This window comes from Zootoca vivipara, chromosome 11 (genome assembly GCF_965207765.1).
Source record: "Zootoca vivipara chromosome 11, rZooViv2.hap1.1, whole genome shotgun sequence".
Taxonomy (NCBI): domain Eukaryota; kingdom Metazoa; phylum Chordata; class Lepidosauria; order Squamata; family Lacertidae; genus Zootoca; species Zootoca vivipara.
This window is the reverse complement of record NC_142594.1, coordinates 55,828,233-55,956,421: the sequence shown is the minus strand read 5'-3', so window position 1 is coordinate 55,956,421 and position 128,189 is coordinate 55,828,233. Positions and strand designations below refer to the sequence as shown.

Genomic DNA, 128,189 nt, shown 5'->3' with positions numbered 1-128,189 from the left:
TTAAGTTAAGTCTGCTGCAACTGGATTTCTTACGGACAGGGCCAATCCTGAGTGTATTGGATTTGTGACCATTATACTCATCTGCCTTCAGTTGCAGTAAAGTTCTGCTGGATGAAATAGTATTGCCTCTGGTCTATTTTTTTTGGGAATCCTGTGGTTGTTGTTTAGTCGTGTCCGACTCTTCGTGACCCTCTGGACCAGAGCACACCAGGCACTCCTGTCTTCCACTGCCTCCCGCAGTTTGGTCAAACTCATGTTCGTAGCTTCGAGAACACTGTCCAACCATCTCGTCCTCTGTCGTCCCCTTCTCCTAGTGCCCTCCATCTTTCCCAACATCAGGGTCTTTTCCAGGGAGTCTTCTCTTCTCATGAGGTGGCTAAAGTATTAGAGCCTCAGCTTCAGGATCTGTCCGTCCAGTGAGCACTCAGGGCTGATTTCCTTCAGAATGGAGAGGTTTGATCTTCTTGCAGTCCATGGGACTCTCAAGAGTCTCCTCCAGCACCATAATTCAAAAGCATCCATTCTTCGGCGATCAGCCTTCTTTATGGTCCAGCTCTCACTTCCATACATCACTACTGGGAAAACCATAGCTTTAACTATACGGACCTTTGTCGGCAAGGTGATGTCTCTGCTTTTTAAGATGCTGTCTAGGTTTGTCATTGCTTTTCTCCCAAGAAGCAGGCGTCTTTTAATTTCGTGACTGCTGTCACCATCTGCAGTGATCATGGAGCCCAAGAAAGTAAAATCTCTCACTGCAACGTGTTTTAAGTTTTTACTCTGCTAACTATACGTTGAGTTCTGCTCTGATGAATATTGAGTAGAATTCCATGACAGTTCCATGTTCCCGGTGCCTTCTCATTCTATATTCTCTGGAAGAATGCAAACTACCCATGCCACTTCCCTAGTTGAGAGCACTTGGATGAAAACAATGATAAACCCCTAGTGGACTTTAATTTTAGGCATGTGGACATTCTGTTTGTCCACTAGATGGCAATAGGGGGTTGTTTTCTGTAAGCCTTCCTCTAGCTACCGGTAGGTATGAGGAATATACCGTACTGTAATAAGAAACAAGGCTGGATTTACGTAAAAGCTAAACAAGCTATAGCTTAGGGCCCCACTCTCCTGGGAGCCCCCCCCCCAAAAAAAAATTAAAGGAAATAAAAACCTGGATGTACATTTCCAAAATATAAGATAAACAAACAAATAAAATAAAACCTACATACAGCAACAGTGTTTTGATATGTGCAAATGGCTTTAGGTCCCTAAATTACAGCATATATTCAACACAAAAAAACAGCGACAATTTGTTGTTGACAAAAGACAGCTGGACATATAAAGGGCCCCATTACCTTCAGTAGCTTAGGGCCTCATCAAACCTAAATCCGGCCCTGCTAAGAAATATATTTGTTTTTTTCTTATGGTGATTAAACAGTGTAGCAATTTGATGAATAAGTGAAGCAGCATTTAGTGTGCACTATCTATGGCTCTATCACCTTTCTGTTTCCAGCAAAACCAGGACTTTGAGAAGTGTTGAATGCAGCACTGGGGTGTGGGAAACACTGGCCTGTGAGCGCTCCAGTTGGAGAACAGCCTTTACCTAAGAGGAAGGCACGCTTGGCAAACCCTCACCATGATCAACTCCTGCCCGGAAACCTATGTCCCCACTGTGGAAGGAAGTGTGGATCCAGAATTGGCCTCCACAGTCACTTACGGACCCATTGTTAAAACCGTGTTTTTGGAAGACAATCTTATTCGGAGTGATCGCAGAAGAAGAAGAAGAAGAAGAAGAAGAAGAAGAAGAAGAAGAAGAAGAAGAAGAAGAAGAAGAAGAAGAAGAAGAAGAAGAAGAAGATACATTTAAAGGCTGTTCTCATTTGTTAAATGTGCATAAATTTGCACATAAAAAGATAGGGCCAAAGAAGAAAAATATAGGGTGGTAGTGAGCTAAGATTTACTAAAGAGTAGACCCACTGAAATCAATGAGCATGGCTAAGTTGGGGCCACTAAACTCAATGGGTCTACTCTAGAGCAATGTTTCCCAACCTTGGGTCTCCAGCTATTTATGGACTACAACTCCCATCATCCCTAGCTAGCAAGATAAGTGGTCAGGGATGATGGGAATTGTAGTCCAAAAACAGCTGGAGACCCAAGGTTGGGAAACACTGCTCTAGAGTAACAGCTGAATACCACCCATGCATCCTTTCGACTTGGATCCAAAGATGCTTTTGTGCAAATGGAAAATACATTGACTACTGCAAACTGCCCCCCCCCCACATTTACACTGACCACTCTTCCCTGCTGCAGGCTTCACACAGATTAATAGAATTGTAGAGTTGGAAGGGACCCCCAGGGGGCATCTAGTCCACCCCCTGCAATGCAGGAATCTCAATTAAAGCATCCTTGGCAAATGGCCATCCAACCTCTGCTTACATACCTCCAAGGAAGGAGAGTCCACAACCTTTCAAGGGGGTCCATTCCACTGTTGAAGAGTTCTTACTTTCAGAAAGTTCTTCCTGATGTTTAGGTCAGAATCTCCTTTCTTGTAACTTGAAGGCATCGGTTCGAGTCTTGCCCTCCAGAGCAGGAGAAAACAAGCTTGTTCCCTCTTCCACAGAACAGCCCTTGAGATATTTGAAATTTCCAAGCTAAATACACACAGCTCCTTCAACCATAAGGCTCTTGGTTGCCCCCCTCGGCACACATTCCGGCTTGCCGACCTCTGTATTAAAGTACATCTCTGCCAACTCATTTATTTACATGTTAAACGTGTATAGCGCCCCATACCTGTAGATCTCGGGGCGGTTCGCAACATCAAATTAACAATATTAAAAAAACTCTGAATACACAATAAATTTACTGCATGGGAATGGTTTGTTTCCATCACAGAATCTGAGGATTGCTTTGGGGCAAAGCTTAAAACTGTATTGTTTGAGTCTCTCGCCTTGGCTATCATTTGAGGCTGGATTTCTAAAAAGTACCATTTCTCTACCATTTCAGTTCAAAAGTATATGATGAGTACATTGTGCACTGGCAGAAGGTGTGTGTGTGTGTGTGTGTGTGTGTGTGTGTGTGTGTGTGTGCGCCAGCACTATGGCAGAAAAAAACAATCAGAACAGCTCTTGATTCCCACACAAATCGCTCTCTCCGCAATTACTGCTAATGAGAGTCTTTCCCAGGCCCTCTGGCAAAGATGCTCAGCCCAGAGCGCTTGCCAAACAGCAGGTGATGCAAGAGGTGGCAGGAGATTCTCTGCACAAGCACATAGCTAATAATGTGTCACTGGCTTAGGTCAAGGAAACAGTGGGAAGGAAGGAGCAGGTGCCATATAGTGAGTTATGAACGTTAAGAAGAGCCTGCTGGATCAGGCCAATGGCCCATCTGGTCCAGCATCCTTTTCTACTGGCCATGGTGGGGGGCAAAGCAACAGCAACAACAGCAGGCATCCCCAAACTGCGGCCCTCCAGATGTTTTGGCCTACAACTCCCATGATCCCTAGCTAACAGGACCAGTGGTCAGGGATGATGGGAATTGTAGTCCAAAACATCTGGAGGGCCGAAGTTTGGGGATGCCTGAACAACAGCAACAGCAACAACAATTTATTACTTATACCCCGCCCATCTGGCCGGGCCTCCCCAGCCACTCTGGGCGGCTACCAACAGGATATTAAAAACACAGTAAGACATCAAACATTAAAAAATTCCCTAAACATGGCTGCCTTCAGATGTCTTCTAAAAGTCATTGTTGTTGTTTAGTCGTTTCCGACTCTTCATGACCCCATGGACCAGAGCACGCCAGGCACTCCTGTCTTGCACTGCCTCCCGCAGTTTGGTCAGACTCATGTTCGTAGCTTCGAGAAGACTGTCCAACCATCTCGTCCTCTGTCGTCCCCTTCTCCTTGTGCCCTCCATCTTTCCCAATATCAGGGTCTTTTCCAGGGAGTATTCTCTTCTTCTCATGAGGTGGCCAAAGTATTGGAGCCTCAGCTTCAGGATCTGTCCTTCCAGTGAGCACTCAGGGCTGATTTCCTTAAGAATGGATAGGTTTGATCTTCTTGCAGTCCATGGGACTCTCAAGAGTCTCCTCCAGCACCATTCTTCGGCAATCAGCCTTCTTTAGGGTCCAGCTCTCACTTCCATACATAACTACTGGGAAAACCATAGCTTTAACTATACGGACCTTAGTTGGCAAGGTGATGTCTCTGCTTTTTAAGATGCTGTCTAGGTTTGTCATTGCTTTTCTCCCAAGAAGCAGGCGTCTTTTAATTTCGTGACAGCTGTCCCCACCTACAGTGATCAAGGAGCCCAAGAAAGTAAAATCTCTCACTAAAAGTCATAAAGTAAAATATCTCACTAAAAGTCATATAGTTGCGTCAGGCACCACTACCAAGAAGGCCCTCTGTCTGGTTCGCTGCAACCTCACTTCTCGCAGGGAGGGAACCGCCAGAAGGCCCTCGGCATTGGATCTCTGTGTCCAGGCTGGACGATTGGGAAGAAGCTCCTTCAGGTATGCTGGGCTGAGGCCGTTTAGGGCTTTCAAGGTGTTTGAACACTTTGAATTGTGCTCGGAAATGTACTGGGAGCCAATGTAGGACCGGTGTTATATGGTCTCGGCGGCCGCTCCCAGTCACCAGTCCAGCTGCCGCGTTCTGGATTAATTGGGGCTCATTGACCTGGGAGGGTAGCCCACCTAGGTTAAGGAGTAAACCCTACACAATTCCAGAATGGAGTCCCTAAGACGGTTGGATGGTGCCTTGTATGCCTCCTTCCAGCAACTCCTGCAGACCAGCTGGTACCCAGCGCCTTTCTCTTCTTTCCTTTGGACCCCATCAGCGAGGCCGGAGGGGGGGGTCTTGTCATCTGGGCAGCCCAGGACCTCCATGCACACTGCCCAGGCCTGTGTCCTGGGGAGGTCATTTCGGGGATGCTACGACAGAGATTTTACTTCACCTCTGCAGGTGCACTCCATTGTCTCTCGAGACAAGACAGATACCAACAAATCGTGCAAGCCTCGTGCCACAGAACATTGCAGCCCCAGAGGGATATTGCAGTGTATTTTATTTACAGTGGTACCTTGGTTTACAGACTTAATCCATTCCGGAGGTCAGTTCTTAAACCAAGGTGTGCTTTCCCATAGCAGCAGGGGGACTCAATTTACAAATGGAACACACTCAACAGGAAGCGGAACACGTTCTGCTTCCTAGGCAAAGTTCACAAACCAAAACACCAACTTTCAGGTATGCAGTGTTCTTAATCCAAGTTGTTCATAAACTAAGCTGTTCTTAAACCAAGGTAGCACTGTATATATTGATTTATCTAATAATTATACTACTAATAATTCCAGCAACAATATAGAATTTTATTTATAGACCACTGGCTATCTGAAAAGTTTGACGTGGGTTTACAATGGATAAAAATTCAATGGATAAAAGATTCAATAAAAAGAAAGTTGGTTGACGATAGAACGACAGATATATCCACAAATTCACATGTACAGTGAGTAAAATAAATGTCAAATATCTATACACACGAACGTATTATATTCAGATACACATCATCCTTAAATACAATATCTAAAAGGTAAAGGTAAAGGGACCCCTGACCATTAGGTCCAGACGTGACCGACTCTGGGGTTGCGCGCTCATCTCGCATTATTGGCCGAGGGAGCCGGCGTATAGCTTCCAGGTCATGTGGCCAGCATGACAAAGCCGCTTCTGGCAAACCAGAGCAGCACACGGAAACGCCGTTTACCTTCCCGCTATAACGGTTCCTATTTATCTACTTGCATTTTGACGTGCTTTCGAACTGCTAGGTTGGCAGGAGCTGGGACCAAGCAAGGGGAGCTCACCCCGTCAAGCCCTAGGCTCAGTGGTTAACCACAGCACCACCTGGGTCCCCAATACAATATCTACCGGTATATAAATAGAGGCGGTATATAAAGAGAGGCCAGTATCTACAGCTGCGCCCCTGACATTGTGGATGAGCATATACCCCCATTAGGGATACCACGTGGTATCTTTGAATGTTGTTTTGCTCTGAGATCATCTGTTCAGATCCACTCTTCAACTGGGGGGGGGCAAAGAAAGCAGCTTCTTTCGCTGACAGGTACGCAAAGAGGCACCTCCCGTTTCTGATCTTCACGAACAGGCAAGAACATGTTAAGCTTCCACAGGGTTTCTTGTGAAATCCAATATGCTGAGATCAGTCTGTCCTTCGCAATCTGGATCTGGTTACTTCAGACAATCCCTCCTTCCCGATTTCTCATTATTAGTCAGCTCAGACAACAGCCAGCCAGCCTCCTCTTGCTACACCTGGGCTGCCGGCCAGCGTTATAAATATGAAGGAGACAGGTGGGAAGAAAAGGTATGAGAGTTTTGCAGTTGAGAGAGTTGTGGTTATCAACAGGGGCCAAGCAGATGTTGGCAGTGGGGCACCTGAGCACAAGAGCCCTCTGCCCTCCTGCAGTTCCCCAAAACTGGGATTCAGGATACTGTCTCTGCCCTTGGGAGGCAGGGCAGAGCCTTCCTGGCTAGCACCCATCAGTTGCCCTCTCCATGAATTTGTCTAACCCTCTCCTAAAGCCATCCAAGTGGATTTCCATCGCTGCCTCCTGGGGGGGGGGAGCGAGTTCCATAGTTTCATTCAAAGGATGAGTCACCTGGTGTCAGGTGATTGATAGGTGGACAGCTCTGCCCTGTCAAATTTGGGGAGATGAAGATCTGGTCTGGCGTACAGAAAGAAATGCCTCAACCTTATTTGCAGCCTTAGACATCAACATCATAATCGTCACCATCACAATTTATTACTTATATCCCGCCCATCTGGCCGGGCCTCCCCAGGCACTCTGGGCGGCTTCCAACAGGATATTAAAAATACAGTAAGACATCAAACATTAAAAACTTCCTTAAAAAGGGCCGCCTTCAGATGTCTTCTAAAAGTCAGATAGTTGTTTATTTCCTTGACATCCGATGGGAGGGCGCCACTACTGAGAAGGCCCTCTGCCTGGTTCCCTGTAGCTTCACTTCTCGTAGTGAGTGAACAGCTAAAAGGCCTTCGGAGCTGGACCTTGGTGTCTGGGCTAAACGATGGGGGTGGAGACGCTCCTTCAAGTATACTGGGCCGAGGCCGTTTAGGGCTTTTAAGGTCAGCATCAACACTTTGAATTGTTCTTGGAAACGAACTAGGAGCCAAAGTAGGTCTTTCAGGATCGGTGTTATGTGGTTTCGGCGGCCACTCCCAGTCACCAGTCTCAAGATATGCATAGAATAATAAAATCGTAGTGTCAGAAGGGACCCCAAGGGTCATTCAGTCCAACCCCCCTGCAATGCAGGAATCTCAGCTAAAACATCCAGGACAGATGGCTATCCAACCTCTGATTTCAAACTTTCAAGGAATGAGAGTCCACAACCACTTGAGGGGGTCCCTTCCACTGTCAAACAGCTGTTTTTCCTGATGTTTATTTGGAATTGCCTTTCCCGTAACATGAAGCATTGGTTTGAGTCCTCCCCTCCAGAAAAGGAGAAATAGCAAGAGCCTAGTAAGTATCGGGTTTCCCAATGGCAACCTTTCCATTGTTTGTCATGTTTAGCCACAAACTTCAATATTTCAGAGGATCTTAATTAGTCTTAGAGACTTGGATGTCGAGGGCAAGAAGGTAGGGTTGTTCTGTTCCTTCGAAGGCCATTTATGCTTTTATATGCAGATTCAGACGTGGGGAAGTGGTGGTTATCTTAAAAGTATATAGCAGCATGTCATTTCCCACCACAAATTTAATCCTAGCGAGTTATTAATGGGAATTATCCACCGGCACCACACCCAGTTTTCTTGGAACATCCTAAAAGCACCAGGCAATCAAAGGCAAGCGTGAACTTGCCAAAGGTGCAGAGTTATGACACAGAGGAGCCCTGGGGCGTAACTTCCCAATGCAATAAAGAAAGTGTCCAGTAGCACCTTAGAGACCAACTAAGTCCACCTCCTGGCAAACAGAAGGGGAAGAAATGGAAGCAGTGAGAGATTTTACTTTCTTGGGTTCCATGATCACTGCAGATGGTGACAACAGTCAGGAAATCAAAAGACGCCTGCTTCTTGGGAGAAAAGCAATGACAAACCTAGACAGCATCTTAAAAAGCAGAGACATCACCTTGCCGACAAAGGTCCGTATAGTTAAAGCTATGGTTTTCCCAGTAGTGATGTATGGAAGTGAGAGCTGAACCATAAAGAAGGCTGATCGCCTGAGAGTCCCATGGACTGCAAGATCAAACCTATCCATTCAGAAGGAAATCAGCCCTGAGTGCTCACTGGAAGGACAGATCCTGAAGCTGAGGCTCCAGTACTTTGGCCACCTCATGAGAAGAGAAGACTCCCTGGAAAAGACCCTGATGTTGGGAAAGATGGAGGGCACAAGGAGAAGGGGACGACAGAGGATGAGATGGTTGGACAGTGTTCTCGAAGCTACCAACATGAGTCTGACCAAACTGTGGGAGGCAATGGAAGACAGGAGTGCCTGGCGTGCTCTGGTCCATGGGGTCACGAAGATTCGGACACGACTAAACAACTAAACAACAACAAAGTTTGTTCTGAGTATAAGCTTTTGTGTGTATGCACACTTCACCGAGGGCCTTCTCGGTAGCAGCACCCACCCTGTGGAATGCCATTCCATCAGATGTCAAGGAAATAAGCAGTTATCCTAATTTTAAAAGACATCTGAAGGCAGCACTGTTTAGGGAAGCTTTTAATATTTAATGCTGTATTGTTTTAATATTCAACCTGGAGCCACCCAGAGTGACTGGGGAGACTCAGCCAGATGGGCGGGGTATAAATAATAAATTATTATTATTATTATTATTATTATTATTATTATTATTATTATTATTATTATTATTATCAGATTCCCAATGCAAGTTAACATCATGTTAGATCCCTGACCATCAGGCCAGCAGAGGTGCCACTATTGACACTTCACAACATTACACTGCAATTTAAAATACATTGGGGGCGGCTTCCACGAGATGCGGATCCTCCCAGTGTCCCTATTTTCCTGGGACAGTCCCAGACTTACAGAAGCTGTCCCGGTTTCTGATTTGATCCCAGAATATCCCACTTTTCATTTGGATGTCCCTCACTGAAGAAATTTGCAAAAATCAAGTTTTCCCACCAGGTAGGGTGTGAAACTGGGTCATCTCATTCTTTCCCTGTGGCAAAACCACTAATTAATCTGACCTTACAGTTACTTATGAGTGAAGAGAACACAATTAAGGAAAACCACACAGCTAATTAGTGTTGTTTATTAAAATACCAAGTGAAACAGGTAAAATATAAGAAAATGCATTTAATACTGATATAAATCATTTCACTGTATGTACACAGAGCTCACAGCAGGGTGAGTTCTAGGCAGTATTATAAATGACAATATTACAGATCAACTGAGCCATCTATAATAGGAAATATTTCAAGGTTTTAAAATGTCTTTATCATCAAAACATAAAACTACCGGTACCCTCAAATCTAATATTTCCTCTTCAAAATCTTTATACAATTAGGATGATCCCATGAATCCATCGCAACAGATTCTTATGCAGAAAATCCTGACTTCATTAAGGTAACAGTGTTTTACAGGTAGAATGTTATTAAGTCATACAAACATTTTCCGTACCTTCAAAGCTATTGAATTAGCTTTCATTAACCAATTTGCTTAAATTTCCTCATCAATGAATTGGACAGTACCAAGTTTTACAATGCATTTATCTTTTCCACCTTTCAAGGTGTGGCTTCACATTAAATACAGCAGAGACTAAAAGAGGAAAGGCTTTAACTGAGAGTTCCATTTTCCCCAAGGAAAGGCTATTGGATGTAGGGTTAATATTCTAGAACAGGCATAGGCAACCTTGGCTCTCCCATGACGATCTCCACAGGAGTGATCCGGCCCATGGCCGGTAAGCCTTGCCAACCCCTGTTCTAGAATGTCTATAGTGACTACTGCCAGCCAGAAAAGAGAATTCTAAGCTTTAGTAGGTCAACTAAACACATGGTACACATAGTTTGCCAAAGATATCTATCTAACAGAAGAAAAATGAATAGACTAAATCCAACTCGTTATTGATCTGCAAGATAATTTATTGCAGAATATGAAAAATTCCAAGACAGGAGAAACAGATTCTTCCTTCAAGGCAGAGGTGGCGTAATTCTGGTTGATTAATGAATTGCCTTTCACATAGGTCTCAGGATTTACAGACGTGCAACAGAAACAATTACGATTGGTTTAAAAACAGTAAAAATAAGCACCCAAGGGCAAGACCGAGGCTGTGTTCACACCATACATTGAAAGCACACACATCCACCACAAAAAAAAAAAATTCTGGGAGCTATAGTTTGTTAAGGGTCCCTAGTTCCCTAGGGAGTAAACTCCTGGGATTATTTGAGGGCAGGGGCGTGTTTTAAATGCATTGTGTGTATACATCCCTCAAAAACTACAGCTCCCAGAACTCTTTGGGTAACAGTGCCTGGAGACAGTCAGGTTGTGTGACCAGAGGAGTAATGACTGCTGGGAGGAGAGCAGAGAAGAAACGCCCTGGTGGATCTGCAGCAGCACAACCGGACGCCTCCATCTTCCCCAGCTGCAACAAAACATGTCTCTCCTGTATCGGTCTCTACAGGCACTGCAACTCTCCAATGGCTTGACTTCACTCCCGAAGGCGCACTCCTCCGTTGTCTCCTGAGACAGAAGCTAACCAATTCTAGAGGAGGGGTCAGCCCCAAATTCTTAAGGCAACAAGTAGCAGGGTGGGTTGGATTGGTACCAAAGCAATTTAAAAATCAAGAAATCTTCTACTGTCTTGACAGATGCCAAGAGCAGCTTTAAATATATAGTGCAGGGGGGGGGGCAGCCAGACTAATGCCTAATGTGGTCAGCACTGATAGCACTAGTCAGCAGTTGGGCGGGTAAGGGAAGATGACCTCTGCATAGTGGCTGGTTGTTGGCTCAAAATTAAGAGAACCAACCATTTTCTTGGTAAAACACTTCTGGATAATAGAAGCATTCTCCCCCTGTGCAACATATTTGTGTTTCCTAGGATCATGTACAAAATGCCTGCGTGTGAAAGAGCGTTGCAGGGGGTTGGACTAGATGACTCTTGGGGTCCCGCTGCCAACTCTACAATTCTGTGAGTCTAAGAATCTACGGTTTCCATGTAAGGATTGCCAATGGTGACTTGGTGAAACTCGTTAACTCTAAACAGTATATTATTAAAAGCTACAGTAGAAAAGAGGGCAAAATACAAAAGAGTCAAGTATATAAATTTTATAAAAATAGAATTACCTGGCTTTTAAAAATATACTTTATTGAGTCTCAGTGAATTTGTACATAATAAAGAAAAATAGCAAAAGATCCTGCCACAACTGTTTTTCATCCAAATCTCTTCCTTGCTGCTTACATAGCAGTTATTTCTGAGTTCACTATGATTTATATTTTAATTTTCAATTAATGGATGTTCTCTTTTTTTAACTAAAGCAAGAAACAAAGAGAAGCGGACACATATTTTGATTTAAAAAATCTTGATTCTTTCCTTCTTATAAGCAAATGGTGATGGATGGAGACTTTCATGTAACTGCCACCCTACTTTTAAAAAGATCTATCATGATAGAAATCTGTGTGCTGCGCTGCATCAGGCTACACACCAGTCCAAATCTGAAAGTTCAGGAAAATTCCAGAGTTACGATTTATGTGAAGCTTCATGCTCCCCCTCCTCAACAAGACGATCCTGTACATAAGTTGGCATATTCAAATCAAAGAAAACTCTAATATGCCTAGTTAATATTTTAAGAAAACACGCATTTGCTAGTTAACACTGTATTACCTTATTTAAAGGGAGTGGTGTTGGAATTGCATGTTTTAATATTTTGTACATCTCCTCTGCATTGCAACTACTGTATTCCATTCTCAAGCAATCCTCCCACATTCAATCTTTATCAATAAAAAAATAACTTTGGTGTCTATGATAAAAAAAAAAATTCAGCTTCTGGCTTCAGAACATACAATTTGTGCATCTTACAGTTTTACTGCCATAGTCGATACACTCTGGTCCAATACATTCGCAGCAGGCATTGTGAAACCATCGGTATTTTGATGCTCCCATAGATTCGCAGGAGCTCTTGCACTGATGCACCGACATACAGTCATCGAAGTAAACCACCGTGCACGTGGCTTCTAAACGAAGAGAGCGAGAAAGGCACTTTAGTTTGCTGAGAAAAGCTCAAGCTGCCAATCATTCAGACAATGGAACCAGTAACTTAATTTCCAACTTAATTCAGGGTGAATGGAACAGTTTTTTTTCTTGACCCAAACAAACCTGTCAGTTTTGAGATAACATTTAAAATAAATTATGTCCCGTGTGGAATTATTGCAGTAGCAAAATCGGTATAACCTTTGTCGCCTTCTGCTCTGCACACTCTTATCTGGGCATCCCCAAACTCGGCCCTCCAGATGTTTTGGGACTACCATTCCCATCATCCCTGACCACTGGTCCTGTTAGCTAGGGATGATGGGAGTTGTAGTCTCAAAACATCTGGAGGGCCGAGTTTGGGGATGCCTGCTCTTATCTATTTATCTCTCCCCCCCCCCTTCTCTGGAGAACTTGGGCTGTGATACAGCAGAGAAAGTAAACACAACTCAATATTAAAAATCAGTTCAAAAAACCCATTGGTTGTAGACACAACATACATTTAAAGCTTTCCCCCAAAGAATCCTGGGAGCAACAGTTTTCCCTCTGACAGAACTACATTCCCAGCACCCTGACTAAACTACAGTTCCCAGGACTCTCTGGGGGGAAGCCATGGGATTCAAATGTAGGCAGCGATTCACCATATTCTGTGGACCAGGCATAGCCCCACACTTTGGAACCATGACAACGCTTGCCTGTACTTTACAACGGCAGCTAATGCATCGTTCTTCCTTCCTCTCTTTTCCAAACGAACCAACTCAACCCCAATTCTAAGAGCTCAGTCTCTGAGCAGCAGCCCGCTTACCTTTGTCGCTGGAGAACGGCGTGTGGACATTGTTGCTTGAAACGGAGACGTTCTGGTGCTGGGGGTGGTTCACTGACTCTAAAATGGAGACCAAGTTCTCGTGGTGGGACAGTTCTTCCGCAACGGGGAACGAAACAATATTCCAGTGCAGCTGGGTGTCCCCTTCTGTAAGCGCTCGGAAAAGAGAGGGGATTGGCCCGTGCAATTCCTCAACAGTACTCTTGGACGTGGGAGGTGTGTCGCTATAATTGCGAGGGTTGCACATACCTGGAGGTGAGCAAAATAAAAATAAAATGCACCTACCGGTATAAGCAGCAGCATTTTTTGAAAGGCAAAATGTTCAACTTCAAATGATGAGCAGGGAGCACTGATAAGATCTGAAACTTATTTATTTCATAGAGTTTATACACCACTTTACTGTTTAGAAAAGCCCTCAAGACAGTTTCCAAAAAAGTTTGTCTTGCCCCTTTCACCTCCCAGGTACTTATTTTGGGTGGTGCTTGAGTCTGTAGCTTGAAGCATGGCTAATCCCTTTAAAGGAGCAGGCACATAGCTTGGGGATATTCCAGGATAAAGCTTTGCCATTAGACAAGGTGCCTTTTACCAGCTTCCATCCAACAGCACATCTGGATCAGGATAACTTCAACACTCTATGGCCATGTTTCCTAGTATACCCATTGTCATAAGATTGAAGTCTATAGGTAGCTTCACTTTAAAAACTTCATTAATAACCTTAAGGATTTTATTCCAAAATCCCCCTACATCTGGGCATTCCCAATACATATGGGAGAACCATCCCTTGGCTTGTTCACAGTGCCAGCAGTTAGGGTTCAATCCTGGTATCATATTGGCTAGCTGGGCCGGAGTTCTATACCATTTTAGAAAGAATTTTAGTTCGAGCTCCCTAAATTTGCTTACTTTAATCTCATCTATTCCTTTCATTATCCTTTCGACCTTTGATTCGCTGATTTGTTCTTCTTTACTCCATATCTTTTGAATAAGTTGGGTTGTCAGTTCTTTATTTGTAATCATCTTCTTATAGATTTAGATTTAGGCTGAGGACAACTGTTTGAACCCTTCCAATGGATTATGGGTGGGGGAGGGGGTGGGAAGGGAAAGGAAAAATGGTACGGGAAATTAAAAATTGGAAGGAGAGAATATAATGTATGTAAAAATTCTCGTACTTCAATAAAAATCTTTAAAAAAGAAGAAAAAAAGAAGAAGAAAAAAAGGATAACTTCAACACTGTAGTAGTACATGCACTAGTAACCTGGATTACCGCAATGTGCTTTAAGTAGCAAGAAACACCAAGACATCACCTTCCTTTTAAGCCTGGTGGAAAAGGGTAGGCAGGTTTTTTTTTTTGCGGGGGGACAAACTATGAACCTCAAGCTTCTTATTTTGTCTCACAGACACTGAAGCCTTTTGTCTCCTTGTGACACAGGATGAAATTACAAATCACCTTTTCTTGGAAAAGTATCAAATTTGTGCAAAGCTTATTTGATCACAATTCAAGAATGCAATTTTGTTTACCAAGGAGTTTAATCTCTTGCCAGAGTTAGAGAAGCAACTTCACTTGCCAAAGGCGTGAAATAAGCACAGTCAATGGCACATGAGACACTGCTTCCATTTCACGGCATAGCTAAATATACTCCATGCTTTAATGTATACTTTAATGTATTTTGGTATTTGTTGGAAGCTGCCCGGAGTGGCGGGAGAAACCCAGCCAGATGAGCGGGGTATAAATAAATAAATAATATGCATGAAAGCTCTATTGAAAGCACAGTGGTACCTCGACATCCGAACAACTCGACTTCCGAAGGTTTCGACTTCCGAAGTCGACAAACCTGGAAGTCTTTTCGCCGTGCGCGCATTCTGCGCCTGAGCAGAAGCAGTGCGCGCCGTTGGCACATGCGCAGAAGCGCGCTTCGCACAGGCACAAAATGGGCGCTTCGACAACTGAAGACTTCGACTTACGAAGAACGCTGTAGAACGGATCGCCTTCGTAGGTCGAGGTACCACTGTATCACTTTCCTTATTTAATGCACATTGATAAACACATCTGTACAAACTCACCAGCACCTTACTTTAGGGTAATAATAGCATACGGATTACTTTCCCAAATGCAACATATATGTGTATGTGTACCGTATGTGTGTGTGTGCGCGCACACACATACACACAGTTTAAAAGTGATAGGATGTAGAAACTAAATTCTGAAGAATTGTTTTGTTGTATTTGGTTAAACTACAAAAATAGCATTACAATCCACTTATTCTGCAGGCCACTCACTATTTTACACCAGTCGTTTTCAATCAGTGCGCCGTTGCACCCTGAGGTGCATTGAATCAGTCCAAGGTGGAGGAGACACAGGGAATCATTAACTTCTGCACATGAAGATGTGCCCCCCCCCAAAAAAAAAACTTTACATGCATCCCGGGAGACAGCATGAAAAACAGACTATTTACATAGCTGCCAAGTTATCCCTTTTTTAAAGGGATTTTCCCTTATGCTGAATAGGCTTCCTCGCGAGAAAAGGGAAAACTTGGCAGCTATGTATTTAGCCAAAATAACCCTCAGCTGTGTAAATTCGGGATTTGGGTCACTGGTTAGGAGAACAGACTGTCAGATACAAATATGGTAAAAATCAACATCATCTCCGTTTGGCCTACAGCAGCCTGAAATACTGCCTAAATAAGCCACAAGGCTCTGAAACATCTGCCATACGGAAACTTAATCAGTGGGACAGGGCAGGCTCTGGTAGGGGGCTCAACTCATGAATTACCAACACAGTGTGGTTCAGTGAAATTAATCCCACACCTCTCCCCTGTATGCCTGTGAAGTGGAACACAGGATGGATGAACAACGAAGTTAGTTGTCACACCACTGCTGCCCCCTCCCTTCTACGGAACAAGTCACCCTTGATGTGGGGAAGAGCGACGTCATGCCCCTCAGTTCTGTGGTTCCTGTTTGGGGAAGTTACTGGAATAGAGCATGATTCAGCTCATGGGGAAGCAGCAACCATATTGCTCTTCCAACATACAAACTGAACCATAGACACAGACATGCACAGCTGTTTCTCCTTCCCTAATAAATCTAGCTCATGGGTATACCCTACTTTTTTCTCAGTGAGTGCCATGGCTAGCCCTGACATGGTGCCAGATATGATGAACCAGACACCCCAAAGGGCGAGGACCCTGAGTAACAGGCAACATTCCCTGAATCCAATGCTGAGGATCCCCTTGAGGGGGCCCCTCCAGACGGAGGCTTGATGGAGAACCCCCAGACCTGCCAGAGGAGGGGTTGGAGCCACTCCTCAGTCCTCTAGAGGGTCCCGTGGACCACCAGTTGGTAACCCACTGCCCTAAAGCCCTGGATTCCGTGTATGCTCTGCTCCATTGAATTGACATGGCTCTTAAAAGCCACAGATCCAAAGCAGTGGACATGAGTATCTGAAGCAGACAAGGCCATATTAGGTGATAAAGAACGAATGAACTTACCAACACAGTCACAGCACTCGTCCCACAGTGTGCCCAGACACAACATGCACTCTTTGCAACAGGAACAGTTCCCTTCAACAGGCCGGCATTGACACAGCTCCTGGAAACACAACACACCAGTTAGATATTACTGTGTATAAAATATCACGAGAGACAAATGCCTCCCCCACCCCCACTACCAGTTAGGATCATACATAGAAAACAAATATTCTGCTTTGTTTTCCCCCACCACACTTCTGTTGCACTATAGACTCTCCAAATAGCAATAACGTGGTAACATTGGTGGTGGTGGGGAATCATAGAACAGAATGAATCCACCACCAAGGCATTACTGTGTCAAAAATATGTTGCAAAACACACCTGCAATAAAGCACCAGCCTGGAGAGGCCCTTATCCATATACAATTGCAAAAACAGCCACACAAACCATGATGAGGCTGCTTATTTAAGAGGGGTTGTTTTTAATTGCACATTTGCTATGTGCCGTGCAGATTAACAGAAATAATCTTTTTGACTCCACTACCATTTGGAAGCACAGCAAGTTCTGCTATGCAAAATTAAAGGTAAAGGTAAAGGTAAAGGGAACCCTGACCATTAAGTCCAGTCATGACCAACTTTGGGGTTGTGGCGCTTCTGGCGAACCAGAGCAGCACACGGAAACGCCGTTTACCTTCCCGCTGTAGCGGTACCTATTTATCTACTTGCACTTTGACGTGCTTTCGAACTGCTAGGTTGGCAGGAGCTGGGATTGAGCAATGGGAGCTCACCCCGTCGCGGGGATTCGAACCGCCGTCTTCCTGATCGGCAAGCCCTAGGCTCTGTGGTTTAACCCACAGTGCCACCCACGTCCCTATATGCAAAATTACCAAGTATCTATATACAGTGGAACCTCGGTTTATGAACACCTTGGTTTATGAATTTTCGGTTTATGAACGCCGCGGACCCATCTGGAACGGATTAATTCACTTTCCATTACTTTTAATGGGAAAGTTCGCTTCAGTTTATGAACGCTTCAGTTTATGAACAGACTTCCGGAACCAATTACACCCATGTTTCAGTTTATGAACGCTTCAGTTTAAGTACTCCGCAGACCCGTCTGGAACGGATTAATCCACTTTCCATTACTTTCAATGGGAAAGTTCACTTCAGTTTATGAACGGTTACTCCGCGGACCGTCTGGAACGGATTAATCCACTTTCCATTACTTTCAATGGGAAAGTTCGCTTCAGTTTATGAACGCTTCAGTTTATGAACAGACTTCCGGAACCAATTGTGTTCATAAACCGAGGTACCACTGTATATATAAATGTAAAAATGGTGAAAGTGTGGGCTCCACTTTTCTCTGTAACCACTTGACCAATCGTCCTGAAATTTAGACACAACGATCCATGCCACTCCCTGAGTGTTTGCAGGGGGAAAAAATCCCTCAAATCTCACACCTGCGCAGGTAGAAACCTGCTTTTCCACCAAGTAAAACAGCGCCCTCAAGTGGAATTCCTCCCACAGTACACCCCTCCCTTCCTGTTAAATCTACACCACATCCACAAACCAAATAATGACATCATCAACCAAGCAACTTAAACCACCAAGGCGGCCATTACCAGACCACTAGGCCCGGGGGGGGGGGGAGAGGGCAAGCGCATGGATCACAGGCCGCAGCACGGCCTTTGTTTTATGTAGGCCCCTGCCAGGCCCCCACTGGGCCTGGGGGGGGGATAACCCACAGCAACGCACTTGGGGGCACGGCAAGGGGTTTTTACCTTAAAATTTAGCACCACTACTCCCCCAAAATCCCCCACCAAATAACCACAAGACAAAAATAAATACCATCCTTCAAAACGTCATGAGATACGCCGGTCACGGGGGGGGGGGGACAGAATAGATCATGGATCGGGACACGTGGGGGCAGTCACAGGGATTAGCCACAACTAGGCACCACACCCACAAACCCCGCCTCCGCCACGAGATCCTGTAAAACAGGGGGACTCTGAGGCTCAGGGGGATCTGAAGGGGGCCTATTACCCTCCATTTGACAGACTAACGCACAGCCTGCAGGGCCAGCTAGTTATTTAATAAAACTCTCACCAGTGGAAGTATATATATAAATAAGTGTTTAAAATAAAATAGGATGTACTCGAGCTATATTGCTCTAGGTTTTTTTTCTTGTTAGCTCACTGTAATACACATAAACCAGGTCCCATCATCCACCCTGACCACTGGTCCTGCTAGCTAGGGATCATGGGAGTTGTAGGCCAAAAACATCTGGAGGGCCAAGGTTGACATAAACTAATGGGTTAACATGCAGACTGCCAAGAATTTTATTAAAGCCAAAGCTCTCAGGGAAGAAGAAATGACTAACAGGATATTTAAAAGACTCATCCAGCGCCACAATACAAATGAAACATGTCTCAAGACAAGAAATTGTTGATCTCATTCACATCTGTTACAGAGCTGATGAAATAAATATTTATGCATTTATTTCCCCCATTCTGGAAAAGGCAGTATATAATGAATGCCGCCTCGTCTACTTCACTGAGTGAAAAAATTCAGAGCAATGCATCTTGCTTAATCTTCTTCCCGCATCTTGAGTTCAGGGACCTGCTTTCATTATACAGTCATACCTCGGGTGCGGGAGGTGCGTTTGCAACCCACAGTGCCGCGCCTGCCGCGATTCGGCACCTCTGCACATGATGCCATTTTGTGTTTCTGCGCATGTGTGAGCACCGAAACCTGGAAGTAACCCGTTACGGTACTTCTGGGTTCAGCACGGAGCGCAACCCGAAAATGCATAACCCACAGCGTTTGCAACCAGAGCTGTGACTGTACATGGAATCTTCCACCTAGGTACAAAAAGTTGGTCATATCTGTTCTTCTTAAATCAGATATGAATGTCCCATGAGTTTCAAAGGGACCCAGGTATAACCTATCAAACATAGCTAGCAATACTGAAGGATGCTTCCCCCCCCCCCCACGCAGCAATGTTGAAGTGTGTCAAGTTTCAAAATTAAAAGTGCATTACCGGTACTATGGTACCCCATTGCCTCTCGAGACAGATGGATGCCAACAAAAATTACCATGGCTATTTTACACATTGTGTTTTACATAAGAGGAGTGGCATTTCCCACCGGCAGAAATATACAAAGAATCAGAGCCAGAAACATGGATTCAGCGTAACTATTGGCTTAACTAAGGTTTTTGCACTTCAAGCACTGAATATGACCTCGCCTTCACTTTACACAATGTCTCGGTTATCTTCTGAATTAGCTGATTATCATCTCAAAAACCTTAGCACATGCCTCATCTTAGAGCCAGTGTGGTGTAGTGGTTAAGAGCGGTAGACTTGTAATCTGGGGAACCTCCTCCACATGCTCCTCCACATGCAGCTGCTGGGTGACCTTGGGCTAGTCACACTTCTTTGAAGTCTCTCAGCCCCACCCACCGCACAGGGTGTCTGTTGTGGGGGAGGAGGGGAAAGGAGATTGTTAGCCGCTTTGAGACTCCTTCGGGTAGTGATAAAGCGGGATATCAAATCCAAACTCTTCTTCTATATATATATGACAACCTAGCATATAAGCATTTCCTGCATTGCAAGGAGTTGGGACTGCATTGCAAGGAGTTGGGACTAGATTACCCCTGGGTCCCTTTCAATTCTAAGTAATCAGAGTTTTTTGCATGGTATGCTTAATATTGCTCAAGTTAAATACACATTTTTAAAAATAGGGTGGTGGGCGTAGCCAACTCTTTAATTAGCAAGTCTTGGGCTTGTCCTTCTTGTGAGTCACTCTCCTCTAAGCTTGCACATACAAACAAGATTCAGAGCAGACTGCCCTCAAGGTAACTCACACGGTAATTTGGAAGCATTATTCTGAGATTACCCTTTGCTAAAGAAACAGGATTCCATCGCGTTTTAAGCAAACAGTCCTGTTTAACTATATTGGGTCATCATTGATTTCTAGGAACTATGATTCCCACACATCAGCAGTTGCTGAATTTTATTTTTATAAGGAAATGTTTAGCCTGCCCTTCATAAGAATAAAAACGACACTGCAATGAAACAAATTCAGTTCAATGAGTAAAACTGGGGGGGGGGGGGGAGATCAGCCTACTCTTAAAAATGCTCAGGAAGCCACAACCTCGGTTCTCCCACTTGCAGCAGTGAATAAATTCCTATTAATTTCCCAAAGGCTGGGGAAGTTTAATTTTTACTTGGCGCCCAAATAACAAAAGCATCTGTGTCGGCCACGCCTCTAGGGAGAAGGCACCCATAGCCGCCGCCACGGAAAAGGCCCCGTCCTGTTTTCACTGCATTAACGCACTTCTCCTGGCTGTGTGATGATGAAAAGGGCATTCCCTCCAGGTCAGAAAGGTTGATGCAGGGCGAGGCACTAATTCAGGTATTTGGGCCCCAAGTCATTTAGGGATTTGCAGGTCAACACCAACACTTTGCATTCTGTCCAGAGGGAGCCATTGTCAACATTTCAGAAGGGGTGTTACTTGATTCTGGCTGCACGGGGTTAACATTTCCGCCACTGTGGTCTCAAGTAATTGTATATTCCAAACAGTCCTCAAGGGCAGCTCCACAAACAGTGCATTACAATAGTCCAGCCGGGAAGCTGGCAGAGCACCAGTCACTGTGGCTAGCCTATCCTATAATTTTTCACTGGGCTGTATTCAACTTAGCAGACCCACTGAAAATAATGAACCTAAATTAGTAATCTCCATTAACTCCTATGGGTCTACTCTGACTAGGATTAGCACTGAATAGCACCCAGCATATTCAATTAGAGCATTACTGTTCTGAAATTGTAACTTCTGACAACCTGTCTTATGGTAAACAGTAATTTCATTACTGCAGTTTCAATTCATCATAACTTAATTATTGTCACTGCAGCACATTCTGTCTCCTACAGATATTAAACTTTTATCTCAGAAAGCTAAATCTACCAAAGCCTACATTGTATATTGTTTAAGGGCTATATCTAATGCTTGTCCTACAATGGACATGGTTAACTTAGGTTCACCGATTTCAATATGTCTACTCTGAGTAGGTTGGGGATTGATAAGGTAAGGTTTTGCATTGATTCCCCAGATAAGCTCATACTAAGGCGGGGGGGGGGGAGAAAATAGATTAAAGGCACGAAATGCATGTTAAGAGTGCCAATTCACCTGATTAAACAGTTTGACTCCACAATATTATCCACTGTAAGGCTGATTTTTTATTTTCTGTAAGAAAAAAATGAACATTTGAAAGAAAGGTAGAGACAAAAACTCCCATTTGTGCCGACACAAACTTCATTTTTATTTTACTTCTTATTTCAGGATTACTTATTCATCACATAAACCCATGCTGTTAGCAGCCAACCTGTACTTTCCTATCCATTTGCGACAAAAACTGTATTCTCTCCTACCTGTATTAAGCACTTGCTGACATCGCTTGCACAGAGCGCCTTGTTGCAGCACATTGAGGATGGGATCCAGAAGAACAGCAGACTAGTAAGTGCCACCGCTGCGCAGCACCACAACCTCATCTTTCTTGAAAGTGGGAGATTTCTGGAACGTTCAGACAGCACTGAAATATTTAAAAAGCAGCAACTGAAGCATCTACATTTACTGAAGCAGAAATTAGGTCTTTTTCATCCTTACCACATGCTCCTAAAACAGTTTTTGTTTGGTTTTTTTCTGTGGGTTTTCCACACTCTTGAATAATCCTAGACTACTTTTCTACAGAGTTTTTTTTAAAAAAGAAAGCTTTACACTTTGATTTCTAATCAATGTTTAGTGAGAAAGGGCAGGACCTGAATTAAATTAATTGTGGCTAGAAAGCAGAAGAAAGTTCTATTGTAGCTGGGAAGCTGATGCAAAGATTACTGCCTTCAATTTAAAAATGATGAGAACGTGTTTTAACACAACCCCAAACTGTTTCTCAACACTGGGTGTCTAGATGTATACATTTACAAAACAAGGCTTTGGAACAAGGAACAAGATGAGTGCCACATGTTTATGAATGCCAAGCAGCATTGTATTTGGTACAAAAAGTTACGGGAGTTCAGCAGGAAGTCAGAGGATAGGCATTGACTGTAAATGAAGTGACCACCGCAAAACGTTTGCATGCACGAATAGTATTGAAAGTGGGATATTGTAAGTGGCCACTCATAAAGATTTGTTAACAGAAGCAGAAGACCAACTAAAATGGAAAACATTTGAAGAAATAAGAGTTATTAACAGATTGGTTACAGTATCATCAATTAAATTATGTCTTTAAAGTAGATAAGAAAAAAAGGTTTTGAAACAGAGAGGTCGAGGTTTGAAATACATCTGTTGGGAAATAATGTGAAAGCACTTTAAAAAACGTACAAATTACTTTTAGAATGGTATACAAAAGATGAAGCTAAGGCAGTGATTCATCATGGGAAAAGTTATGGAAAGAGGATCTAAAATTTACTGCATGCTGTTTGTTGAGGGAAAACTACAGTACCTGTATATGAAAATGATGTACTGTTGGTATCTAATACAGAGTAAAATTTCAAAAATGTACAGAACTAGTTCAAATCTGTGTTGGAAATGTAAAGGGAAAGAGGGTACCTTCGACCATATGTGGTGGTCTTGCGGAGTGCTAAAAACTTGCTGGGAAATGATATATAATGAGTTAAAGAAAATGTTTAAGAAATTTTTTGTTAAAAAACCAGAAGCTTTTGTGTCAGGTATAATTGGTGAAGAGATACCAAGAGAAGACAAAAGACTTTTCATGTATGCAAGGACGGCAGAGAGAATGCTTCTGGCCAGAGATGGAAGGAGGGAGAAGTGCCGACCAGCGAAGAATGGCAGACCAAGTTGATGGAGTACGCAGAGATGGTGGGAAAGATCAGAAACCAGGAAGATCAAGACTGGAATAAAATTTTAATATACTTAAAAGACCACTGTAAACAGTTAAAATCATTGGCAAGAATACAATGACACTTGTAATGTGAAACGAACTTGGGTAATTATGGATATACAACAGATAGATAACGGTAAAAGATGCAGAAAAAGAAAAAATATAATTTCTTTTAATATGGAACCCATGGAGGAAGGGAAGGAGGTCTGACGGTTTGAAAGAACCTTTTATTTTAATGTTTAGAAATGGTTAAAGTGAAAATGTATAAAATTTTGAAAAACCAATAAAAATTTTTAGGGGGGGGGAGTGGGATATTGTATGACTGCCCCAATAGCATCATGAGCGCGAATCATCATGCATGTGCAATAAAAAAGGACATCTGGAGGGGTCCTTACATCATTTCCAGTAACTGGCTCCCTACCTAGGGAGCTTCTTCCTTGAACAGACTTCTTACTTACCGTAACACATGCCCCAAGCTGGCAAAGGTTGATTAGTCAAAACCATGATGGGTTTGGAACAGGCCAAGAAAACTTGGAATGTCCTTTATGTGACCCTCTTGGTTATAAGCACCTAAGAGCAGCTTTCTAGACCTCAGCAATGGCTACGGGATGCTTACTGGAGCAATATCACAGGTTTCTAACAGTGTACTTCCATCCTCCATCACACATTTTCTGTTTCCAGCATTCTAGATTTTAGAAAAAAAGCACCTGAGAACGGCGTGATAATCTTAAGCTAACAGCAACCTGGCAAGACTGCTGAATTTTGAGAAACCTGTTTATAGTGTTGGCTTTAGGCACGCTGTTGCAGATGGCCTGGACCTTGCTCTCCTGAAAGGCACTCTGGCTCTTAAAACTTCTAGGCATAAAAACCAGTAACAAATTGCTATTTGGGGAGGGACGGGGATGCTGAAAAGTAATCCATAACACCGGTTTGAACCTATGTTTCTTAGTTCCATAAAACAGAGAAGTATGCTACTTAAAAGTAGGTGCTTTTTTCTTTACCCACCCAGACACATTTCAGGGGGCACTGGAAGCTGCTCAGAAATTACCTTCACACTCATTCACCCATAATAAAAGGATCCTTTTTGCCACTCACATGCTAACAACTCCGAGCCAGCTAAAGTTGTTAAAAGGCGCTTACAATGTTCTCAAAAGTTCCACATTTCTGCAGAGCGCGGAAAGTAAAATAGTGCAATGCATCAGCATACTTTATTCAAAAGATAACTTACTCTGCTTACCTATTTTATTCTTGAAAACCCAATAAAAATTATTTTTAAGAAGCCAAGCCAAATTTCAACCCACAAACCCCTTTTAAGCCCCTTGAGATGACGACTGGCAAAAGGAAACTTTTCGAGGATGCTAAAACTTTCCCCTTAAAAACAAAAAACAAAACACTGGATTTCCAAGGGAAGAAGATCTAAGGGGGGGGAAAGCAAATGTGTTGGGCCAAGAGACACAAACCCGTGCCAAAGAAAGACGAAAACAGCTCCTCACCTCTGGCGTGGTTTGCTGGAGCGGGTTTGGGAGGAGGAAATAAAAATAAAACCAGTACCGGTGTGAGCAGGGGGGGAAAGAGAGAGAGAGGTTTGTTGAAGGAGCCAAGGAGGCTGAGCAAAGCAGCTGGTGCTTTCGCAGCAGGGACAGACCAGGAGCGAGGAGGAGAAAAGGAAAAAGAAAGAGACCCATACACAGAAAAGAAACTGTGTTGGGACAACGTTATTTTGCAAAACGCAACCAATATAAATATTGCATTTTACAAAATTACGTCATCTTGACTTGCACCTGCACGCTCACATCAAGAAAAACGGGAGTCAAGGTTGCATTTTGCAAATACTGTAACCCTATCGCGCTTTCAACATCACCATCCTCATCATTTTTAATTTGCATACCGTCTTTCTGTCTTACAATACTCAAGGCGGTTTACAAGCTGAAGAAACAAAAAAATGTACGTCTTATAGCAATCTAATGCAGTACAAAATGACTTCAGCTCGCTGCATTCTGCAAAATAACTTCAGCTCGCTGCGTTTCGCAAAACACCAGCGTTTTTTAAGAGAGCCGTTCGGCGAAATGCAACGAGAGAACGCTGTAATGATAAAGCAACAAGTCCCTTTGTCAAATGAAAAATATACATGCACTGTTGCATTTTTGCAAAGTGACTTTCTTTTCACAAAATAACTTCGGCTTGTCATGCATTCCGCATCCTCCCGACGCCCTTATTATTATTATTATTTCTTCCTGTGAGTGGAGAGAGAGGGACCCCCAAACACCCCCCTTCCCCCAACCCCAAAAGCCCCCCAATTCCCCAGAGCTTCTTACAACAACGCCGCCCCCCTTCCCCCCCCAATCCCCGGAACTTTTCCATCCTCTGGGGAGGAGGGTCTATTATTGGGGTCGCCCCCCCATGGCCGCCCCCTTCCCTCCCCTCCCTCCCTTACCCACCTCGCCGTCCTCGTCTTCCTCGCCTCCGCTCGGTCGCGCAGGACCAGGCGGCGGCGGCGGCGGGCAGCGTGAGGCGCCTAAAAGGGCCCCTGCCTGCCTGCCTGCCTTTGCTGCCTGCCTGGCACTCCAGACCCGGCTGTGAGAGGGAGGAGAAGGAGGCGGGAAAAGGAACGGCCGCCTCCGCCTCTTCCTCCTCCTCCTCCCCGCCGTTCACATACACACGCCCCGCCGCGCAAGGCGCCTGAGGAGAATTCTCCTCAGAATTCTCCTCAGGATCGGGCCCGGAGGGAGAGGCCTCGCCCTTTCTCACGGGCGGCACCGCCGGGGCGAAGGAACCCCCTGGGCGTCGCCGGGGCGGCGAGCGCCTGGTTGGCGGCGGCAGCTCCAGCCTGAGGGAGCAGAAGGGCCGGAGCGGTTCTTCCCGCCCATTTAATTACTATTATTATTACCTTTGGTTATTAAGATTCGTCTACCGCCTTTGAGCCGAAAGGTCTCAGGGCGGCGTGCGACGTTGAGAATATGAATTACTAGGCAACATAATGGGGGGACACTGTTGTTGTTTAGTCGTTTAGTCGTGTCCGACTCTTCGTGACCCCATGGACCATAGCATGCCAGGCACTCCTGTCTTGCACTGCCTCCCGCAGTTTGGTCAGACTCATGTTCGTAGCTTCGAGAACACTGTCCAACCACCTCGTCCTCTGTCGTCCCCTTCTCCTAGTGCCCTCCATCTTTCCCAACATCAGGGTCTTTTCCAAGGATTCTTCTCTTCTCATGAGGTGCCCAAAGTATTGGAGCCTCAGCTTCACGATCTGTCCTTCCAGTGAGCACTCAGGGCTGATTTCCTTCAGGATAGATAGGTTTGATCTTCTTGCAGTCCATGGGACTCTCAAGAGTCTCCTCCAACACCATAATTCAAAAGCATCAATTCTTCTGCGATCAGCCTTCTTTATGGTCCAGCTCTCACTTCCATACATCACTACTGGGAAAACCATAGCTTTAACTATACGGACCTTTGTCGGCAAGGTGATGTCTCTGCTTTTTAAGATGCTGTCTAGGTTTGTCATTGCTTTCTCCCAAGAAGCAGGCGTCTTTTAATTTCGTGACTGCTGTCACCATCTGCAGTAATCAAGGAGCCCAAGAAAGTAAAATCTCTCGCTGCCTCAATTTCTTCCCCTTCTATTTGCCAGGAGGTGATGGGACCAGTGGCCATGATCTTGGTTTTTTTGATGTTGAGCTTCAGACCATATTTTGCGCTCTCCTCTTTCACCCTCATTAAAAGGTTCTTTAGTTCCTCCTCACTTTCTGCCATCAAGGTTGTGTCATCTGCATATCTGAGGTTGTTGATATTTCTTCCGGCAGTCTTAATTCCGGCTTGGGATTCATCTAGTCCAGCCTTTCACATGATGAATTCTGCATATAAGTTAAATAAGCCTAATGACAAGTAATTACAACAAATAAGGGCTTGACATATCTTGCTTTGCATGTCATGCATCTATCTATCTCATATATTGGTTTCACCTTTTAAGTTGCATTACTGAAATAAATGCACTTTTTGACGATATTCTAATTTTCCGAGTTTCACCTGTATAGCTTAGGGCCCCACTCTCTTGGGGGTCCCTCAAGAAATTTAAAGGGGGGGACTGGATGTACATTTCCAAAAGATAAATAAAAATAAAAAATAAAACCTACATGCAGCAACAGTGTTTGTGTGTTGTGTAAGTCATGGGCCCCGCCTGCTAGCCTGCTCCCTAAAATTTAACAGGCCATAGACAATGATAATTTTAGTTTATATACCGCCCTTTATCCAAAGATAAAAGGGCAACATTTAGGAACAAATCTTAACCCGGCCTTTGGCTGAATAATATCCTGCAGCTTTTTTACATGTTATCTCTGGGGAAAGAGTGTGTTGTGTTATTGTTTGTTTGTTTACTTGTGCTTTATCTTGTCATTTATCCTGTGTACTGCCCTGAGGTATTTTGTTGAAGGTTGGCATTTACTTTTTTTCCCTCTCCATCTTCCCGTATCGTTTTTTATGAAGCTTCCCAACAGTATTTCAAAGCGGTTATCATCATGTTTTATTAACTTGCAAAGTTTCTTTTGGACTTCCCACCCACTCCTTTCCTAATGTTTTATTAGCTGTTTGGAACTCATTTTTATGATCTAAACCCCATTATTGATAAATCCACTGCTTATATTTCAAAAAAGAGTGGTATATAAATTAAATAAATGTATGAATGAATGAATGAATAAAGTACTCAGCATAATAATAAAAACATAATGTGCAGCATAATAATAAAATAATCATTATAACAGCAAACACATACAGAGACATATTGAACAAGCCATAGATTATTTAATGCAGGGGTGCCCAAACTTTTTCCAGAGGGCCAGATTTGATGAAGTGAACGTGTGTGAGGGCCGCACGTTGCTGAGCTTTTTTTAGGATTGAAGTTGTTGAGCTTTTTTTAAAAAAGATTTTACCCCAGGACATATACTGCCACGGGGGCCGGATTAAATTGACCGGCGGGCCGGATTAGGCCCTGAAACGGACTTTGGACATGCCTGATTTAATGGCTAAAGGTCTGAGTAGAGACAATGGCAGCTGAAGGTGATGGCGCCAGGCGAGCCTCTCTGGGGAAAGCATTGCACAGAAGGGGAGCCACCACAGAAAAGGTCCTGTTCTCGTGTTCTCCCCCATATATCACCACCATGAAATAGTAGTGTTGAAAGGGATTCCCCGGGTCTTCTATCCCAACCCCACTCAGTCATAAAGCTCATGGGGCGACTTTGAGCCAGCCTCAGCCTAACTTATCTCACAAGGTTGTTGTTAGGATGAAATCGGGGGGGGGGGGAAGAACCACGTGCCCACTTTGAGCTCTGTGGAATAAAAAGGTGTCATACAAAGGCTACACACACACACCTCGTATATATCCCCACAAGGGGTTTTCCTCTGATCCCTGGAATCAGGGTCAGATTTAGGTTTGATGAGGCCCTAAGCTACTGAAGGTATTGGGGCCCTTTATATGTCCAGCTGTCCTTTGTCAACAACATATTGTTGCTGTTTCTTTGTGTTTAATATATGCTATATGTTGATTTATGGACCTCATAGGTATCTAAAGCCATTTGCTCATGTTGCCCTGCAACCAGTCCATGCGGAATGTAGGCGCCCTGGAATGTACTGTTCCTCACTCTGAGAAATACACCCTTGTGAGTACCTGGCAAAAGCCCTCTTAACTGCCTTTTGAAAGTTTGGAACAGCTTTCTCCCTTTGCTTTGCTGGTTTGATCACACCTGTGTGGATCACAACGCCACCTATTGCCCACGCGAGTACTTTCTAAGGGCTTAATCCAGGAACGGCAAGACGGTGGACTTCCAGATATTGTTGGACTGCAATTGGCATCAGCCGGCACCATCACTCATCAGGGATGTGGGTAAATAGAGGAACAACCTCTAGAAGCCTCTGCTTCCCCATCCCTTGCTTGGTCCAAGTGATGGCACATACCGTAGCAATGCTTTACTCTGGAGGAGATGTGCTTGCTTTGGAGAGGTATTATTTTGCAGGTGTGCTATTGGTGATTGTGAAAACTGGGATTCACGGTTCTATGCTAAAAATTGGGCTTGGTTTGGTGTGCCAGTATCTGCAGGAAAGCTTCCTGTGCATGAACATAAGAGTCATAAGAAGAGTTTGGCCACTGGGTCTGGCTACTCCCATGAACAAAATATTGCTGCCTATCCTATTATTGCATGCATCCCAGTCTCTGAGCATGGAGACTGTGGCATCTTTCGGATACGTGGTTTTATTTGCACATACAGTGGTACCTTGGTTCTCAAACGCCTTAATACTCAAGCAACTTGGAACCCAAACACTGTTAACCCGGAAGTAAGTGTTCCAGTTTCCCGACTTTTTTTCAGAAGGTGAATGTGCTCCGTTTTGAGTGCTACGCTTCCGATTTGAGTGTTACGCTGAGGTATGCTTGTTTTTGCTATGTATTTTGCATTTTTGTTTTTGCAGCTCCTTTTTTTTTGTTTTTGTGACTGTGTGGATGGAACCCAGCTCAGCTATTGATGGATTGATTGTGTAGCTGCAGTACATTGTTTATTGCTTTCATTTTATGGATCAATGATCTCATTAGATAGTAAAATTCATGTTAAATTGCTGTTTTAGGGGTTGTTTTTAAAAGTCTGGAACTGATTGATCCATTTTGCATGACTTTCTATGGGAAAGCACGCCTTGGTTTTGGAACGCTTTGGTTTTGGAAAAGACTTCCGGAATGGATTAAGTTTGAGAACCAAGGTACCACTGTGTTTAGAACGTAATGCAGAAGGGCTCCCAGTGTTGACACTCCAAACAGGCATGCTTTGTCATTAGGCTTTCATGGGAGCGGTGGTCCCCGAAGCCATGGCTTTGGAATCAGCACACAGAGCAAGATTCTGCATGTCTTTTTAAGCTTCCCGATTCAACCCAGATCAAAAGCAAGACTAGCCCCAAGCCAAGCCTATTCTATCAACAGGTGAGGGGGTAGGGAATTCCTAGCCTTGCTGAAAGAGCATCCCCCCCCCCAGTTGTCTTAATGCCATGTCAATGAAGGGTGCTTTAAACCAGCTAAGGCCATTAACTTAACATACAGACTGGTCTGACGAGTTCAGAGATATGTAACTACAAAGCTCTCATCTCACAGATACCAAATCCCAAGTTTGGTTGGGACCCCATGACCGATATCCAAACCGACCACTCAATCCAGTAACAATTGGATCATGCAGAAGGACTCAAGTCTAAATTGTGAGACAATGGCCTATCACAGGAAATACAGTTCTGAACTTGGTTTGGTACTTTATTAAAAAAAATTAACGTACTTAAAAAAAAGTCTAAGCGGATTACATAAAGTGGTATAAAGCACTCATTAAACACAGTAACAAAACAGACTTTAACAACAGTATACAAAATAAAATTACCAAAATATAGATAGGACAAACTGGTCGTTGTTTTTTTTAAAATGTACAAAATAAAATTATAAGTTGTTCTGACCTAATTTAACATAGACAGGCGTCTCCTCCCAGGGTTGTACTTTCCTGACATAACTACTACTTACCATTATATTGTATTTTTACTTGGCAGAATGCTCTCCAAAGGGTGCTCATCAATGGCTCCCATTCATCCTGGAGAGAAGTGACTAGTGGGGTGCCACAGGGTTCTGTCTCTTGGGCCCAGTCTTATTCAACATCTTTATCAATGACTTGGATGAGGGGCTTGAGGGCATCCTGAGCAAGTTTGCAGATGACACCAAATTGGGAGGGGTGGCTAATATACCCCAGAGGTCAGGATCACACTTCAAAATGACCTTAACAGATTAGACAACCAGGCCAAAGCAAACAAGATGAATTTTAACAGGGAAAAATGTAAAGTACTACACTTGGGCAAAAAAATAATAATGAAAGGCACAAATACAGGATGGGCGACACCTGGCTTGAAAGCAGTAAATGTGAAAAGGATCTAGGAGTCTTGGCAGACCACAAACTTGACATGAGTCAGCAGTGTGATGCAGCAGATAAAAAAGCCAATGCAATTCTGGGCTGCATCAATAGGAGTATAGCATCTAGATCTAGGGAAGTAATAGTACCACTGTATTCTGCTCTGGTCAGACCTCACCTGGAGTACTGTGTCCAGTTCTGGGCACCACAGTTCAAGAAGGATACTGACAAGCTGGAACGTGTCCAGAAGAGGGCAACCAAAATGGTCAAAGGCCTTATGAGGAACGGCTTAGGGAGCTGGGTATGTTTAGCCTGGAGAAGAGAAGGTTAAGGGGTGATATGATAGCCATGTTCAAATATATAAAAGGATGTCATATAGAGGAGGGAGAAAGATTGTTTTCTGCTGCTCCAGAGCAGCGGACACGGAGCGATGGATTCAAGCTACAAGAAAGAAGATTCCACCTAAACATTAGAAAGAACTTCCTGACAGTAAGAGCTGTTCGACAGTGGAATTTGCTATGGCGCTCGTGCACCTGCTTGACCGCTGTAGGAAAGAATGCCTAACTAGACAGGACTTCAGTCTGATCCAAGGGGAGGCTCTTGTTACATTGCAAGACTGGCATCATGCAACGAGCAGACACTGAGGCTGGCTAGCTCTGGTTAGTGCATGGCGTGGCTTCCTGGCGCATCTTGCTCATTCTTCGGCAGAAGCAGTGTGAACACTGGAAGAGCCTGCTGGATCAGGCCAGTGGCCCATCTAGTCCAGCATCCTGAACTCACCAGTGGCCAGCCAGATGCCCTTGGAAAACCTGCAAGCATATTTCAAGCACAAGAGCCCCCCCCCCTCCTGTGGATTCCAGCAACTGGGATTTAGTTGTGGAGGAAGAGCGCAGCCAGTGGCCACTGATAGCCTTTACCTCCATAAATCTTCTTTTAAAGCTGTCGAGGTTGGTGGCCATTGCTGCCTCCTGTGGCAGGGAGTTCCAAAGTTTAACTCTGTGTTGCATGAAGACGTACGTTCTTTTATCTGTCCTGAATCTTCCAACGTCCAACTTCACTGAATGTCTACGAGTTTTAGTGCTATGAGAGAGGGAGAAAAACTTTTTATCTACAGTATCTGCTTTCTCCATGCCATTCTTACACAGGGGAGTCACTCCATCTTTGTTCATTTTGATTTTGTTGCGTATCTTTAAGCACCAGGCAAAAACATTCCTCTTCTCCCAGGCCTTTGGCTGATTACTGTATACAATTATGACCTTTTAAACTGTGGGGTGTTGGTGGTGGGGAGTTTTATTGCTTTGCTTGTCCTTGCCTTATGCATTTTTGAGTTTTTATATTGCAAACCGCTCTGTGATCCTCAGATGAAGGGCGCTATAGAAATTTAATTAACAATCATAAATAAAGTACGTATATCAGAAGCAAAATCCACATGCCTTTTTCCACACCATGCACCAGCAAGCTGGGGGTTCGCTTATTCATTTTATACTACCCCTTTCCCGACTAGCCTGCAAGCTGATAAATGAGTGAGGAAAGCAAGCTCAGCAGAATGTACTTCGAAATAAATAAATGAGGAAAAATCTGCCTTGCCTGTCTCTTGTTTCGAGATAGCATTAAAACACCCCAGCAAGCAACTTCCAAGCCTATTTGTGTTCTTTGTCCCTGCATCCCAAACGCTCCGCTGCAAAGGCGCGCAGATCGCCTCCCGTTTGCAAAGGTAAAGGGGTCGTGCAATTCTCCCCCTTCCTTTCCTCCCCTGCATGGAAAATCTCCCTTTTCCCGCCGCGACGTTTCCTAAGCGGGCGGCGTCTCCGCCAACGGGCTACAATAACCACCGATCCCCTTTCCCTCCCCCCCCCCCCGCCACGGCAGGGGCGCCCAAAAGCGAGCGGCCCCAAAAGGCATGTGCTCCAGGTGAGGCTCGAACTCACAACCTCGGCATCGCTCTGCTCTAGTACTGCTGTATAAGTACCGCGCGCTAACCGATTGCGCCACTGGAGCCCTGACACCAACTCCTCCCGAAACGCTTTATCAAGGGCTCAGCTTCGGCTACGCGCCATCTGGGGAGCCGCCGCTTTTATTTCCCTTATTTTTTAAATACAATTCCGACTCTTCCCTTTTCCCTCCTTCGCGCCCGAACGAAGGAGGAGGGAAAGGGGAATATCGCTCCGTCCCGCTTTGTCGTTTCCCCCTTCCTTCTTCAGCCTCTCGCCGGCTGCTCTGAGGGGCGCCATTCGTGGGCCCGTTTCCCCTCAGGCTCCCGCCGAGGAGGAGAAGCGGGGGTGGGAAACGCGGTCGAGGGAGAAAGAACGCGGCGGCGGCGAGGCCGGAGGGAGCGGCGCCTTCTGAGGCGACGCGTCGCCGGGAGTCTGAGGGGGGCCCTCGGGGGCCGCCGAACGGCCGCTTCCCGGAGGAAGGCCCGTCCGAAGCGGCGGAGGAAGAAGGCCGGCCGGCGGAAAGGCTCGAGGGGCGTGGAGAAAGGGGGTTGTGTGTGTCGTCCCCCCCCCACGTCGCACAATATGCACAAAAACACACAATAAACACAAATTGCGGGCGGGTGGTGGTGGGGATGCGAGCCCCTCACGGTCGCCTCGGTGTGAGGGGACGAAGGAGGCCTCGGCGCCGCACGGTCGCTTGGCCGTTTACCGGCTCCCTCGCTCGGAGCGGTTTCCCGCCACCAGGGCCGGATTGACGTACAGGTGAAACTCGGAAAAAATTAGTCGAAACAAAATAATAATAAAAAATTCCTTCCAGCAGCACCTTAGAGACCAACTAAGTTTGTCATAGGTATGAGCTTTCGTGTGCATGCACGAAAATTAGAATATCGTCGAAAAGTGCGTTTATTTCAGTAATGCAACTTATTATTCTTTATTTTTCTTTTAATTTTTACAAATGCTTTCTTTTGGAAATCCCACAGTAATAAAACAAATAGTTACAATAATACAAAAATAAACATCGCTATTACATTTCATTAATTGCATTCCATTTATAATTGACCCGCCTAACGACAAATAATTACAATTGCAACAAATGAAGGCTTGACATATCTTGCTTTGCATGTCATGCATCTATCTCGTATATTGGTTTCACCTTTTAAGTTGCGTTACTGAAATAAATGCACTTTTCTTTTTCTTTTTAAAATTTAAAAAACTTTATTAAGCTTAAAATGCAAAAATACAGATAAAGAAAAGAAAACAACAACACAAAAATACAAAAAATATGTAAAAGGAAAAATTACAAGAATGCACAAATGAAAATACAAAACGAAAAGTATGATACAAAGAAGTGATAATAATAATAATGTAAGAAAATCATAATAATCAAATCATAAGTCAAACATAAACCAAAAACTCAAAATTTTAATTCTCGACATGAATTGAAGTTTGTCTAAACCCACGTTATCATCTCCCAAATCTCTTCTTAATTACCTGTATTCCGTACACAACAAATTTCTATAAACACCTTCTTTATTTCCAGATCGACTTCCTCTTGTCCTTTTCCCGGGTTAATTTTTTTACACTGCTTCATTCTTATTTAAATTTAGTCTATGCAAGATGTTATAAGTAAGTCCAAGTTTTTATCATGGGGCACTGCTTTTTGAGATACTCTCCAAATTTTACCCAATTTTGAGCGAATTTTTTATTATTACACCCTCTGATTGCATTTGTTATTTTATCTAATTCCACATAGCTTAATATTTTTTCTTGCCATTCTTTAATATTCGGAATTTCTTCTTTTTTCCAATATTTTGCTAATAGAATTCTTGCTGCAGCTATCGCATACAGACTGATTTTTTCATCCTGTTTTTTTATATCCTCCCCTCCAATTCACAATAGGAAGAATTCCGGGTTCTTTTTGATGTTGTATTTGCATATCTTTTTCAGCTCTTCCAATATCCCATTCCAAAAAACTTTAACTTTTTCGCAGTGCCACCATATGTGCACAAATGTCCCCACTTCCTTTTTACACCTCCAGCAGAGATTATTTCCATTTTATACATTTATACATATTTCACCTTTTAAGTTGCGTTACTGAAATAAATGCACTTTTCGACGATATTCTAATTTTCCGAGTTTCACCTGTATAGCTTAGGGCCCCACTCTCTTGGGAGCCCCCCCAAAAAAAATTAAAGGGGAAAAAACTGGACATACATTTCCAAAAGATAAAATAAAGAACAAATAAAATAAAACCTACATGCAGCAACAGTGTTTGTGTGTTGTGTAGGCTCCTATGATGGAAGTCATGGGCCCTGCCTGCTATCCTGCTCCCTAAAATATCCCTGGTTTGCTCCTTTCTATATATAGGGTGCCTACATTCTGCATGGACTGGTTGCAGGGCAACATGTGCAAATGGCTTGAGATACCTATGAGGTCCATAAATGACCATATAGCATATATTCAACACAAAAAAATGACAATTTGTTGTTGACAAAGGACAGCTGGACATATAAAGGGCCCCATTACCTTCAGTAGCTGAGGGCCGCATCAAACCTAAATCTGGCCCAGCCCCCCACCCTTACGGTTCCCAGAATTAGTAGTAGTAGTTGTAGTAGTGATAATAACCAGTGCTTTTTTCCTTTAAAAAATGTTTAGGGGTACAGTGGAACCTCGGTTTACGAACACAATTGGTTCCAGAAGTCTGTTCATAAACCGAAGTGTTCATAAACCGAAGTGAACTTTCCCATTGAAAGTAATGGGAAGTTGATTAATCCGTTCTAGACGAGGAAAAACACCCCCTAGAACGGATTAACCGCTTTGCTCCGATGCCTTCGCGGAGGCCGGGGAGCGTTTCCGCGACTGGGCTGCAGCTGCGAAAGCGGTCCCCGGCCTCCGCAAAGGCATCGGAGCGAAGCCCCAGCCTCCGCAAAGGCATCGGAGCGAAGTCCTGGCTCCGATGCCTTCCGGAGGCCGGGGAGCGTTTCCGTGACTGGGCTGTGCAGCCGCGAAAGCAGTCCCCGGCAACCGGAAGCCGGGGACCGCTTTTGCGGCTGCACAGCCCAGTCGCGGAAATGCTCCCCGGCCTCCGGAAGGCATCGGAGCGAAGTCCCAGCTCCGATGCCTTCCGGAGGCTGGGGCTTCGCTCCGATGCCTTTGCGGAGGCCGGGGAGCATCGCGAAAGTGCTCCCCAGCCTCCGGAAGGCATTGGAGCGGCTTCCGGTTGCCGGGGACTGCTTTCACGGCTGCACAGCCCAGTCGCGGAAACGCTCCCCGGCCTCCGGAAGGCATCGGAGCCGGGACTTCGCTCCGATGCCTTTGCGGAGGCCGGGGAGCCGCGAAAGCGGTCCCCGGCCTCCGCAAAGGCATCGGAGCGAAGTCCCGGCTCCGATGCCTTCCGGAGGCTGGGGCTTCGCTCCGATGCCTTTGCGGAGGCCGGGGAGCACTTTCGTGACTGCAGCCCAGTCACGGAAACGCTCCCCGGCCTCCGCAAAGGCAGCGGAGCGAAGCCCCAGCCTCCCCAAAGGTATCCGACGCTCCGATGCCTTCGGGGAGGTTTGGCCTTTGCTCCGATGCCTTCGGGGAGGCCGGGCCTTCGCTGCAGGCCTCCAGGAGGCATCGGAGTGAAGGCCCGGCCTCCCCGAAGGCATCGGACGTTCAGTAGACCTCCGGCACCTCGGTTTACTAACTTCCGGGTTAGGATAGTTCGTAAACTGAAAGTTCGTAAACCGAGGTGTTCGTAAACCGAGGTACCACTGTACTCTAATTTTCCTACTCATTGAAATACTGTCCCTCAATGAGGCCAAACTTAGATTCACAAAATGTTTAGGGGTATGCATTCCCCTGCATTCGTCCCCCCTAGAAAAAAACACTGATAATGATGATGATTATTAAAAAAACACTGATAATGAAGAACACAAGGCGGTTTACAGTATAAAGGTAAAGGGGTGAAGGGGCCCCTGACCATCAGGTCCAGTCGTGTCCGACTCTGGGGTTGCGGCGCTCATCTCGCTCTATAGGCCGAGGGAGCCGGCGTTTGTCCGCAGACAGCTTCCGGGTCATGTGGCCAGCATGACAAAGCTGCTTCTGGCGAACCAGAGCAGCGCACGGAAACGCTGTTTACCTTCCCGCCGGAGCGGTCCCTATTTATCTACTTGCACTTTGATGTGCTTTCGAACTGCTAGGTGGGCAGGAGCTGGGACCGAGCAACGGGAGCTCACCCCATTGCAGGGATTCGAACCACCGACCTTCTGATCAGCAAGCCCTAGACTCTGTGGTTTAACCCACAGTGCCACCTGGGTCCCTCGGTTTACAGTATAAAAACTACCAAAAAATATGTAGTGTAATAACAACAAACACAAATAAAAAATTGGGCAGGGGCTTCGGGTTTTTTTTGGGGGGGGGCTCTTCAGGCTCCCCAAAGCGTTTTACAGATGTATCGTTATAACTAGCGGGACCCGGCCACGCGTTGCTGTGGCCCAGTCAGGGCCCCCGTACCACAGTGGAGGATTGTAGGATACCCCTCCCCCTGTTGTCCCCAGGGAGTGTTGGCCCTTCCCCCTGTATATCCATACCTTGGCCCCCACCCTTGGAAAAGGAGCTGCCTGAGTCATGTATTATAGTCATTGGCCAGTAGATGGCGCTGTGTTTAGTTCCTTAAAATTGGCTTTTACCTGCCTCAGGTGTGACATCTGTCTAAGCAAACTGTATAAGAACCTTCACATATTTCGCATGTGATCTGCAAAGGTGAGCTGAGCTGCTTTGGAGAGGGAAGGTTTTATAGCTGCAGTACCAGTGTCGTTGCCGCTAGAGGGCGATGTTTTGCAACCTTTTCTGTTGTTGTTTTCTGGTTTTTCCGAAAACTTTGATTTAACCTGCATAAGGTATGACATACTTTATGTATAATGTATGTACATGCAAACACTCCGACATCCGCACGGAACGTTGTGCCAAAATTTCAACACAATCAGTCAAGCGGTTTCAGAGAAAAGTGGAAAGCCCCAAACATGGACCCCTTTCATTCATTCATTCATTCATTCATTCATTCATTCATTCATATAGCAGCGCTGCTGCTCTTCAGTTTACAATCTAAATGACGTTAACCTAAAAAGGGAAATGGGATGGGAGAGAATGAGGAGAAAAATAAATGCATGCCCCTTCTTTCAGTTTATCCTACAAGGTGCTGGGCCTTCACTTTTTGGGGGGGTTCACAGATCCCATTGAAAACTATGGGATCCCCTCTGCAAAATATGCATAAAATTTATTGTGCACTCTATTTTATTTTGCGCTCCGGAGCCCCGCAAGTTAAGGACCCCTCTGGGTTGGAATTGGAGCAGAAGAGCCAAAAGGAGATGGACTCTGCAGGCTGGGGCTGGTGGAATGCTATTATTTTATCATCATCATCATCTGCCTACATAAGGAAAAGAAGCAATGAGGAACAAGAGAGCAACCCTAAAAGTAAAGGCACTGGCAGCTGTGCTAGTCTGGTCCATTAAGGGGGGGGGGAATAAATCCACAAGTGGGCAGTGTTAGCCTAATAAAAATATTACAAGCACTAGCATCCCCTTAAATTCTGCAATAGGCATGGCATTAAATAGAATTGTGGAGGGCCTCAGAGAGAAATAAATCTAGGGCCTTGCTGAAGCTGCTTTTCAAGATTATTATTATTTATAATAATCTTGAGCCAGTAGAGAGGACCAGTTTTGCAGACCTAATTGGATTAGCCTCTCCGGGTGCAAGACAGTCATAAGATGCAACTCATTGGGGGGGGGGGGGACCGAGTGCTTCTGTATCAATTTCTCAAAATACCACGGTCGTGTACAGCAATATAAAATCCCATTAAAAGCAGTACAGAGCGATCATTAAAATGATGGGCTACTGAATAAAACTTTGTTTCCCAAGGCTTTTGTTTCTACCACCAGCTTGACCTTATCAACCTCCTTCCCCTCACTTTTCTTACTTTCTGTCATCTGCAGAGGTCTTCTCCCCTTGTGATAAAAGATGGAACACACAGGTCCACTTTTACGTGGGAAGGGAGGCGGGGCTTCCTTTTACCTGTCCTTTGCCTACTTCCTATGGACACAAATACCTGAACTATCCAAAGGTGTGTCTCCAGCATGTGGCAAAAGCCGGACACATTTCCCTGGGGAGTTCCACAATTTAGGGGCTGCCCCTAGAGAAAGCCCTCTGCAACCCAAGCTACCGTTCCTCATTCTTCTGGGGGCAGAAAAACTACAAAGGGAGCCCCACCACCCTTTGGCCAATCTCAGCAAAGTCTCAAGATATTTCCATGGAATCATGGAACTTGGTGATCACGGAAAATATAACCTGCAATATAAAGCTTTCCAAAGGTTTAGGAGAACCAGAACATTTATACTGTACGGTTGGACTTTTTCAGTCCAGCTAACCTCCAGAACTCTTTGGCATGGTCAATATGGGAAACGTGGACCTCTTATTGTAAGGAATCTTCTTGCCTCTTCCAATTTGGTTGACAAATTAAGAGAATAGATATGTGTCCCCCGTCAATTCTGATATTTTGAATTATAGTTTTCTGTTTGTTGTCCTTGTTTGTATTCATACATTATGTGCGATGGAATAAAACAAAACCAATTTATTGTTTTATAAATTTTAATCAAAATTTGGTGGCAATGGTGAATCATGGAATCCATCTTGATTAAGCAAAATACACTTGCAAACATTTTATACTGTTCCTGCTCATCATAAGAAAGGGGAAATAGCATTAACCAATTGAAACCCTGTCTTCAGCCTTCTTTTCTAGCTTTTTGAGACTGCATCAATATTGCCAACACACACCTACACCACTTTTTCCAGCTCTGATAGCTTGGCAACTTATGTATTTTTAAGCGTTTTAATTTTTCAGGCTTCTAAATTCTTTGTCTGCTGTCCTGGTGTTTCTCAAATTGTATGACTCAAAGTACGTTTCTGAAAGTACGACTAATACCACCATACTTGCCCACTGCTTCCCCTTGCTATGCTGCATCTTCTTAACCAATAATTTTTTTATTCATTTCAGTTAAACACAAACACAGTAAAGCATTTATGCAACATGCATTCAATACATTGCGACTTCCCTCCTCCCACCAGATGGTAAACTATTTAAATCCTCTCTCGTATTGTTTAACTTTCTTATATTCTCAACGATGTAGGAGTTATGCTATTACTGCTAATGATTTCATTCCCTTGTAATTGTCCTTAGCATAATCAATAAATTTACTCCATTCTAACCGAAATTTCTCGTCGTCCTGGTCCCGAACTCTGTGGGTTAATTTGGCCATTTCCATATATTCTAAAACCTTTGTTTGCCACTCCGTAATTGACGGAAATTCCTTTAATTTCCATTTCTGGACAATTAGTATTCTAGCAGCCACAGTGGCATACAAAAAGAATCTTTGATCCACTTTTAGAATTTCTTTGTCTACTAATCCTAGCAGGAAAGCCGCAGGCTTTTTTGGGAAAGTATATCTCAATATCTTTTTTAATTCATTATACACCGATTCCCATTTTTTTTAATCCTCTCACACTCCCACCACGTGGTAAAATTCCCCAACAGATGTTTTGCATTTCCAACACTGTACAAGCCGCGTACTTTAAATTCCCCCTCCACAATTTTGACCACGCATCAGTTGTTATATTATGCCCAAAATCTATAGCCCATTTAATCATGATTCTTTTACAGCTTTATCCATCTTGTACCAATCTAATAATAAACTATACATTTTTGACAGCAATTTTTGATTATTTCCCACCAATTCAATTTGGAATTTTCTTTTCTTTTCTTCAAAGCCAATCTTTTTTTTTTATTATCTTTGTTGAATAGATCATTTATTTGATGGTAATGTAACCATCCAGCCAGTCGGTCTTGAATTTGTTCATATGGTTTCAGCTTGTAATCATCATTTGTTTTAACCACTATATCTTCGTAGGTAACTCCTTTTCTTCCATGTATAGATAATACATTCGCTGGGGAAACCCACCAAGGGGTTTTCTTCTCTAGTAGAGCTCTGTTACGTTCCCAGACCTCAAAGATAGCTATGCTGCATCTTCTGGTTCAACTGGTGCCAGCACCAACAAATCCCCATATGCTAAATAAAGGTGGTTGGAAGAAAAGAGAAAGTCCGCGAAGGAGGAAAGAGAGGTCTCCTTCCTCTACAGGGAAAGGGTCAGGGCAGGTGTTGGAGAAAATTTCAGAGAGATAAAAGGTTAATTTAACAACAAGTAATAATTAGAAAGGAAGAACGTAAGAAAAGTAGTATAGGAGGAAGAAGTTAATATAAAAGCAGTTGATGAGGAATTATAGAAATAGCTTGTGGAGGAGAACGGTGCAAGTTAAAGCGTGAAAGGAGAAGGGGGGAAGAAATGATAGATGAGTAAAAATACTGACAGGGGCATCTATGTGCGTGCAGAACATATAAGATCAAATTTAGAACCTCTCATCTTAGATTCTCTCCATCAATTTGGCCTAAAATGGGGCGGCCGAGAAGCAATATCTGTACTTAGGGTTTCATAGATCAGCTTTCTTCAAGCTGTATCCTTGCCACAAGGAAATCATCGCTGTATCTATTTCTAGTGTGGGTTTAGATATCCAATGATGAAAACGATGTCACTAATTGCCACCTGATTAGGATGGGCTCTGTCTCCACCTACCACCGTTTTGTTACCAGCTTTGTCCCTGCACTGCCATTTCACGACTGGTGTGCCTCCGTAATTTCCATACCTCTCCAGTGGGCTCTGGGGTGTGTGTGTGTCGATGGTTTGAGAAGCCCTCCTCTCTACTCCACTTTTCAGTGCAGTCCCAGAACTGTAGATAGCAATTAGCCCTGCCCAGAACACTCCCCTTTCTCTCCAGCCAGATGCAGTCCTCAGTCACACCCCAGCATAGCTGCCAAGTCTCCCGTATTCCCCGGGAAATCCCCGTTTTCCCAGCTGTTCCTAGCTGAAAAAACGGATTTTTTTGTTTTTTCCCGGTTTATTCTGGCGCGGCGGCCATTTTGGAACTGGGCAGAGCATGCTCAGAAGCGACTTTTGATGCTGCTCTGCCCAGTTCCAAAATGGCTGCAGTGCGACTTCTGGCGCGGCGGCCATTTTGGAACTGGGCACGGCCATTTTGGAACTGGGCAAAGCAGCATCAAAAGTCACTTCTGAGCATGCTCCGCCCAGTTCCAAAATGGCGGCAGCGCTACTTCCGGTCTGTTACTTCCGCCCGGTCCCTTATTTCTCCGACAGCAACTTGGCAGGTATGCACCCCAGATGCTTAGCCTCTTTTGATTTAAATAGCAAGAGGCTCCTGTCCCAACTCGTGTTTCCAAAGAAAGACACCAGTTCCATGGCACAGTCGGTGGTCAAGATCTCGGTTATCCTCTCAACCACATTCCCGTTGATGGCGAGGGACCGGAAGTGGTCAAAGTCGTGCCTGCCCAGTTTCCGCAGGCGCCGGGCAGCCGACCGGTAGCATTTCCATGGCTGGGGCTCGAGGAGCAAGTATGCGCATTTAGACGCAAGGTAAGACAAGAATGTCACAAGGCCACAGTCCCCATGATTGAGGTGGATCCACATGGTCACGGACATACAGAAGGCAATGTCAAACGTGGAGCGGCCAAACCTGCCCAGGTAGGAGCTCAGCAACGCCTCCCTTGCGTCGGGGTCCATGATGTCAACGGTGGCGTAGGAAATAGAGGCAGGGAAGGGGCTCTGTTGGCTGGCTCTCTCGATCAGCCCAGCGTCAATGTCGCAGCAGAGAAGGCGAAGTTCATTCAGGTGCTCCTGGCAGGCTTGGCTTTCCTGAAGCCCAAGGAGGTGCCTGTACAGGGCGATGCTGAGCTCCCCTGAATTGCACCCCACATCCAGCCCCAAAAGGGGCTTTGCACGTGGGTTAGGGAACAGCTTGCTCAGCAATGCGCTGGGCAAGAGCTGGATTCGTCCCTCTGGTGGGTGGAAACGAGAGTAATCGGGGAAGTTCCCATATGGTGCTGCCCCGCCTGGGAGCTGGGCATCCCCAAACACTTTATGGTATTCACTTGCAGGCACTGCCATCTTGGGAAGGATGAGGCCTAACATCCAATCCCGTGCATGTTTCACAAAGAGCAAAGACTGGTTGCACAGACCTGGAACAAAAGGTGTGAAAATTATATGAAAGGACTGGAACTCTTTCAGTTTATTCATGTTGTATTTAGGAAATTTCATGTCTACTCAATTTACCTAGCTCAGTATATGTCTGGCATCATACCTTACAACATTTTTATGATGAAAATAGGGACGTCCTATTCAATAATAATAATAAACCTTTAAAGCCCTAAACAGCCTCAGCCCAGTATACCTGAAGCAGCATCTCCACCCCATCATTCAGTCCAGACACTGAGGTCCAGCTCTGAGGGCCTTCTGGCGGTTCCCTCTCTGCGAGAAGCGACATTACAGGGAACCAGGCAGAGGGCCTTCTCGGTGGTGGCACCCGCCTTGTGGAAAGCCCTTCCATCGGATGTCAAGGAAATAAACAACTATCTGACTTTTAGAAGATACCTGAAGGCTGACTGTTTAGGGAAGTTTTCAATGTTTGATGTTCTATTGCAGGGATACGCAAACTCTGGCCCCCCAGATGTTCTGAGACTACAATTCCCATCATCCCTGACCACTGGTCCTGTTAGCTAGGAATGATGGGAATCGTAGTTCCAAAACATCTGGTGGGCCAAAGTTTGCCTATGCCTGTTCTATTGTTGGGAGCCACCCAGAGTGGCTGGGGAAACCCCGCCAGGTGGGCGGGGTATAAATAATAAATTGTTGTTGTTGTTGCTGTTGTTGCTGTTATCTGATTGGGTTGCTCCAGCCATTCTGGGTGGTTTCCAACATATATAAAATCTTAATAAAACCTTCAACATTTTTTAAAAAACTTCCCTATACAGGGCTGCCTTCGGATGTCTTCTAAAGGTTGTGTAGTTACAGGTAGGTAGCCATGTTGGTCTGCCATAGTCGAAACAAAATAAAAAATTCCTTCCAGTAGCACCTTAGAGACCAACTAAGTTTGTCATAGGTATGCGCTTTCGTGTGTATGCACACTTCTTCAGATACACTGAAACAGAAGTCACCAGACCCTTATATATAGTGAGAGGGTGGGGAGGGGTATTACTCAAAAGGGTGGTGGGCATGAGTGATTGGCTGATAGGAGTGGTAAACCTGTTGAGCTGAATTGCAACTTATTACCAAACTTAAAACCATGGGGAGACCTGGTTTGAATAGAGAAATTGGATTGGATTCTTATCTCATTATACATGGTAAAGTTATCTTTAGCCATCTCACCCCTTGCTTTTTCCTGTAAGACCAATTGCAGTCGTTAACAGTCGTCAACAGCTATCAGTCAGTAAATCACCCTTTCCCATCACCCTTCTGAGTAACACCCCTCCCCACCCTCTCACTATATTTGTATCTGAAGAAGTGTGCATGCATACGAAAGCTCATACCAAAATATAAACTTAGTTGGTCTTTAAGGTGCTACTGAAGGAATTTTTTTATTTTGCTTCGACTCAGACCAACACGGCTACCCACCTGTAACTATATTTGTTGTTGTTTTTTATTCGTGTCCGACTCTTCGTGACCCCATGGACCATAGCACGCCAGGCACTCCTGTCTTGCACTGCCTCCCGCAGTTTGGTGGTCAAACTTCATGGATCAATGCCTTGTCGTGGCGAAGGGGCTTGAATAACTCAGAGAAGCTATGAGCTATGCCATGCAGGGCCACCCAAGATGGACAGGTCATAGTGGAGAGTTTTGACTAAACGTGATCCACCTGGAGAAGGAACTGGCAAGCCACTCCAGTATCCCTGCCAAGAAAACTCCATGGCCAAAGACAACAAAGACTCTCACTATATACTGTACTGTATAAGGGTCTGGTGACTTCTGTTTCAGTGTATCTGAAGAAGTGTGCATGCGCACGAAAGCTCATACCAATGGCAAACTTAGTTGGTCTCTAAGGTGCTACTGGAAGGATTTTTATTTTTTATTTTGTAAAGGTTGTGTAGTTACTGATCTCATTTCATTCTAACTCCACTTTCTTAGTTCTGCGTTTGTATTCATTTCAAACTGCTTTTTCAGTATTGCGTTTGACTCTTGTGACCCACCCAGTGGAACCCTTAGCGTGCACTGAGTAACTTTGCACGAAACAACAACAACAACAACAACAAACAAACAACAAGGACTGAATCTCAGCACTGTTCCCTTTGCTCTTACCTGCCTGGGATGGGCGAAGCGAGGCAAGCGCTGCTGATCCACAACTGCACGCTTCCTCCCTTTTCCCCCGCTACCAAAACCTTCCCTGCGCCCCCAACAACGTCCGAAACGAACCAGGCTGCGTGTACTCCTCAAAAGCCAGAGTCTACCCGAAGTTAAGTATCCCTTTCGCGTCCCCCCCCCCCTGCCCTGTTTTGCCTTTCGTAAGTCTACAGTTTGCCGGAGGGTCACGTGCTCCGTGTCCCGGAAGCGCGTCCTTGGTTCCCTTTCCCCCTCCCCTTCACCATCAGGAAGTGAGGGGGAAAATCACGTGACGCCATCTCGCCCTACCGGAAGCGGGCCTCTCTTAGCAGAGGGCTATTTCCGGCGCCGCTGCAGCTGCTCTTCCTCTCCTTCTTCTTCTTCTGGGAGCGAGCGAGCGAGGGAGGGAGGGAGGCGAGTCTCCTCAGGCGGCTGGCGCACGGGCCTCTTCCCCCTCCTCCACGGGATGTAGCTACAACGGTCGTCCGGTAAGCGAGTGTCCGGGCGGGGAGCCGGGGGGAGGCCTCGGAGAAGCTGCCGGCTTCTGGGAGGGAGGGAGGGAGGGAGAGAGAGAGAGAGAGAGAGATCCATATACTCTCCATATCCCAGGATACGTAGCAGTATATGCAGCTATGTACGAAGGGAACAGCTCGCTTGCGTGCGGGGTCCTGTCAGCAACAGGTAGGGCTATTGGAGACAGGCTTCCCAAGGGCAATGTTTTGCGGAGAAGGCTTATTCCAGTTTTATTATATGTGATATTATATATTATATTTTATATATGTATATACATACATACACTCACACACACATATACAGACACACACACACATATAAAAATTCCTTCAGTTCTACTGGAATGATTTTTTTGTTGTTTCGACTACGGCAGCCCAACACGGCTACCTACCTGTAACTAGACACACACACACACATATGTACACACACACATATGTACAGTATACACACACACACAGTGCTTTTTCCTGGGGGGGGACGCAGGGGTACACATACCCCTAAGCATTTTGTGAATCTTTGTGCTTTTGTGTATTTATTTTTCCCAATTTGAACCATAAAATGGTGATTCTCTTGAGACAAAATGAGAGTACCCCTAAACATTTTTTAAGAAAAAAAGCACTGTCTTCTTCTTCTTTGGCGATCACTCGAAGCCGATTAAGATTGTCTTCCATAAACACGATTTTAACGATTGGTCCGTAAGTGACTGTGGAGGCCAATTCTGGATCCACACGTCCTTCCACAGTGGGGACATTGGTTTCCAGGCAAGAGTTGATCACGGTGTGGATTTGCCAAGCGTGCCTTCCTCTTAGCACGTTTCTCCGCTGTGTCCTGAGATCGAGTTTCTTCAAAGCCCATGACACCTTTGGTAAAGGCTGTTCTCCAACTGGAGCGCTCGCAGACCAGTGTTTCCCAGTTGTCAGTGTTTATACTATATTTTTAAAGATTTGCCTTGGGACAGTCTTTAAACCTCTTTTGTTGACCACCAGCATTATGCTTTCCATTTTTAAGTTCAGAATAGAGTAGTTGCTTTGGAAGACGATCATCAGGCATCTGCACAACATGACCAGTCCAATGAAGTTGATGTTGAAGAATCATTGCTTGTGTGTGTGTGTGTTTTAAGTACTCTATTTTAAGAGCATGCTTGTTTTCTGCTGCTCCGAAGGATAGGACACGAAGCAACGGCTTCAAATCGCAAAACAGGAGATTCTGACTAAACATTCAGGAAAACCTTTCTGATAATTAGAGCTGTTCGGCAGTGAAACAGACTCCCGCGAGAGGTGGTGGACTCTCCTTCCTTGGAGGTTTTTAAACAGAGGTTAGATGGCCATCTGTCATGGATGCTTTAGCTGAGATTCCTGCATTGCAAGGGGTTGGACTAAATGACCATTGGGTCCCTTCCAACTCTAATATTTTATGATTCTATCAGTCAAGTTGTTTTATGTTGATAAAGTACCCTGTGATCTTCAGATGTAGAGTGGTATATAAATTTAAAATCATTATTTATTATTTATGCCCCATAGACAGCAGCCTCCCTTCTCTCACCTACGAAGAATGTTGCTCTTTGGCTAAGGGGTGTCACTCTCACAATCCACGGGTGGCCCATATTTCCTTGCCTTTTGCTTTCTGTCTAGGTTTAATCCTAGGGATAAAGAGCTTATACAGTAGTGGCAGAATCTGCTCCAGGCAGGAGTGGCTTGGCATGTTTCTGACCTGCTTAGGGTAGTGGTGGTTGTGATCCCAACAGCTTTTTGTATTCTTGTAAACTCCTATTAATTACCAAAGGGAATGACTTGATTCCAAGTTTAAATGCCCTCAAGTAACTCCACCCCCCTCACACGTCTTACCTACAGTCTACAGGCCAAGCTCTTCTTACCTTCTTAAGTTCTTATGCAGTGCTAGAGGAAAAGAGGACTTGACAGTTCTACCTTTTGCTGCTGGTTACTCTGCCTTCCAGGGGCTCGCAAGACTACACTTCATAATCCAGCAAGCTGCGTTGCCACTTGTTTTCTTTCGCAATAGAGGCTGTTTTCTTTAAAGCTCTTGAGTGGAAAAGGAACCAGCTATTAGCTGTGCTCTAATAGCGTTTCCTGGATCTTATCACTGGAGAAGTGAGTGTTTTTCTTTAAAAGAGGCATGCAGGGTAATTTGGGGTCAGGATTTGGCAATCTCACTTGCCCCTCTCACGGCAGGAGCTCAAATTCTTTCGGGGACATGGGTTTGTGAAGGAGGAGGGATAGCCCCGACCCCAAGCAGAAGTGGAAGCCTGCTATTTGTTTTGAGTTTGCTGGGCGCAGGCAGTGAGCCAAAACTAACTCCTGGCTCCAGACTGGAGGGAAATGGAGCAAACGGCGGTACTTGTCTTTGGTGATAAAGGCCATCGTTTGGAGGCAAAGCATCTGCTTTGCATGCAGAACGTTGCAGGTTCAATCCCCAGCAGCCCTGGAGAGCTGTGGCCAGTCAGTGTAAGCCAGAGGTAGGCAACGTGGCGCCCTCCAAGTGTTGCTGGACTACAACTCCCATCATCCTGACCGTTGGCCATGAGGGGTGGCGCTGATGGGAGTTGTAGTCCAAAAACAATTGGAGGGGGCACCATTTTGGATACCCTTGATGTAGGTTGGTCGAATGACTGGCAGAGAATGAGGCAGTTTTCTATGTTGGATCTCAAAATTTCCTGCAGAGTGAGCCCCACACACCTTGCAAGTTTCTGTTCATCTTCAGGGTTGCAACCTTTTGGGACTGCATGCTCGGTAAACTAAGATTTTTTTCGTGTGGCCTCGTCAAATAGCAAGATGATCCATGCCTGCTCTATGGTTAGATTTTTAGTGAAGAACAAACACACTTGAAGATTACCTTACATCCCATTATTGATTTTCCCTTGCATTGCACAGACACAGGGGACCTGCTTGTGTGTCTTCTACGATTGTTCACACATTGAGACCCATCGGGCCTGGCCGGTGTGTGTCCTACAATAGACCCCCAAATCCTCTATCCCAGTGGTTCCCAACAGGTGGTCCAGAGGGGTCCACAAGATGCTATTAGAATAAAAAAATATATTAAATATATTTCGTATGATAACAGATTTTTTGTTTTGGCCGCTTCCTGCATGAGCAGAGTCTAGCGCAAAACTAGAATTAGATAGAGGCAGTAGTTCTGCTATATGCCGTTAGGTGGCGCTTTACAAACACTACTGTTTTGCAAAGAGGCAGCGCGCGCATTCTACTAACGCTCACCTCCCCAAGATGCTTTGCGTGCGTCGGCTTCATTTGTGCGCTACTGCGCATCCTGTCTTCTCCATTCCCCTCCCTCCTCCCTGGCGGCGCTGCCTCTTTGCAAAACAGTAGTGTTTGTAAACAAAGCATTGTTTTTCGCGGAAGCTACAGTTCACGTAGTTAAAAATGGACCGTTGGTTAAAAATATAAAATATAAAAAGACTCTTAATTTGGCTCTCATTTTTAATTTTAGGATTAGGAATTAATGGGGGTCCTTGTCACAATAGCGGCTCGATGAGGGGTCCTCGAGAAAATTTTGTTGGGAACCCCTGCTCTATCAACATGCCAGGAATATTTTGGCTGGCAACTGATGTGGAAGGGTGCTCCTAAACAACGAAAGTTTAAAAGCTGCTGTTGAGGATTCTGGGGGTGCTTCCACATGGCAGCTGTGGAAGTGATGTTGCAAGGTCGCCGGCTTTTTGTGGAGAGTCCACACAACATCCCATCTCAAAACTGCCGCCCTCCTGCCCCAATTTAATCAGAGTCTACTCCAGGCATCCCCAAACTGCGGTCCTCCAGATGTTTTGGCCTACAACTCCCATGATCCCAAGCTAACAGGACCAGTGGTTGGGGAAGTTGGGAACTGTAGTCTAAAACATCTGGAGGGCCAAAGTTTGGGATGCCTGGATAGGGCTGGGCTTTTTTTGGCTTTTTAAAAACTATTTAGTCAGTTTTTTATGTGGAAACAGTGAATCCAGGCTTGGTGGGCTCTGTGTGAGCTGAGCGTTGCCCCTAGAATGCATTTTGCCACCCCCACAGCAGTTGCACCTCAGGAAGCGGAAGTTTGGTAATGATTGTGAGTGAGATGCCTTTTGCAAGCATCCAACTTCTTGTGGGACGTGGTTTCAAATGGCAATATTCCTTCCTCGAGTCTAAGGAGGCCCCTCTTGCTCCTGCCCCCGTTGCCAAGCTCAGCTGGGGAACCTGTGGGAACTTCCAGACTGCCACTTTTTGGGGGTAAACTCTGGCTGCACAATTAAAATCGGTTGAGAGGTCTTGTGCAACAAAGCTGTCTCCCCACCCCCACAAGATAAGACTTCCTGCAATAAGGAGAGTGCTGAGAAAATGCCCTGGCAAGTGTGAGACAATGTTAGGTTGAGAAGCAGTGACTGGCCCAAGGACATCCAGTGAGCTTCGTGCCTGAGTGGGGATTTGAACCCTGGTCTCCCAGGTCCCAGTCCAACATGCGAACCACTACACTAAACATACTCTTCAAATGAAACATACTCTTACATGTACTGCTTGAGAGCAGTACATGTGAAAAGGATCTAGGAGTCCTGGTAGACCACAAACTTGACATGAGTCAACAGTGTGATGCAGCAGCTAAAAAAGCCAATGCATCAATAGGAGTATAGCATCTAGGATGCATCAATAGGAGCATCTGGGATGCATCAATAGGAGTATAGCATCTACATCAGGGGTTCCCAACAAAATTTTCTCGAGGACCCCTCATCGAGCCGTTATTGTGACGAGGACCCCTGTTAATTCCTAACCCTAAAATTAAAAAGTGAGAGCCAAATTAAAAGTCTTTTTATATTTTATATTTATACATTTTTTGCAGTTACAACAGAGTACTCCATCAGTATACAGTTTTAATTTTCAGTTCTTAATGAGATGAACCACTTTTTAACCAACGGTCCATTTTTAACTACGCGAACTGTAGCTTCCGCGAAAAATAACGCTTTGTTTACAAACACTACTGTTTTGCAAAGAGGCAGCGCGCGCCAGGGAGGAGGGAGGGGAATGGAGAAGACAGGGTACCTGCGCAGTAGCGCACAAATGAAGCTGACGCGCGCAAAGCATCTTGGGGAGGTGAGCGTTAGTAGAATGCGCGCGCTGCCTCTTTGCAAAACAGTAGTGTTTGTAAAGCGCCACCTAATGGCATATAGCAGAACTACTGCCTCTATCTAATTCTAGTTTTGCGCTAGACTCTGCTCATGCAGGAAGCGGCCGAAACAAAAAATCTGTTATCATACGAAATATATTTAATATATTTTTTATTCTAATAGCATCTTGCGGACCCCTCTAGCATAGCTCGCAGACCCCTGGGGGTCCCCGGACCACCTGTTGGGAACCACTGATCTAGATCAAGGGAAGTAATAGTACCACTGTATTCTGCTCTGGTCAGACCTCACCTGGAGTACTGTGTCCAGTTCTGGGCACCACAGTTCAAGAAGGATACTGACAAGCTGGAACGTGTCCAGAGGAGGGCAACCAAAATGGTCAAAGGCCTGAAAACGATGCCTTATGAGGAACGGCTTAGGGAGCTGGGCATGTTTAGCCTGGAGAAGAGAAGGTTAAGGGGTGATATGATAGCCATGTTCAAATATATTAAAGGATGCCATATAGAGGAGGGAGAAAGGTTGTTTTCTGCTGCTCCAGAGAAGCGGACACGGAGCAATGGATTCAAACTACAAGAAAGAAGATTCCACCTCAACATTAGGAAGAACTTCCTGACAGTAAGAGCTGTTCGACAGTGGAATTTGCTGCCAAGAAGTGTGGTGGAGTCTCCTTCTTTGGAGGTCTTTAAGCAGAGGCTTGACAGGCATATGTCAAGAATGCTTTGATGGTGTTTCCTGCTTGGCAGTGGGTTGGACTGGATGGCCCTTGTGGTCTCTTCCCACTCTATGATTCTATGAATGATAATTTCTGGTGTTACGCATCCATATATGTTGTAAATGTCATTGTGATCTGTGTTTTAAACTCCATCCCCCCATTTTGCATATAGGTACACTGCTTATATAAATCACTATATATAAAATGATTATGAATAATGATAATTCATGGACATGTATTGCATATACATGTTTGTGATGCATAAATTTTGCCCTCGGCGCATTGGGTGTTGGCACAATGTTGTTTAAAACAGCCAACCCCTCTCAGAGTAAAAAGTGAGATCTGGATCAAAACATTCTCTGTAAGCTTCCTAAAGTTTACCCAAAGGCTAATTATTTGGACTGCCGGGATAATGAAACTGCAAGGTGAGAAATAGTAAGGAAGCGATAGAAATGGGAAGGAAGGGAGTTTTGCAAATGAGCAGAAGCTGTGCAACACCTAAGCACAGTTGGGCAAGTGCCAAACAAGCTTTTCCTGCATCAGAGAGCAAAAGTGTGCCCATCTAATCCCTTGAAAATCCTGCTTCTAGGCTTTGCAGAGCTGGAATGTCAAGTTGGGTGGAGCTGTGAGCCAGTTTCCTGCAACAAGTGCAACAACTCAAAAGGTAATAAATCCTTTCCTCAGCCTCCCTTAAGTTTCTCTTTAACGCTTCCTGCCTGCATTTAAACTAGGTTCTCCTCAACAGCATGAATGCAATGTTGTTTTCTTTTAAGGGAGTGAGGCTAAACGTCCTCTTTGAAGCTGCACACTTTAGCAAATAATTGACAGGGCTTGGATTATGACTCTGACGGGTCCTCTGAGGGCCTCAAAAGCCGTAGGGTTATTGCCTTTCTTCCATCCCTGAAGGTCAAATCCATATTTATCCGCTGTTGGTTTGTCGGCACATTTGAATCGCTATTGATGCGGACTACTGCAATTTAAACATTTGAAATGCCCCATCTTGCCTTAACTGTGATTTTGCCCAGGGCTCCATCAGTTCGCTAACTTCAGGTTAAGAAGTTCATTTTAGTATAGGCATTTTAGTAGTTGGCACAGACTCAGAAGCGGTGTTGACATCAAAGCAAGCCTTGGGAAGAGGACATTTGACTTGCCTTCCTCTCCTTCCTCCCAAGAGCCTTCACCAGTCACCTCTTCTGCCAGGAAGAATCAGGAGCTGCCCAGGTGAGAAGATGCTTTCCTTGCTCTCTAGAGACCACAACACCTGATGCAGGGGTCAGCAACCTAAGGCCCATGTGCCACAAGCGGCCCACGGGGGCCATTCAACCGGCCCATGAGCAGCCCCTGAACCGAGCCGCTCACTCGGCGAGTCCCCGCGCACTGTGCTAAAGAGGCACAGCACGATGCGGGGACTCGCTTCCGCGACACCGGAAATCGCGTCTGCGCATGCACAGACACTGGAAATCGCAGCCGCGATCTGGGCCATGGAGGGATCTCCGCTGGAGTGAACCAGCCCAGGCGAGGTAAACCTTGGGATACTTCCTGGTTGCTTGGTAGTACTGATCACTGCAGATGGCGACAGCAGTCACAAAATTAAAAGACGCCTGCTTCTTGGGAGAAAAGCAATGACAAACCTAGACAGCATCTTAAAAAGCAGAGACATCACCTTGCCTACAAAGGTCTGTATAGTTAAAGCTGTGGTTTTCCCAGTAGTGATGTATGGAGGTGAGAGCTGAACCATAAAGAAGGCTGATCGCCGAAGAATTGATGCTTTTGAATTATGGTGCTGGAGGAGACTCTTGAGAGTCCCATGGACTGCAAGAAGATCAAACCTATCCATTCTGAAGGAAATCAGCCCTGAGTGCTCACTGGAAGGACAGATCCTGAAGCTGAGGCTCCAATACTTTGGCCACCTCCTGAGAAGAGAAGACTCCCTGGAAAAGACCCTGATGTTGGGAAAAATGGAGGGCACTAGGAGAAGGGGACGACAGAGGACGAGATGGTTGGACAGTGTTCTCGAAGCTACCAACATGAGTTTGACCAAACTGCGGGAGGCAGTGGAAGACAGGAGTGCCTGGCGTGCTATGATTCATGGGGTCACGAAGAGTCGGACACGACTAAACGACTAAACAACAACACCACCATTGTGGGGACTGGGGAGGAACTTCTAAGTCCAGGAGATGCGTGGGGTATTGTAACACCATCCTCCTCCCAGAGCCTTGCATCAATCCAATCACAACCATCTTAAAAAAACCCCAACAATTCTTGCAAATGTATTTCCACTTACGGTCGGTACAGCTTCCTATGTCCCTGTATGGCGAGGGTGTGGAAGTTGTAGCCCTCCAGTTTTGGGACTACAACTCCCATCAGCCGCAGTCAGCACGGCCTGTGGTCGGGGATGATGGATGTTGGAGTCCATCGGCATCTGGAATGTCATAGCTTCCCCAGCCCTGCCATAAGCGGTTGTAGTTGGTGAGAACTGACGTGTCCCCTCCACGTTTGTGAACATAACTACTTATGCTCATGCAATCAGGGATTTTGACCCATCTCTTCATTTCTACGGCTTTCTTTTTGATCAACTGGCATCGGCTGGCTCTCTTCCCCCACACCCCACCCAGATATGGAACAAATTGCTTTCCTTGTCCACCCTCAGATGAATCATGTTGACTAGCCTAAAATTGAGGGCAAAACACAGCTTTATTGTATAGAGTTTTGCAAGGTCTTTTGTGGTTTCTCCTCTCTCTCTCTGAATGGCTTTGAACCCCAGCTCTTTGAAATCTCATTTTGGAATACACCTGTATATTTGCAGGCACCAGCGAGGTTGCCAAGTTCTTGTTGTTTGGAGGACATTGCTCCTCAGTAGTGGACTTCTGAGTGGCGCTTTTAGAACATAATATGGGCCTCCATCCTTTTGGAGCAGCCCCCACAGCCCCTGGTAGGAGTTTTGCCCCCCTACAAAGTGTGTGTGTATTATTTTAATTCATAAAAATTACACACTTGATGGGGGGCATGAAAACACCTCAAAGCAGTTGGCGAAGGCTAATTTCTAAGCAGTTTGGAAAACAGCTTAATAGATAGGAAAATCCCCAAAGCAGAGAAGTAGACTAGCAAATTCAGTAATAAAACCCCATTATTTACTTTAACCAATTCATCAATTTAAATTTTGTTTTGATCCATTCTTTATTTTTTAAGACATGTGCTGGGTTCTAAAGCAGAGTGAGTGTTTTAACTACTTGAAATGACTCTTTAAGTGCAGTAACCTAGATGGAATATCCTTCCTATCTCACACAGTGAATGCATCTTTCAATCTGCTGTGACACAGCCACACTTCCCAGGGAGTTTGAGCCGAGTGACAACAGGGGTTTGCTCAGCAGCCATTTCTGAAAACTCATTTCTGAATTTTTCTGAGCTTGCATTTATCTGCATTACTTGCTTATTGAATGTTTTGCTTTTGCTTTACTTGCATGGCATTGTGATTTTGGAGACCGATCTATTGATGGAAGTGTTGTTTCGTCGTTATGGTGAGCTGCTTTGAGCTCAGTGTTGTTGCCGGAAAAGCAGCGTGCAAATATTAAATTTTTAAAAAATTAATCATCCGGAATCGCTGAAATAATTTCCCTGCCCCCCCCTTTCAGCACTTTTTAAAAAACTGTGATACAGATTTGGTTTACCGAAACTTGTGCAATTAATCGACTAAGATGCCTTTAAGTGGGTGACAGCTCTATTCAGTTAACGAAGAAAGAGGAGAATCTGGAAGCGTTCCAAGCTTCTCTGAGGAGGAACATCCAATAAGTGTCTGGAGGGGGGGGGAACACATCTTTTCAGAAGCAGGCCGGTTTACAAATTAACTTGTTCTTCTTCCTAGTGAGAAGTCTTCGTCAGGGTGCTGGGCAGGCCTGCTGTTCATCTGATTTCGGAAAGGGGAAGAGGCCTGGTGTCTGCGTTGACCAAATGTCGTCCCGCAAAGGCTCAGTTGCCAGCCAAGGAAATGGGCCTTCAGCTAACGGCAGGGAGAGGGAACTTGTGGAGCTGGCTGAGCTCGGACCCCTCTTAGAGGAGAAAGGAGACCAAGCGGCGATCAGTTCGGCCATTGTAAGTAAGCTTCCTGCCAGAGAGCTGCTTAACCCCTTGAATGCAAAGCTATTTTCGGATTAATACCTTACAGGGTGGTGGCGTGGATAAAATGGAGAAGGGGGGCACCGTGCATGCACCACACTGAGCTCCTTGGAGAAAAGGCAGGTTATGCATGTCATGATAAATGCATGCATGTCATGATAAATGTAAAGAGATACCTTTAAAGGTTTATTTTCTAGCTGCATGTCAGCACACGTAATTTGGGATGCCCCAAATTAGGCAAGCGCTCTTGCTATATTGCTATAGATGCTTGCCACCCACAAGCCTAGAAGGTTAAGGGGTGATATGATAGCCATGTTCAAATATATAAAAGGATGTCATCTCTATATGGGAGAAAGGTTGTTTTCTGCTGCTCCAGAGAAGCGGACACGGAGCAATGGATTCAAACTACAAGAAAGAAGATTCCACCTAAACATTAGGAAGAATTTCCTGACAGTAAGAGCTGTTCGGCAGTGGAATTTGCTGCCAAGGAGTGTGGTGGAGTCTCCTCCTTTGGAGGTCTTTAAGCAGAGGCTTGGCAGCCATATGTCAAGAATGCTTTGATGGTGTTTCCTGCTTGGCAGGGGGTTGGACTGGATGGCCCTTGTGGTCTCTTCCCACTCTATGATTCTATGAATGATAATTTCTGGTGTTACGCATCCATATATGTTGTAAATGTCATTGTGATCTGTGTTTTAAACTCCATCCCCCCATTTTGCATATAGGTACACTGCTTATATAAATCACTATACTGTATATAAAATGATTATGAATAATCTTTGATGGTGTTTCCTGTTTGGCAGGGGGTTGGACTGGACGGCCCTTGTGGTCTCTTCCAACTCTATGATTCTATGATAATAATAATTAATTTTCATTTCCTGTATTGGTTTTGCTGGTTTTATTGCTTTGTAATGATGGATGGTTTAGGCATTTTTTAAAAAAATGTTCTGTGGATTTATAGCTTTGCTTTATCTTCTGCTTTATTTGCACACTATTTCAGTGGTTTATGAATCCTTCTAAATCAGTAAACATAAACCATACAAGCATGGCAGGATTTAAGCATTGTACCACCAGGGAACTTTGCGTTCTCCACCAGGAATAAATAAGGCTGGAGGGGGGGGGAGCAGGGTCTTAGCAAGCCCCACTCCTTGGTACAAGGAGATGTGTCTGAATTTGTGATGGGAACACATCCAGTATTTTATTTCATGTATTTATATACTGTTTGTCACCAGAAAAGTCTGTAAGTGGTTTACAAAAAGATAACAAATATAACAGAGGTGCTTGTTTGTGTCTCTGTGTCAGATACACCAACACACCACAATGTCTGTACACCCCTCCCCAGATATCTTGGGAACTGTAGTTAACGGTGCTGGGAATTGTAGCTCTGAGGAGTAAACAACCATTCCCAGGATTCATTCTGTGTATACGTTAAATATATGGTGTGCACCCTGCCTGAAAGACACCAGTGCCGTATGAAACAATAAAATCCCAGCAAGGCAAAAGCATAGCGGCTCAATTGAGGGTCATGGAAAACACAGAGCAACAGGGGACGCTCCAGTTGTCATTTGAAGCTCATCTTGCAAGGGGGAAGCGAGAGGAAGATCCAGCAGGTTGTCCCTACCCCAGAGAAGGCCCTGCTTCCAAGATGCCATAAAACGATAGTTTGCCAGGGATTGTATAGCTAGCAGGGCCCAAAAGAGTCTCTCCGTCTTCATTCTAGGCATTAAGGCTCTTGCCACGTCTTTGTCAAACAACCATAAATATATCGGCAAATCCTATTAGCGGCTTTGTAGCCGTAATCTTGTCAGCTTGTGTGATCCCTTGTTTTGACCTTCACCTAGCACATTGGTGCTGTGATTCTGCACAGTGCTGGATCCACATTTCTTGGCCTATAACTTTTAAAAATATTGTTTAGAATGGGTGAAAGCGACCCGGCCCAGAGGCATCCAGTGACCTTTATGACTGAGAAGGTCATCCCATTCCAATTTCAACCCTTGAACACACCAGTAGAATTACTAGCATTAAATGCAAGAGCTCGACGGCATTTCATCAAGATAGGCCCTCCTTCCGCAATCCGATGCCCTTCAGATGTTTTGGGCTCAGCCAGCACATCTGGGGCTGATGGGAGACTCAGTCCCAAACATCTGGAGGGCGCCAGGTCTGGGAGGGCCATGTGCAGGGCAAAAGCGACCCTTGTGGCATTTTCTTGCAGCTGGAATGTATAGATTTCGTAATATGTCTTTTGAAGTGGTGGTCTGAGAGCCTTCAGACTTTGCAAGGCCTCCAGCTTCCTCCCTTTGCCAATTTGCAGAACTGTCCATGCAACTTGCCTTGTTTTTCCTCATTGTGCTGAGAATGTAAGAGGCAGAGCTTTGAGCTGGCGAACAGGCCTTCTACACCGAAGCCAGCGTTGTAGGAGACGGGCGGCTCAAACGGAGAGGCTGCCCTCCTCTGTTCTGCTTTGGCGGGCTGCGAGTTTGTTTCCTGGGCCCCAGCCAAGGAGAGAAATGGAGTTTCCCAATTTGAGTTGCCCTCTTAGCGGTAGACGAGGAAATGCGGTTAATCCTTTCTGCAAAGGAAATCTGGGATTATGGCTGCAGCAGAGTTTGACCGTTCTTGCTACATGTGCAGACAGTCACAGGGGGGGTTCCCTTTGGGCGTTCTCTCTAACGGCTGCGTCTTCTCCTTCTGCTTTCCAGGCGTTCCTTGCTTGCTGTCTGTCTGTGGCCCTCCTATACTGCTCTGTACAAAACAGGAGATATTTTCTGATGTCAAATGGGATTTAATCACCTTCAAGCAATTTCAAGCTGTGCTGTTACAGTTTAATTTATTTATCTCCGTTATTCACAACCAATAAGTGCAGTAACAGGGTATTGCACCCCCCCCCCCAAAGCAAACAAACAATCACCAATAAGTGAAAGAAATGGTGTATAAATCACGACATCCATATTTCCTAAGCTGGTGAAATAAAGAGCCTCTAAGTCCGAAGCATAGGAAATAAAATCTCACCTTGTGCTGTGGAGGTCTTGTGCAAGAAACCCACTTCCCCACCCCCCAAAATAAGTATTTTTTTTTAAATAAGGAAAGTGCTGGGAAAGTTGTACTGTAACATGTGGGATAGTCGAAACAAAATTAAAAAAAATTCCTTCCAGTAGCACCTTAGAGACCAACTAAGTTTGTTATTGGTATGAGCTTTTGTGTGCATGCAAATTTCTTCAGATACACTGAAACAGAAGTCATCAGTGTATGTGAAGAAATGTGCATGCACACGAAAGCTCATGCCAATAACAAACTTAGTTGGTCTCTAAGGTGCTACTGGAAAGGAATTTTTTATATTTTGTTTCCACTACGGCAGACCTGTAACTAGGAGTGTGGGATAATGTGTGCTTTGACAGCATCATCCAAGCTCCCTGCAAACCAGTCAGGACAAATGCTCTCTAAACAGGTGGTCTGGAAGCAACACATGAGTTTGGAATATCTCTTTAATTTTCAAGAGCATTTTTCCCTGACCCCTTGCCCTTTGTTCAGGCTGTGTGATCTGTTCCTCCTAGGTTCAAGACCAGCCATGCCCAGCAACTCAGGAGGAAGAGGAGGAGGAGGTGCGGGTGCTGACCCTCCCTCTGCAGGCACATCATGCGATGGAGAAAATGGAAGAGTTTGTATACAAGGTAGTTTTGGGTTGGCGCGCAAAGCTGCTATTGGGGTTCTAGGCTTCCATTGTTTCAGCTGCAGAGCTGGGTATGCTATGTTCTCTAACCTCCTTCCTTGCTTTGCAAGCAAAACAGGAGCATGGCGAATTGAGTGTGATGCTAGATCTCAAGGAGGGAGGGCTGGGGAATGTGAGAACCTTGGGGTGTTTGCTAGACCCTTGAAGTCATGGACTGGCTGGATGCAGAGGAACAGTGGGAGGCACCAGCTGGGGAACCCCCAAGGGAAGAAGGCTCAGAGCCTGGGGAGTGCTGGGGGGGGGGCACGATGAGCAGTCAGAGGAAGCTGAAGAGGCAGGCTGGGAGGTGGAGGTGTCGGAAGCTGAAGAGGCAACAGGGTTTAGTGAGCAGGAAGTCTGTGGCAGAGAGCAGTCCAGAATCAGAGGCAGAAGCAGAGGCTGGAGGGGGGGGGGACTAAAATGCAGTGAAGAGCCAGGGAATCTCCCTCTCCTAACACTTGACCGTTGTCATCTGCTGGAATCTTGTGGAAGTTAGAGAACATCTAGAGGCCCCTGTCCTCCTGCGCTAGAGACTCCTACAAGTTTTGGCCAGTCAAGCAGTTGCCTGGAAATAAAACAACGGCTTCTAGTAAGAGGCAGCGGAAGGAGCTCACAGCTCAGTCCAGTTGCGAAGCCTCCCAAATTTGGTAGAAGTATTCTGCGGTTCTTCCTCCAGAGCAACCCCATCTCTGTACGACCAAGCTTGTTTTGGAGGCATCAAATCCACTTCTTCCTGCTTCCTGGAATTAAATTTTTAGACCGGGCGGGATGGGGAACCTTTTCCAGCTTGAGGGCCACATTCCTTTCTGGGCAGCCTTCCAGAGGCCACATGCCGGTGTGGACCGAGAGGCAAAAATGGGCATGACCAGAAGCAATGGTGGGCAGAGATTTGGGTCACATTTATCCTCCCACAGGCCTGAGGTTCCCCCACCCCTCTTTTAGTTGGAAATTGCTACACCAACTGGTGCTTTGGGACACTTGTGGGATTGCTGCGGGTGTCATGGCTTGCAAGGAACCAGGTGTGCAAAGGATTTGTTTTCAGGTGAGTTAGCCAGTGTGCAGGTCCTCTGCCTCGGCTGAGAGTTCTGATGTGGAGGCAACCAGCGATTTTTGCTGCAAATGCCCTGATTGAAGCTGTGCAAGAGTCGCCTGCAGGAGGGGTTGTGTGTGGCTGCGTTGCATGGCCTAATGACGGTTCTCACGAGCTCGTCCAGGAAGCCCTGGGCTGGCAGCTCCCTCCCCTTGTGCCAATGCTCTCCCAGGTACTGACTGCCCTGCATGGTTTGGTGTGTTGCAGGTCTGGGAAGGCCGCTGGAGGGTCATCCCCTACGACGTGCTGCCCGACTGGCTGAAAGATAACGATTACCTCCTGCACGGGCACCGGCCCCCCATGCCCTCTTTCAGAGCCTGCTTCAAGAGCATCTTCCGCATCCACACGGAGACGGGCAACATTTGGACCCACTTGCTAGGTGACCCCGACTCTCTGGTTCCTACTTTAATACTCTGGATCTCTGGTACCTCTGTTAATCTTGAGAGGGACCGTCTTTTCCCCCACTGCGACTTTCTCTTCCCTTGGGGCACTGGAATTGTCCACAACGGTGGTGGATCTAGAATTTGCAGGATGCTAAAGGTCCTTCTCCTCCTCCTCCTGCCCATTTTCTCTACCTGATTCTGGGCTTCAATTGTGATCTGCATTGCGGGGATCTTGTGTATTGTGCAAATCGTTCCTATGAACAACATAAGGGCCTTGGGAAGGAAATGTATACAGTGGTACCTTGGTTTACGAACTGGAAGTCTATTCTTAAACCAAAGTGTTCTTAAACGAAGGCGTGCTTTTCCATACCAGCGAGGGACTCAATTTACAAATGAACCACACTCGACAGGAAGCGAAAATGTTCTGCTGCCAAGGCAAGGTTCACAAACCAAAACACCTACTTCCGGGTTTGCAGCCTTCTTAATCCAAGTTGTTCATAAACTAAGCTGTTCTTAAACCAAGATACCACTGTCTTGTGCTAAACCCAGGGCTCTCACTGTTTAAGCAAGGCCGTTTGGTACGCGTGTTTGTTCCCAAACCACCTCAAGTCTGTTAATGTGTGGACCCTCATTTAGATGGCCTGGGAAAATACGATAGTTTCTTAGGTGCCTAGGATTTTATTCCTTCCTCCCGGCTTATTTCTGGGATGGGAAAGCCTTCTGACTAACTCAGGGACTTTTCACAGTGGCTTAGCATCGTCACCATCAATTTGTAGACTTGGAAGGGAACCCGAGGATCATCTAGTCCAGGCATACGCAACCTTGGCTCTCCAGATGTTTTGGAACTACAACTCCCACGATCCCTAGCTAACAGGGCCCAGTGGTCAGGGATCATGGGAGTTGTAGTTCCAAAACATCTGGAGAGCCAAGGTGGCCTATGCCTGATCTGATCTGGTCCAACCGCCCTTGCAAAGCAGGAATCTCAACTAAAGCATCCATGACAGATGGAGAGCCACAGACCAGCCTCTCCACCTCTTCATAGAAGGAGCTGTAATTATTTGCATCCTCCTCAGTCTGGATTCATGTTTTGGGACTGAGATGGCCTCTGCCCCCTTAGTATAGGGGTTGACAATGAAGTGTTCTGTAGCTGTTTTCGAGGCCACTTCTGATCGGCCCCAGCCAGAGATAATAGGCACCATTCCAGAAACTGGAGCTAGTGGAACATTTTGGTACAGTGCTGAAGAGGGGAGTCTCCTTCCCCAGATACATTTACGTTCACCCCTTTCTTAAAATCTTCAGATGTGCCCTTAATAAGGTTTTGCGCTCCAGGATTTTTTGATTGCATTGATTATATAATAAGGTAATATAATCAAATTGTCCAGTAGCACCTTAGAGACCAGCTGAGTTTGTTCTGGGTAAAAGATTTCGTGTGCATGCACACTTCTTCAGATACACGAGAGCTTATGCCCAGAACAAATTTAGTTGGTCTCTGAGGTAAAGGTGAAGGGACCCCTGACCATTAGGTCCAGTCGTGACCGACTCTGGGGTTGCAGCGCTCATCGCGCTTTACTGGCCGAGGGAGCCGGCGTACAGCTTCCGGGTCATGTGGCCAGCATGACAAAGCCGCTTCTGGCGAACCAGAGCAGCACACGGAAACACCGTTTACCTTCCCGCCGAAGCAGTACCTAATTATCTACTTTATTTTTTTATTTATTTCAACTGTCTCAGACCAACACGGCTACCTACCTGAATCTGGTTATATAATGTTGTACTTTTAATTTTAAGCTGCCTGGTGGGGCCGTCAGACCAGTTCCAACTTGGAACTACAACCAAATAAAAACTGTTAGATCCCCCCCCCGCCCGCCCCCGCTACACCAGCAAATTGGAACTGCCAGCCTTACGACCTTAATTTTAAGAACATAACATAACTTTAAGAACGCAATTCTTACTACGGTTCTAATTCAGTGTTCTTTCCGGAAAGTTTTCTGAGTATCTGGAGGTTAGTTACAATTCCAGAAGGAGTTCTGCAAATGACAGATTTCGCACACAGTAGCTTCTGTATCAGCCCACGTTTTGTGTTTTTCCCTTTTGAACATGCTATGCCACCTATCCCCAGCCTGATGGTGAGGGAGCACAACTCCCAAATTGCCCTCCTGGCCGCGGCTGGTGGGAGTTGTAGTCCAAAACAGCCATAATCATGAATAAATAAATAAAATAAAATAAAATAATAATTATACCCCTCCTATTATTATTATACCTGGAGTACTATGTCCAGTTCTGGGCACCACAGTTCAAGAAGGATACTGACAAGCTGGAACGTGTCCAGAGGAGGGCAACCAAAATGGTCAAAGGCCTGGAAATGATGCCTTATGAGGAACGGCTTAGGGAGCTGGGTATGTTTAGCCTGGAGAAGAGAAGGTTAAGGGGTGATATGATAGCCATGTTCAAATATATAAAAGGATGTCATAGAGAGGAGGGAGAAAGGTTGTTTTCTGCTACTCCAGAGAAGCGGACACGGAGCAATGGATTCAAACTACAAGAAAGAAGATTCCACCTAAACATTAGGAAGAACTTCCTGACAGTAAGAGCTGTTCGACAGTGGAATTTGCTGCCCAAAAGTGTGGTGGAGTCTCCTTCTTTGGAGGTCTTTAAGCAGAGGCTTGACAGGCATATGTCAAGAATGCTTTGATGGTGCTTCCTGCTTGGCAGGGGGTTGGACTGGATGGCCCTTGTGGTCTCTTCCAACTCTATGATTCTATCTGACTGGGTTTCCCCAGCCACTCTGGGCGGCTTCCAACAGATTATTAAATAATCATATTAAACATTAAAAACTTCCTAATTCAGGACTGCCTTCAGGTGTCTTCTAAAAGTCGGACAGTTGTTTATTTCCTTGACATATGATGGGAGGGCATTCCACAGGATGGGCACCACCACCGAGAAGGTCCTTTGCTGGTTCCCTGTAACCTCACTTCTCGTAGGGAGGGAACCACCAGAAGGCTCTCAGAGCTGGACCTCAGTGTCCGGGCTGAACGATGGGGGTGGAGACGCTCCTTCAGGTACACTGGGTGCCAAAAGCTGTGACGGAGACCCTTTGGCCTTTTGATAAATCAGCTAACAGGACTCTCTCTCTCTCTCTCCCTCTCTCTCTCTCCCTCTCTCTCTCTCCTGCATTTCTTTTCCAGGTTTTGTGCTGTTCCTTTGCCTGGGAATCCTGACCATGCTCCGGCCGAACATGTACTTCATGGCCCCTCTGCAGGAAAAGGTGGTCTTTGGGATGTTTTTCCTCGGGGCCGTGCTGTGTCTCAGCTTCTCCTGGCTTTTCCATACAGTCTATTGCCATTCAGAGAAGGTGTCCCGGACGTTTTCCAAGTAAGTCGACCTGGAATCAAAACCCGGGTCGATTAAGACACTTAAGTATTATAGGGGTTTTGGGGGCTGCCATGTGAAATATGAAATTTGTTAAACCACTGAGCTTAGGGCTTGCTGATCAGAAGGTCGGCGGTTTGAATCCCTGCAACGAGGTGAGCTCCCATTGCTCGGTCCCAGCTCCTGCCAGCCTAGCAGTTCGAAAGCACACCAAAGTGCAAGTAGATAAATAGGTACCGCTCCGGCGGGAAGGTAAACGGCGTTTCCGTGTGCTGCTCTGGTTCCCCAGAAGCGGCTTTGTCATGCTGGCCACATGACCCAGAAGCTGTATGCCGGCAAATCTCTATAGAGCGAGATGAGCGCCGCAACCCCAGAGTCGGACACGACTGGACCTGATGGTCAGGGGCCCCTTTACCTATGTGAAATATAGATACTGTACTGTCAATTTGGGGCAGCTGTGATGTATGTTTGTATATTTTTAATGCATGCCTACTTAGTAGGTAGAAAGACTGGAAATGGGAGTAGGAGCAGAACCAGCCCCTGCCAGTGGTTCTGCACATGAACCCAAAGACAAGTTTCAACTTTGAATCAACATCTAATGCAGAATGCGGCAGCGAGACTGGTGACTGGGAGCAGCTGCCGAGACCATACCACACTGGTTCTGAAAGACCTACCTTGGCTCCCAGTACATTTCCGAGCACAATTCAAAGGGTTGGTGCTGACCTTTCAAGCCCTAAACGGCCTCGGCCCAATAGACCTGAAGGAGCGTCTCCACCCCCATCGTTCAGCCCAGACACTGAGGTCCAGCTCCGAAGGCCTTCTGGCAGTTCCCTCCCTGCGAGAAGTGAGGTTACAGGGAACCAGGCAGAAGGCCTTCTCGGTGGTGGCGCCCACCCTGTGGAACGCCCTCCCATCAGATGTCAAGGAAACAAACAACTAGCTGACTTTTAGAAGACATCTGAAGGCAGCCCTGTTTAGGGAAGTTTTTAATGTTTGATGTTTCATCGTGTTTTTAATGTTCTGTTGGGAGCCGCCCAGAGTGGCTGGGGAAACCCAGCCAGATGGGCGGGGTATAAATAATAAATTATTATTATATCTGAACATTATAGTGGGTTTACCTCATTCCTAGAATCATAAAATTATAGTTTGAAGGGTACCCCACAGGTCATCTAGTCCAACCCCCCTGAAGTTCAGGAATCGCACCTAATTCCTCTTTCCTGGCATTGTCTTGTCTTCACACCGACTGAAATGCAGGTGTTTGCACAGGAGTCAAAATCCATAGCCCCTATGGATGGTAGAAGAAAGATAGTCCCTCCTTTCCCCAAGCCAACTTGACTTGCCATTTCCGGAATATGCAATATGCCTCTCATATATTTTCATTAAACATTTATCATTCATTCATATCTTATACAGTATTTTTGGACTTCCATCAACCATGTCTCAAGATTCCCAAACTTTTCCCTTCTTCCTGTATTTCTTCTCTCACTATTATTACTTTGAACGATCGCTAATCAATTTCCATCTCCTTAAATTTATCTCTGTGATATTTCTCCTCTTTCTCCTTACGAAACTTCCTGCAAACCTAAAAGCGTAATTTGTCGTTGACAATTGTCCTTCAAATATTTCTCAAATTCAGCCCAACCTTTCAGGAATCTCTGGTCCCGCAATATGCCTCTCACTTCTGCCTGGTTTCTGTTTGTTTCCTTCCTAGGTTGGATTATTCTGGGATAGCTCTGCTGATCATGGGCAGCTTTGTCCCCTGGCTGTACTACTCTTTCTACTGCTCCCCGCAGCCCCGGCTTATCTACCTCTCCATTGTATGTGTGCTGGGTATCTCAGCGATCATCGTCGCACAGTGGGACCGGTTTGCAACGCCTAAGCACAGGCAGACGAGGGCAGGTATGGGGGCTCTCTGTAAAGGACACCAGTACTGCGGGAGAAGTTTCCCTTGTGGGTCCGAGCACTGGGGCTCACCCCAGATTCCCAGCTAGTCAGGTTGTATTAAGTACTGTGGTACCTTGGTTGTCAAACTCAATCCATTCCGGAAGTCTGTTCCAAAACCAAGGTGTGCTTTCCCATAGAAAGCAGTGCAAACTGGATTAATCCGTTCCAGACTTTTAAAAACAACCCCTAAAACAGCAATTTAGCATGAATTTTACTATCTAACGAGACCACTGATCCGTAAAATGAAAACAATAATCAATGTACTGTACTATAAAACGAATAAGACAGTATTGTAGATGATGAAAATTTGATTTATTATTTTTTCTTACCTGCACTGATGATAGTCCTTGTTTGGAATGGGGGGGGGGCTTTCATCCATTTCCACAGTTACACAATCAATCAATCAATCAATCAATCATTCAAACAGTGTTTGAACTGGGTTCCACACAGTCACAAAAACAAATTAACTGAAGAAGCCTCAGAAACAAAAACGCAAAATAAATAGTAAAAACAAAAGTGCCAAGCTTAATCCGTTCCAGAAGTCCATTTGACTTCCGAAGTGTTCAAAAGCCAAGGCGCAGCTTCTGATTGGTGCAAGGGCTCCGGAAACAATAGCCGACAGCCACATTGGACATTTGGCTTCTGAAAAACGTTTGAAAACTGGAACACTTACTTCCGGGTTTTCAGCATTTGAGAACCAAAGCTTTTGAGTACCAAGGCATTTGAGAACCAAGGTACAGTGGTGCCTCGACTTATGAATTTAATCCGTCTTACGAAGGCAGCTTCATAAGTCGAAAAATTCGTAAGTCGAAAAACGCCATTGGAAACGCGATTTCCCATAGGAATGCATTGGAAACGGAAAAATTTGTAAGTTGAAGCAGCCCTATCTAAAAATTTGTAAGTCCAAAATTCCCTATCTAAAACTGCCGCGGGTTTTTTCCGGATGTCGAGACATTCGTAAGCGTGCAGCCATTACCCCCATTCGTAAGTCGAAAAATTCGGTTGTCGAGTCGTTCGTAAGTCGAGGTACCACTGTACCACTGTAACGCATTACTGGACAGAGTAAAGCTTTTCTATTAGGACACTCTGTACTGTATAGGAAAAATAATTTGTACTCGCTGTTCCGCTGTCTCGCCAACCACCTTCTGCCGGCTCATTATCCAGCGAGTCCTTGGAAACACTTGCTCAACCCAATGTTTTACTATATGTGCAGAGCCCTCCTTGCACCTTAATGGGAGTCGTTTTTAACTTTAGCATCCAGCTAAAGGCTCCTTCTTTACTGGTTCTTCCCAGCCTTGTGGTCAAGTCACATTCTTGTGTTCGCAACACTTGTCCTCACTGAAAATGATTTTAACCGAAAATCCACGCGAGGACCTTAATGCCTTGGGGGTTAATAACTTAAACCCACTGGGTCCCCAGAGCTGCCGCTGCGCTCCCAATTCAGACTTTCACTTTTCAAGCTTAAAAGCCTGCCCCCCTGCCCCCGGCGCAAGTGGTTGAGAGATAACTCATGCTTTTGGAAGTCCAGCTTAAACTCCGCAAAACTGGCCACTCGGCTTTTGTTTTTGCCGCTGAGTTTTCCCCGCACCTGCCTTCACAAGATGTAAGGGTCATAACCTGGCTCTAGAAATGTTAGCTGGATGCTGGAAGATCCAGGAGAGATGGAAGAGAGAACTACTTTCAAACCGTGGCACATACCGACAGCCACCAGCTTGGACGACGTAGAATCATAGAGTTGGAAGAGACCACAAGGGCCATCCAGTCCAACCCCCTGCCAAGCAGGAAACACCATCAAAGCATTCTTGACATGTGCCTGTCAAGCCCTTCTGCCTAAAGACCTCCAAAGAAGGAGACTCCACCACACTCCTTGGTAGCAAATTCCACTGCCGAACAGCTCTTACTGTCAGGAAGTTCTTCCTAATGTTTAGGTGGAATCTTCTTTCTTGTAGAAATGCAGGATAAAAGCACAAAATTAAACAATAAAGCGACACATTTTAAAGACCATAGAATATTAATTTGCCCAAGTCTTAGTTGAAGAAGTTGGTGTCCAGCACTTAAACCACTATACGGCACTACCAGTATTATTTCCCCCCCCCCATCCCCGTCAAGCAAACAGTACCTGCTGCCCAATTGAAGGTGGGGAAGGCTGGCTTATTTCTGCTGCTTTCCCTTCTGAATACTTACTTGAGATCTCCCCTCTCTCCTCCTCTCAGGGGTGTTCCTTGGGCTCGGTCTGAGCGGGGTGGTACCCACCATGCATTTCACCATCGCCGAAGGGTTTGTGAAAGCCACCACCGTGGGACAAATGGGCTGGTTCTTCCTGATGGCTGTCATGTACATCGCAGGAGCCGGTCTCTACGCCGCCCGCATCCCTGAGCGCTTCTTCCCTGGCAAGTTCGATATCTGGGTAAGTGAGGCCAGCGAATGGTGTGGTATTTGGTTTTTTTCTTTTCCCCCCCGCAAAATTTATGCACTATTTGATTGTGGTCTTTTTTAAAAAAACAACAACCTCAAAACGGTTCTCAAAAGAAAATAAGACAATGTCAGCAAAAGCAACTCTTCGAAACGTTCGAAAGATAAAATCGGCAACAAACTAAGAACAGATGGAGACCTACATCAGCAATGCATGGCCAAAGTTTGCCTATACCTATGCCCGGCATACACGGGTCTCTCCCATCTCATTTAATCCCAGCAACAACCCTGCGAGGTAAGTTAGGCTGAGAGACAATGACTGGCCCCCAGTGAGCTTCATAGTTGAGCAGGGGTTTTGAACCCATAGCCCTCTAACCACTGCATCACACTGCCTCCCTTGCCTGAACAGTTGTCCCTGGCTCTGTTTTTTTTTTAAATGCCCTCCTTGCATTTTCCGCAGTTCCAGTCTCATCAGATCTTCCACGTGCTGGTGGTGGCTGCAGCCTTTGTCCACTTCTACGGAGTCTCCAACTTGCAGGAATTCCGCTACGGGCTCGAAGGAGGATGTACTGACGACTCGCTTCTCTGAGGAACCGCAGGAGACTTTAGTACACACTTCCTAAGTGCTTTTAAAGTAACCTTCTTTGCTAACATCAAAAAAAAGAAGAAGACTCTGAACAGTTTCTTTTCTTTTCTTTTTTCTTTTTAAAGAAACTTAGGAAAAGTTGGCAGTGGTTATTCCTGGCTTTTCTCCTCTCGGGAGGACTGGATGGGGGGACAGGATGGGTTGCCAACTGTCCACTGGGTGGAAGTGCCTCTAGCCACAAACCCTGTTTTTGACTTCGCAGGAGTAACATTGGAATTTTCCGGACACAAGAGAAATTCTGGCAAAAAAAAGAGAAAAGGAACCGGGGGGCCCTCTTAACATGCTCTTTGATGCTGCAAACATACCCCATGCTTGAAGAGACTCTCTGAGCGCCCCATTTCCCCCCTCCGTATCCGAAGGAGGCTTTGTATTGAGTTGGCAGGCCGACGGCATCTCCCACCTGCTGGGGTGCTCGAGAGACAGGTGCTTAGGGCTGTTTCCCCTTTAATTTTGTCTTTCTTGACAAAAGTAATGTATGCCTAAAATCAAGAGTATTTAATATTTAATATTGAGCTTTAAAGAAAACGAAGAGAGAGGAAAAAAGGCGCTATCTTATCCCTCCAGCATATTCTTACTGGAGAGCCATTTCGTAGTATTACAGGGGGGGTGTTCGTACTTAGGGGGCTGTAGAGCTGCTGTAGCTTTTTATGTCGAGGTGACTGATAATAATAAAAACAGATGTCTGATGCTGTGGAAGGCTGGGGAGTTCCGGGGTTTGGTGCAAGGATTTGGTGTCTACAATGACCCGCAGAGTGGTTATTTTTCTTTTCTATGCACTGCTCAGGGGACACAAGAAGTGAGTTGTTCCTGCGAGTTGCCCACATTGTCTTCTTTGCAGCTGGGATCTGGGCCCAGTGAAACCTCCCCCCCCCAAAAGCAGAACCTTTTGCATTGCACTGCAATTTGCTTTTTCAGGCTCCTGGGTGTGCAAAAGAACGGAAAACCCAGTTTGTGCTGTGAGATATAATGGCTGCTGGAAGGTGAATGTTGCTTGGTTCTGAACACGGCGACCCCATCAGGAAGTGTTGAGAGCAGGGGACCTTCCAGTGGCAGAATCTCGGTGGCTTCTTAACCTTGTGCTTTCTGCCTCCTGGGCTGCTTTTCCTTGCCAACCCTCCATATCCATCATTTACTGCAGGGATGAGGAACCTTTCTCCCTCCATGTGTTGCCGGAATTAAAACTCCTGCCGGCTCTGACCATTGGCCATGCTGGCTGCTAGGAGTTGGGGAGTCCAACGTCACTGGTGGGGAGGGGGGGCAGGTTCCTCCCCACTGGCTTAACCGGCCCTCGATTTGCTTGCGGACATTTTTGTGGAGGTTCTTTTCTCAGTGTGTTCAGAAAACGCCCTCCTTAAATTCCTCCAGGTTGGCCCTTCCTACTGAGGAGCTGACATCCTGTTGCTGCACTTTAGGAAATAGGAGCTTCCCCGGCCTGATCTTTCTGTATTTGCAGTCTGGCTGGGCGTTGAGCAAGTGCCGCAAGCCAGAACGTCGTTCAGTCATCCTTGCGTCAACAGGATCGTGCTAGCTGTAGTCAGCTGGATCTGTGACCATTAAACAGGCTTACCTGCGGCGGACGGCTCTGGGAAGGTCTCCGAGCTCTGCGGATGTGTGTATCTTGACGAGACGGAAGGGCTGCTTGCTCACAAGTCAGTAGTTGGCGTGATGGGAATTGGGGTCCTGGAGTGCAGACTGTTTTGAGTTGATTCTCAGTGCTGGTGTCTGTTTGAGAAACCCCCCTTCTTCGTTTCACTGGGTCTGCAGCGAGGGACCCATGGCACTCTCTGTTTGCTGCTGGGCTTAGCACCCATCCTCCCAGACTATCTATCAGCCATGCTATCTGGAGCTGATTGATTCTGGGGGTCCAACAGCATCCCTGGCCTGGGGGGAGGGGTTCTCCCCACCCCTTTTCCTCCTTTCTGTAGGCTGCAGCCCAAGACTAAATACTGCTAGCTCAAGCATCCTGCTGCTTCTTCCAGTTGTGCCTGGAGATCTTCAAACATCTGCAGTGCAGAGGCCTCAATGACATAGGAAAACTGTTCCTGCAAGCTGCTGCTGCTGCTGCTATTACTATTCCTTTCAGCTTCTCCCAACTCCTTTGTATCTTGTTGTGCAAACAGCTCGGAACTTCCTACTTTTTCATCCCAGCCGATCCTTTAATGCACAGCTTTCCAAACTGTGTGTTGTGACTCGTGACACTTTTACTGTGTCGGCTGCAGTGTATAGCTGTGTCTCGTGAACGCTCCCCACTCTCCTCCCCGGGGCTGGAATGAGGTTAGTTTAACCTCTGGTTTGCTAGTAAAACTGAACGACTGTGTTGTGAAATAATGCATGTCTAAAATGTGTGTCGCCAACATGAGAAGTTTGGAAAGCTCTGCTTTAGTGGCCGGAGTGCTCCATTCTCAAAGCCAAGTGGGCAGCTTGCGTAATGCTATTCCCCGCCGATTTTATATTCTGCCCTGAACCTGCTGTTCTACCCTGAGCTAAACACCCAATTCCAGTCGTTTTGGTCTTTGCCTGGCGACTGTGCATAGGGGGGAAAGATACAACGCTGTGTTGAGCACTATGTAAAGCCTTAGTCAGAGTTGATCCAAGCCAGAATTGGCTCTGCGACATCAAGCGCTGGTGCTGGTGCAGCTCAGACGAATGCCTCTTAAAAGAAGAATATCCCCTTCTCTCTATAGGGTGGGAACCAGTATTTCGCTTTGAGCCCCAGCTGGTATTCAGAGGACCCTCAGTTAAGGGGGAGCATAGCTATGGTGACTGATGGCCATTGCAGCTCTTCTCCAGAGCCTAGGCCAGGCATAGGCAAACTCTGCCCCCCAGATGTTTTGGGGCTACAACTCTCATCATCCCTAGCTAACAGGACCCAGTGGTCAGGGATGATGGGAATTGTAGTCTCAAAACACCTGGAGGGCCGATGCCTGGTCTAGGCAAACCGATGGGACCCTTACCCTTTATGGGTGAAGGCAGTAATCTCAAATATTTATTTTATTCCGGGTTCCATCTAATTCGTGAAGGAAAACGCCAGGTTTTTAGAGCACTTAGACTAAGGGGTATACATTATGAGAGACTCCTTGTTGCTTATATCCACTCAGCAGTGCTCTCGGGAAAGTTCCTATTGTCCTTCTCATAATTTTGCTCTGAAAAAGGGCAAATGTGATCCACCACCGCTCCAGATAGCCTTAGAGCCTTCCGTTCTCAGTAGCTTGGCCCCAAGCTGACCACGAAAGCAGAATTTGCTGGTGCAATCTACCTTGAGTTTGCCCAAAACATATCAACTTGCAGATCCTTCACTCGGAGTTTTAAAAAGAGGAGATTCCCCATTAACAGGGATGGAGACCCTGTGTGACCTTCCAGATTTTGCCGGACTATAATTCCCCCCCATCCCAGGCCTTTAGCCATGCTGGTTTCTGGGGCTACCGAGAGTTGGAGTCCTAGAGAATCTGGAGGGGCGCAGTTGTCCCCACCCCAACCCCAACCCCGAGCTGTTAAAACCTTACCCATTTCTAATAGATCAGGCTTTTGGACTTTCACGAGTGTTAAAAATATTAGACCTGGCTCTTTTGCTCCATCCATCCGCAGTGTTAAATTAGATTTGCCCTATACTGTGCTGTGATTAATTTAAAAGTGCAGGAAAAGCTCCCCTTCTCCCTCCAGTGGTGTTGATGCTGTGAATCTCAACTTGCAGGCAAGATGGCCCGAGTTTGTCTCACAGCTGTGCTGCTTATTGTAGCAGATTTCAGTGTTTTTGCCTCTGGGACTCGCCTTTAAGAAATGGGTCCCCGAGTACATTATTTTTAACCATATATCTGCATGGTAGTCTTGCAGCTATCGCAACCTGTTTTCTATCAGGCCATGACTCTGTTAGAGCGTGCTGCAAGATGGCAGGTTCGATCCCAGTATGAGACAGCTTGCATATTCCTGTATTGCAGGGGGTTGTACTACTAGATCAGGGTTTCCCAAAATTGGGTCTCCAGGTGTTTTGGGACTACAACTCCCATCATCCCTAGCTAGTCAGGGACGATGGGGGTTGTAGTCCCAAAAACTGTTGGAGCCCCAAGTTTGGGAAAGCTTGGCTAGATAATCCACAGGGTCCATTCTAACAAGACATTTATTGGATTCTGTGACCCAGCGGTGTGCCCAGTAATCCAGTGACCTTTTCTGGATGAGCAAAGAATGGCCATAGATTGAAGATTGCCTTCGTAATGCTGGGATTAAATGTGCTACATGGCTGCATCCACTCCCCCCGAAAACAGGGGTGGGAAACCTTTGGCCTTCCAGATGTTGTTGGGCCACAACTCCCCACCCCACCCCTGATCACTGGTCATGCTGGGGCTGCTGGGAGTTGGAGTCCAACAGCATTTGAACCCACCCCTTCAGCAAAAGCAGCTGCTCCAAATCAACTTGAAATTCACCTGCCTTGAAGATTGTGACTCTCCACTCGTCCACCAAGCAGGTAAAGAATGCAGACTTCCACGTTGATGACTTTTTCCTTTTTTTAAAATTAAAATATTGGGACCGGCTTAAAAACAGCACAACCCCTATCCAGGTTTACTCGGAAGTAAGTCCTGCCGAATTCCGTGGGACTTACTCCTGGGTAAGAGGGTTTAAAATTGCAGCCTCGATCTCGACACCTTTGTTCCAGAGTTTCACGGGGCAGGATGAAGCAGAACCTGTGAGATGCTACTAATTGGCAGTATGCTCGGGTGCAGAGCATCTGCTTTGCGTGCAGCAGGTCCCGAGTTCAAATTCCGAGCAGCATCTCCAGGTAGGGCTGGGAGAGAGCCTGGTCTCAAATCCTGGAGAGGCCCTTCCGGTCAAGGTAGACAACACTGGTATAAGCTCCCTAGAGGTCCCTGTATTTTAAACCATGGGAAAAGGTAGGTTTTGTGGACATCAATGCAACCAAGCCTTAAGGTTAAAAGTGTTACGAGCACAACGATTCAAGGCCGGCGTGTTTTAAGTTTGATTTCCTCTGTGCAGTTTCGAGAATCCTGGCCCGTTTTAAGGGAAACAGTTCTACTTGAAAGCAAGCCCTGTGGGATTCGGTGGGGCTAGGATTGCAGCCTTAAAACTTCACTGCTTTGCTCCAGTGCATCGCACGTTGGCGAGCAAATATCCTCAGGTTTTAATTGAGCAGGGAGGAACCATTTGGCAAGCACTCTAACCCAAGCAATCTTGAGCACATGGAGGGGAGATAGAAACTTCAGGAACCAGGTAATAATGCCAGAGACCAGTCCAAAACTGGGGGGGGGGGATCCTTCCAGTAGCACCTTAGAGACCAACTAAGTTTGTCATAGGTATGAGCTTTCGTGTGCATGACAAACTTAGTTGGTCTCTTTTTTTTTTTTTTCATTTCTTTATTGAAATACATTATTTGTACAAACAAGGAGAATAGAAATGAGGAAAACAAACATTGATAAATAACAAAAAACTTAGTTGGTCTCTAAGGTGCTACTGGAAGGATTTTAAAAATATTTTTTGTTTCGACTACGTCAGACCAACACGGCTACCTACCTGTAACTAGTATTTAAAACTGAAGTAAGAGTGTTGCAGCTGTTGCAGTATTAGCCCGCCCTGGAAAGAAAAAAACAAAACAAACCCCTGATGTGTAACTAGATTTTATTGTGCAGAAAGGCGCATACCCACTGTAAGGGAGATAAGTGAACATTTTGCCGGCCACAAGCGATGGGAGTGACATGGAACTTGGCAGTTTGCTTGGAGGATAAATGAAAGCATTTTGCAAATGTTAATATGACGATGCAAAATCTCTAACCTTTAAGAAAAACCGGGGGGGGGGGGGTTGAGTTTTAAAATTAGAGTCAGAAAACTTAACTGTATTTAATAATCGAAACGATACTGGTAGAGAGCTTATGAGAGAGAGAAAAAGCAACTAAATAAATCTGAAAAACTGAAAGTTGGATGAAAAATATTAATATAGATCTATTATTGGAAATATTATAGTTGGGATAGTGGCATAGATCTATTATCTAGAGATGTAAATGTTTTGAATAAGAGAGTAGATGTACTGAATATATTTGTTTCACGGAGCAGAGAATAATGTGCTCATAACAATGAACTTCCATGTTCCGTTTGTAAACTAGGGAAGATTTTAAGATGTTTATCAGCAATAAACATTTTTAGTAGACCCTAATGGCTTTGCAACTTTTAAAAAGTTTGTCTGATACTTTGACGGGCATGCTGATCTCGAGGGGAACATGTTATACACCCGCATTTCAAAGATAAGGCGGCTAACCGTAACGTCTGCTACACTTGACCAAATTCAGTGGCAGGCAGTTCCAGAGGCAAAAGCAGGCCGAGCAAAACACCCGGAGGGCCCCAGATTGGCAAAGGCCAATCTCTTTCTACCGCTGATGTCACAGTCAAACAGGTGACCCAGTTTCTGCTGCACTCCTTTCACTATCCTTCTGTTAATGTAGAAGTAGCTTCTCCTAAGAGATCTCTTGTACCGGTAGGTGCCACTGTTACCAAATCCAGTTTTGCTACGACTAGGGCAAGGTGACCAAAATTCCTGTGCTTTGCTGAGGTTGGGAAGTGGGCTGGGCTGTAGCTCTTCAGGCTTCAACTAGAAGTTTCCGTGGTCGACTTCCCCATGAAGAAAATCAGTATTGGAGAAAAGAATCACTCTGCATTTACAACCTGCTGTGCACAAATTCCAGTTGTCCTGCCAGGAAGCAAAAAAGCACCGGTCCTGTTACTGGATTAGCCTGCTCTGGTGTGACAAGGCTCCTGTGTGGTCAACAATCTGCTACGGGGCGCACCAACCGTTTTCAGGCGGAGGGCCACATTCCCATTCCGGACACCTTTCCAGGGGCCACATTCCAGTGGCAGGCTGTTCCAGAGGCAAAAGCGGGCCGAGCAATGACACGAGCATTTTACCTTGGTACAGGAAGGTTGTTGCTTCAGACCGTCCCTCTCCATCGTCGATCTAGGCAAGCATGGGGGCACTCTCAGAGCTCAAGGGGAAATTCCAGCCAGGCCAAAACAAGGAGGTAGAAAGGTAGGGCTGGTGAGGGGTGAAGAAGAGGAAGCATGTCCGGGGGGGGGGGGGGAGAGAGAGAGAGAGTCCTGAGACTCAGAAAGAGAGATCTGGAGGGCTGCATTTGAAACCCCCCCATTCCCCTCCCAGAGCTACAACTTTTCCCGAGTGGTTTAATCACCCATCCTCCTTGCCAGGGAACTCTTGAGAGTTGTAGCTCTGGGAGGGGAACATGGGGGTCTCCTAACAACTCTCCATCTCTTGGCGGCTGTAAGGAGGGAAGTTGCCCATCGGCAGCTAGTGGTGGCGCCTAGGTGAAGCCAGGTTCACATCTGGATAAAACCACCCTCGGGTGGATGCCATTTGAACTCGGCAATTTGTCAACTGATGGCTACATATTACCTCCAGGTCCAAAGACGGCATATTTCTGTGTATCAGTTCCTGAGAATCACGAGTGCTGTTGTGCTCAGATTCTGCTTGCAGGGGGCTGAACTTGGGCCACTGGCCTGATCCAGCAGGCTTTCTTACATTACAGAGGAAGACTTCCAAGAGAAAATCTTTTAACACGGCACTTAAGTAAGTGCAGCAAGTTTCATAAAGTCAGATAATGCACTCCCAAATCAGAAATTTTGAAACCATTCCAGCACCGTGCCATTTTACATTTTCTCCGCGTCTCTTATCTGAACTATGTACCGGCAGTTTCGTCGAGTATCTTTTTTCCAATTTATTTTTATTTGGTAACCATTTCTCCCTTTCCGAGGAAGGAACAAAAACATTCAAAGTTTTCAAGTGTCCCTGACTTAAGACTCCCACTCCTCAGCTCTGCCTACCAAACGCTCGCTGCCTGATGTTGCCTTTCCACGGTAGTGAGGTCAGAAGAGGACCATTTCATTCTTGCATTGGCAAAAGCTTAAGCAGTCATGAACTTGCTATTCAGACACAAGGATTTTGTTTTAGTCATTTATTTTTATTTTTAATTACTTGGTACCACAGCTCTCTCAAAAATGGCAAAGGCTACAATCTCACCTACTTGGGAGGAAGCCCCACTGAATTCAGTAGGACTTACTTCCAAGTAGACATGGGTGCAGCGCTGCTACTTAAACTTTCTCCTTCCTTCTCTCCCCTTCCTTCTCCTGGAATATGAAAGATGGATACATACCCCAATCAATTGTCTTAAGTCTATGCTGAAGATCAGCAAAAATAACGGAATTCTGCTATTTTCAACGCAAGCTACACTTGAAATACGGCTTCCCTGCTCTCTAGTAAATGCATTTCAGAAAAAAGAACATGAGAGTGTTTATGTTTAACTGAGGATTTCACATCAGTCAAGGCCAATAGCCTTTTATTTTTAGGCAGTGGCGTAGGGCTACAAGCCACAAATATTTATGATAAATTATTTCAACTCTGCCCTCCCATCGAGTTCACACAGCTGCCCATGTCAGGAAATTCTTGTGCCGCAAAAAGAAGAAAGTGTTAAGATTTCAAGCTTTAGGTTTTATTAGGGTCCCAACAAGCTCTGTCGCAAAACATGATTTAAGTGCATTGTGCAATCAGTTTTAACATTTCCTGGATGATTTAAGCGTATGAGTTGTGCGGATGGCTTCTGGAAGACCTAAACGACTTCACCTTGTGCAGCTTGTAGAGGGAGAATGTTTGCACTTCAGAAATCTGGGCGATCCTTTTTCAGCTTGTCGTAGTCGATGTTCACCGCATAGAACTGGAAGAGGGAAGTACAGCTGTTAGGGTGAAAATCCTATCCGTACAAAGGGTTTTCTCCCGCTTGGACTGCTGCCATGTGCTCTACGTGGGGCTACCTTTGAAGGCAACTTGGAAACTACAACTAATCCAGAATGTGGCAGCTAGACTAGTAACTGAAGTGGCCACCGAGACCATATACTGTAACACCGGTCCTGAAACACTGGCTCCCAGGAAATTTCCAAGCACAATTCAAAGTGTTGGTGCTGACCTTTAAAGCCCTAAATGGCCTCGGTCCAGTGTACCTGAAGGAGCGTCTCCACCCCCATCATTCAGCCCAGACACTGAGGTCCAGCACCAAGGGCCTTCTGGCGGTTCCCTCCCTGCGAGAAGTGAGGTTACAGGGAAGCAGGCGGAGGGCCTTCTCGGTAGTGGCGCCCGCCCTGTGGAATGCCCTCCCATCAGATGTCAAAGAGATAAAAAACTACACAACTTTTAGAAGACAACTGAAGGCAGCCCTATATCGGGAAGTTCTTAATGTTTGACATTTTTTATATTTACTGGAAGCCGCCCATAGCGGCTGGGGAAATCCAGCCAGATGGGCGAGGCATAAGTAATAAAAATATTATTATTGATTTAACTAAGGGAAAAGTTATGAACTAAGCACACGAACAAGATGTCGTGTGTGCACCATTTCATGTTTTGCTGGAAAACCTTGGGTCACTGTTAACTGGAAGGCCGGGCCTTGGGGGAACAGTCCCTCTTGGGTCATTGGCTATAAATAGGAGATCTGACTTACGACTTAAGAGTGACAGCGTCATCATAATTTCACCCTTGCAACCAGCTGTTTCATTTCCACTTACAGTCGAACCTTGGATCCCAAAAGCCTTGCGAGTTGAACGTTTTGGCTCCTGAATGCCGCAAACCCGGAAGTGAGTGTTCCAGTTTGCGAACATTCTTTGGAACCCAAATGTCTGGCGCAATGTCGGTGGCTTCCAATTGGCTGCAGCAGCTTCCAATTGGAGCCAATCGGTTTCTGAACATTTTGGAAGTCAAACGGACTTCCGGAGCGGATTCTGTTTGACTTCCGAGGTACCACTGTATTTGAAAGACAGGTCACTGAGTATATAAACACTGAAGCCCAAACGAAGCTTCTGTTTTTTTAGGTCTCAGTCGTTTGAGAGCTGTATATCACAAAATGGTGGAAAGAACATTTTGTGAAAGCCTAGAATGTAGCGCTCCGTTTTAGGCTATTTTATTTCAGTGGGCTCAAGCAAGGCTTAATTCAGGCACCCTCAAACTGCAGCCCTCCAGATTTTTGGCCTACAACTCCCATGATCCCTAGCTAACAGGACCAGTGGTCGGGGAAGATGGGAACTGTAGTCCAAAACATCTGGAGGGCCAAAGTTTGGGGATGCCTGGCTTAATTCTTCTCTGGATTGCATCAAAAGCTTAAACCTTTTTAACAGCTCAAGTTGTACCCAAATGGTGACATTATGCAAGACCAGACATCTCATTTTCATTGTCTCTCCTTACTCACTGCACCTGGCTCCCCCCTGAAAACCAGCTGCTGCCCAGAATGTAAGCCTTAAATTTCATAGTTTTGCAGAATACTAATCTCCTCTGACAGTAGCATTAGAAATGTACAAGGTCTTAGTTGCCCTGTTCTCCAGGTTGCAGACAATCTGCACATGTGCCAAGACTTTTGGATCACTATATTATAAGCTGAAGGTGAGATGTACCACCTGCAGGTAATAAAACCTTTTATAGTTAATTGGTTTTTAAATTAAATGAGGAGCACCTGCTTAAATATTTATCAGCTAAATGTTATAAATCCTTATTCAGAATGCATGAACACATCATCACAGTGAGATTTATTTTCCAGGCTGCTGGTTGCCTTTCCCGGATCTTTTGAGTAAAGTTTACATTGCAAGAGTTTGTACGTTTTGTTTAGGACGCAACACTAAACATCTCAAGTTATTTAAAGCACCAGTTCTCAAAGTGTTCTCATTTTCACATGCCTCTGGTCTCTTTTAGCAACACAGCCGGACAACGGCTTTTATACAGAGCCAAATATGGGAGAAACAGAGCTTTCTGCTCTCTTTGGCAGGCAAGAGCTGGGATGCCTTAAATATCACACAGTTGCGCAAGGGCAGGCAGAATGTACTACAACGGGCAAGCAGATGCCACACTACCCAGAAATAATTGCCTTAGGCAAGAAGGAGCAAGACACGAGGAAGTATTCTCAGAGCTGGTCTGCAAGAAACTGGGTAAATGCCTAGGAGCCCTAAAGAGGCAGTTAATATTACAATTCTTCTGTCTCGCACACACTGAAATTATACAACATTGATTCAGCAGGAGAAAAATATCTCTAATAATCATTCAACTTCCTCTAGTCCAACCCCCGAAATGCTGTGATCACACCCCAGGCCTTCCAAAGCTGAAGCTTATTATTCATAGAATCATAGAGTTGGAAGAGACCACAAGGGCCATCCAGTCCAACCCCCTGCCAAGTAGGAAACACCATCAAAGCATTCCTGACAGATGCCTGTCAAGCCTCCGCTTAAAGACCTCCAAAGAAGGAGACTCCACCACACTCCTTGGTAGCAAATTCCACTGCCGAACAGCTCTTACTGTCAGGAAGTTCTTCCTAATGTTTAGGTGGAATCTTCTTTCTTGTAGTTTGAATCCATTGCTCTGTGTCCGCTTCTCTGGAGCAGCAGAAAACAACCTTTCTCCCTCCTCTATGACATCCTTTTATATATTTGAATATGGCTATCATATCACCCCTTAACCTTCTCTTCTCCAGGCTAAACATACCCAGCTCCATTACTCCCATCAAATGGCCATTATTATTATTATTATTAACTGCCCTTCATCCATCGATCTCAGGGAGGTTCACTGGTGTACAGTGGGACCTCGACTTACAAGCTCCTCGACATGCGAACGGAAAACCCGTTCACGGCTAGATGCGGTTTCCTCGACGTACGAGTTTTTCTGTTTCCAATGCATTCCTATGGGAAACCGCTTTTCCTATGGGAAACTCGACTTATGAAGTTTTCAACCTACAAGTGTGCATTCGGAACGGATTAAATTCGCAAGTCGAGGTCTCACTGTATATTAAATGTCACCAAGAAAAAATGGCGCCTCGACATTCTGTTGTGGTGACCATAACCTAGGTTTAAGATGCCATTTGGTGATTAGCTTAAATATCCGAGTTTCTAACACTGTACCAGAGGCTGCTGGATTTGTACTCCCATCATTCCTAACCAATGGATGGGGCTGATGGGAGTTGGAGTCCAGCAACCTCTGCTGGACACCAGACTCCCCATCCCTGGCCTATAGGATAACCAGCACCATAACTCTGGGTTAAGTATTTTGTACCATACCTTATACTGGTCATTGGGTCCCAGCTTGTTCCAAGGCTCCGGGTTGTTCTTTCTGTCCCAGCTAGCCAGAGAAACATGACAAGAGGCAGACAGCAATCAGTATATCTTTGTAAGAAGGAGAAAAACCTACAGCATAAAGCAGGGTTCCGAAACTAAGGCCCGGGGGCCGGATGCGGCCCAATCGCCTTCTAAATCCGGCCCGCAAACGGTCCAGGAATCAGCATGTTTTTACATGCATAGAATGTGTCCTTTTATTTAAAATGCATTTCTGGGTTATTTGTGGGGCATAGGAATTAGTTCATATTTTTTTCCAAAATATAGTCCGGTCCCCCACAAGGTCTGAGGGACAGTGGACTGCTGAAAAAGTTTGCTGACCCCTGGCATAAAGCATAACCGCTCTACCCAACTGTTGGCACAAGGTTCTCACCAATTTAAGGATCATGGCCTCAATGCCACCAGAAGCGCACACATTTTTTATAATGTGGGATGTAAAAAAAAAGTCCACCGTATCACAAGTAATAGTAAAACTCCTTTAAAGCCAGTTAATGCATTACAGTGGAACCTCGGTTTACGAACACCTCGGTTTACGAATTTTCGGTTTACGAACGCCGCGGACCCATCTGGAACGGATTAATTCACTTTCCATTACTTTCAATGGGAAAGTTCGCTTCAGTTTATGAACAGACTTCCGGAACTAATTACACCCATGCTTCGGGTTAAGTACGCTTCAGGTTGAGTACTCCGCGGACCCGTCTGGAACGGATTAATCCACTTTCCATTACTTTCAATGGGAAAGTTCGCTTCAGTTTATGAACAGACTTCCGGAACCAATTGTGTACTTAGACCGAGGTACCACTGTAATTCAAGAATTACAAGAAAATTTCCTTTTCCCCAGTTCATACGTGTGTGTGTGTGTGTGTGTGTGTGTGTGTGTGTCTGCTGTAACTGTTAGCTTTCTTATTGCACCTGTTAAATGAGTATCTTAATGGATTCTTCCATGTTCACACACAAGGAGCAACAGTAGGAATGAACGACTTAAGGCCCACTCTTTGAAGAGAGAAACCTCCAGTCTTTGTGGATTTTAAGCGTTCTAAACAGGCAGGGAGTCCAGAAGGCTCAAAGTTTCAGAGGTTTGCCCTCCAACAAATGCAGGGGCACAGCTAGCCCATTCATCCCCACCCATGCATTCTTCAGTGCTAACAATGCCTGAAGAGGATTAATATATTTTCCCAATGTGGGGCTTAAAGCAGCAAGGCCGTGCTTAAGGCAGGGGGTTGGACTGGATGGCCCTTGTGGTCTCTTCCAACCAATTGTGTTCATAAACCGAGGTACCACTGTATTAGAAATGCAACGGCAGCTTTTCACTGTCATGAACAGGGGCAAGTTTGTGAGGCAGTGATGGACGGAACTCGGTGCTGGCAACCCAACCCTACACTTTTTCTGGGATGCGGGTGGCGCTGTGAAACTACTGAGCCTCTCTTGGGCTTGCCAATCAGAAGGTCGGCGGTTCGCATCCACGTGACGGTGGTGAGCTCCCGTTGCTCGGTCCCAGCTCCTGCCAACCTAGCAGTTCAAAAGCACACCAGCGCAAGTAGATAAATAGGTACCACTGTGGTGGGGAGGTAAACGGCGTTTCCATGTGCTCTGGCTTCCGTCATTGTGTCCCGTTGCGCCAGAAGCGGTTTAGTCATGCTGGCCACATGACCCGGAAAGCTGTCTGTGGACAAACACGGGCTCCCTTGGCCTGAGAGTGAGAGGAGTGCCAGCCTTTGACTGGGCTTAACCGTCCAGGGGTGCTTAACCTTTTACCTACATTTTCTCCATGGCAGGCTCCTGCTAGACTTTGTGCTTTCTGCACACACAGTTAATTGGACTTACTCTCTTCCAAAATACCCTTTTAGCTATGCTGTACAGCTCATTGCAGTGCCTCGGATACAACTCAGCTGAGGAATGGCAATGCTTATATGCAATGCTTTTCTTGCTCTAAACCTAAGAAGATGATGCTAGTGTTTTGCTGTGGTTTTATAATTTGTTGGAAGCCACCCAGAATGGCTGGGGCAACCCAGTGAGAGGGGAAGACATATAAATTTATTCTTATTCTTCTTTTATTATACTACCTCTGCAGCACAGCAGGCCATATTTTATTCAGGTTCTGCTTTAAGATGGCAACGCTTAAAGAAGTGGCAAAAGGTCTGCCTCCAAGCAGCTTGGAAGGGGTACTCATCAGCCTAACCAAGTCATGCCACCAACCCCTGCCACTGGGTTCCCAGTGTTGCTTCGGAAAAGAAGCCAAGCTCACTCCCATCCACTTAGGCCATGGATGCCTGTGGTTAATTTTGAGTAACGTCAAGCGGTGTGCAGCTGCCACGGACAGGAGTCATGCTTAGGTCCCATTCAAAAGCGCTGCCTCGTATCCATCCGTGAAGGACACGCAGTGGTGAGCACGTGACGTGGTTTTGTGGGGGTGGCAAATGTCAGCACCATGCCAAGGGCTCCCCAAAGCAACTACCGTACTCTATTCCGAACTTTAAAAATGGAAAGCGTAATGCTGGTGGTCAATAAAAGAGGTTTAAAGACTGTCTCAAGGCAAATCTTTAAAAATGTAGTATAATCTCCGACAGTTGGGAAACGCTGGCCTGCAAGCGCTCCAGATGGAGAACAGCCTTTACCAAAGGTGTCATGGGCTTTGAAGACACTCAAACTCAGAACGCAAGGGAGAAACGTGCTAAGAGGAAGGCACGCTTGGCAAATCCACACCATGATCAACTCCCACCCGGAAACCTATGTGGAAGGACGTGTGGATCCAGAATTGGCCTCCACAGTCACTTACGGACTCATTGTTAAAACCTTGTTTAGGGAAGACAATCTTACTCGGCTACGAGGGATCGCCAAAGAAAGACCGACTTACCAGACATCAGGATTGCGAAGAGCAAGGCGCATGATGTAGAGGCCCGCGCCGGTCCCTCCAATTCCAATAAAGAAGAACAGAGGAATCAACTGTGATAAAGAGAATGTTTCGAGATCAAAAGCGGAAGTTGAATACCAGGATAAGTCGCCACTGCACGTTTGAACCGAATGGGAATGTGTCAGACCCCAAAGTAGGTAACCCGATGTCCTTAAAGGGATGAGGATATGGAAGGGAAAGAACAGGGGGGAGGTTTGTGCAAAGGGAAAGTTGTCACTGGTAGGGGCACAATCTTCAAAACCACCTGCATCCATGTTTTCTGCCTAAGATACTGTGGCCCCACCAGGATGACCTCCTATGACACAGTGTGGGTGGGAGAGGTCAACTATAAATCACAGCTACACACACACAAGCAACCCTTTGGGCAGACAATGTGCCTCTTCAGTCTGCTCCCAGGTTCTTAACTAATGCTTTTTAAGTCCCCCATTGCAATTTTTTTTTAATGAGAGAATTTCTAACCTGCCTTTCTTCCCAAGATTCCTGGGGAGGTTACATTATAACAAAACGCAAGAGAATAAAAGGGATTCAACATTGCTTGTACAAAACAGATAAAAGCATAGCACACCCCCATCAACCACCTGGGCTCTCATCTTCGACAAGAAACAAAATTCCTGTTACTTGCCTGCCCACCCAAAAATCCCAGGCAAACAGGTTCGTTTCCACAGGATATCAATGTAGATGTTGTTGAAAGCCAACTTCCATCAGCATCAGCATAGCCAGCGGTCAGAGATGATGAGAGTTGGACCAACAACATCTGGAAGGCACCAGACAGTAAGAGCTGTTCAGCAGTGGAATTTGCTGCCAAGGAGTGTGGTGGAGTCTCCTTCTTTGGAGGTCTTTAAGCGGAGGCTTGACAGGCATATGTCAGGAATGCTTTGATGGTGTTTCCTGCTTGGCAGGGGGTTGGACTGGATGGCCCTTGTGGTCTCTTCCAACTCTATGATTCTATGATTCTATAATTCTATGATTCTAAGTTGGGGACAGCTGCCACAAGTCTCTTTGCTGGGTCTCTTTTGGCATCAAGGGTTAGCAAAATTAAGGAGGTGCTGGTAGAAGCACAGTGCTGCTGACAAACCTGCTTGAGAAAGTGGTCTGCATAGGCATTTTAAGAGCTCAAAGGAGTAAACATCACAGAGGCCAAGAGAAGGAGAAGCAGCAGCTCCCAGGCTCTGCAAGGTCCAGAAAGCTAAATTATCCTTTCCTTACCTAGAGGAATCCAGTGTTTTCTAAACCACTGGGGGGGGGCGCATTGCCCTAAAAAAAGCTGCATCCTAACCCCTTAGACTTGTTGTTGTTTAGTCGTGCCCGACTCTTCGTGACCCCATGGACCATAGCACGCCAGGCACTCCTGTCTTCCACTGCCTCCCGCGGTTTGGTCAAACTCATGTTCGCAGCTTTGAGAACACTGTCCAACCCCTTAGACTAAAACAATACAATACAAGCCTGTTCACTCATTTATCTGTGCCTATTATTTATTGACAAGTTTTATATTTTATTGTATGCTATGTTTACCTCTCCACCCGCTGCAGAGAGGAAGGGCGGTTTAGGAGTGGTGGTGTTGCTTAAAAATAAAACAAAATTCATTGCAACCTGCTCTGGTCTTTCTAGCATAACTAAAAATAAAACAGAATTCTGTTACCATCTGGGATCTCCCCCCCATTGCATACCTAAAAATATATAGGATTTGTTGCAATCTGTTTTCTTTCCTGGGGTAATTAAAAAGCAAAGGAGAATTTGTTGCAATCTGGGTTTCCCTCCCTCCTCCCTTTGCATACCTAAAAACAAAACAAAAGAGAAATCGTTGCAATCTGGGGGGGTGTGTGTGTTCCTTTGCATACCTAAAAAAAGGGGGGGGATTTGTTGCAATGTTTCCTTTCCTCAAGTACTGTAATTAAAAGTAAAGGAAAATTCGTTGCAATCTGGGGTTTGTGTTTTTGTTCCTTTGCATAAAAAAAAAAAATATGTTGCCATCTGTTTTCTGTCCTCGCGCAATTAAAAGGCATGGGGGAATTTGTTACAATGTGGGGCTTTTGTTTTTTGTTTTCCTTTGCATACCTAAAAATAAAATAAAAGAGGGTTTGTCGCAATCTTGTGTTGCTGTCTTCCTGGCGCGGCTTAACAAAATTCAAAAACGAAACAGAGGAATGCAATAAAAGGGACAGAAGGGAAAAGGAGGCGGTGGGGGGGAGGGGAGCAGAATACGACTGGGCTCCACCCCTCCACCCGCCTATAGCGCTCCCTCCGGGACTTACGGCCGGGTGCTTCTTCGCGTGGGTGAGCATGAGGCGGAACATGATGGCGGCGGCGGCGGCGGCGAACCGGTCGGCGGCTAAGGAGGAGCTGCAGCAACAACCACCACCACGAACGGTCCCTTTTTTACCTTCTGTCTCTGCGGCCGCCTAACGAGCGCCCAATGTCACTCGAGGACCCCGCTCGAGGACCCCGCTGGGGCTGCCCTTTGAACCGCCTGCCGGGAAAAGAAGAGTTTGCCGCCCCTAGCGACGTCCTCCGAAGGAAACCATGCATTCAAAAGTGCTGTCGGGAGGTTCGAGGCGGGCGCCCGTTTCGAATAAGTCATTTCCTCACCCCCGACCGCATCGAATGAAATGCAGGCAGTTGCGTAGACAAGAGCAAAAAAGGAGGAGAGGAGAGGAGGCAGGCAGTGACCGGCCACTAGGGGTCGCCGGACTGTCGGCGACGATGGCTGGGGCTGCTGGGAGTTGGAGTCCTATCTGCTGGGCTGGTTTGCTCCCTGTGGTTGGAGGGAGCCAAACGCAGGAGGCGTGGCGCTGCACCCGCCCCCTACAGGAGTGGCTGGCGTTGTGCGCTTGGCAGGTGCTGGAGACTGTCTTGGGGGAAAGGAGGATTCCTGAGGGATCTGCAGGACTTTTGCACAGCCTCGCCCCCCAGAATTACAGACCATCAGATAGATAGATTAGATCAGGGGTCAGCAAACTTTTTCAGCAGGGGGCCTTCAGACCTTGTGGGGGGCCAGAGTATTATTTTGGGGGGGATTGAACGAATTCCTATGCACTACAAATAACCCAGAGATGCATTTTAAATAAAAGCACACATTCTAAAGTTGTTGTTGTTGTTTAGTCGTTTAGTCGTGTCCGACTCTTCGTGACCCCATGGACCATAGCACGCCAGGCACTCCTGTCTTGCACTGCCTCCTGCAGTTTGGTCAAACTCATGTTCGTAGCTTCGAGAACACTGTCCAACCATCTTGTCCTCTGACGTCCCCTTCTCCTAGTGCCCTCAATCTTTCCCAACATCAGGGTCTTTTCCAAGGATTCTTCTCTTCTCATGAGGTGGCCAAAGTATTGGAGCCTCAGCTTCACGATCTGTCCTTCCAGGGAGCACTCAGGGCTGATTTCCTTAAGAATGGATAGGTTTGATCTTCTTGCAGTCCATGGGACTCTCAAGAGTCTCCTCCAGCACCATAATTCAAAAGCATCAATTCTTCGGCGATGAGCCTTCTTTATGGTCCAGCTCTCACTTCCATACATCACTACTGGGAAAACCATAGCTTTAACTATACGGACCTTTGTCGGCAAGGTGATGTCTCTGCTTTTTAAGATGCTGTCTAGGTTTGTCATTGCTTTTCTCCCAAGAAGCAGGCGTCTTTTAATTTCGTGACTGCTGTCACCATCTGCAGTGATCAAGGAGCCCAAGAAGGTAAAATCTCTCACTGCCTCCATTTCTTCCCCTTCTATTTGCCAGGAGGTGATGGGACCAGTGGCCATGATCTTGGTTTTTTTGATGTTGAGCTTCAGACCATATTTTGCGCTCTCCTCTTTCACCCTCATTAAAAGGTTCTTTAATTCCTCCTCGCTTTCTGCCATCAAGGTTGTGTCATCTGCATATCTGAGGTTGTTGATATTTCTTCCGGCAATCTTAATTCCGGTCATGTAAAAAAGGAGTCAATGCAAGAAACAAGCAAATATATAACGGTGTTTTTGTGTTTATTTTAATTACATTTAAATACAATTAAATGCCATTAAAATGCAATTAAATGCCATTAAAATGCAATTAAATGCCATTAAAATGCAATTAAAATAATTGCATTTAATTGCGTTTAGTTACATTTCCGCTTCCTGGTACTGTATGTCAATACAAGGAAATAAATACTGTAACGGGAAAGGCAGGCGCGGGACGGGGAGCGGACGCGCCTCCGACTATGACGGAGGCGGCGCCTCCCTCCCAAGTCCCGCCCACCCTTCCCCGCTCGGTCGCTTTCAAGCTGGGGCTTCTGCTGTTGCTGCTGCTGCTGCAGCCGCTGCTGCTCCTGCCGCCGAAATGGCCCTGAGGCTGCCGCTCCAGCTGGGCCGCTCCTCCCTTGCCTCCAGTAAGCCGGACATAGCTACGCAACCCCGGCGCCTTGGCCCAGCTGGGCCCTCCGCCGCCTCGCCTAGGGGACGATGCGTGAGCCGCCAAGGGGTGGGGGACTCCAACTCCCATCAGGCCCCGCGGGAGGAGCCTATGGTGAGGGGATTGTGGGAATTGGAGTCCGGGGGGGAGGTGGGAAACATGGCACCCTCCGAATGCTTTCGCTGTGCGCCGGATCCCGTCAGCCCCCGCGGCCAACGAGCGATTCCCGGGGGATGATGGGAGTTGTAGTGCAACATCTGGGAGGCCCAGCAGGTTCTCTAGCCTCTGTTTATCCCTCCGGGTTGCTTTTTGGGGCGGTGGAAAGGGAACTGGTTTAACTGGGCTGCAAAAATGGTGATAGGCCTACATCTTTTTGCCAAGTTGTGGTTTAATATTGTACCAGCCCGTCTTTGTCAGTTTTCTGTGCTGATGTTACCATTCTTACTACTACTATTATTAATAATAGCAGTAATAGTAATAATGATAATTTATTTTGGGTTTGGGCTGTTTCAACATGCCCCCAAGCTTAAAACTGTGGTGTTTCCCACCCACTTCTTGTTATAAGTTGCCTCCTTTATTATAGCTGTTAGGTTGCCGCTTTGCTAGGACATCCCCTTGAATAGTGCGATAAAACACAAATACCCCTGAGATCCTGCTTGTTCAACAGCAGCGTCCCTTGCATTCTGTGTGGGAACCAGTGGAAATCGATGCTTTCCTCGGGTGCTCGTGAAACGAAGGGGAAATCTGCACCCATTTTTTAAAAATGTGACACGGGTGCAGTTTGTTAAAAGCACAAGACAACAGACAGGAGCCAAATGGTGACAGCTCAGCTCGGGAGATCTGTGACGTGTCAGAGTCATGTAAATTTTAAACCCAGACCTGCAGCAGCGTTTTGACCAACAGCATCCAAATTCACAGGAATTCTGAGGAAATTCAGAATAGCTGCCCCTCTTTAGCAAGCTGTGCTTATAGTGGCAACGCCTCTGTTCTCAAGAAAGTACTTGGCTATTTTTGTTTTGCATTGCGTAAGTTTGGCTGTGCGAGTGGCTCTTTTTGTAATTTCCTGTAATTGCATATCTATGGTCACCGACTGTAGATATGCTCTCCTTTATACGCTCTTGTTGCTAAACCCAGCTGGGTCATAAAATGTGAAACAGTGGTGTTTCCCCATTCTTTCTGTGCACTCTTAGGACTGGAGTGCTGATGGTCTACTCAGGTTGGTGACTGTGCAGTAGCTGCTTTATTCATCATCATCATTATTATTATTAATTTCCACGTTCATTCATTCATGATAAAAGGACTCATGGGGTAAAGCTGGGCCTCGACTCAATCTCAGACATCTCTTTTTTAAGTGCTCTAAGTAGGTAAGATTGATAAAGACACTCCCTGAGACCTTGGATATCTGCTCCCAGTTGGAATAGATGAGTTGTGCTGGCTGGGGCTGATGGGCAGGGCAGCATCTCCTGGAGGGCACCAGGTTGGCAAAGGCTGGAACAGATCATCCTGGGAAAGGTGGACCCAATGTTCAGCTCCCTATGCTCTCAGTATTCAGGCGGGGGGGGGAATCTGATTTTTGCTTTGACACAATGTCTGTTAATAATAATAATAATAATAATAATAATAATAATAATAATAATAATAATTTATTATTTATACCCCGCCCATCTGGCCGGGTTCCCCCAGCCAACAAAACATTAAAATACAGAAATCCATCAAACATTAAAAGCTTCCCTAAATGGTTTTCATAAGCCGTATTATGTTTAAACAACTGAATAGGGCCCACATTTGGAAATTAGAGGAAGTGGTGTGGGCACCACCACAAAATAGCTTGCTCCTCAACATGAATACAAGGCAAAGGATTTCTGCCTTCTGCCCCCTGAAAAGCGCAACAGAATGCCCATACGTGTTTCCTTTGCAAAGACGAGCACATACAATTTGTTTGCCTGTGTTTGTCGGGGAACTTAACTTATTCAGGGTTTTGTTCCTGAATGCTTTATCCACACACTGTAGACCAAGCATCCCCAAACTGCGGCCCTCCAGATGTTTTGGCCTGCAACTCCCATGATCCCTAGCTAACAGGACCAGTGGTCGGGGAAGATGGGAATTGTAGTCCAAAACATCTGGAGGGCCGAAGTTTGGGGGTGCCTGCTGTAGACTGACTTGCTCATAGCTGTCTAGGCCAGCCTTTCTCCAACCTGGTGTTCTCCAGATGTTTTGGATGACAACTGGCTGGGGCTGATGGGAGTTGTAGTCTGAAACATATTTCGGACATCCTGTTAGAGACAGCTGGTCTAGGTTAACACACTGGCAAGCTTTCATATGGGTGTTATTATTGTTTAATGTCATTTTAGGCTTCAGTGCTCTCTCCCTGTCCTTTCTAGGTTTGTTCAGGGGTTTCTTAGTACATCACTCAGTTGACTGGCATCTGTCTGTCTCGGGAGACAATGGATGAGTGTGCCTTTGGGGCCGAAGTCAAACTGTTGGGCGGTCACTTGTTTATCCAGGCTGATTTAAGCAAATGGAAAGTGCAGGTATGCTAAGAACGCCCTTCTGAACCATCACTTCCTATTTGTATATCATAGGGTTTGCGTTGCTGCACAGAGCTTTGGGGGGTGCCCACTTCAGCACAGAAGGAAATCCTGAGATCCCTCCCAAGCAACCCCTCAAGAAAGCAAAGTTGCCTGTGGGTCGTTTCGATGAGGCAGAAGAGTCCAGTGCAGAGAGGGAGCCACTAGAAAGTAGGTATTTTATGTGTGGGTATAAAATATAAATGCAAACATTTGGGAAATGGTAGACCCAGTTCTGACATGCCATGCCTCTCAAATTGGGTAGTATTGGCAGCTTCCCAGGGCATGAAGATCTTTAGCAGAATTTATTTGGACCTCCTTCCAGCCATTTTTAATGGTTATTCGTATTTCCTTACCATCCAGGATTTGCAAACATTTAAATACAATGGTACCTCTACTTACAAATAACTCTACTTACGAATTTTTCTACTTACAAATGGAGCTCCATCCGCCATCTTGGATGCGGTTTAGATAGGATTTTTTCTACTTACAAATTTTTAGATAGGGTTGCTTCGACTTATGAATTTTTTCTCCCAATGCATTCCTATGGGATTCGACTTACAATTTTTTTCGACTTACAAATGTGCGTTCAGAACGCATTAAATTCGTAAGTAAAGGTACCACTGTATAGGATTCTTTGCTTCCTGTGTCTGTATCAGGGTTCAGAGGTGAGTGCAGACACTAAATTCCTGACTGGTATCCTTTGTGTAATAGTAATAATAATAATAATAATAATAATAATAATAATTTATTATTTATACCCCACCCATCTGGCTGGGTTTCCCCAGCCACTCTGGGCGGCTTCCAACAGAAAAATGAAATAAAACAATTAAACATTAAAAGCCTCCCTAAACAGGGCTGCCTTCAGATGTCTTCTAAAAATCTGGTAGCTGTTTTTCTCTTTGACATCTGATGGGAGAGCGTTCCACAGGGCAGGCGCCACCACCGAGAAGGCCCTCTGCCTGGTTCCCTGCAACTTGGCTTCTCGCAACGAGGGAACCGTCAGAAGGCCCTCGGCACTGGACCTCAGTGTCCGGGCAGAACGCTCCTTCAGTTGAGTTTCAGATTGCTAGTGTTCAACAATTGCATTGTTTTTGCTGCTGAGATGAGCTTGTTTAGAAGCGAGATTCTCCATTTAGCTTTTTCACCCCGTTGTATGAAATGATTTATGTTTCTCTGCCGTGTTTCCTTCACTGCATTCTCTGTGTGTGCTATTAAGCCTATATTTTAGATAAGTAAACTGGTGTGTTCTGATTCTAATCTCTCGCCACTTTAATGTCTTGATCCCTCAGCCTAGTTTCTGCAAAATGTACATTCGGCTCCTTAGGCAAGCTGGGTGGGTAGAATATGGAAGTGGGCAGTTCCCCAGTTAAGCAGTTCCTACTGCTCTTTAACCCTGTAAGTCTGGAGGGTAAGGAACCTGTGACCCTCCAAATGTTTTTGGACTCCAACTCCCATAACTCTTAGTCCAGGGGTGGCCAACTTCCAAGAGACTGTGATCTACTCACAGAGTTAAAAACTGGCAGTGATCTACCCCCTTTTGGGGGGTTCAGGTCAAATATGTTGAGCTTTTTTTATGAAGGAAAGCCCTGTTTTTTTGGGTTCATGTAAAAGTTGTTGAGCTTTTTTAGTTTAGGAAGGAAGCGATACTGAGCTTTTTCTTTAGGAAGAAAAGCCCTGTTTTTGGTGGTTCAGGTCATTTTAGGGGTGCAGGGCAAAATTGAGCTTTTTTTAAGGGGAGCCAACGTTTTTTAGCTTCTTTGGGGGAGGGAGCCACTGATCTACCGGTGATCTACCACAGACATCCAGTGATCTACCGGTAGATCACGATCTACCTGTTGGACATGCCTGCATAGTCAACACGGTGAATTATCAAGGGTGTTTGGAGATGTTGTCCAACTGTATCTGGAGAACCACAAGTTCCCCATATAGCTGTTTTCACTGGCACACTTAACAGGGGATTTAGTCCCACTGGTACAGTAGTTGGAGCAACTGTCTCAAGAGACAATGGAGCGCACCGCCGGGGGTGAAGTGAAACCGCTGCAATAGCTGCACCAAAGTGATCTCCCTGCAACACATGCCTGGGTGGTGTGTTTGGAGGTCCTGGCCTGCCCAGGCAACCAGACCCCCCTCTTGGCCTCCCTGATGTGGTCCAAAGGAAAGCAGAGCAAGACGTTTGGCACCAGCTTGGCTGCAGGAGTTGCCGGAAGGAGACCCCTTCCAACTGCCTTAGGGACTCCATGCTGGATTTGTGTAGTGTTTAGTCCTGAGCAGCTAGACTGGTGACTGGGAGCGGCCGCCGAGACCACATAACACCGGTCCTGAAAGACCTACATTGGCTCCCAGTACGTTTCCGAGCACAATTCAAAGTGTTGGTGCTGACTTTGAAAGCCCTAAATGGCCTCGGTCCAGTAGACCTGAAGGAGCGTCTCCACCCCCATCGTTCTGCTGAGGTCCAGCGCCGAGGGCCTTCTGACGGTTCCCTCGTTGCGAGAAGCCAAGTTACAGGGAACTAGGCAGAGGGCCTTCTCGGTAGTGGCACCCACCCTGTGGAATGCCCTCCCACCAGAGGTCAAAGAGAACAACAATTACCAGACCTTTAGAAGGCATCTAAAGGCAACCCTGTTTAGCATAGCTGCCAAGTTTTCCCTTTTCTCGCGAGGAAGCCTATTCAGCATAAGGGAAAATCCCTTAAAATAAGGGATAACTTGGCAGCTATGTGTTTAGGGAAGCTTTTAATGTTTGATGGATTTCTGAATTTTAATATTTTGTTGGAAGCCACCCAGAGTGGCTGGGGGAACCCGGCCAGATGGGCGGGGTATAAATAAATAAATATATTATTATTATTATTATTATTATTATTATTATTATTATTATTATTACTGAGGCTTTTCTTCTCCCGAAGATATCCCGCAAGGCAGTGGAGGTTTAGGATTGGAGTTTTCCTTCTCCTAGATGGGCTACTTCCCCAAGTGGACGATCCCCACCTGCCCCTCACTTCCCTCTAAGATAACACATGCAGAAACTGCCTTCTTAACTGTTGGCCCTACTGCTGGTCTCATTCGCTCAATCCCTGTCTTTGTAGGTTCCCTGACTTTCCAAGGGATTAAGACCCATTGGCAACCCTCACCTGGTTTAGCCGGCCAGCCGAAGCTGTTTCCCAGGGTGAGGCCGCTGTCACATACTTACAGCTTCTAGGAGCCACAGTGCATGGTGGGGAGTTGGAGAAACTAACTCTATTACGTCTTGGCTTTTCTTGTAGCCCCTGCATAAGGTAAAAACTCTTTAAAGGACTCCATCCAGGAATGTGACACAGAGTAACCCTCTGGTGGTTTGAGCCGAACTTCCTATTTATTTGCATTTTGCTGTGCTTTCTTCTTCAGAATTTCCAGATGGCATCAATCCTGTTACAAAGGAGAGAGGTGGACCCAAAGGCCCTGAACCAACTCGCTATGGAGACTGGGAACGCAAAGGACGCTGTATAGATTTTTAAAGGGCTCCCAATACTGTTAAAATGACATATTTGGGTGAAGGAGAAACTGGTGGGGGGACATTTATGTGCTGCAGAGTGTTGTATTTCTAAGCACTTATTTAATGGCAATTGAGAGGCATACTTTCTGTGAATAAATATATCTTATACACAAGGTTGCCTTTCCCCCCCTAGGTCTTTGGTGGCGATGTAAATATGAAGAAAGACAATAAGCAGACTTAATGGCCCTCATTCACTTTTCTTTCTGGAAACTCACAGTAAGGGGAAGATAGGAGATATAATTCTGGGCTGTATTAACAGAAGCATAGTGTCCAGATGATGAATGTTTTGGTCAGATCTGGAATACAGTGCCTAGTTCTGGGCAGTGCAGTTTAAGAAGGATATCAATTAAGTGGAATGCGTTTTGAGCAGCCTTTGGCAACTGGGTATACTTCAGGTGTTTTGGACTACAAATCCCATCAGCGCCAGCCAGATAGCAGGCTGTCCATGAGTTCTGCTCCAAGGGGCACCAGCACAACATGAAGCACCCAACTGGATCAAGTTACAAGAAATAAGAAATAAGACAATATTGCTGTGGAAAGGGGAGGGTTCTCCTTTGTCAGAGTTTTTTCCAGCAGAGGCTGGATTCCCACTGGTCAGGAATGCTGACACACTTCTTGCTTTGGCAGGAATTAGGACTTTATGATCTGTGAGGTCCCTTCGGAGGAAATCTAGCAATTATTAGTTTGTTTAAACCCATTTCACATCTATGTAAAGTGGTGGCTGAAAATTCCATCGTTTCCTTATATGTGAAGAAGTGTTTCTTTCTATCTGTCCTGGATGGCTATTAGGGGCTGCTATGGCTTTTGTATTTTTCTTTCTACTATTTTTGTAAAGAACCTTTTAATGAGGGTGAAAGAGGAGAGCGCAAAATATGGTCTGAAGCTCAACATCAGAAAAACCAAGATCATGGCCACTGGTCCCATCACCTCCTGGCAAATAGAAGGGGAAGAAATGGAGGCAGTGAGAGATTTTACTTTCTTGGGCTCCTTGATCACTGCAGATGGTGACAGCAGTCACGAAATTAAAAGACGCCTGCTTCTTGGGAGAAAAGCAATGACAAACCTAGACAGCATCTTAAAAAGCAGAGACATCACCTTGCCGACAAAGGTCCGTATAGTTAAAGCTATGGTTTTCCCAGTAGTGATGTATGGAAGTGAGAGCTGGACCATAAAGAAGGCTGATCGCCGAAGAATGGATGCTTTTGAATTATGGTGCTGGAGGAGACTCTTGAGAGTCCTATGGACTGCAAGAAGATCAAACCTATCCATTCTTAAGGAAATCAGCCCTGAGTGCTCACTGGGAGGACAGATCGTGAAGCTGAGGCTCCAATACTTTGGCCACCTCATGAGAAGAGAAGACTCCCTGGAAAAGACCCTGATGTTGGGAAAGATGGAGGGCACAAGGAGAAGGGGACGACAGAGGACGAGATGGTTGGACAGTGTTCTCGAAGCTACCAACATGAGTTTGACCAAACTGCGGCAGGCAGTGCAAGACAGGAGTGCCTGGCGTGCTCTGGTCCATGGAGTCACGAAGAGTCGGACACGACTAAACGACTAAACAACAACAACAACAATTTTTGTACCACATTTTTTCCCTAGACGCCTCAGGTCCTCGGCAGCTGTGAACAATCGCAGCTTCTATTGAGGTTGACGTGACCGCGACAGGCGTATATTTTCAAGTTTGGGACGCCTCAAAATATCCTCAGTATTCCCAATTGTGCCCTCCAAATGGTAGAGCTGCCTGCTGTTGGGTGCCATGTCCAAAACAGTGCTTCCCTCTTAGGATCTCTGCCTTCACAGTGGACTCCAGGAATGGGGACCCTCTGGCCCTCCAGATGTTTGCTGGACCCTGACCCTCACCAGCCCCAAAACATTTGGAGCCCTGGGGACAGGGCCGGATTTAGGTTTGATGAGGCCCTCAGCTACTGAAGGTCATGGGGCCCTTTCTATGTCCAGCTGTCCTTTGTCAACAACAAATTGTGACTGTTTTTTGTGTTGAATATATGCTATATGGTAATTTATTAACCTCATAGGTATCTAAAGCCACTTGCATATAACAAATAGGAGCCTACACAACACAAATCACTGTCGCTGTATGTAGGTTTTATTTTATTTGTTTTTTTATCTTATATTTTCGAAATGTACATCCAGCCTCCAGGGGTTTGGGACTCCAACTCCCATCAGCCCCTGCCAGCTCCGTGGGCGGGGCCAGACATTGCCATAGAGAGAAAGCGAGGCGGGCACCGCCTCTCAGGCCGGACTTCCGGCCAGCTGCCCGCGGCCATGTTTGTCTCTGGCGCCGCCCTCCCGCCTCAGGGCGTCGCCAGTAGTTGGCCCCGCTTCCGCTTCCGGCCCGACTTCCTGAAAGGTTGGCATTTAAAGCCCCGCTGCCCGTGCAGGGAGGCTGCTCTGCTGTGATTCAGCTGCGCGTCGTCCCCTGTGGCTGAAGGAGTCGCATTTGTGGAGGCAGCCTTCGCCCTTCCCTTGCCAAGCCTCGCCTGCTTCGTCAAAGTGAAGCTCCTTGATAAGAAATTGCCTTAGGAAATCGAATGCAAAGAGAGTTTTCCTCTCTTGGCGCGCTGCAACAGCCATTTTTATTTTTTGCAAGCAGTTATTTATTTTTGCAAGAGCAAAAAACGTATATTTTTTGCATTACATTTTACTTCATTTCATTTTTTATATTTTTGCATTAGCCCTTTAAAAGCTTTAGGGGGGGGTTGCATTTTTTTTTTTTGCAATAGCCCACCCTGCAGCCGGTAGCAGGACAGCGTGGACACTTCTTTTCCTGCAAGGGATCTGGAGAGCTTGCCATCCCCTCCTGCTGCCTTCTCCCCACCCAGGGCCCGATTTTTTATTTTGCAAGCGAGCGGCTCCGTTTCCCCGGCGGCTCCGTCTGCAGCTCCTCGTCTTTCCTTCCATTCATCGGCGAGCAGATTTCCTCCCGGAGCCAAGGAGCGCCTCCTCGGCCCCGTTTCCTTCCCCCCACCGCGCCTCCGTTTGCAAGATGTTCAGCTGGCTGGGCAACGACGACCGGAGGAGGAAAGACCCCGAGGTGTTCCAGACGGTGAGCGAGGGGCTGAAGAAACTCTACAAAACCAAGCTTCTCCCTCTGGAAGAATACTACAAATTCCACGAGTTTCATTCGCCCGCCTTGGAAGATGCGGACTTTGACAACAAGCCCATGGTGCTCCTCGTGGGACAATATTCCACCGGCAAAACCACCTTCATAAGGTAAAAACCACGGGGTCTTTGTTATTCTTCTTATTTATTCGATTTCTAAACGTTTTATTTTATTTTTTTTATAAAATCACTTATACACTCCCAAACATAAAGACACCTCATGGTGTTTTTAATTTCTCCCCCTTGCCACACCCTGTCTTTGCCCTCTTATATCTTAACAACTCTACAATCATATCCAAGGCCTTCGTTCAAATTCTGCTCACAAATTCATCACGCCATAACATTTCTTTAAATGTTCCAAAAAAAAGCCTTCTGTTCTTCCACAAAACTTCATTAGGTTCTGTTTATTTTTGCTGTTAGCTTGGCCAATTCTGTATAGACCATCATTGTACTAATTCAATTTATATACTGGCCTTTTATCTGAAGATCCCACGGCAGTGTACAACATGAGAAACAGAATTTACATAGCATTATAAAAAAAAACCCATAGAAACATAATGTGCATAGCATAATAGAAGACCATGAAACAAGTCACCAAAAAAATCATAATGACAGCCCCCCCCCCCATTGCATAGAATCATGGAGTTCAAAGAGACCACCAGGCATCATCTAGTCCAAAGGCTATGGATTATTTAATGGCCAAAGGTGAAGGTAAAGAGGAATGTTTTTGCCTGGTGCCGAAAGGGATGCTGTGATGGCGCTGGGCGAGCCTCTCTGGGAAGAGCATTTCACAGGCAGGGAGCCATCACCAAAAAGGCCCTTTCTCGTGTTGTCACCCACCAAACCTCTTCGGGATAGGGGACACAGAGAAGAGTCTCAGATGACACATGCAGGGTCTGGGTCGGTTCGTATAGGCAGTCCTTATATGATTTCTGGTGGGGGGGAATAAATTATTGCTGGCCTGTATTGGCCAGCATGAAAACTGCCCTGGTGGTTGCATATTTCAATGCTTCTGGACTTTTTGTAGTGGGAAGAGATAAAAATTTAAGAAACCTAATCTCTCTAGTTCCTTTTTGTGCTCTCTTCTTCTGATTTAGATTTTGCAGGTAGGAGACTTTCAGCTTGTGGCTTTGTATCTATTGATTTCTTTCCCAAAATGCTGGCTTTTTTGCCAGTTGGATCAGCTTTTTTAAACCGCCGCCTGGTGAAACACAGGCCAGATCTACACCTTATATTTAAAGGACCTTCAATGCACATAAAAAGTACATGTCATTGGCCGACGAATCCTGGGAACTGTAGTTTCTCACCCCAGAGCTACAATTCTCAACACCCGTATCAAACTACAATTCCCAGGACTATTTGGGGGGCAAGCCATGTGCTATGATGGTGCTTTAAATGTATGTTTTGGACCTGCCTGTGGAAGGCTGGGTGTGATACCAAGTGCATGAATTAATTTGTGCCGGCTGTCAGAACATTGGCAACGATACCGGAGAATAAATTTGCCGTGATTCTTTTCTGGGGGAAGCTGTGGGTCTTGGCCTTCGTATACAATCCCACGGAGACAAATTGTGAGATCACTGGAGCCTGTGAAAACCTATGTGGGTCTTTGTGGTGAAAATTAGCACGAATGGGCACGTATGACATACCAAGAACATAGTTTGCTGACCTTTTAAAAAAACTGGCAAAATATTACGGGAATCCTGAAAAAGAAGACGATCCAGGAGGGTTAGTCTGTTGCAGGAGAAATAACAAAGGGACTTGTGGTATCTTGAAGACTCGCAGATTTTATTATGGCGTAAACTTTAATGGTAATCCTTAAGATGCTACAGCAAGAGTGTTTTCCCTGGGAGCAAAGTTTGCAACGGATGGTGTTCAAGGCAAGGGGGTGTCTCATGTTCACACAGCAAGTGGTGTTTACATGAGAGGAGTCTCTGGAACGCTGAGTGCACAGATTCTGAGAAAATTATGGGCTGCTAGTATGCTTAGATCACGTCTTCCATAATTGGAGGATATTTTGGAGGAGAGAGAGGGTGGGGGAGAGATTTTAGGTGCCTTTAGCTGGGTGCATAGCAATTGCTCAGTGGCCCCTGGAGATTCGAAAAATGCTTTCCAGGCTTCTCTCAAGTGGTACCCATAAACCTGCAGGTGCAGAAGAACAAAGATGCTCCACTTTGAAGAAGGGGAGGCCTAAAAACAGGGTCTGGGCAGTCATTGCATCCACAGTGGGAAGAATCATAGAATCATAGAGTTGGAAGAGACCACAAGGGCCATCCAGTCCAACCCCCTGCCGAGCAGGAAACACCACCAAAGCATTCTTGACATATGCCTGTCAAGCCTTTCTGCTTAAAGACCTCCAAAGAAGGAGACTCCACCACACTCCTTGGTAGCAAATTCCACTGCCGAACAGCTCTTACTGTCAGGAAGTTCTTCCTAATGTTTAGGTGGAATCTTCTTTCTTGAAGTTTTATTGAAGTTTGAATCCATTACTGAAGAGTTACTGAAGTGCCCCAAACCCCATGGAAGATCACTAGGAGACTTATCTACCTGTGTCACCGTGAGATGGTTCAGGCTTAGTTCTCACTGAGTTGGTAAAGCTGCGTCTGGGCTATACCACGTCAGACCGCAGGTGTGGACTCGTATAACTTAAGTAGCCAGGCCAGACATAGGCTTTTCCCCTCTTGCTGAAAACTAGGTGTTGGCTCAGGGTTTGACCGTGGAACCTTTCCTGATACTAGATCAAGAAGATAGAGCGAGCTTGTTTTCTCCTGCTCCTGGAGGGTAGGACTCGAACCCATGGCTTCAAGTTACAAGAAAGCAAATTCCGTCAGGAAGAACTTTCTGACAGTAAGAGCTGTTCTACCGTGGAACGGTCTCCCTCGGGAAGTTGGGGACTCTCCTTCCTTGCAGGTTTTTAAGCAGAGCTTGGATGGCCTTTGGTTATGGGTGCTTTAGTACAGATTCCAAGCATTGCAGGGGGTTGCACTAGATGACCCTACAATTCTACGATTCTAGATCAGGGGTCAGCAAACTTTTTCAGCAGGGGTCCAGTCCACTGTCCCTCAGACCTTGTGGGGGGGCAGGACTATATTTTGAAAAAAACAATGAACGAATTCCTACACCCCACAAATAACCCAGAGGTGCATTTTAAATAAAAGGACACATTCTACTCATGTAAAAACACGCTGATTCCCGGACCATCCGGGGACTGGGTTTAGAAGGCGATTGGGCCAGATCCGGCCCACGGGCCTTAGGTTGCCTACCCCTGTTCTAGATCGAATCCATAGGAACAAAGGAAGCTGCCTTCTCCCAGTGGAGTTGTTCTTCCTAGCATTGGAGGTGGTTTGCCTCTGAACACAAATTGCAACAGCTGGAAAACAGCTTATGAGTTTTCCCCATAGGTACCTGGTTAGCTGCATCGGGCACAGAATGCGAATCTAGATTGGCCTTTGGCTTGATCCTGCGGCCGGGTTCTTCCTACAGTGCGATAGGTAAAGCTTTGAAGACACTTGAACTCGGGATGGGCTTTGAAGACACTCGAACTCAGGACGCAAGGGAGAAGTGTGCTAAGAGGGAGGCACGCTTGGCAAATCCACACCGTGATCAACTCCCACCCGGAAACCAATGTCCCCACTGTGGAAGGACGTGTGAATTCAGAATTGGCCTCCACAGTCACTTACAGACTCATTGTTAAAACTGTGTTTATGGAGACAATCTTACTCGGCTACGAGTGATCGCCAAAGAAGAAGAAGACAGTATGATCATGGGAGGAAGCAAATATATCTGACCTTTTTCTTTGTCCAGTGCATCTTCCAATGGGCAGGATTTTTCCAGGTATTATAAGCCTGTTGTTATTGGTCAAATTTATTAGTCAGGTTTTTTTCCCTTCCTTTTTGCCACAGCAATTCAAAGTGACTTACAAGACGTTAAGCAAGAAACCAACCAACCAGCATTAAAATAAATAAATGTAAAAGGCAGTTCTCTTTAAAAACAATAACACTAAACTAATTTAAAACACCCCTCCCATGCAAACAGGCTGTAGATAATTAAAACGATGAATGTCTCAAGTGACGCATGTCTATACCTTCTGAATTTTCCTCATAATAGTATGCGTAATATACCCTTTAGACTTTTACTGATACTGGTGTGTCTCTTCTGGATCAGTGCAAGTAGAGCACAGCTGAATTAACTTCTAAGAGCGATTTTACAGCAGGAGTGGCTGACTTGTAAAACCACCCTGTGATCCTTGGGTGAAGGGAGCTATATCAATTTAATAAGTAATACAGCCTGGGAGTCATTTTGGACTCACAGCTGTCCATGGAGGCGCAGGTTAAATTCTGTGTCCAGGGCAGCTGTCTATCAGCTCCATCTGGTACGCAGGCTGAGACCCACCCTACCTGCCCGCGGACTGTCTCACCAGAGTAGTGCATGCTCTGGTGCTCTCCCGCTTGGACTACTGCAATGCGCTCTACGTGGGGCTACCCTTGAAGGTGACCCGGAAACTGCAATTGATCCAGAATGCGGCAGCTGGACTGGTGACTGGGAGCGGCCGCTGAGACCACATAACACCGGTCCTAAGAGACCTACATTGGCTCCCAGTACGTTTCCGAGCACAATTCAAAGTGTTGGTGCTGACCTTTAAAGCCCTAAACGGCCTCGGTCCTATATACCTGAAGGAGCGTCTCCACCCCCATTGTTCAGCCTGGACACTGAGGTCCAGCGCCGAGGGCCTTCTGGCGGTTCCCTCGCTGCGAGAAGCAAAGCTACAGGGAACCAGGCAGAGGGCCTTCTCGGTGGTGGCGCCCGCCCTGTGGAACGCCCTTCCATTGGAGGTCAAGGAGATAAACAACTACCTGACATTTAGAAAACACCTAGAGGCAGCCCTGTTTAGGGAAGTTTTTAATCTGTGAAATTTTAATGTATTTTGGTATTTGTTGGAAGCCGCCCAGAGTGGTGGGGAAAACCCAGCCAGATGGGCGGGGTATAAATAATAATAATAATAATAATAATAATAATAATAATAATAATACAAAATAATAGTAAATTGGCTGAAGGACCACACTCGTCCTTGACCAAGCTTCGGGGGACTTCATAGCAACATGGGTGTGGCCCATCGCCCCCTCCCCAAAGGATGGACGCACACACAACCCAACTCTGCCCTACCCCACCCTCAGTTGACCTGTGCAGGAATTGGGTTCATCTCAAACACACCCAAAACGAGGGATCTGGTAACTGGAGAGGTGAATTGTATCCCCGTAGGGCCCTGAGCTGGGCAGGGAGATTTAAGCTGTTTCTACTTCTTTTGGCTGCAGGAGATGGAAGAATTGCTGGGGAGAGGAGCTGCAACAGACCCGCAGCCTGGGGGGGGTGGATACTAGGGGTCAGCTGCTCCTGGCTTAGGGAGTTGTTTTAGCGCACGGGTTTGCCCTCCATATAAGCATGCACAAGAGTTGCTGAGTTTAGCATCAAGGAATGGACTTAAAAAAAAAGAAAATATTGGGGGAAGGGATGTAGCCCAGCATTGAAGATTTGCATACATAAATACCCACCCCTGGTAGAACCCAGAGAGACCCTTGTCTAAAAAAACTAGAGAGCTGCTGCCAATCAGTGTAGACAGTATTAATCTAGATGGACAGTATTAATCCCAGTCTTCTGCTGAATGTCCCTGACGAATCACACTCCCTATTTTTTTGACGAGTAGCCTTGTCAAAACGTTAACATTCTGATTCTTCAGGGTCCAGCTCCCTTTCCAGGCTCTGTAGAAGTGAAGTCGAACTGTAGAAGCGGAACTCGAACCCACAACCCTGGAATGAAGAGTCTCATGCCTTAGCTCTGTTTATGGCACGAGAGCTACAGTACTGGCCCCAGCTGGCCCCAGACTGGGAATGGGCAAATGCAGGAGATTTGAGCGGACGGACCCTGGTGACTGTGGCTCGGTGGTTAGAGCACCTAGCTTCAATCCCCAACCTCTCACAATTTGACTTGGGAGTGCCCCCCTGCCCAAAACCCTGAAGAGCTGCTGCCAGTCAGTGCGGACAATACTAAGCGAGATGGACCAGTGCACCTGATTCTGTATGAGGCTGCTTCCTATGTTCCTGCTGTGAGATTGTGGGGAGCAGCCTTCCCTGCCCTAACCTCCTGCCAGTCACTCATTACTTGGAGGGAGAGAAACTCAAGTTTGTGTGTACAGAGAGGGAGAACCAGGGGCAGGTAATAAAATCTCCAGTACCTGGTGACTGTTGACCTTGAGAGGTCCTGGAATTTTTACCTGTGCTGGCGTTTCGGAAACCTAATCGCTTGTGCGCAAGAGCCAAGTACAGAATGACCAAGCAGTTCAGCTGACTGCTTTTTCTTTTAAAAAACAGGTGCAGATCTTTTTCAGCCAGAAAATACTGTAGCATGTTTTCCAGGATGGCGGCTATTTTTAAGGAGGGCTTGATTTTTTTGGGGGGGGGGGACTGTGTGTAAAACTTGGGGGTGGAGTGGAAGAGAGAAACAGTGACATCTGGTGGGAGGGCGTTCCACAGGGCGGGTGCCACCACCGAGAAGGCCCTCTGCCTGGTTCCCTGTAACCTGGCTTCTCGCAACGAGGGAACCGTCAGAAGGCCCTCGATACTGGACCTCAGTGTCCAGGCAGAACGATGGGGGTGGAGACGCTCCTTCAGGTATACTGGACCGAGGCCGTTTAGGGCTTTCAAGGTCAGCACCAACACTTTGAATTGTGCTCGGAAACGTACTGGGAGATAATGTAGGTCTTTCAAGACTGGTGTTATGTGGTCTCGGCGGCCGCTCCCAGTCTTCCCCTCTTATTCCAAATACAATAGCAAAGAGATAGGCGGTCTTTTTTAAATAGCCCTTTTAAGAAGGGCTTTGGAAACAGCAATTCAAAGTGACCCCACCTGTGCTGTTTATTGAGGGCCTGCTGAACTAGAGATGCTGGAGAAGAATAAGGGGCTCATTGTGCGTTTTAATCCCACACAGACCTGACAGATTTTTTAATAAAAAAAATACAAAAATTGTAATGGATATCAGCAGCGCTCTCTGTTGTCTCGGACCCACACATTACGAGACAATGGGCCTGCTGGATCTCGGCTTAGATCCCCAATTCCCTGCGAAGAATTGTAGAGCTGGAACAAGAACCACAGGGGTCAGACTTGGGTTACGGTTGAGAGGCTTAAATGCAATTGCCCGATAGTTGAAGCTAGATCGGGGAAGGGTGGCCGGGAGGTTTTCGAAACGGGGAAGGAAGGAGCCATACTGTGCTGAAGGTCGGTGAAGCAAGATGTGTTTGTGCCCGTCTGGTTCTGTCGACGTGCAACTCTGCCGTCCAGGGAGGTGTCGTAATTCTGCGGCGAAGCATTTGCTGTGCGCGCAGAGGGTCCCGGTTTCAGTCTTGCCTGCCTGAAGCCCGGGAGAGCGGCTGCTGCCAGTCCGTGCAAACAGTGCTGAGCTAAATGGACCAGTGGTCTGACTCGTGTCATCATCCTGTGTCAGCCCGAGGGGTTGTATCTCATGTGGGGCACAGATGGCAGAAAGAGATCGTCATGAAGTCATAGAGCTGAGTGAGACCCCGAGGGTCATCCAGCCCAACCCCCTGCAATGCAGGAATCCTGCCCACAGCTGTCTCTGGGTGGGCTCGAACCACCAGCCCCCTCTGGTTAACAGCCAGGCGCAGGGACGCATAGCGCCACAGTCCAGCTGGCTGTCGCTGTGCTTTGCTAGAGTTGCTGCGGCGAGTTGTTGTGATTTGAGCCCGTGAGCCCTCTTGATAATAAAATAAACACAGCTGTCCCCAGGAGTGCTGGCTGCCAGCGCAGGCCTCTCTGGGGCCAGTCGCTCCCTTTATTTTATTTGTTCAAAGCCTTTGTATCCTGCTCTTCAGCCGGAAAGGCTCGGTGAGCAGTTTGCAGGCCACTGAAGGCAGCCCAGCCCCCAGCTTGTAATCCAAAAAGGATGCGGCACAAAAGGAAAAGGGGATGGCAAGGGAAGAAGAAACAAACAGACTCAAGGCGTCAAATTCTTAACCTTGCGAGATTCTCATGGGGTGCAGAAACAGGCTGCTTGCGGTTGAGAGACAGGCCTTGGCAAGCCCCTAGAAATAGCTTGGCGATGACTTCCCTGGAAGCAGCACCTGGAATTGACCATCCAAGGTGAGGCCTTGGCTGAACTGGCTCGGGCTGATGGGATTTGTAGTTCCAAACACCTGGGGGGGTGCCAAGTGGGCAAAAGACTGCCCTAGCCCTAGAGCAGTGTTTCTCAACCAGTGTGCCTCCAGATGTTTTGGGACTACAACTCCCATCATCCCTAGCTAGCAAGACCAGTGGTCAGGAATGATGGGAGTTGTAGTCCCAAAACATCTGGAGGCACACTGGTTGAGAAACACTGCCCTAGAGCATTGAAAGCGCTTGCCACTGCACTTTTAGCCTATCAGAGGCAAAGTGGTGGAGGTCAAATATCTCCTAGACCCTTTTCCCCCAGTTTGGCCAATGTAAACACACTCCTTTCCCTGGGCGTATTGATCCCATCAGGTTAAAAAAAAAGTATTTCTATCGATTCACATAGAAAGCTTTCTTCCCACTGTCTGTCCCAAACCAGGATGGGTGCCTGGCATCTCCGCCATCTGGAGGTGCCTGCCTGGGATCCTTGGACTGTTTTCACACACCAACAACACATTTTGTAGAATTCTATATTTTATTTGCACAGTTGAAATGAATTTCTGGAACCAAAAAGTCACATGGAAAAATGCGACTCTTGAGCTCTATTTTGGCCCCAAAACGGCAACTTAGGGATTCTGTTTTGGCGACTGTAACACATTTAGTGCCTATCTTATATATATACAGTGGTACCTCTACTTACGAATTTAATGCGTTCCGAACACACATTTGTAAGTCGAAAAAATTTGTAAGTCGAATCCCATAGGAATGCATTGGGAGAAAAAATTCGTAATCAGTTCCAAATTGAGCTGGGGACCCTGCAGTGAGGTGGGGGTGAAATGTGGCCCTTCTGTTCTCTCTTTCTGGCCCTTGAGATGCTCCCCGGGCCGCCGCCCCCCTTCCTCAGCCACGCCTTCCCCGACTACCGTATTTCCGCTGGATGTGTTTCCTTGAATTCTTGAGACTGCCTCTTGCTTGCCTGGTTGGAGAGATAAGTGTGTGGCCCTTTTGCTGCATATGTTTTCTCGCTGCCTGGCCTAAAACAGTCTCCATGGGCAGACCTGGACAGAGAGCATTGCAGTAGTCTAACCCGGAATTAGCCTATTTCGTTTCGTTTGACCAGGCTGAATTCAAAGGACCTTCTGTCGTCACCACTGCCTATAACAGTACGCAGAATATGAACCTGGCGGCATGTGATTCTTCCACCAGTTGAGAGTACATCCTGTTTTCACTGCTGTGTTTTCTAAGCCTTTTACCCTGGTATAGACTGTGGCTCACAAGAAATTCCTTGTCTCTCTTTTTCTGCACCCCTCCTCTTTCAGCCATCACGCCTAGTACAATGAAATCCTTGTTCTTTTGAGATCTTGGGTACAAATTGCTCAGGTCTCCTTGGGTGGGGGGTGGAAATGTTACTGGCCAGGTGTTTTTTTCCGCTGCACCTGTGCAGACTGGCTGCAGGTCTTGTCTTTTTTGGTTTTGTCTTAAGTTCAGGTTTCGCTCAGATTTCCTGGTCCGCTTGTCCTGGGGGCTTGGGGGGAGGGGGTTTCGGTGCTGTGTTCGACAGCATGCCATTGATGCAAAAATAGTGCATTGCTGGTGGGATAGCCCCAGGGCCGGATTTAGGGTTGAGGAGGCCCTGTGCTACTGAAGGTCATGGGGCCCTTTATATGTCCAGCTGTCCTTTGTCAACAACAAATTGTCGCTTTTTTTTGGGTTGAATATATGTTATATGGTAATTGATGGACCTCATAGCCATTTGCACATGTTGCCTTGCAACCAGTCCATATAGAACAGGGGTTCCCAAACTAAGGCCTGGGGGCCGGATGCGGCCCAATCACCTTCTAAATCCGGCCCACGGACAGTTCGGAAATCAGCATGTTTTTACATGAGTAGAATGTGTTCTTTTATTTAAAATGCATCTCTGGGTTATTTGTGGGGCCTGCCTGGTATTTTTACATGAATAGAATGTGTTCTTTTATTTAAAATGCATCTCTGGGTTATTTGTAGGGCATAGGAATTCATTCATATATTTTTTTCTACATATAGTCCCGCCCCCCACAAGGTCTGAGGGACAATGGACCGGCCCCCTGCTGAAAAAGTTTGCTGACCCCTGATATAGAATGTAGGCACTTTCTACTCATGTAAAAACACGCGGGTTGGATTGAGAAGGTGATTGGGCCAGATCCGGCCCCCAGGCCTTATTTTGCCTACCCATGATTAAAACAAACCAGGGTTTGTAAGGCCAGCAGCAAACCATGGCTTCGAATTAAGACACTCAGCAGGGTTTGATCAAATAAATCACAATTTAATAAATTACAGCTTGGCGTTTCACATGGGTTAGTAGCTGCCTGCTAAAGGAGAGCTTGGCATCGCCTAGCATCAGATTTGCAACTAGCGGCAACCCCTCTGAGCACGCTGCGTCTTAAGTGGAAGCAGTGGCACCCCCTCTCATGCTTTTACGTCTGTTCCTAGGTACCTTCTCGAGCAAGAGTTCCCCGGCATGAGGATCGGTCCAGAGCCCACGACGGACTCCTTCATTGCTGTGATGCAGGGCGACGTGGAAGGCATCATTCCCGGGAACGCGCTGGTGGTGGATCCCAAGAAGCCTTTCAGGAAGCTGAATGCCTTCGGCAACGCCTTCTTGAACAGGTCAGTGAGGAGCGCTCTGCTCTCGAGAGCTGCTTTAGAATGCAACACAGGGAACTCCTTGCCTATTGACATCAGGCGGCAGGTGCCTCCCCTTGTTTTCTCTTTTTGGCACCTGCTACTGTAGCCTTATCAGCTACTAAGGGTCCTTTAAGACAGTTGCACCCAGGCAGGACAGAGATAGTCAATAAGACACCGGGGTTGAATTCAGAGAAAGAATTTAATTCTTATTAATAAGAGGCACTAGGAGAAGGGGACGACAGAGGACAAGATGGTTGGACAGTGTTCTCGAAGCTACGAACACGAGTTTGACCAAGCTGCGGGAGGCAGTGCAAGACAGGAGTGCCTGGCATGCTATGGTCCATGGGGTCACGAAGAGTCGGACACGACTAAACAACAACAACAATAAGAGACTCAAGGTGATCAGCTCACGACAAGAAACACAAATTGCAAAGCTTCTTATACACTTCTTTGCGCTCCTTTCCCCCTCCCTGTAAATGTGCGCACGCAAGGGGGCCACAAGTACATATATGGATCTTCCTGTGTCCGGTCCTGTGCGTAAACACATGCTGGCTTAACAAAGCCTTTAGCCTTCAGTTTACGCGTCAAGCTAGCAACTTCCAGCAGCCTTGAGTAAGACTGCGCATCAGACAGGGCCAGCTCATCCGGCCTTGATAGCTTAGCATTCTGTCTGGCTTCCCCTTTGGCGCACAGAGGCATAGAGGCAAAGAGAAAAGCATTTTAGGGGGAAAAGCATCCCAGAAATATGGGGCTAAGCCACACAGTCAGAATTATACAATGCAGTCTATATGATCAGATTTATAGCTCAATAACACAAACATTCTTCTTTAGGCCAGCCAATCCAGATAGGTAGAATGCCGATGTGTGCTTTAATCAAGTTTTTAGTTTATCTTTGATTCTAATGACGCTTCGAACAGTTTTCGTGTGTGTGTGTGTGTGTGTGTGTGTGCGCACACACACTGTTTTGAGGCAAGCGTCAAAGGAACAATGTTTTTTTTCCTGTGCCTTTGTCCCTGGCCAAATTTGCCTCCTGACTTTTCTGGCATTTACTTAGCCCCAGCGCACTCTCAGATGATAACTAGCAGGTCGGACTCCTGCAGGGGCAAAGGCTTAAAAGCAGGACAAACAAACCCTAAATTTAACACATGAAAACGTTTTTCTCCACAGCTGCCTTTTAACTGTCAGAAGAGGGTACAGAGTGTGGTGGAAGACAACTCGTAGCAGGGGGCCTAGATCTGATTTATTGTTTGCACAGCTAAATAATCAAGAACACTTCCTTTCAAAACATCAGGGCCAAACCCAGGAGGCTCGTATTAAAGGGAAAGAGAGATTCTGCTGCCTGCCTGTTACATACGAGGCCGGCCTTGGTGAAGTTTGCCATGCAGAGCATTAAATGATCAGCTGTTGCCGTGTTTGGATTTCAGGATGAATTTTTCCGTCTTGATTTCATTGTTTTTATCTGCTGGGTTAACACCCGACCTATTTTTCAAGGAGCTCAAGGTGGCATACACTCAGTTAATCCACAACAACAACACTGTGAGGTAGGCTAGGCAGAAAGACTATGACTGGCCCAAGGTCACCCAGGGAGCTTCATGACCAGGTGGAAATTCGAACCCAGGTCTCTTAGGTCCTAGTCTAACAATCTAGCCACTGGGCCACACTATTGGGCTTGTTTTTACTGAGGCCTAGGGCTTGCTGATCTGAAGGTTGGCGGTTCGAATCCCCGTGACAGGGTGAGCTCCCGTTGCTCGGTCCCAGCTCCTGCCAACCTAGCAGTTTGAAAGCACGTGCAAGTAGATAAATAGGTACCACTCCGGCAGGAAGGTAAACAGCATTTCCGCGTGTGCTGCTCTGGTTTGCCAGAAGTGGCTTTGTCATGCTGGCCACATGACCTGGAAGCTGTACGCCGGCTCCCTCGGCCTGTAAAGAGAGATGGGTGCCGCAACCCCAGAGTCGTCCGCGACTGGACCTAATGGTCAGGGGGCCCTTTACCTTTAATCTTCAGCACATGGAATGCTTTTCAGTGGAGAACGCCAGAGGAAAACCAGTGGGCCAAGACTTAATTCTCATCCCATACTGTATATTATCCATGTTCTGTTACTTGCATTACTTCAGTGTGACCTTTTTCTCCTGCTTCCCCCCCCCCCTTAGATTCGTTTGTGCGCAGCTGCCAAATCCGGTCCTGGAGAGCATCAGCGTGATCGACACACCGGGGATCCTTTCCGGGGAGAAGCAGAGAATCAGCCGAGGTAAAGTGAAAGGAGCAGCTTCTGTGGATGGGACTGTCGTTGCTGAGGAGTAAAAGTTTAAGCAGGTTACAGAGTTCCCAAACAATAGACCAGAGGCAATTGATACGTCGTCCAGCAGGGCGCTACTGCTACTGAAGGCAAATGAGCATACAGTAGAACGTCGCCTTACTTTGGGTTGCGAAAGCAGCAAACCCGGAAATATTTTTCCGGGTTTTGCCACTCACGCATGCGCAGAACAGGCACCTCCCGTTGTGGAAACCTCGGGATCCGACCGGAGTTCCGGAACGGATCCCGTCTGCAATGGGAGGCATCACTGTAATGGTCACAAATCCAGTACATTTAGGATTGGCCCTGTCCATAAGAAATCCAGTTGCAGCAGACTTAACTTAAACTTACAATAACGAGACCACATAACACCGGCCCTAAGAGACCTACATTGGCTCCCAGTACGTTTCCGAGCACAATTCAAAGTGTTGGTGCTGACCTTTAAAGCCCTAAATGGCCTCGGTCCAGTGTACCTGAAGGAGCGTCTCCACCCCCATCATTCAGCCCAGACACTGAGATCCAGCGCTGAGGGCCTTCTGGCGGTTCCCTCACTGCGAGAAGCAAAGCTACAGGGAACCAGGAAGAGGGCCTTCTTGGTAGTGGCGCCCGCCCTGTGGAACGCCCTCCCATTGGAGGAGATAAACAACTACCTGACATTTAGAAAACACCTAAAGGCAGCCCTGTTTAGGGAAGTTTTTAATCTGTGATATTTTAATGTATTTTGGTATTTGTTGGAAGCCGCCCAGAGTGGCGGGGTATAAATAATAAGTCTGAAGCTTAACACATGTGCAGAACACCACACCAAAAGGAAAAGAGATAGAGAGAAAGTGAAGCCCAGGCTTCTTCTGGCCTTATTATTATAGTCGTCATGACCTTGAGTGAAAGAGATAAGAGACCACTTTAAGGCAGCTGTCCTCAGCTTCTCTGAAGGAATAACCCAAACACCATGAACCTTCTGCTTGCTTCTTTCACACAGAGAAGCTCCCAGAACCCACTTGAATTAAGTAGCACTAAGAAATGCAAACTGACGGGGACAAGGGTCCATTTCCTCTCTGGGACGTAGCTTAAATCTGGTTTCAAACCTTATAAACTCACCAGCCCAGTAGGTATTGCTCAGCATAGTCTCTTAATGATTTCCAGTCTTTACAGGATTGGCTTTGGGGTGCACTTGGGGACTAATGATTAAGTTCGATCCCAGAGCAGGGAAATCCGGATGGCATGCCGGATTTTACTGCTCTCTTTAGTGGAATTTATTTCTTTAATGAACTTATAAACTTGCCACCGTTTGAAAACATGGTGGCTGTGTACAGAGAGAGAGAGAAAGAAATACATTTGATATCTTTTATTTATTTATTGTATCTGTAAAACCAGTGTATACAGTTTTTTTATTTATTCACACCATTTCTACATCGCTTCATGTACCGTGTTTCTCATATTTTAAGGCATCCCCGAAAAATAAGCCATGACAGGATTTCAAAGGGTTGGTGAAAAATAAGACATACCCCGAAAATAAGCACTATCGCAAAGCCCCGACCGAGCGAGAGGCGAAGGCGCGGGACCCAGCAGGAGCTTCCTGCCTGCTTCCCCGAGCCGTAGCGCATCGGGGGACAGAGCCGAAGATCGGCGGGCGCTCCTTGCTGGGCTTGACAAGCCCGGGAAACAGCGCCCGCCGATCTTCGGACCTGTGCTGTGTGACAGGCAGGGGTGGGGGGAAGCGGAGATCGTTCTCCGCTCTCCCCCCACCCCCGCCTGTCACCGAAGATTGGCGGGCGCTGTTTGCTGGGCTTGACAAGCCCGGCAAACAGCGCCCGCCGATCTTTGGCCCTGTGCTGTGTGACGGGCGGGGGTGGGGGGGAAGCGGAGATCGTGCTCCGCTCTCCCCCCACCCCCGCCTGTCACCGAAGATCGGCGGGCGCTGTTTGCTGGGCTTGACAAGCCCGGCAAACAGCGCCCGCCGATCTTCGGCCCTGTGCTGTATGACGGGCGGGGGTGGGGGGGAAGCGGAGATCGTGCTCCGCTCTCCCCCCACCCCCGCCTGTCACCGAAGATCGGCGGGCGCTGTTTGCTGGGCTTGACAAGCCCGGCAAACAGCGCCCGCCGATCTTCGGACCTGTCCTGTGTGACAGGCAGGGGTGGGGGGAAGCGGAGATCGTTCTCCGCTCTCCCCCCACCCCCGCCTGTCACCAAAGATCGGTGGGCGCTCCTTGCTGGGCTTGACAAGCCCAGCAAACAGCGCCCGCCGATCTTCGGCCCTGTGCTGTGTGACAGGCGGGGGTGGGGGGGAAGCGGAGATCGTTCTCCGCTCTCCCCCCACCCCCGCCTGTCACCAACGATCGGCGGGCGCTCCTTGCTGGGCTTGACAAGCCCGGCAAACAGCGCCCGCCGATCTTCGGACCTGTCCTGTGTGACAGGCGGGGGTGGGGGGGGGAAGCGGAGATCGTTCTCCGCTCTCCGCCCACCCCCGCCTGTCACCGAAGATCGGCGGGCGCTGTTTGCTGGGCTTGACAAGCCCGGCAAACAGCGCCCGCGTGCACTTTTTTAAAAAAATAAGACATCCCTCGAAAATAAGCCATGTCGTGTTTTTTTGAGAAAAAAATTAATATAAGACATGTCTTATAATATGAGAAACACTGTATTTAAAATATCCCTTAACCGGTGTGTAGAAAGCTGAAGCGACAACAGACAACTTAAACAAAAATATTACAACAATCCAATAGTCATCTCTTCTCCAAGCTAAACATCCCCAACTCCCAGCGCAGGGGGTTGGACTGGATGACCTTTGGGGTACCTTCCAACTCTACGATTCTCCGAACTCCCTCAACCTTCCCTGAAGCATCCACAGCTTCAAACATCTTTATAGCGACGTGTATCTTTTTGTCTTGGTTTCACTCGGGAAATCCTTTTACATCCATCCATAAAGAAGTAATCCCACGTCCTTGCTTCAAAAAATAAAATCTTGTTCAGGGTTTAAAGTCATCCTTTGTGGCTGTTTGAACCCCTGGCTGAGCAAAGTTTCACTCCAATGCCACGTTGAATAGCAGCTGGTGCCAGGGGTGCCTTCTCGGGTATTTAAAAGAAAAAACGTTTTCTATAAATAGCTGTCGCCCGTGTTTGTTCGGCTATAAATAGGTTTCCCTCTCGGGGTCTATCGATAATTGCCTCGGCCCCTGACACCCTTGATATTGCTCACTCTGTTGGCCTGGATTTCTCGTTCCAAATGTCACTTTTCTACGCTCATTAGTGAGCCAGGCCTGTGTGTGAAATGAGGCTTGACCCACTTTGGCGAGTCCTCCTGACCTTTCCAGTCGTCCTTGAAGGTGGGAGAGACCGGCAGACTCTGGAAATTCATCAAGGTTCCTCTTTGCGAAGGTCGTCTGTCCCTCCTTCGGCCTCTGAACCGCTTACGGACTCCGGAGCAAGAACGTTTCTCCTTCTGTGGGACGCGGGGACAGTCTGGGAAGATCTTTTAGCCAACCCATCTGTCTGTTTGAAGAAGAGCTCACTGGCTTTGCATGCAGAAGGCAGTAAATCACATAAAGTAAATTATTAGGAGGGAAACACAGGATCTGCACAGGAGTGCCAGGGCAGGAGTGTGGTGGAGTCTCCTTCTTTGGAGGTCTTTAAGCAGAGGCTTGACAGCCGTCTGTCAAGAATGCTTTGATGGTGTTTCCTGCTTGGCAGGGGGTTGGACTGGATGGCCCTTGTGGTCTCTTCCAACTCTATGATTCGAATGAGCACAGCAAATCTTCTTCCATACGTCTTGCCCCTGTGGGGCAGTTGCAGGGGGTTGGACTGGATGGCCCTTGTGGTCTCTTCCAACTCTATGATTCGAGTGAGCACAGCAAATCTTCTTCCGTACGTCTTGCCCCTGTGGGGCAGTTGCAGAGACTGAAGATCGCTGCCTTTCCCCAGCTGCCTAAGTCCCCTTCTTTTTTTATTAATATATATATTTTTTAATTTTCAATTACAATAATCCAAAAAATGCCACATTATCACAATACCAACTTACAATAAAATTAAAAGAGCTAATTATTCAAAGTCCAAATTAAACTATTTTGGGTGACTTCCTGTGTGCCTGGATTTCAGGGTGCCAAATTCTTACTTCTTTCTGCTTCCATAATCTTGATTAATCCAATTACAACAGTTCTGATCTTGCTCCTTCGTTCAGCAGCCATTGATTTCTTGACTTTCGTTCGTAATTGCACATTTAATGGATTTTATTTCTGCAAGAGGAGCTTGCATTCTATAAATTTCCTGTTTATTATCCATTTGTTTCTTCCTTCTTCCTGTTGCAAACCAGTCAAACCCAGCACCTCTGCTTCCACTTTCTCTCTCTCTCTCTCTCTCTGCTCTGCTCTCAATGGCTGAAAATGTGGCTGCGTCACACACGCCATCTTTGTCGAAGTCCAAGAAGAAGAAATCCCCTTCTTTCCAGGGAGAGAATTGTGCATTGCCAATATTTCCTCTGCGCTTTTCATGCCTCTTCTGGTTCTTAAAGACCAGGAAAAGGGAGGGGAGACAGCCGTGACACTCCCCCGGCCGGACTCATCTCTCATTCTCATATATATAATTTTAATGAAATTTTCTGTTTTACAATTTAGAATATTCATTTTGACAACCTTCAAATATCAATGACTTCCCTTCTGCTCTTTCCATGGTTCGTTCTGCGTAGCATAAATCCATGTATATTTCATATAAACTAAGCCATTCAGCATTCCGTTATTACTTCCATCAAGACTTATTTATTACACTGTTGAATTGAACTTAATGCTGCCAACCTTTTCAAGTGCACACAATTTCCCCCCATTTATTCCATAAACGTTTTCCAACCTTCTTTAAACAAATGTTCTTTTTGCTCTAGTAGCATAACCAAACCAGTAATTTTTGATATAACTGTAAAAACTACTCTGAAAACTTATTGTTCCAAAAACTGAAACTTTCATCTGATTGTAAATATGAAGATTATACCAGCAAGAATGAGTCTTTCTGTAAAAAAAAAAATGATTTAAATCAAGTCTTGCTGGCTAGTGATTCAAATCGTGATTTAAATCAATTTGATTTAAATGCCAGGGACCCTTTGGAAAAGAGGCCTTCTGTGAGCCAAGTAAAGGTGAGAGCATGTGGGCATTATGGCAACAGCAAATTCTGAGCACTCTGCATATGCTCAGGTGCTCACTCACTAAATGACTGCGTGGAGGAGATCTCGGTGCTACTAGCAGCAGAAAATCAGCAGACTAATAGGAGTAGTAGTCAAAAACACCTAGAGGGCACCAGGTTGGCGAAGGCCTGAGTTAGTGAGTCTTAATGTTAGTATTGCTCCCGCTAGAGGATACACGTTGTCCGTCTCCTTATGTCAACCATTTAACTGGTCTGTTCTTGGAACAATTAAGAATGGGAGTGGTGCTTTTGCTTAGCACTGACTTAGCCTTGCCAGAAAACCTTTCCTAGGCCTGTTTGATCAGCAGCTTGTGCCAACATTGAGAGCACTTTTAGCCAGTTTGCCTTTGAAGCGTCACTGTCCGAAGAAATTAGAAAAATCTGTCATTGTTGACAGATTCGGTATGGTTGCAAAACCAACAAATTATTGGGGGTCAAGACTGGAATATTTTGGAGAGAGAGAGAGAGAGAGAAGCTTAGTTCCCTTTCTTAATACTGGTGAAATCGTTCAGAATCCCAAAGCATAATCATTCCTCTTCTTTTCGGAGTGATTTTTATGGGGTCCCTTCCAACTCTACAGTTATTATTATTATATATGTATCCAGCTGCTGCAATTGAGCCAAAATGATCCCCTCCTATGCAGTAACGTGGAGAGATCTGAATGTGGGTCGTACAACGAGCCCTTGAGCGAGACCTGAACCCGGGACATGCCCTGCGCTTCTTTGTCTTAATGCAAATGTTAGTTCTGGAAGCCTGACATGCAGGCAGCTCTTCTCCCTTTGGCTGAGAAAAGCAGGGCAGATGCAGGGCTGTGAAAACTGCTTGTGCAATTTTCCTTTGGGATTCGCTGCAGCCAAGGCGTTCCCTGTCCTTTTCTGCTGTTTATTAAGTTTTTCCTTTGGAGAAATAAGAAGCAGCTCTCACCCCAGAGCGGCAGTTCCTGGCTAGGCAGGGCATGCACAATTTTGCACCTTTATATACAGTGGTACCTTGGCTCTCAGACGCCTTGGTACTCAAACAACTTGGAACCCAAACACTGCAAACTCGGAAGTAAGTGTTCCGGTTTGCAAACTTCTTCAGAAGCCGAACGTGCTCCGTTTTGAGTGTTAACGCTTCCGATTTGAGTGCCGCACTTCCGTTTGGAGTGTTGCGCTGCCGCCTGTCTGTTTTTGCTATTTATTTTGCGTTTTTGTATTTGCGGCTCTTTTTGATTTTGTTTTTGTGACTGTGTGGGAACCCAGTTCAGCTACTGATTGATTGCGTCACTGCAGTACATTGTTTATTGCTTTCATTTTACGGATCAGTGGTCTTGTTAGATAGTAAAGTCCATGTTAAATTGCTATTTTAGGGGTTGTTTTTAAAAGTCTGGAACGGATTATTCCATTTTTGCATTACTTTCTGTGGGAGAGCGTGCTTTGGTTTTGGAACGGACTTCCGGAACGGATTAAGTTTGAGAACCAAGGTACCACTGCGTTACAAAGGCACGAGAACCTTGAATTGCGCCTGGAAATGAACCGGCGACTGGTGCGGCTGTTTTAAAACAGGTGTTATATGAGATGTACAGGGAACCCTAACCAGTTTGGGTCCAGCTGAAGTTCCTTAGTAGCCTTCAAGGCCAGCCCATGCGGACTGCATTGCAATAACCCAATCTGGAAGCTTCCAGAGGGGAGCAGTACAGTACCTGTCGTGGAATTCTATTCAATATTGATCCGGAGCAGAACTCCCGACATATAGTTAGCAGAGCAAAAACTTAAGCGCGTTGTTTGGTTTGGGTTGTTTGGCCAGCTAAGCTGATGGACTATGCTGAAATGGCAAAGCTGAATGGAAAACTCAGGAACCAAGAGGACAGGAACTTTAAAAAAAGAATGGGAGAAATTTATAATTTATTTAGGAGACCATTGCAAGCAGATGAAAACATTAGCAGGATTTTAATCTCACTTATAATGTAACAAATGTTATGGATAAAAATACAGAGGGATATAAAATATAGACCAGGCATGTCCAACAGGTAGATCGTGATCTACCGGTAGATCACTGGATGTCCGTGGTAGATCACCGGTAGATCAGTGGCTCCCCCCCCCCCCCCGAGAAGCTAAAATACTTTGGCTCCCCTAAAAAAAACCTCAACAACTTTGCCCTGTACCCCTAAAATGACCTGAACCACCAAAAACAGGGATTTTCTTCCTAAAAAAAAAAGCTCAGTATCGCTTCCTTCCTAAACTAAAGAAGCTCAACAACTTTTACATGAACCCAAAAAAACAGGGCTTTCCTTCATAAAAAAGCTCAACAACTTTGACCTGAACCCCCCAAAAGGGGGTAGATCACTGCCAGTTTTTAACTCCGTTTAACTGCCAGTTTTTAACTTCCAGTCTCTTGGAAGTTGGCCACCCCTGATATAGACTATGGAATAATACACAGTTTTAAATGTTGACAATAGGACCCGTGGAGGGGATGGGGGGGAAGTCTCAAGATTCAGAGTAATCTCTATACAGTCGTACCTCGGGTTACGACCACCTCGGTTTGCGAACAGTTCGGGTTACGAACTGCGCAAACCCGGAAGTGTTTTCGCCCCGCGCGCGTGCGCAAAAGCGGTGCGCGCGCGATCGCGCGATCTGCGCATGCGCAAAGCGCGAAAATCGCAACAATTGCGCTTTGCGCATGCGCAAAATGGCGGCGCCCATTGCGTTCGGTTTACGAACTATTCGGGTTACGAACTGCGTTCCGGAACGGATCGCGTTCGTAACCCAAGGTATTACTGTACAGTAGATGGATAGGAATTTGGACTGTTATAAAATTATATTTGTAAAATCAAATAAAAATTGTTTAAAACAAAAAAAAACCTTAAACACGTTGCATGATCCCCAGAAAATAGACCAGAGGCAATGACTATTTTATCCAGCAGAGTTTTACTGCTACTGAAGGCAAATGAGCAGGATGGTCACAAATCCAATACATATTCAGAATTCGCCCTGTCCATCAGAAATCCAGTTGCAGCAGACTTAACTTAAACTTACAATAACTTATAATACAGGTGAAACTCGGAAAATTAGAATATCGTCTGAAAGTGCATTTATTTCAGTAACGCAACTTAAAAGGTGAAACCAATATATGAGATAGATGCATGACATGCAAAGCAAGATATGTCAAGCCTTTATTTGTTGTTATCGTAATTATTTGTCATTAGGCAGGTCAATTATAAATGGAATGTAATTAACGAAATGTAATAGCAATGTTTATTTTTGTATTATTGTAACTATTTGTTTTATTACTGTGGAATTTCCAAAAGAAAGTGTTTGTAAAAATAAAAAATAATAAGTTGTATTACTGAAATAAATGCACTTTTCGACGATATTCTAATTTTCCGAGTTTCACCGGTAAGTCTAAACCAGGCACCCCCAAACTTCAGCCCTCCAGATGTTTTGGACTACAATTCCCATCTTCCCCGACCACTGGTCTTGTTAGCTAGGGGTCATGGGAGTTGTAGGCCAAAACATCTGGAGGGCCGCAGTTTGGGGATGCCTGGTCTAAACCTTAACACTATGTACAGAAGAAGAAGAAGAGTTTGGATTTGATATCCCGCTTTATCACTACCCGAAGGAGTCTCAAAGCGGCTAACATTCTCCTTTCCCTTCCTCCCCCACAACAAACACTCTGTGAGAAATGTGAGTAGCCCAAGGTCACCCAGCAGCTGCATGTGGAGGAGCGGAGACGCGAACCCGGTTCCCCAGATTAGGAGTCTACCGCTCTTAACCACCACACCAGGAGGAAGAGGTGGAAAGAGAAAGTGACGCCCAGGCTCCTCCTGGCCTTATTATTATAGTCAGCATGACCTTGACAGAAAGAGATAACAGAAACAGATTACACCAACTAGACTTTCTGAAGGAATAACCCAAACACCAGGAACCTTCTGCTTGTTTCTTTCACCCAGAGAAGCTTCCAGGACCCTTCTGAATTAATTAGAATAGGAAAGATCTCTGCACATCAGATCGATACTTTTCTGCACCTAGAAATGCAAACTGACAGTACCGGCGAAGGAAGAATGGCAAACAAAATTGATGGAATATGCAGAAATGGCAAGGTTAACTGGTGGACTAAGAGATCAGGAAGAAAGAGCATTTCAGGAAGAGTGGGAAATGTCTGCAGAATATTTGAAGAATCACTGTAAACAAGTTAAAACCTTAGCAGGAATAGAGTAAATTCAGCAGTGTGTAATTAAGTTGTAAGATAGCGAGAGAGAATGAATATGGAACAACTTGAATATGTAGCCACAGAGGATAACTGGAATGAACCGGGGGGGTTGGGGTGGGAAGGGAAGTCGATGATCAATGTATGTTTTTTGCACTTTTTATTTGTATGAATGTGAATATTTGTAACTTAAAATTATTTTTAAAAATGGAAGCTACCAGACAGAGCAATGGAGCACAGGGGCCAAGTCATTTCTGCCCCAAAGGGGTCGTAGCTGGCAAACTAGCCTGAGCTGAAAAGGCACCCCCTTGCTCCCATGGCAGCTCCTGTGTTCATAGAATCATAGAGCCGGAAGGGACCCCCTGGGGTCATCTAGTCCAACCCCCTGTAGTGCAGGAATATGCAGCTGCCCCTTATTATGAGGATGACCTTAGCGTTTTGAGCACCACGCTCCAACCAAGGGAGCCATTGCTGGTGTTCTTACGGGACTCCCCTCGTCTCCCCTGCCCCACCATAGGTTACGACTTTGCTGCCGTCCTGGAGTGGTTTGCCGAGCGGGTGGACCGCATCATCCTCCTCTTCGACGCCCACAAGCTGGACATCTCGGACGAGTTCTCCGAGGTCATCAAAGCCCTGAAGAACCACGAGGACAAGATGAGGGTGGTGCTCAACAAGGCGGACCAGATCGAGACCCAGCAGCTCATGCGGGTCTACGGGGCGCTCATGTGGTCGTTGGGGAAGATCGTCAACACGCCCGAGGTGATCAGGGTCTACATCGGCTCCTTCTGGTCTCACCCGCTGCTCATCCCTGATAACCGCAAGCTCTTTGAGGCGGAGGAGCAGGACCTCTTCAGAGACATCCAAAGCCTGCCCCGAAACGCAGCCCTCCGGAAACTGAATGACCTCATTAAGCGGGCAAGGCTAGCCAAGGTGAATGTCTGTCTGTCTGTCTCCCTTCCTCTCTCTCCCCAGTGGCCTATTCCTGAAGGGATTTTCAGAAGCAGGTGTACAAGGAAAGCTTTTCTCTGCCCACTGTCCCAGAGATTAGCCCAGCATTCCTCAGACTTGGGTCCCCGGCTGCTGTCGGACTACAACTCCCATCTTCCCTAGCTTCCAGGACCAGTGGTCAGGGATGGTGGGAGTTGTAGTCTGGCAGCAGCTGGAGAAAGGCTGCTCTAAGCGCCACATCACACTGGCTCTGGTTATACAGCGGAACCTCGGTTTTCGAACGTAATCCATTCCGGAAGACCATTCAGCTTCCGAAATGTTCGAAAACTGAGGCGCAAAGGGCGGCCTGCAGATTTACAGAGAAAATGTAGAAAAAAATTCAGTGGTACCTCAGTGGAAGCCGTTCGACTACCGAGGCGCGTTCAAAAAACGGAAGCATTTACTTCCGGGTTTTCGGCGTTCGAGTTCCGGAACATTCATCAATGGAGACATTCAAAAACCGAGGTACCGCTGTAATTTTGCAGTTACGGGCTGCGTTCCACCCCTTTTTTCCATTTGTCCTCGTCATGAAACTCAGGATAGCTTGATCTAAGGGACTGTGATGCGTTCAAAGCTCTCAGGAAATGTCACGACGGAACAAGTATTTTGCAACTGAGTGTTGCAAGGCATCGGTTTCATCACGCGTCCTGCTCAGAAACATGCAAAATAAAAATAGAAATTGAACTGTGTCTACCTGAGAACCAGTGTGTGACTTAGTGCACCATTCGCTAACCAGAGGTCTTCCAGATATTTTGGACCGCAGATCCCATCAGCCCCATAAAAAGATGCTTTGGGGAACATGCCCAACATGCCTGAGGTTATCAGGGACCCAGGTCCAAGAAAAACTGGGCTAGAAAGCCAGACTAGGACCTGGGAGACGAGAGACAAATTCTGACGCAGCTGTGAAGCTCCTTGGATGAGCTGTTGTCTCTTAGCGTAACCCACCTTGCAGGGCTGTTGGGATTAAAAGGGGAACACCTTGAGTTCCTTGCAGAAATGGAGGAGAATACTTGGGCAGGAGGGATGGAGAATCGGATGAGAATGAGTTGCCCATAGTTGTTTATTATTTATTTATTTATTTATTTATTTATTTACCGACCGCCCCCCCCCCAGCCAAGACTGGCTCAGGGTGGCTAACACCGGATATAAAGCAATTGATTAAAATACAGCTTAGAAACAAGATTAAATACAACATTAAAATGCAGCCTCATTTCGATAGAAACTCATATCAAAACCTGTTTGGGGGAGAAAATGTCAGATCTTCACCAGGCCAACTATCCAGACTGGCCCTACATGGGCCAGAAAAAGCCAGGGAAGTCCCCAAATATGAGTTCCATCACAGAAGGAAAAAGGGGGAGGGGATCAAGTTGATTCCAGGCCAAAGGCCAGGTGGAACAACTCTGCCTTACAGGCCCTGTGGAAAGAAATCAGGTCCCGCAGAGCCCTGGTCTCATGAGACAGAGCGTTCCACCAGATCGGAGCCAGTGTTGAAAAGGCCCTGGCTCTGGTCGAGGTTCTGGAAATACGTGAGCATTATAGACTAGAAATGTTGTAGCGATGCCATTGTTGTTGTTGTTGTCTTAAAAAAACCCAAAGTATTTACACCTCCCTTCTGTGATGTCCTTAGGTCCATGCTTACATCATTAGCTCCCTTAAGAAAGAAATGCCGTCGGTGTTTGGGAAAGATAACAAGAAGAAAGAGCTCGTGAACAATTTGGGCGAGATCTACGGACGCATCGAGCGGGAGCACCAGATTTCACCGGGAGACTTTCCCAACCTGAAGAAGATGCAAGTGAGTGCCAGGAAAAACAAAGAGCATCTGAGAACAGGGACGGAAAACTCCTCAGTTTCACTTGCACAGAGGGAGGTCTAAGGCAAAGATGAACTTTGCTGCCCACCTCGGCTAGAACGTTCCGGTTTGGAAGGGAATGCTTTCGCCCAGAAGGGAACTCTCATTTTCAGTTCAGATTATCGTTCTGGGGAGGCGGGGGGAAGCACAGCCTGCCTTCCAAATTGCAGAGTCAGATTAATCATAGAATTGATTAATTCCATGAGGTCCAGCGCCCAAGGGCCTTCTGGCGGTTCCCTCAGTGCGAGAAGCCAAGTTACAGGGAACCAGGCAGAGGGCCTTCTCGGTGGTGGCACGAAACAGTACCCATGCCTCTCTTCAAGAGCATTGGCCGTTCTGTGCTTCTCCACAACAAATTGCCGTGAACAAGGATTTTCAACTCCGACAAACAGGAAAGATCAGAAAAGAGAAAGGCTTATTTGTGCTGATGAGGGGGTGGGAGTTAGTTTGTTTCAAGTCAGACCTACAGGTGAAACTCGGAAAATTAGAACATCATCGAAAAGTGCATTTATTTCAGTAATGCAACTTCCTATTTTTTCTTTTTCTTTTAATTTTTACAAATGCTTTCTTTTGGAAATTCCACTGTAATAAAACAAATAGTTGCAATAATACAATAATAAACAAAAATAAACATCGCTATGTGGGTTAAACCACAGAGTCTAGAGCTTGCTGATCAGAAGGTCGGCGGTTCGAATCCCTGCAACAGGGTGAGCTCCCGTTGCTCGGTCCCAGCTCCTGCCCACCTAGCAGTTCGAAAGCACATCAAAGTGCAAGTAGATAAATAGGGACCGCTCCGGCGGGAAGGTAAACGGCATTTCCGTGTGCTGCTCTGGTTTGCTAGAAGCAGCTTTGTCATGCTGGCCACATGACCCGGAAGCTGTCTGCGGACAAACGCCGGCTCCCTCGGCCTATAGAGCGAGATGAGCGCTGCAACCCCAGAGTCGGACACGACTGGACCTGATGGTCAGGGGCCCCTTTACCCTTTATTACATTTCGTTAATTACATTCCATTTATAATTGACCCGCCTAATGACAAATAATTACAATAACAACCAATAAAGGCTTGACATAACTTGCTTTGCATGTCATGCATCTATCTCATATATTGGTTTCACCTTTTTAAGTTGCATTATGAACTGAAATAAATGCACTTTTCGACGACATTCTAATTTTCCGAGTTTCACCTGTAATTTAAATGAGATTCCCCTGCAAAAGCCAGTTCACATCTCTCATTAAATCTGCCAGGTATGGATAGGTATATTTTCAAAACCAAGCACTGCTAGGAGTTGTTCCCCCCCACCCCCACCCCCAAAAAGTATTTCTTGCCAATTAAAAAATCGGTGTGGTGAATGTTTATTCCAGAGGGAAAACGTTTGAGAGCTACTTCTCAGGAGTCTTAGTTGATTGCCCTCCCCTCTCTTAACGCTGAATAATTGCCCATCGCTCTGTCTTTCAGGAACAGCTGCAGGGCCAAGACTTCAGTAAGTTCCAGCCCTTGAAGAGCAAACTGCTGGATGCCGTCGAGGACATGCTTGCCAGCGACATTGCCCAGCTGATGGTGCTGGTGCGCCAGGAGGAGTCTCAGCGCCCCGTGCAGATGGTGAAAGGGGGCGCCTTCGAGGGCACCCTGCACGGCCCCTTTGGCCACGGCTACGGCGAGGGCGCCGGGGAAGGGATCGACGACGCCAACTGGGTGGTAGCCAGGGACAAGCCCATGTACGACGAGATCTTCTACACGCTTTCGCCGGTGGACGGCAAGGTAACCGGCGCCAACGCGAAGAAGGAGATGGTGAGGTCCAAGCTGCCCAACACGGTCTTGGGCAAGATCTGGAAACTGTCCGACATCGACAAGGACGGGATGCTTGACGACGACGAGTTTGCTTTGGCCAACCACCTCATCAAAGTCAAGTTGGAAGGCCACGAGCTCCCTAACGAGCTCCCGTCTCATCTCATCCCTCCGTCAAAGAGGAAACTGACAGAGTGAGACGGTGGCAGGAAGGAATTGGGGTGGGGTGTTGGGTGGGTGGGTAAATCAAATATACCTAATCGAGATCTGGAGCCGCCTTCTGGCTTCCAATAATGTCCAGAGGTGTGGTGAGGAACCTGATGCAATATTTTGGAACGGGTGTGAGAAACCTTTGGCCTTCCAGATGTTGTCAAACTGAAACCCCCCAGCAGCAAGCATGGCCAGTAGCCAGGGATGATGGGAGTTGCAGTTGGAATCGTAGAATTGTGGAGTTGGAAGGGACCCCGAGGGTCATCTAATCCAACCCCCTGCAATGCAGGAATCATAGCTAAAGCATTCCTGACGGATGACCGTCCAAACTCTGTTTCATAGCCTCCCCACCTTCTGAGAGGGTCCATTCCACTATGGAATAGCTTTCACTGTCAGAAAGCTTTCCTGAGATTTAATTGGAATCTCCTTGTAACTTGAAGCCATGGGTTCGAGTCCAACCCTCCAGAGCTGAGGAAAACAACCTCGTTCTATCTTCCATGTGACAGCCCTTGAGATATTTGAAGATCGCTCTCATATCTCCTCTCAAGTCTCCTCTTTTCCAGGCTAAACATCCCCAGCTCCTTCAACCGTTCCTCATCAGGCATGCCTTCCAGTCTCTTGATTATCCTCTGCACATACTCCAGCTCAGGGGTCGGCAAACTAAGGCCCGCGGGCCGGTTCAGACCCAATTGCCTTCAGAATCCGACCCGCGGACTGTCCGTGAATCGGCATGGGGATTCTTGTTTGTTTGGGCTGTGCCATCCCCCCCCCCCCCGCGCCATTCCATTTCCACACACACACACGGCAGCACCTCCTCCCTCCTGGATTCTCTCCGCCCTGCCTAGAAGAGGAAGGGGTCTGGGCTGGGTTGGCTGAGCGCCATTTTAAGCAGTCCCTCTCCGGAGCCAGCTCTTTCGCGCCGCTCATCTCCTCCCCCCCCCCGCCACCCTGTTGCTCCTGTGGGCCAGAGAGCGGAGTGGACGAGCTCGCTCTGCCTACCCATGAGAAGAAGCGGCGGCTGCAGCCCCTGGGAGGTAAGCGCAGCGGCTGGGGCGTGAGCAGGAGGACTACTTGTTGCACCCCTCGCCTCTTCTTTCAGCTCTCCCCCACCCCTGTGCTGCTTCTCTGGCCCGCCACAAGGTGTGAGAGACAGTGGACCGGCCTGTGGCTAAAAATTTTTGCCAGCCCCTGCTCCAGCTTGTCAGTATCCTTCTTAAACTCTGATGCCCAGAACTGGACACTGAGCAACATCTGGAGAGCCAAAAGTTTCTCATGCCCACTGTAAAACATTCAGTGCTCCGATCTCACCACAGTATGCAATTAACTCTTCCCTGGCGACGTCCTTGCTTCCTGACAATAATGTATTAATAAGAACAAAATGGTGTGAGGGAATGAATGAATCCTTAGTAGGCTGTGACGGATAGATTGGGGTCGAGCGTCTGTCATTATTCATTGCCTGATGTTCCTGTTGAGTTTGGTCCTAATGCTTTTAAGTCAAGCATCAGAATCTCCTGTGGGTCCCAATTCAAGGCCCTTTCGGTGCTTCCAGAGAAGGCTTCTCGTGTGCAATTGCCCGTCTCATTGACAGATTTAAAACCTGCTAGAATTCCCCATTTCATTTTCGGTCTGGTTTTTCCACCCCTTCCCACAGAAAATCCATTAAGAGCAGAATAGCAATGCAGTCTCCTTTGCAGGGGGGGAATCTCATGACAGTAGGGGGGTGAGGAGTTGCCCCTGGAGGTGGGTGACGTTGGAGAGCCCCGCCCCCTTTTTCTATTGGTCCACTGTGCATTTCTTGTTCCAGAGCCATTTCCGAAACTCTTGTCCCCCGATGTGCTGGCTCTTGAGCCCCTTCAATAACCGCTTCCTGAACTGAAGATTCTTCCACCTTCAGTTTAGCTAATTAGTAGGCTGCATTGAAAGTGGCAGGGCTTACTTCTGAGTAAGTACTGTAAATTTGTAGTCCTCTAAACCAGTGCTGCAGACACTCCTTAATTTTATTATTATTATTACTATTTTATTTTTGCAATTGGACTATGGTAAAGCAGTGCAGCTAAGGAAGATCAAGCTGGTACGTTTCCTAGCTGGGTTGTGAAACTTACCAGGCTGAATTCTGGAACCGGCTGGGTTGTCTGATTAGATCTACTTGTGAAATTGAGACATTCTCTGGCGAAATCCTTACAACCTCCAGCCCAGTTGTTCACTCAGAAATCAGTTTAGCTGCAGTTTGCTTGCCCTGTAATGCAGGCAGTGTTTTAAAAAAAAACAACAACCAAGAACTCTTTTTATTATTATTGCTAGCTGGCCCTGCCACGCGTTGCTGTGGCTAATCCCTGTGACTGCCCCCACCCTGTCCCGACCCATGACGTATCACGCCCATACCTGCCAAGTTGCTGTCGGAGAAATAAGGGACTGGACCGGAAGTAGCAGGCCGGAAGTAGCGCTGCCGCCATTTTGGAACTGGGCGGAGCATGCTCAGAAGTGACTTTTAATGCTGCTTTGCCCAGTTCTAAAATGGCCGTCGCGCCAGAAGTCGCACTGCAGCCATTTTGCAACTGGGCAGAGCAGCATCAAAAGTCGCTTCTGAGCATGCTCCGCCCAGTTCCAAAATGGCCGCCGCGCCAGAATAAACCGGGGGGAAAACAAAAAAATCCGTTTTTTCAGCTAGGAACAGCTGGAAAAACGGGGATTTCCCGGGGAATACGGGAGACTTGGCAGCTATGATCACGCCCTGTAGTGATACAGGGTATGCTTAGTGGGGAGTATGATATACAAAAAAAAAACCT

General features: G+C 46.3%; 6 protein-coding genes and 1 non-coding gene across 13 annotated transcripts; 3 read left to right on the top strand and 4 right to left on the bottom strand.

Moving 5' to 3' along the window:
- Nucleotides 1-9,264: 9,264 nt before the first annotated feature.
- TWSG1 (twisted gastrulation BMP signaling modulator 1) lies at nt 9,265-25,954 on the bottom strand. 3 transcript variants are annotated; one of them, XM_060281027.2, is made up of 5 exons: nt 25,824-25,954; nt 21,924-22,084; nt 16,517-16,616; nt 13,017-13,283; nt 9,265-12,198 (listed from the first exon to the last, which is right to left on the bottom strand). In XM_060281027.2, exons 2-5 carry the CDS (start codon nt 22,041-22,043, stop codon nt 12,017-12,019), a joined length of 669 nt encoding a protein of 222 aa, XP_060137010.2. In that variant the 5' UTR covers nt 22,044-22,084; nt 25,824-25,954; the 3' UTR covers nt 9,265-12,016. The 3 variants fall into 3 exon arrangements, with proteins under 3 accessions (XP_060137010.2, XP_088510184.1, XP_088510185.1); XM_088654058.1 differs by having other exon boundaries at nt 25,828-25,954; XM_088654059.1 differs by having other exon boundaries at nt 21,924-22,086; nt 25,839-25,954.
- A 7,245-nt stretch (nt 25,955-33,199) lies between these two features.
- TRNAI-UAU (transfer RNA isoleucine (anticodon UAU)) lies at nt 33,200-33,294 on the bottom strand. Its single transcript has 2 exons — nt 33,257-33,294; nt 33,200-33,235 (listed from the first exon to the last, which is right to left on the bottom strand). It is a non-coding gene; the product is annotated as a tRNA-Ile (tRNA).
- Nucleotides 33,295-39,836: 6,542 nt separating this feature from the next.
- BCDIN3D (BCDIN3 domain containing RNA methyltransferase) lies at nt 39,837-45,688 on the bottom strand. 2 transcript variants are annotated; one of them, XM_035101784.3, is made up of 2 exons: nt 45,462-45,688; nt 39,837-43,348 (listed from the first exon to the last, which is right to left on the bottom strand). In XM_035101784.3, exon 2 carries the CDS (start codon nt 43,299-43,301, stop codon nt 42,456-42,458), a length of 846 nt encoding a protein of 281 aa, XP_034957675.3. In that variant the 5' UTR covers nt 43,302-43,348; nt 45,462-45,688; the 3' UTR covers nt 39,837-42,455. The 2 variants fall into 2 exon arrangements, with proteins under 2 accessions (XP_034957675.3, XP_088509856.1); XM_088653730.1 differs by having other exon boundaries at nt 45,466-45,602.
- A 168-nt stretch (nt 45,689-45,856) lies between these two features.
- Nucleotides 45,857-70,173, top strand: ADIPOR1 (adiponectin receptor 1). Of its 2 annotated transcripts, XM_060281026.2 has the most exons (9): nt 45,857-45,970; nt 52,410-52,484; nt 55,683-55,909; nt 59,482-59,598; nt 60,934-61,105; nt 64,292-64,478; nt 66,187-66,374; nt 68,633-68,826; nt 69,292-70,173. In XM_060281026.2, exons 3-9 carry the CDS (start codon nt 55,769-55,771, stop codon nt 69,418-69,420), a joined length of 1,128 nt encoding a protein of 375 aa, XP_060137009.1. In that variant the 5' UTR covers nt 45,857-45,970; nt 52,410-52,484; nt 55,683-55,768; the 3' UTR covers nt 69,421-70,173. The 2 variants fall into 2 exon arrangements, with proteins under 2 accessions (XP_060137009.1, XP_088509855.1); XM_088653729.1 differs by lacking the exon at nt 52,410-52,484.
- Nucleotides 70,174-77,953: 7,780 nt separating this feature from the next.
- On the bottom strand, nt 77,954-86,898 carry COXFA4 (cytochrome c oxidase associated subunit FA4). Its single transcript, XM_035128744.3, has 4 exons — nt 86,782-86,898; nt 84,473-84,561; nt 81,565-81,625; nt 77,954-78,197 (listed from the first exon to the last, which is right to left on the bottom strand). The coding sequence occupies exons 1-4, from the start codon at nt 86,821-86,823 to the stop codon at nt 78,141-78,143; spliced, it is 249 nt and encodes an 82-aa protein (XP_034984635.1). The 5' UTR covers nt 86,824-86,898; the 3' UTR covers nt 77,954-78,140.
- A 1,879-nt stretch (nt 86,899-88,777) lies between these two features.
- On the top strand, nt 88,778-95,112 carry SDHAF4 (succinate dehydrogenase complex assembly factor 4). Of its 3 annotated transcripts, none has more exons than XM_088653731.1 (3): nt 88,778-88,877; nt 91,483-91,638; nt 94,851-95,112. In XM_088653731.1, exons 1-3 carry the CDS (start codon nt 88,829-88,831, stop codon nt 94,958-94,960), a joined length of 315 nt encoding a protein of 104 aa, XP_088509857.1. In that variant the 5' UTR covers nt 88,778-88,828; the 3' UTR covers nt 94,961-95,112. The 3 variants fall into 3 exon arrangements, with proteins under 3 accessions (XP_088509857.1, XP_088509858.1, XP_034984637.1); XM_088653732.1 differs by having other exon boundaries at nt 88,778-89,014; XM_035128746.3 differs by lacking the exon at nt 88,778-88,877 and adding an exon at nt 89,040-89,173.
- Nucleotides 95,113-97,370: 2,258 nt separating this feature from the next.
- LOC118091640 (EH domain-containing protein 3) lies at nt 97,371-126,825 on the top strand. The gene is made up of 6 exons (XM_035128747.3): nt 97,371-98,229; nt 108,741-108,917; nt 111,087-111,184; nt 121,089-121,501; nt 123,186-123,350; nt 124,864-126,825. The coding sequence occupies exons 1-6, from the start codon at nt 98,003-98,005 to the stop codon at nt 125,389-125,391; spliced, it is 1,608 nt and encodes a 535-aa protein (XP_034984638.1). The 5' UTR covers nt 97,371-98,002; the 3' UTR covers nt 125,392-126,825.
- The last annotated feature ends 1,364 nt before the right edge of the window (nt 126,826-128,189 follow it).

Coding starts and splice junctions, on each gene's coding strand:
- BCDIN3D (XM_035101784.3), bottom strand. CDS start 43,301: ATGTTAGGCCTCATCCTTCCCAAGATGGCAGTGCCTGCAAGTGAATAC.
- SDHAF4 (XM_035128746.3), top strand. CDS start 89,074: ATGCTTTCGCTGTGCGCCGGATCCCGTCAGCCCCCGCGGCCAACGAGC. Junction 89,174..91,482: donor ACATCTGGGAGGCCCAGCAG/GTTCTCTAGCCT, acceptor TGTATATCATAG/GGTTTGCGTTGCTGCACAGA. Junction 91,639..94,850: donor AGAGAGGGAGCCACTAGAAA/GTAGGTATTTTA, acceptor TTTCTTCTTCAG/AATTTCCAGATGGCATCAAT.
- TWSG1 (XM_060281027.2), bottom strand. CDS start 22,043: ATGAGGTTGTGGTGCTGCGCAGCGGTGGCACTTACTAGTCTGCTGTTC. Junction 16,617..21,923: donor TCAGCAAGTGCTTAATACAG/GTAGGAGAGAAT, acceptor TTGTGTTTCCAG/GAGCTGTGTCAATGCCGGCC. Junction 13,284..16,516: donor CGAGTGCTGTGACTGTGTTG/GTAAGTTCATTC, acceptor GCTCACCTCCAG/GTATGTGCAACCCTCGCAAT.
- ADIPOR1 (XM_088653729.1), top strand. CDS start 55,769: ATGTCGTCCCGCAAAGGCTCAGTTGCCAGCCAAGGAAATGGGCCTTCA. Junction 55,910..59,481: donor CGGCGATCAGTTCGGCCATT/GTAAGTAAGCTT, acceptor TGTTCCTCCTAG/GTTCAAGACCAGCCATGCCC. Junction 59,599..60,933: donor TGGAAGAGTTTGTATACAAG/GTAGTTTTGGGT, acceptor GGTGTGTTGCAG/GTCTGGGAAGGCCGCTGGAG.
- COXFA4 (XM_035128744.3), bottom strand. CDS start 86,823: ATGTTCCGCCTCATGCTCACCCACGCGAAGAAGCACCCGGCC. Junction 84,562..86,781: donor ACGCGAAGAAGCACCCGGCC/GTAAGTCCCGGA, acceptor TCTTTATCACAG/TTGATTCCTCTGTTCTTCTT. Junction 81,626..84,472: donor CTTCGCAATCCTGATGTCTG/GTAAGTCGGTCT, acceptor TTCTCTGGCTAG/CTGGGACAGAAAGAACAACC.
- LOC118091640 (XM_035128747.3), top strand. CDS start 98,003: ATGTTCAGCTGGCTGGGCAACGACGACCGGAGGAGGAAAGACCCCGAG. Junction 108,918..111,086: donor GGCAACGCCTTCTTGAACAG/GTCAGTGAGGAG, acceptor CCCCCCCCTTAG/ATTCGTTTGTGCGCAGCTGC. Junction 123,351..124,863: donor CCAACCTGAAGAAGATGCAA/GTGAGTGCCAGG, acceptor TCTGTCTTTCAG/GAACAGCTGCAGGGCCAAGA.